Source organism: Ciconia boyciana, chromosome 3, assembly GCF_034638445.1.
Source record: "Ciconia boyciana chromosome 3, ASM3463844v1, whole genome shotgun sequence".
Classification (NCBI taxonomy): domain Eukaryota; kingdom Metazoa; phylum Chordata; class Aves; order Ciconiiformes; family Ciconiidae; genus Ciconia; species Ciconia boyciana.
This window is the reverse complement of record NC_132936.1, coordinates 88746397-88849468: the sequence shown is the minus strand read 5'-3', so window position 1 is coordinate 88849468 and position 103072 is coordinate 88746397. Positions and strand designations below refer to the sequence as shown.

The window sequence follows — 103072 nt, the reverse complement described above, 5'->3', positions numbered from 1 at the left end:
AGCCGAGGCCAGACCCGACGCACAAAGGCCTCCCTCCACGGCTCCCCTTAGCGCGCCTGGCCCCCTCCTTCCACCTCCACCAGGCGCAGCCGCCATGCAGCCACAGCAGGGCCAGCAGTGCCCGCTGGAGCGCCGCGGCCGCTCCTCCGCAGCCGCCCCCTACCCGGCCCCCCACGGACACGGCCTCCTGCCGCCGCATGGGGCAACCCGCAAGGAACCGTCCTCCCACAGGTGCGGCACCGGAGGACTACGCGCCCCAGCATGCACCGCGCCCGGCCCCGCGCGGCGCCCTGCGCGGGGGAGGCCGCGCAGCGCGCTGGGTAATGTAGTCCGGGCTGCGAGGCGCGGGAGAGCGGCGCAAGGGCGAGGAAGGAAAAAAGCCGCCGGGAGCGGCGACGGCGGCTCCGGTTTCCCGCGGGGGAGTGGGGTGGGGCTCCGCCTGAGGGCAAGGGGTCTGCCTGGCGGGGAGCGGCGGGGGAGGCCGCGCTGGCGGGGCCGGTAGGCGGCGGCACCTGGACGCGGCAGCGGCACCACCGCCCGCCCGCCCTGGAGGAGGAGGCGGGGGGAGCGGAGCCGCCGCGCGCTGCCGCATGTGCCTGGAGCGGAGCCGGAGCGGGCAGCGCGAGCCATGGCGGAGCATGGCGCCCCGGCGCCCGCCATCCCCAACGGCGAGTGCGCCGCCCGCCTCCCCGGCAACAAGGTGACCGTCGTGCTGGGGGCCCAGTGGGGCGACGAGGGCAAAGGCAAGGTGGTGGACCTGCTGGCGCAGGACGCCGACATCGTCTGCAGGTGCCAGGTGAGGAGGCAGCCGGGGCGAGGCCGCGGGTGTCACCTTGAGGCGGGCGTCCTCGCCACCGGCCCCGCCGGCCGCCCGCCCCGCCGCCCGGCTCCGCGCGGGCACTTGTTCTCGCCCCGAGAGCCCGCCTCAGCGCAGGGCCGGGCGGCGGTGCCCGGGGAGGCGGCGGGTCTCCCGCCGCGCAGGGCGGGCTGCGGGGCAGCGAAGCTTTCCCCGGCGGGGCAGGAGCCCTGGCGAGGTCCCCGCGGCCGGGCTCTGCAGCCCTCCCGCTCCTCCTTTGTCCCCGTCCCGGCGCCGGGGGGCGGAGGAGGAAGGCGCCCTCCTCGCCGCCGAGAGCTGGCCTCCGGCAGGAGGAATGCGCCCGGGGTCGCGTCCTCCCCCTCAGGCCCGCCGCCGCAGCACTCTTTGTCTGGGGGGCGCTGGGAAGGGGCCGCGCTCGGCGGTTCCCGCAGCATCGCTGCTGGGAGCGGGGCGAGGAGCCCTCCCCGGCGGCGGCGTGGCCTAAGCCGCACCGCCTGTGAGCGTGCTCGCCTTCCCCGCTCGGAGGGGTAATGCTGGCCCGCGGCACGAAACCGACAGTTAGTTACAGGATGCACGTGAGGGCGTACATGTAGCCCGCGACAACTTAGGCGTCTTCAGATAAAACTAGCTTTTAAAGGACTGGCCTGCCCTTGCTTCAAGATCATTGTTGTGTCAAGGAAATCCCATTTTTCTCTGCTTAATTCTTTTATTTTCCTTCCCTGTTGCTGTGTGGAAGCGTTATTCCAGCAAAAGAGCAAAAAAGTGAGTCTAGCCTGCAAGCACAGTGGTCTTAAATGCCTACGTTAAAACAACGCACATCCGAGGACATGTTTTTCTTAACAGTTCTAGAGTAGTAATTCTGTAGAGCACAACATAATGAACTAAAGCTATGTACGGTTTTTTTCCTTGAAGTTAAGAGATACAGCAGCTTAAAATGCCTACAGCATGTGCACACGTCATGTAAGTGTTGTTATCTGTACGCTTTTGTTGAATGCACAAATTAAATTTGCTCTTAAATAAATATATTTTGGAAGAGTGTACCATTTCCCAAAGAGTGCAAACACTGAAGCATTGTATTATCTAACAAGAACTGCACATAAAACTGGTGTTTTCAAAGCCAAGTCAGTTGCAAAGCTGACAAATCAAAAACTTGAACTTCAGAGACTTTAATTTTGAAGTAAAGGAACATATTCTTAAATGGCTGTTTTCACAATGGAGTTATTTTTTCCCCATGTATCTTGGTTTGTTTTTTTGTTTGTTTGTTTTTTTTAAATAATAAAATCTGATGTGGTGCTGTGGCATGGTTGCCTGGCTTTGTGGGTTATAGAACACGGTGACTCAGTTTGTCCTTTACAACTTTGTCCTTAAAACTTGAAGGGTGTCTAGGTGAGCGTGTGTGTCGCTAGGAAGTTTTTGTGGGGAGGGAAAGGCAGACAGTGGATTTTTGTGTGCACATGTTTTAATGTATTTGTTACTTCTTTCGGATCAGCTGGGTAAGGGATCAAGAAAAGGGAAAAATTACGATGCTATCTCAGGCTTGAATCTCGTGGCCACTTCTGCCATTTCTAACAGCTTGTTGCTCTTGCTGAAGGAAGGAGTTTGTCTTCTTTCTTCCCTTTCCTGTTGATGGCTGTGCTGTCTGGGTCTCCTCCCATGCACTGACTTTGGCACTTGAACACTTCTCTAAGCTGATTTAACTCACCAAAATGGCAGGAAACTCTTTTTCGTTGGATTTACTTTCTACCATTTTAATAAATAAAACTGAATTTAATTGGCTCAGAGGACCTTGATGAAAAGAGGACAGGACAGGGTAAGCACAAAGAACAATTTCTCAGAATGAGATGGAAAAATGGGAATATTCTCTTTCAGTGGTACATAGCTACTAAATAATCTTGCTATGTATGCAAGCATATTCTTGATGGTTTTGTTACTGCTGGTAATTTAGAGTATGACCCTTGTGCTTTTTGTAGTGGTACAAGCCCAGAAAGAAAAATTGTAACGTATTTAGTCTGCCCCTTGCTAATACCAGCTTTCTGTAATCAGAGCTTCTGATTGTTATTTCACCGTTGTACTCTTTCTCATTCTAGGATGGTTCTTTCTGTTCATCATGCCACAGAGTTGCTGGAATGCCTCTGGATGAGATCAAGTATTTCTAGTGTGTTCTTGTGAAAAATTTATTAGTACAACTTTTCTTGGAGGACTTGGGAAGTTGTTGTAGCAGGTCTAAGATGTCTTGGAAACTTGCGTTATATTTGCAATGAAACACTCTAGTGTGGCTTTCATATCATTGTCCCTGGTTCTGTGCAGATGCAGAGCATAAAAATGGTGCTGTCCCAGAAGCAAGAACTGACTATCGCTTACTTTTACAATGCCTGTAAAGGCATTGCAAGAAGTTTTACTCTGAAATCTATGGCCATACCTTCTTGTCTCCTAGGTAGCAGATGTGCTAATGACTTCAGTCACTTGTTTGACTAGCTGACTGTCATCTGGAATGAGGTGCTTACTTAGGTGCAATTAGCTGAATGAGTGCATCAAGAAATAAGTTGTATTATGGATCCACTTCTAAATACCACCCTCCAAAGTATTTTATCTTAGGTTTAGAGGTTGTTGAAAGGAGTCTTGTGCTCAGAGCAAGAGAATGGTGTTTTCTTTTCAGGAGACAGATTCACATTTATCAGAAGTAGTGTTATGGTTTAAAAAACAACTGTTTGAAGAGGCTAAACTAAAATTAAAATACATCCAGGGGTTGCATGTATGTAGTTGCTAATGCAACTGCACTGGCAACTATGATAGTTTCCTGAGGATGCTGCTAGTACAGAGGGTTCAGATGCAGTTAATACAAACATATCTACATGACAGGCAAAGTAGGTACTTGTTCTTCCACTGTTAAATTTGAACTGGTCTTCGTTTACCTCTAGGAGGTATCTGGTAAAATGATACTATTGATAAAACAAATGCATTGGTGAGACTTTTGCACTTAAACCTACCTCTGGTCTTCAGTGGCTTACAGAGCAAAGTCTGTTTACCTGCTATCACATAAATCATAGCCTAGACAGTAAAATAGAGCGAGAATTGGTTTGAGATTCAGGACTGGTTGCCAGAAAAACTGTGCTTTTGTGTTTTTTTGATTGACGTAGTTTCCTCTTAGTAAGTAGCTAGCCTTGCTGCTATCAAACCTGGCAATTTTTAAAAGTATACATTGTATTTTTGTCAATTCCACAGGTAATGGAAAGTTAAAGGAAAACATTTCTTGTTCTGATTAAGGGACTTCCTACCATTGCAGAATGCAACCAGGTTAGGGATTTAATTACCAGATTTTCATTTGTCAGTGAATATGGGAATGGCAAATTAATGCAAGCAAATTATTTTAGATAATCATTTTATCAAAACAAATACAGTACCAAAATACGCTATGTATCTCTTATAGTAACACCACCCCCTCCACCCAATCTACCAGTGTATGCAGTACAACAAAAAAATGTAATGTCTGCACTGCAGGATTCTATTCTAATTTACTCATTTCATCAGCAAATTTTTAGTCACTTCCTGTTCTTACTATTGGAAGTAGCTGATTTATTCAGAGTATATAATTCTCACAGGTGAATAAGATTTCTAAGTCTTCAAATTATTTTGAAGCCATGCTCCCTATGCTAAAGAATCCTATTTTCCTGCTTCTTCAGTTCTATTCTACATCTTGTTACTACTTCAAAACAGAATTGCAGCTTCTTACCAAATCTTCTCAACTGATTCCAGTATGGTCTGCCTGTGACTTATATCCCTGCTCTGCCAGCTGTGGGGTCACACAGTTCCTACTCCTGAACTGCTAATGCATGGTAATTGCAATGTGTGAATTCTTCGTGCTCCCTTTTCCTCTTCCTCCCCCCAAACAACAGCGTGTATAGTGACGCCACTGCTGATCGCTTGATATGTGGCAATTACAGTGCAACAGTTAGTAGAGAAGTTTTCAGTGTGCAAATTGTTGTGGTTAAGCAGTTACCATTGATCAGTTGATAACTGCGAACTGAAGTCCTCAGACCAATGCCCCCTAATACCTCCATATCACTGGTCTGTATATAGCCACTTTTTTAAAAAACTGGAATTTTCTTCCATTCACCAAGCCCACTTTTGTCCTTTTTCTAAATATTCTCATTTGAAAAGGTGTTTTAGTCTAGAGCCTTTGCAGGCCATGCAGAATTAGGAATAGCAGAATCAGTAGCTATAGCTATTGGTGCTTTTTTAGCTGCTCAGGCATTTGATATGTGATGTCTAGCTAGAGCTCCGATTTTTTTTCAAGTGCTGGGTGCACTTTTGGAACTTGGAGTGGTTGGCAGCATGCCAATAATGTGCTCTGGTGAGGAAAGAGAGGTCAGTGAAATGAGTTCTTTGGCCTGCCCCATCAGCAAGTCATATGCTTTACAGACCTGCTTTAGAGCATCACTGGCAGGTGATCTTTTGTTATTGTAAACAATCACACAAGGTCTAAATTATTTCAAACAGAAGAACAGTTGAAATCTGATTTTCCAGTTCATAAAGTTTGTACCATTAACAAAGGAGACCTTAATAGCACTAAAGAGTAAACTACACCTTGATCTACTGGTTTCTTATTGTTCTTTCAGTCTTGCTGTTACTACAAAAGCTTACAGTGTTTGGTTGGTTAAGATGCAGTACTCTAGAGCAGCTTATTAAGATTTCGAATACATTTTTTTTATTTCTACTGCACTACCTCACACATTTGGAAGATGTTGTCTGTAAATATTCCCAAAGTCACTTTTTGTTTTTCATATCCTTTCTTAAATATTCTTGTGAAATGTAGCAAACATTGGTGGGCTTTTGTGTACTGAAGCAACTTAGTGCTGGACCAATCTGTGCTTTCAACATTTTTCTTGTTTCTTATCTCCCTGCCTCACTTGATCTCTTTTATCTCTTAGGGGTAGATTGGTCTTTATTCTGGACTTGGGTAATGAATCCTGTTCCCTACCTAACATGTGTCGGCATTGCAACAGTATAAGGTTTTGCAGATCAGGTGAGAAACTAAGCCAAAACCAGCTCTAAAGAGTCTTTCCGAATATTGTCTTTTAATAGCAATTCCTCGGAGCAAGTTCTATCAGTATAGAGAAATGTATGGAGTTTTTTGAGATTAATAGACATAAGTAAAGTTAATGTTTTCTTTTATTTGTTAGGAGAAAACAGGTGAATGTGTAAAACATAATGTGCTTATTCTGTCATATTCTGCCTCAAACCACGCACTTGATCTTGTTCTGAGGCAACAGTCCTTGTACTACACATTCAAAGATTTCTGAAGTCTAGCCAAAGTTTTAGAAACTTTTATTAAGTGTGTAACGTGATGGCTCCTTGAACTAGGTTTAGATCTTGCAAACATGAATGGATTGTCAAGGAAGAAAATTGCTAGCTGCTGGATGTTGTTTATACTGAAATCCAGGAGTAGATTACACAGTAGAGTTTGTTAGCTGCTAATTCATTGGGGGCAGAGGGGGGAGAAAGCAAATTAATCATGAAATGTGGGATGTGAAAGAATGAATTAGTTATCAAAACCTTGTTGTTTTTTTTTTTAAAGGGGGATGGTCCGTAATCTGAAGTTCAAAATAGCTTTTTGGCAATATGTATTGAAATGAGAAGCAAATAGCCTAGTAATTGCAAAGCTGTGTCTAGTTAGGGTGCATCATAGGGGTTCAAATATGTTTCTTTGCTAGACTGACCAACTTTTTAAAGGTGTGTTCAGCATTCCCAGAATCTGATTGTGTAAGAAGGAGCCTTTCTTACATTTCTTGTAAGTAGTGGTAGCATCCAGCTTTCCTGATGTATTTTTGTCTTTTCATCCAAGAGTTAAATGAAAATGTTTACAACCATATGATGCCAAAGCAACATTGACTTGCTTCTTGCCCAACTTGGCAGTGACTTGTATAGCTAGCTCAGAAACAACAGTGGTTGCCCTGAGCTAAAAATGAATGCTGGAATGTGGTAGCAATACAAGTAAACTGTAGAAAAAATTATGCACACACACATCTGATGGGGAGAGTTGAAAGAAGTGTATGGCTTCTTCCTTAACGTAGCATGAGATAACATCTCTTTAAACTAGACAACTAATTTCTATTCTAGAGGAGATAACTTGAAAGAGTTCTTTGCTCTACCCTGAGGCATCATATTTTTGAGATAGACAACTTGGCATGATCACGTCATAAGAAAAAGCAGTGATTGTCATTGTAGACTTTTTGGGTAGATAGTTCTCTTAAATGCATATGTCAGTATTTCAGAGCTGCTTTAAATACTTTTCTGTTTAGTATCAGTATAGAGAGCCATTCACAATATGCTTTTAGTAGTAATTTCAGTCTGCTTTTCTAGTAAATCTCTTTTTTCCCTATGCACCTCCACTGTTAGGTAAAGTTGCAGTAACGTAGACTGGTCTTAGCAGTTATGAGAGTACTGTAGGTGAGGCATAAGGGTTTGAACCGCTCTCTTGTCTTGATGTGTTCAAAACAGATTTAACTGTTCTGGTTATTATACTAATGTCTAGTCTGCCCTTGACTAATGAAGATATGCTCTGAAAATAATATACATATTTTCAACTTACGTGGGTCTAAAATGGAGAAAGATATGCTGTTGTTCCTCCATCTTAGTTTCAAATGCATTATGTTTTTTATGTGTTCCTGCAGTGATTTCTTACTTGCATGTTCTACTTATGTATGTAGACATGACTCATACTTAAGCACATGTGTCCTTGGGTAGCACACGTGGCACACATTTACTCTTGCTTTTTGTGCTCTACACAAAAGTTTTAATAAGCAGATAATGTCTTACTGGTGGGGTTTTTTTGTTTTGTTTTGTTTTTTCTCCAAGGAGTAATATTTTTGCTTTCAGTTTATGAACAAGCAACTCTGCTTTCCTTTTTGGTTTTGCTAATTATCCAAGCTGGTACATTAATGTTTCCTATTAGACTGTTAGCACTTTTTTCAAAAAAAGGAAGGGAAAACCCCAAAGTTTGAAGCTAGAATGAATTTAAGATTAAGAGTGAGGGTCCTTCAGTGAATGATGGATATATTGTGTGTACGTTTTTCTTGGAAGAGTCCCATGTGCCAGAAAAATGGAAGAACTGCAAATCCTTCTTCCTTAAGCTGGAAGGACAAGCAGTCAAGTCCTTCGCGTACTTTTCAGGTAAATCAGGGAGATTGGCTGCAAACCCAGGAGCATGGAACTTTTCTGAGCAAACTCACCAGAGGAAAAAGTTCTGGTTCAGGATTTCTCTATAAGCATTTGAGTATGGCTTTATATAATTTTCAGAGTCTTTTTGGAAAATGAGGTTCCATGCTTCCTCAATTGTTGGCTTCACTTAGCTTCAGATGAGCTCTTAAGTTAGCAGGCATTGCAGGTAAAACATACTGGAGCTTGTAACTCCCAGTATGATTTTTTTTTTTTAAATTTAAATTTTTTATGTCCTTAGTAGACATTAATATTGTTGAAGTATATTTATGGAAAGACAAATAAGTTATTCTTGAATGAATGACTTCTTAGGAAACATTCTGGTTCTACCTTCATATTTAGCAAAACCCAAAACAAAACTCCAGGTGGTGGTTATTTCAACTTTAGTGTTCTGTTAGCTGAGTTTTGGTAGAGGCTGGTTAAGCACTGTAAACCTGAAGTCTTACCTGGTAAACTTTCTTGCACTATTTTAATTCAGCAAGAAAATAATCTTTTTTGTCTAAAAAGAGCATCTCTAATCCTGACAATAAAGGTCATGATGCAAAAAGGTTGATGAAGTAGTCATCAATTAGACTTTCTGAAGACAGGCATAAGTCATTATTATTTTGTCAAATTAACTTCATTCAATTATCAAGACTCTGCCATAACTAAAAAAAAAATTGGTTCTTATTTGTCCAGTGAATCAGCTCAATACATGAATGTTTCTTGGGGGCTTTTGACTAGTACAGCAATGCAATTCCAGAAGAAAAATTGCTGTTAAATATGATTATGAATGCTCCTTCTCCATGCTATATACATGATTTGGAAGCTGCTCTGCATGGACAGAATGTAACAAGCTAAAGAGGCCTTGCACTACGGGAAGGTTCAACGTGAGAAGACCTGTCTTTTCCAGGTTGTTCATACGTTCTTTTGAGTTTACCATTTTGGCTCCAGAATACACCTTTCTAAGAGTCATGCTTCTAAAAATTGTTTCAGTCTTCAGAGCTATAAGGAAAAAAAAAAATCATAAAAGTGTAGTCAGATACTGCCATTAATATTGTTGCTAGTTGTTTTCAGTTCTTTACCCAAAATACTTTACTTGGCAGTTAAGATATTTAAAAGCTATAGAATGCAAGAGGAAATAAGCCATTTTGCATAGATAGCGGAAGAGCTGAAATGATTTACCTTAAAATTACCATAGCTGTCCTATTAGAAATACTGTTCTGTCAATATGTTTAAAATGTAGTCCTCTTTGATACTATTGATTAGTCTTCAGTATGTTTTGCAGTGATACTGTCTGAAGCATGGTACAGTATGGTGGTAACTGGTGTGTTTGTGTCGTGTGCATGAGTGTATTGTTCGTGGTAAGTATTGCCTTCCAGTGCTTTGATAGTGGTTTTTGGCTAGCAGGAGTCATGTGTTTGATTTATTGAAATTTCAAGGCTGTTTCCAGTAAAATGTCAACTAGCAGATAACGTCTTTCCTTCCAAATTTGTATTTTCAGGCATGCAAAACTGTTGCAAAAAGGGTGTTTCCTAAGAATGTTTATCAAACAGCCCCCAGATGTGCAATACTTGCAGCTGCCTTTGCTATCTTGTGCCCCCTCTGTGCATGTGTAACTGATTCTGTTCATGTTTGCCAGGATAGGTGTGTTTTAGAATAGTATCTTGTTTTGTGTGTGGTACCGACCAAACATTAAATATATGGATGCAGATTCTTGGGTGTGGTGCTTACACTGGGAAGGATTTTTAGGCTACTTTGTCTTCTTTAGCAAGCTGAAGGAAAAACCCTGTTTGGTTTTTTTTGTTTGTTTGCTTTAAAAAAAAATATCTCTGAGCAGTTTACCACTGTAAAAGGAATATTTCAAAAGTGGTATTTCATAGGGAATGTTTTTTGGAATGAGGCTTCTAGAAAGTGGGTAAATATGGGGTTTTGTTACCAGGATTGCTGTCATTCTAACAGTACTTGGGTGATAATTTGTCTATTAGTATGCACCTTCCTGTCAGAGTCATGTGTACTTAGCTGTTCTACATGTTGAATAGCTTGGATATTTCAAGATTACCAGCTAGTGGTCAGGGATCATATGCTTTTTCAAGGAAGTGATTTAAGCATACTGCACCAGTAAAATTGGAATAATGCTTTTTTAAAAAGCTTATGCATTTAGTTACCTTACAACAACAGGTTTTGCTTAAAATATTATAGGTTGGGTAATGATCTTGTGCCTGATCTTACTTTCGCTATTCCACTTAATGACTTAAAATACTCTAAAAATAATGGTATAATTCAATAGTGTCAGGATCATGAAAGGAGAAAAAAGGCTACTGTATCTTAATAGGATTTTAAATTGTTCATCCATCAGAGCATCAAACTAAAAAGTCTCTAAACTAAATCCGTATACTGAAATGCATAGGTTCACGCTTGTTGTTCATGGTGACTTTCACACTGCGTCTCCAAATAAATGGAAAGAAATTTTTTCATTCCAATCCAACTGGCACCCTTTTGAGCTGGATATGTACAGAAGTTTAAAAAAAACCCAAACCAACACAACAAAACAATAACCAAACAACCCCCCCCAAAATAAACAACAACTCTTTAAATAAAGAGTACTAGGAAACTTTAATGGCTGAGGTGTTTTTTTGTTTTGTTTTGGTTTGTTTCTTTTTGCATCAAGGCTATGATTAAAACAGCTATTTCTAAGATGCCCAACTTCATAATTCCATGAATTATTTAAGCCGATATTGCTGGGGAAAAAAACAGGTGTTTGGTTCTCCCTTCACTTTGAGCAAGCTTGTGTTTTCCCCTGTTATCAGCACAAATGTTCAGTGTGACCTGGTGGCAGTTACTCCTTCAGCATTGCTGGCAGCAGCTGAAAACTGGAGAATGGGTCCAACCGTGAAACCAACCACCCTAACTTTGGTGTGTTGTTTCAAAGTCTTGAGCAACAACAGCCGGCCTAGGTACTGACTACAAGGCAAAGTCAAAAGTTAAGGAAGGACAACATTGTATTTGTGTTACTTGTATTACGAAGTTCATGCACCTGGCAGTTGAAAAGTTGGGGAAATTCAATTAGAGACACAATTTAACATTGTAATTTGGTAAAGCTGTGGGCTGCTGAAAGGGCTGATCCCTTGGTCACCAAAGAATCCTTAGGGAGAGGAGAGAGAACTGTTCCAAATACTGTGTTGAAAGATACGAGGAGAAAAAATAGTGCAAGGAAAAGAGAAAGGACAAACAAACTGAATGCTTTTAACTTTTTTTAAATCTGCCTCAAAAAACAGTGCGAAGAAGATTGCTGACTTCTGAAAATCCAATTTTGGAAACCTCGGAGTATGCTAAAACTGCAATGCTGTGCCTTGATAGAGATGCACAAATAAATGGTGCTATATCTAAGCAAAGTATGCTTGGGACTTCAGGAGTAGTGAGCCTGTGTTAGCATCTTGATAGGAGTATAGTGTGTTGTTACTGATTCTTATTGCTCTTTGTTTTGGGTAGGTGCTAGATGGAGAATCTGTTTTATGTTCTGTTCTTTAGCAAGGCATGTGCCTATTTTTCCTATATACTCAGTTTTCTGTGATGAAATGAGCCAGAGGCTGTTTACTAATGTAAAGAAAACCTAAAGAGAAATGGTTTGACTTTTTTTTTTTTTTAAATAGTGCACTCTCTTCCAAGTAAGCTTTATTAGAACTTAAGGGAGAAGATTGTTTATATTCTTACCTAAATAACCTAGTAATAAACTAATCTAGAGAGATATTTTAGTGTTAAATAAGCAAAAGTTAAGCATTATGCATATTAAATTTATGAAGTGCTTAGTCTCTGGTGTAACATTAACAAGAACTGATTTTTTTTTTCTAATAATTTCCACCAATATACTACCAGTTCACAGTATTTCAGTGCTAGGTGATGCACCCTTTTGAGCAATAAATACGTGTTTTTCTGTTGTGTTTGTTGTCTGACTTTGTGTCCTTGGTATGTTTCAGGGATGATGCTGTACTAAGAAAATTTTCAGGTAACTAGCGGATACCTTTTGGCATGACTTCCAGAATTAAAAGACTTAAAATAAAAAATCTTGGGATATTCTAGATTGTGTCTATTGAAATGAGAATCTCATGGCGTGTAAGGATTCTGCTGTATGTATCTGAACTTGAAGGATGTGTGCAGGGGTATACTTAAATATGCAAAAAACAATTTATCTCCTCTGTGGTAATTGTATGTTTAAGAAAATAAATATACACAGTTGTTGGTAGGATAGAAATCAGAATTAATTTTCAGTGATTAATGTTTAGAGTATTATGAATTTTTTATTATTTTTAACATGATAATTTTTTTCTTAATAGCTGTTTAAAGTGACAGGGACATGAGGTTTGGGGAGGAGAGAGGAAAAAGGTTCTTAAATTACTTTTAAGAGAGACAGTCTTATTTAGGTTCAAAATTTTGATTCTGTTGTTCTGGCAGATGATCTGAGGGTTAACAGTACTGTATCTGATATTGTAACATCCTGTGAGGTGCAGCAGTGAAAAAAAAAAATTCTCACAAAAATGTTTTTAGGAAGCACTTAAAGAAACAAGTGGGGTTTTTTGTGTGTGTGTGGTTGGTTTGTTTTTGGTTTTTTTTTTTTTCCTTCTTAATAATGTGTTAGATGGTTGGGGTTAGACGACTGTTGTGTCAGAGCATGGAAACCGTGGAAGAAGAGGGAGAGAACACAAAACTTTATGAAGAAGGTTTAGTGGGTTTGTGTTTAGCAGGTACTTGGACCTTGAAAGCTCTCTTCTGGTCCCACCTATACTGCCTATCCCGAACTGGTTTTTCTTGTCTTCTTCAAGTTTAAGTTACCTAAAAATTGCTAAAAGGATTTTTCTTTTTTACTTAAAGGTCTTTCTTGCTTGTCTTTTGTATTAGGTATTTGTGTCTGCTGTCTTTCAGAAAACCTCTTTTGCATAATTTTGGAATAAAATACTGCATTGCAATACTAAGGAAGTAATCTTCAGCCTGTTAGACATTTCTGACTATGTCATGCTGTTTCATCTTATTGGTTACCTTTCTTCTTAATTTTTTATTTTCTTTTTTTAAAAATCTGCACAGTATTATTTCTCTTACTCTGACAAAGCTAGCTCTGCCTTGCCTGCCTGACCTCCCCTCCACAGCCTGCATTCTGAGTTCTGGAAGGGCTTCCTCTGCTACCATTCTGCAGAATGGGAAGAAGGCATCCCAGTGAAGAAGTTCTTTGTTCAGAGTGCCACTGGTGGCTTCTTGTATCTCTTGTTTATAAGAAGTCACCTTCCCCCCACCCCAATCCTTTTGTGCAATCCATCTATTTGTAGCTGAATGCAGAGTTGCATTACCCTAATGAGCGAGTATGGTGGCTATGGTACACTTCTTGGCTCAGCTGAAGGAAAACTTGCTGTAGTGCAGGGAGAAGGGGAAAAGGAGCCACTGCTACATGCACGTAGTGTATTCCAGGCTGAGCAAGAGCATCTTTTGGTCTTGCCGTGCACTTGACCTTTTAGTCTGTGTTGGCCCAAGGTAGGTGTTTCAGTTTTCACGTGGCTGGGAGAGAGGTCCTGTAGTTTGGGTACCTAGAAGGTTACGGAGATATGGTAGACTGATTACTGTATTTAGTTAACTAGGGAGTATTGCCAGCCTCCAGAAATGACTTGTATATCTTAATTTCCCTCTGACAAAAGCTTTATACAATGTATTGAAGATCATTTGAGCATGAACTTTGTTCAACTAATAGTGAAAATAAATTCCACAGTTAGTTCTCAATTAATAATGTTTAAACATTTGAATAAAAGGAGTGTTAGCTTGAATGACCTAACTGGTCCCACTTGGTTTACTGTGATGAGGGAGGAGGTGCGAGAAATCCAGATGGAAAGTGCTGAAGCCAGGAGTGACTTCATCAGTTTATACCTTGAGTTATGCCCAGAGGCAATAGTTGCCTCCATTACAAAGATGTTGGCATTATCATCAATTTCTGGAGGAGGGAAAAAAAACCAAACCAAACCCCATAACCTAACAATAACCCACCTCTCCACCCCACCACCACTAGAACTCTGAGTTCAGGTTTCTGTAATTAGAATTGTTTACCAAACCTGTGTTGTGCAATGTCTGAGTACACAACATGTGTACACTTTACTGCTAGTTCACTCTAAGTGTACAGTGTGAACCATTCTTTTAATATATTACAATTCCTAACTGTGTGACTATACACTTGCACTTCTGCAGTTAGGGTGGAGCTTACCTGTAAATCGCAGCAGAATTTTGAAAACTGAATTCATGAAATGCTGTTGTTTTCATGCTGTCCTAAAATATGGTTTGAAATTAAAAATATTTTTCGAAATTATACATTCTGACAGAATGACATCCAAAGCAGGATGGGGACTGACTTAATGTTCTACCAGACGGCTGCTATCAATAGCACTTTTGGGATTTAATCTTTCCATGTTGTAGGCATCATAATATTATAAACAACTAAATTCTGAGATTCAGATTTGAGTCTAACCTGAAAACAAGCATTTGGAAACCTTGAGGTATTAGTATGGCTTAAGAGCGTGTTCAGATGGCGATTCACCACACGTAATGTCAAGTTTTCTACTTTAGTCTCTAGCAAAATCCCTTAAAGTATACCTGCTCACAGTAAACATGCAGAAGTATATATAACTAGCTTGCTTCTAGATGAAGTATGAGCTGTGCTGTGTCTGTAGTTCAAGGTTTAAAAGGTAAAATGCCATTTTTATTCTGTCAGCCATGGGGTATTTTTCAGCGAGCACAGAACCAACACACCTTGGCATCACTCAGTAGTGCAAGGGAGAACTCTTGACACCACCAAAAACCAGCAGCTATGTTCTTATGATTAACACAGTCTGAGTCTGTGTGCTGTACACCTTACTCGAGCAGACGTGACCGCTGAACTTTAAGATACCATGTCTGAATGGCACCAGTAGCTGGCAAACTTTAAGAGACTAAGAATTTATTGTTAATCATGATCTAATCTCTACAATGGCCAATTTTTCTTTCTCTGTATTTGACGTTCATGAAGCTAGAAAACCTTTTCTTTTAAATAAATTGAGAAGCAAAACATGAAATTAAATCATCCAGTTAGTAGGGGATTTCAAATGAATAGTCATTCTCTAATCTTAGTGTTGCTTATGGGTTAGTCCAGTTTATTTATGCTGCAGTGCGAGAGTTTGGACTTGTTTTCCCATTTGTAAATTACTACTACCTCAGTATTTCAGTGTTGTACTTAGACCTATTTATTGAATTTTCATTTAAAGCACTTCAGTGCTCATGATAAACTTGTCTAGACTGATATTACTAGTGGATCTAATAGAAAGGAATAATTTGAAGGAATCTGATGCTGAAAGTGGTAGTTACCTTCTTCCTCATATGTACTTGACTGTAAATTCTGCTTTAGTACGTAACTGTTCTTTCTTCCCCAAGAAAGGTTTTGCTTAGGTTCTCAAACATTGAGTAGAAAACCAATGTCTTGTCTTACTAAAAAACACTTGTATATTTTATGTATGCATATAACTTAATAGTTCGTAGAATATTATCTAGTTTTGGAGTAGCTTGCAGTAGCTGAGGAGTATCAGCATTGCATTTCAAAAATAGTTGTAAATGATTACCTGCTGATGTAGGTAGTTAACATCCTTTTAAATCAAAGGTACAACTGTAGAGCTGGTAGACGGCTAAATAATCTTTCTTAACAGCTACTGTTGAGTAGAAAGGATGGGAGGAGGAGGAGGAAGGTTATTCCTGAACATTTATTATTTTCTTAAAAGAATAAACTTGAGAGGCTTGCTTTATTTATGCATTCAGTATGTTTTACATGTTGTGAATCAAAAATTTGGCATTCTCTGATTAAGTCAGATAATTTGCAGTGAAAACTATCTGCATCCAGAAATCTTTACAATTTCTTCAAGGTACTGTTCACTACATGGAAGAACTCTACATTATATTACTAAATCATTTAAACTTCTCTTTAATTCAGACATTTCCTTTGTTCGGTGAAGGTTTGTAAGTTTTTCCCCCTGTTTCCAAAGGAGTTGGAATGGCTGTAAGTCCTCAGATAAATAATGCTGAAATTACGAGAATTTTCATTGCTAACTTCACTGAGATTAGGCTTTTACCTGTGGCATGTGTGTTTATATACTGGCACAAATGTTTGATATCTAAGAATATTCTTTATTTATAATGTCAGATATATGGCTTTATGCATTGCATTCATGCTTTGTAAATGTTGTAGAAGTAGCGAGTAGCTGTTGAGTCCATTGCTTAGAAAAGATCTTCTGTGATACGTTATTCTGAAATATTTAAGATTTATAATTCCATAGATTAATATTTCATATAGTTTCTTTTTTCTTCTTCTTTTCATATAATGCCTTTCTTCAGTTTGTCTTGTGCTGAAGGAAGGCTTAGATTAAAAGTCTTTCCTTTAAGGCTTTCCTTCTTTGAAGCAGTTTGTTTATTTCTAGTGCAAGGTGCCTGTAAAGGATGTTCCTGTAGTTATGACAAACAGCCATTTTGTATGTAACCTTGTCTTGCACAAATGAGTGAGTCATGAGAGAGTGTAAGCTTATTTTCAAAAGTACAACAAACAAGAACTAGGGATATTTGGTAACTATTTTGTAATCTTTTTAGTTTCATAAGCCTATCTTGACCCTCTTTAAGACTTGGTCACAGGCTTCTTTTTGTATTTTAGACATATTTCTCAGTTTAACAAATCTCTTAATACTCTCTTTGTGGTAATGAAAAAAGCTAGAAATGCTAAGTGTTAGTTTGATGTAAATGGTTTCCGGTAACTTACGAAACCACAATCATCTTTGTTGCCTCTAGATTCACTCCTTAACAGCACGTTTCAGATATAAATGATTTGTACTATTACAGACCTCTCTTATTGCTGAGGAGGTATAGAATGAACAAGTTAACTTTGGTTACTATTCATAGAAAAACACTCAAAAGACTCAACCCAAAATTCAGAACAACAAGCCTGCACTTTGCTAAACAGCTAGACTTATCTTTCCCAATAACTATATGGTTTTATATACTCAGTTTAACTGGTGATTTTTTTTTTTTTTCTTTGGTAAAGTTGCAGTTCCACTTTTAATTCTTATTCTCCATAACTGTAATCAGAACCTAGTAAAACTGATGATGCCTTTTAGAAATGTTTGCATGTTCTAGAATATTTATGCTTCTGTCCAATAATTTTTAGAAACATTTTAATCTTATTACAAGCTTTTGTACCTTTGATGAACCAAAATACTGTCCAAAGTCTATATGACAGGTAATACTGATGTTGAAATTGTCGAGTTTGACAAAACAAGTTTGGCTGATTTCCTGGGAGAAGGAGATCTCTGAAAGATCTTTTTGTCAGTAACAGAAATGAAAGTTGCAGAATTGGAGCTGGAACCAGTTTATTCCATCTCTCTACTGTGTGTTCATTTGTCTTTAGTATCAAAAACTATTAACACTTTTTTTCTTCCCCCCCCCCCCATTTCCCCTCAGGGAGGCAATAATGCAGGGCATACAGTTGTTGTGGATTCTGTGGAGTATGACTTTCATCTTCTGCCGAGTGGGATCATCAATCCAAAAGTCACTGCATTCATTGGTAAGTGGGACATCTCTAAAAAATAGACAATACTGTAGTTACAGACTTCTGACATATTAAAAGAACAAAATGTATCTGAGGACATACAGTATTAGGATTTTTCTTCCTCACATTCTTATAGGCCTGAACTGCTCTACTATCTTCTTAATATTGTCTTAACTCAATTGTGAAGTTTGGATTACAGAGGTTTCTTTTGTTGTCTTGGGTAGTTCATCTTTGTTCTTATCTGTCTTATCAATGCAAACAGCTAGCTGTCCAGTATATCTTCATTCTCCCATTCCCTCTTATGTTCTCTACCAATTATTTCTTTTATTCTCAGAATTCCTCCTCTGTTTTAATCTTCAGCCCTGCTAAGTAACTGCCAGTACCTTTTGAAACATAGATCTTTCCTCCCTTTTCCATTGGATTGTGAGATGAACGCTGACTCCAAAAGACTTCTGCACTATATAGTTCTTACCAAGAAGTCCTCTCAGAAGAGTACATTAGAAGGTTTAGGGCAGTGGCAGTATGTGATGTCAGTATCTATGATCTGTTTGCCTCCTGAAAGGGGGTTTAGATTGTCCTATCTGTTGTCCCTATAAGCCTACTTACCACCTTCCCTCTCTTGGAATCCTGTTTCCAATCCTAAGTGGTGGGTTGTTTTTTTCCTTTGGATTGCTTCTATGACCAACCTACTTAATAATGCTGTGTAGCCCTTGAAATTTCCTTCTAAAAATGAAGGTAAATATAAAACATGTCTACACAGCATTATAACTATGCATGTGCTTGTGTGCTGTTGAGGTGAGTCTCTGAGTCACTAAAGGCTATGACCTATCAACACTTCCATCCTGCTTTTTTGATACGCAGAACTCCTGTCCCTTACATGGTGTACTTCCCCAAATCAGGACTCTATTGCCATGCTCTTCCTCTCACTTCTTCCTGCATATCTCATTGCTCTGAGCCTGTAGTCTTGCCTCTCAGCTTGGTACATGTGCCAAGAGTAAGTGGTCATTGACAGTTTGCTAAACAGCATAGCAACTAAAGAGTATGTGTCCCTAGTTACTTGATTCATAAACAGTACTTGCTGAATTCTTGGGTCCACCTTGTAGCAACTGTATACTCGCAGTCAGCATTAACTCTTTACTTGATGGGAATTGGTGGTTAATTGTCTCTTTTCAGCTGTTATATTGTGACTTGATAGTGGGATAGTTTTCAATCAACTTGCCCTGCCTAATACATCTACAGAAATTGAGCCAATAGGCATGGAAATAGATTCCCTCTGATGAAGGGGAGGTTGGGATGTTAACTGCTTCTAGTTTTGAGGGCTGTGGCAGATGATACTGCTTTTATTCTCTTTTGATGTGTTACTGTATTATGTTTCTTTAAAAGGTTATTGCTTGAAAACAGTAAAAAAGGATGCCCGTTTGCCATGTTTTGTTTGGTGGACTCAGGGTTGAGTAGGAAAGACCCCATCCTTTAAAAATACAGTAGGCAGGAGAGAGCTTTTTACAAACCCTCTTGTCTGTATCTGCTATCTCTTGGTCTTGTCTGTCTGAAGACCCCATCCTTTAAAAATACAGTAGGCAGGAGAGAGCTTTTTACAAATCCCCTTGTCTGTATCTGCTATCTCTTGGTCTTGTCTGTTCTGAAGTTTGTTGTTCTGGCTTCTTCTAGCTCTGTCTTGTGTTTAAAATTTCTTTTGGAAAAAAAAATTATTTGGCTTAGGATTCCACTGAAAGGGCTTATAGGTTCAAAAAACAAAAAGCACAAGGGCAAAATGATTGGAGTATTATAACAGTTTATTACTATTGATTAGGACTGTACCATGAAGGTTATAGTGAAGAAGTCTTTATTTAAGTATTTAGAAGTCTGTATTTTGGTGTCTAGAATGCTTTTATCTATGTGAAATTAGGTGATATGCAAATAGTTTCAAATGGCAGGTCCCTTCATTCTTTAGCTAGATGTTATCATACTGATAGCTTTGGATCTACTGAGTTTGGTATGACCTTAAGATGGTTCAGTTTTGCTATATGGAAATAGTCCTTCTTAGGCACTCAGTGATGCTGGTTAATTGTAAGTAGTAGTCTTTCTCTGCGCTATGTGACAGTTGTAGGAACGTGAGCTTGCTTTTGATAGAGCTTTCTCCTCTGTTATTTTTGCTAGTCTGTTAACAACCCCAACTCTATATATGGAATATTCTGTGTCTGTTTACAGCAGAAGAGTGCCTGAGGGGATGCTAGTGTTTATAATGATGATAGAAATGTGCTAAGCTTTTAAAAAACAATAGGGTTATTAAAATGAAGTACAAAGAGGGAAGTTAATTTTACATATGAGGAAGAGGAAGTTGCATTCTGGACTGTCCCACGATGCTGTTACTGTTTGTCCTGATCTAAATTGAAAATTTGTTGAGTTTATTAAAAAGATTCAATGCATGTAGTTAGAAACACATAGTTTAGGTACAAATCAGTTTTTTACAGACAAATTCCTAAGAATAAAAATTGCAATGTCTTGAAAGTTTAAATAAAAACTTAAAACTTAACTTTAAAAACTTAAATAAAATATTCTGCATACAAAACATGAAGTGTCTTTGAATTATTTGGATTTTTTTTTCCATGCTCAACATAATTCATTAAATTTTGTGTAATGGTTTTCTTCAGGAAATGGCGTTGTAATTCATTTGCCAGGACTCTTTGAAGAAGCTGAAAAAAACTTAGAGAAAGGAAAAGGTGAGAAAATTTTAAGATACTACTCTTAAAATAGTTCGAGGGGCCCCTCCTCTAAAGATTTAGAAAGAGGATGTCTCTGTAGAGCTTACGTACAATGTGTTTTTCCAGAACTCCGTTTAGCTGCTAGTTTCTGACAGGAGTCTCGCTCGAAGTCCCAGGGCCCTTGTGGGAGTCTCTGTACAGTTTAAGAAGAGAACATGTTCTAAATATGAATCATCTGTAGACATTTTTCTTTGCTTAAAGCAGTGAATTTAAGAAGTGAAACAACTTGTTAAAATGTGTTACCTGTTCATATTCGTTTTACCTCTTACAATATTAGTGTACAGTTTGATGATAGTGTTAATGTGAACAAATGCTGTGGTAATGACTTATTGATTCAGAACTCAGTTTTTGGATACTTTGTTATATCTATGGCCATGCTTGGCAGCAGTCTACTGTAAGTGAGGTAAATCAATGGTCTAGATTATTCAAAACCAAAAAGCTACTAATTGATTGCTGAAATTGAGGAATTAGTAGACTAGCTAGAATTCTTCCTCAGAATAAGCCTGACTTTCTCAGCTTTATAGGCTGATGCCAAGTTTTAATTATTGAAATCTACTTTTTTTCCTCTGGAACATGATTGCTTAATCTTTAAATAGATTGACTGAAGACTAAACATGAAAAGTATTTATGCTTCATATATCAGAAGACAAAAATGCTATACAAAACATAATTTGAACTATTTCATTTTGTCTTTTAAGGGCTAGAAGGCTGGGAAAAAAGACTAATAATTTCTGACAGGGCTCATATTGGTAAGTTCCTGTTTGTGGTTTGGTTTTTTTGTTGATTTTTTTTTGTTAATCTTTGTTTTCTCTGAACTTTCCATGGCAGTAAAAGCGTGACAATTTTTAGCCATCTCTTTCTATAGGCATGCACTTTTCTTTGGATTAAGTCTCCAAATGCTGCTTTGGTTTATTGAAGATCCTAGAAAAAAATCGTTCACCACTCAGGACCCTCCCAGGTTTCTATTATAGTGACTCTTTAATCCTATTCCATAAGCATAACCTAGTCAGGCAAGCAGGTTCACTTTCCAAGCCAAAAGGTTAGAGGTGCGAAGCAGAGAAAAAGCAGTTCATAAGTTAATTGACCGAAGGATTCATTTCCCCCTTTGGTGTAAAAGCAGTGTTGCTTATAGCAACTTTTCTGCTGGGAAACCATGTGACTGGGCATGACTTCCAAACTAACGGGCTCCCTACCAAGTGAATTGCCACATAGTTCAGCAAGGAGACTTTATGGGAAGGACCCTATAGAGATGGAGAGAATGGCTGCCCTCCTCGCAGGGGCCTCATCAGTCAAGCGTTGATTCCAGCCTGTGTTCCAGACAACTCTGCAGTTCAGAGCCTGGAGTCAAATAGTGTTTAGAGTCCAAACCACCAACACAGAGCTTCAGAGGCTCTTCCTGTATCACTCCTAGGACATCTTTATTACATAAATTCATCCTTTAAATTAGATCTTTAGATATTGTAACATAATAGTTACGTAACTGCATGTATTAGGAAATGGGCTTATTGCTGCTCTGGTACTCATCATCTGAAGATGCAAACTTTTTAGGTCTTTATCAGATAAAAGCTTGTAACACCGGATAAAGGTTTTGCTTTTGGTTTTGCTTTTGATGTGTTTGTTGTTGGTGTTGTGTGGCTTTTTGTTTGGTTGGTTTTTTCTGTTTTTTTTTTTTTTTTTTACTAAAATCCTTTCTGAGAGGAGAAACACTGTAGGTGAATTTCTTGGAAATGACTAGATCATTAGAAAAACTGTTCTGTGATGATTATGTTGCAATGGCAATACTGTGAAGTTTTCATAGCTCAACAAGTCCTGAGTAAAAAGGACCAGTTATTGACTGTCACTCCTAATCATTCAACCTCTTAACATAAATGAACTTTCAGAATGCTTCTGTTTAGAAAGTTTTGATGACAGTCTGGAGATCTGTTGCCATGATAAATATGCCTTCTCTAAAATGGATATTGGCGATCTGTGAATGATTAGTCTGTAACAAAAGATCAACCAAAAATAGGATCAAGCTGCTGGGGATAATCTAATCCTTTAAATTATGGGGGTGTGTGGAAATAAACACAAAAACAAATTGGTAAGGCAAACAAGGAAAACCACTCGTTCTAGAGACACTAGAGTACTTAGTAAATGAATCTTTCTTGCAAGTTTTCAGACTTTCCTGTGTAATGTGTAGATTAGTTGTTTAACTTTCGAGTGATAGTACTTAAGAAAAATAAGCTGGCTTCTGTTAACCTGCAAACTGTTGCACCACTGTTTGTATTTGACATGAGTCTTGTCAGATTTTTTTTTTTTTTTGCTTTTATGATAGACAAAGAATTGGTGCAAGGAATACTTTGCATAATCGTTGTCGTTAATAATTTGTAATGCTTTCAAAAAAATAATAAGGTCTTGTGAAGATGACTTCTGTTTACATAACAGAAGTTGGTGGGAGCTTTTGTATTTCCAAATGTATTTTAATAGATGTTGTCTAAAACATAAAAATAAAATTATTTAAGAAATCTTCAGAATGAATGAGAATATTTACTTAAAAGTTCCCACCTTAAATTTCAGAAGTATGATGTTTTTTACTATAACCTGTTTTCCAGGATTTTTTTCAACTGCATGTTTTCTTTGTTTGTTGTCCATACATTCTTTTGGGCCACTACAAAGCTGAAATGGCTTAGGTATTCTGTGGGAGGTGTATACACAGTCTGCAAGTATTCTACAAAATAAACACTTAAAAAAGTCTCTGAAAAACCTCAGAACTCTTCCCTGTGAAAAAAATGTAACTTGTAAAAGAGAAAAGACTCTTGTCATTTTATTTGTCTCTCTTCAGTGTGTATATTTTTGTTTTCCACATTTATAAACAGGGCTAGAGTTGATTTGAAGAAATCATTACTGATACAGTAATTTGTTTCACACAAATTTTCTACTTAAGTTATTTTTTATTTTCTTAGTATTTGATTTCCACCAAGCTGCTGATGGCCTCCAAGAACAACAGAGGCAAGAACAAGCAGGAAAGAAGTAGGTAGTTTTATTTTGTCAAACATAGGATGACTTAGTACAAACATATGACTTAATACATTAGATTTCTGTTATTGTTTGTCATCGAGTTTAAAAAAAGTATTAATTATCCTTGTAACTCTTCAATGTGGCATATGCAGGCATCATTTCTTATATTTTTGTCCCCCAGTGGCTGGCAAAAGATTAAATTCTTAATGAAAGGGTTGTATCTTGATATTTTGCCTTATGAAAAAGTTCCTAGTTCCTAATTTGCTTTATAAAAAAGGTTCCTGCTTCCTAATGTTTTAATTGTTTACTGGAGTTATTTGTTTTTGTAAAAATATATTTCTGTTCATGAAGATTGAAGGACCGCTTTGTCATCTCCAAATAACTGAAAGGTCTGATATGACTAATTCTCACGGTATCTCATGATGCTTCATTGTCAGAAGTGCATGCAAATGTTCACAGTGTCTACTGACTTTCTGAAGCTTTTGAAACTTCTAGAAACTAGCTGCAATGTTTCTAACTTGTGATTTCCAAGTAGCTCGCTAGTTTTTGGGAATGGAGAAAAAGCTGGCAGAATTAACTGTGACATGTCTACAGCTGGAAAGTTATGCAGCACTATAGACTTCTGAGATACCAGTAAACTTAATCTGTCTTCTTGGAAGTTTGTCTATGTGGATGAAAAGTAATTCAGTCTTCTGTACTGAGACCTGTAAAAGGTATCATCCATGACAGTAACCTTTAAGAGAGTGTCTGATTTGGGCATATCTTGCTTTACACAGGTTGTTATTGAGTGATATCTTGTCAATTATTCTTACACTGGGTAATTTTCACACTTGATTGTGCTGTACCAGCTGTCTTGTTACCTGTTATTTTAGGAATTAAAAAGTAAACAGGAAGAACATACATATGTATATGAAAAAAATATACATACAAATTTTTTTATGAGCCGGTATGTGTATATCAGCTATTCTTGAATATTTATGGAGCACAAGCTAAAATTCCTATATGACAATATTTGCAGTTAAAACCACTGTCAGTCACTCAGCTGCTTGTGAGAAGGAACCACTTTATTAGTTAAAGATTGTAAGGGAAAGCCCAATGAAGAAATAACCACTTTTCTCCAGTTAAATTGTTTTAAAGAAACCCAGGAAAAAAGTTACATTCAAAGCTAAAAAATTTAAGTCACTCTTAAAAGTGCTGTATTTCTTCTTTCTGTGGGGTTCTTGAAATTCTGCAACAGTCATACAGTTTTCAAGCTTGTTAAAACTGCTGATGGATTGAAAGTACTAAGCTATCTATTTCCTCCTACATATTAAGGCTATCGAAGTGACTGTAGTGGAGCAAGTACTGCTACAGGCTGGCTAAGAACAGGCTATCATAAAGTGATTATCAAAAGACTGTCTCCTGTTTGTTGAGGGTGGGGTGGGGAATTGAAATAGCCTGCTAGCATGTCCAACTGTAGATTTGACTGCATAGCATATTTGGTATTAAAATTCTTTTGTGTCTAACACTTCAAAGTTGATCAATATAAATAGTAAGTTTATTTTTTATTTTAACTGAATGCTTTTATCTGTTCAAATGTAGCTCAAAAACAGTCACAAGTAAGGCTCATGTAGCTTCCCTTGCAGAAAGGTTATAGAAAAGGTAATCTAATGTAGTATATTATGCTTATGCAATTGTTTTAACTTCTATAAATACAGTCTTCTGACAGATGAACTCTTTTATGAATTGGCATGTCTTAATGAAACAAAATAAATGGGAACCAGCTCCTCCTTAAAAAAATTCTCTGTGGAAGGTATGAATAGGGGTGGAGGCTAGAGTCAATTATTTAAGCCACAATGTCCTGGTCTGGTTAAATGATACTGTGTGGTGCAAAGTTGATTAGAATGTCTTTCTTTTCGGACTGGAGGCAAACATATCACTCCCTGAGATTACTCAGTATTGAGTCTAATTGGAAGAATTTTTTTTTTTTCCAAAATTATTGTGTTGAATCTACTCCAAACTACTAATGACCTAACTAATATGAATTATGTACTGATTATGACCTGTATTTCAGTTCACTTACGTATCAATTGATACCCTTTAACATATAGTTTAGATATGACCTGTACCTTCTAGTTGAAATGGAGTCCCTCTGGAACTGAGTTATGGTATGGTAACTTCAAGGCAGTTTGAGGGAATCTGGGCTGCTCTGCATATGCAAAATTTATAAATGAAGAAGATGAGGCTTTGTGTGCCTGCTCAGGGGAAAAAAAAAAACCCAAACCAGTTAAAACTAAGTGCAAAACTAAGCTTAGCAACGTACAGCACACTTCTGAAAATGCTGCACACCTGTTCACTTCTCCTTAAAAAGTTACTTAATCTTTTGAGAGCAATGGGGAAGATGTTTGATAATCTGCCTATGATGAGTGCAGTTTGGCTGCATTTTGATAGCTATTTAGCAAGACTCTGCCAGAAGACACTTTCTGAACTAGCTGTACTTCTTTGACAGTAAACTCAGTGCAAGCAAGTTGTATCTTATGATATCACTGACTTAAGCTGAAAAAGGCTTTTCAGGCAGAGTGGGTAGGTAACGGTAAGAAAAAGAATTCAGGTTTTCAGAATCAGCTACAGTGGAAAATCTATTCCTGAACCCTATATAATGTACACCATTTTGAGTATCATTGCCACTCTTACATGCTTGGCAGTGTTTTCTGTTTTTCTGGATCCAACGGAGGCATTTAGAATTAAATGAAATATTTCTTGCATACAAACTTGAAATCCATACCGTTTGTGCTGTTGCTTTAGGGAGGACTTCCTTTAGGTCTTCAGGACAGTTTTTTAGGAAGGTGTTTAGTTAGTTTCAGTTTGTAGTACTGAAGGCTGTTGTCTTGGCATTCAGTTCCTTAAGTACAAAAGTCGGGAATTGCGTACAAATAAATACATAAGAGTTCACTACAATATGAAAAGTTATTGGTTTAAAAACAGAAGTATGTAGATGATTAATACATTTATGTCTATAAACAGTGATATTCTGAAACTAAGTTGCATACTAAAAGTATCTCGTGTTTTAAATGTTTAAAACAAGGTTCTAAATGCTCGCAATTAACAGCATTTCATTTTATGCTAAGGATGTATTAGCTTTAAAGAAAAAACACCTTAGTTTTAGATCAAGAATAACTCCTGTTATTATCTTTTGAAAGTTTGGGAACTACCAAAAAAGGAATTGGTCCAGTATATTCTTCAAAAGCAGCTCGAAGTGGACTCAGAATGTGTGATCTTGTTTCTGATTTTGATGAATTTTCTGAGAGGTAATTTCTGTATTTTAATGCACAGTTGTAAGCATAGTTTTCAGTTTCTGGGTAGTGCCCTGTGTAAGCAATTACATCTGGTTACTGTTACTTTTAAAAATTAAAATTGTTTTTAAATATGAAAATAATTTTATTTATAATTTTATTAAATTACCTATTTATAATTATTAAAATATTTTATTGTTTAAAGTTGTGTAATCACCAAATAATTGTAGATGTGTAACCAGTAAAACCTAAGGTTGGTGGGGGCATGAGGAGGAAAACAAACAAACAAAAACCTTAGTGACGCATTTTTACCTTCCAGATTCAAAGTGTTAGCCAATCAGTACAAAGCGATATATCCTACCTTAGAGATAGACATTGAAGGGGAACTGAAAAAGCTCAAGGTAAGCCTGCTTCTGTCTGTTAAATGATATCATCACTGTGTGCAGTTACTGATACGTAAATCTCTTGGTGACTGACACCTATGCTTGTGTGAGGAGTTAAAATATAACACGTATCATGGGAAATTGGTATGTATCAATTTTTAAAGAGTCTGTTAGCATCCTTAAAGACACTTTTGACCCTGCTTTATGCAGTATTTCAAAACTTGGTTTCAAGAGAAATATTGTAAACTTTAAGAAAAAGGCTTGTATAGGGAGAATTATTTTTTACTTCCACTTGCTCTAACATACTGGCTAGGAGAAAAAAACCCAAGACTGTAGTTGGGGAAGGTATGTTTCATTGTAAAGCAGAATATAAATTCCTTGTGTCAGAAACTTAAGAAGGGAAGTAAATTATGATTCTAAGTAATAAGCCTTAAGGAAAAAAAGATACTGTCTAACAACATAGAAAAATGTAAGTTGATAGCAGCAGAACTAATGAAGCCTGATTGCCAGCAAGCTAGTCTTGTGGTTAATTTTGAATTCTGATTTGATGTTTTCCCTGCAATTGGAAAGATTATGCAGTTTTGAGATTTCTCACTAGTATTAATTCTCTTATGCCTAATAGTGCGATTTTTGTGGTGCACCCAAGTCCTTATTTGAAAAAATTGTCGGGTGTCTTACACTTACCCAGTCTTTTTGTTCATGAATTTTATAGAGACTTAACTGTATGAGATTATTTGTTGGTTTTTGTTTGTTTGGTGTGTTTTGGTGTGGTGGTTGGTTTTTTTTAACCCCTTAGAAAACTTCAACCAATTTGACAAATTGTTTAAAACCACTGATGTATGTGTGGAACAGGGGAGGGGGTGTACCGTTACATGCTTCATTCTTTCAGAAAATCAGGCCAAAGAAATCATTCTTCTTGTATCTTTAGTTGCTGCTCAACTCGGTTTACCAGCTCTAGAATGGAGTATATGGGAGTTCTTAGTACTTCTGTTTGTCTTACTTTAAATAATATCTGGTACACGTGTTGAGTTGTAGTATTTTTATCAATATGTAGACTTAAAAATCAGTTACAGCTGAGTGTTTTAGAATGCTTTATAGTTTACTTAATACACATTAGGATTACAGAGTATCTGAAACTCATTGTTAGGGTGGAAACATAATATGTGTTTGTAGCTTGAGGAAAATTACTTGCACTTAACGTTTGTTTTATGCTAATGCACTTGATTAAATTCTGAAAGACAAAGTGTTATATTTCATGTGAAGTGAATCATTAGAATGAGAACTTCCATATGTTCTCATGGGGAAAAAGGCTGTGTACCAAGTGTTAATCTGAACATTACTGGCTTTTTACATCCAGCTACTCAGTGGCATTCAGGCACTTGACCCTTAATTCAAATAAATAACTCTTTACTTTTTCTTACAAGCATATCTGTATATATATCACAAATTAACGATACTTTACAATTGTGTGCATTTGTTGGCTTCAGATGGCCAGAAGTGGAAGCCCCCCACATGCTGGTTTTGGGGGAGAAATTTTGAACACTTGGAAATGAAATACTGAATACAGTAAAATATTGTGATTATGCTCAAGCTTGAATATTTCTAAAGCATTTCAAAAGTTTGGATTTTATTTCTTTTTTTTTTCCTTTTTTTTTTTCCTTTTTTCCTCCTCTTTTTTTCTTTCTTTCCTCCTAGGAAGAACATACATGTCATTGTGTAGATCTGAGTCTTATGTTCTTCCTTCCGTTGTTCACATATTATGGCATATTTAGCATTCTTTTACATTTGCCTTTCCTTTTCAAAAGGAGTAAGAGCATTGTTATGAGGGAGCAATAACACTTGTACTCTGGCTGGCTTTATCATAATGAAATTTACTATACAATAGTCTTTTATATTATTCAGGGCTGCATGGAAAAAATAAAACCAATGGTAAGGGATGGTGTTTATTTCATGTATGAGGCTTTACATGGACCACCAAAGAAGATCTTAGTAGAAGGTGCAAATGCAGCACTGCTGGACATAGATTTTGGTAGGTATAACCTTTTTGAGACACACGTTGCTGTATGCTTATGTTGTGGAAGAGGAATGCTAAATATAAACTCTTCTGTGCTTAGCTGTTCTTATGGCAGAAGTGTTTTTTGTATTTTGGAAGAACAGTACTCTCTATGACTAGCAAATTATTGGGGGGGGGGGGGGAATGTTTTAAATTATATTCCTTCAAAAAGCTTTAGACTCTCCCAAGATTAATTGTTTGAATGACAGTGAAGATCAGGTGAGTTTTCTTAAATAGATTGTAGCTATTACTTCAGTGTCTATAAATTTCATATGAAATAACTCACAGTTGTATACATGTATGGAAAACACTTGAGAAGAAAAATTGAGAACGTTGAGAGGCAAAGTATATATGCAAAATACTTGTTGACTTTTGAAGTATCAGCTTGCATTTTTTTTAAACCCTTTATATAACAGTTTTCCACTGTTTCAGTATGTAAGGAAAGATGTTGGGAATCTGGATTGCTAATGAGGCAAGAGTGAAATGATTATCCCAATCAATCTGAAATTATAAATGGTGCAGTTTTTCTTAAAACACTGTAATTTTGCTAATAAAATTAGAAGCTTCTTGATAGAAGCAGCTTTTTAAAATGAGAATTGTGTTTGTTGTCATTATATTGCAAGGACAGATAAATTATTATGCCTCTGTATAGGCATAAGCAGCCTATATGATTGGCTCCTGCATTTTGTCACATTCTTCTTCCGTCTCACTAGCCTTGTAACTGCATCATTTTTATTGTTGAAAAGATGCTTAAGCCTGAAATTGAAGCCTGTAAGGACTGCTGTCAAACAAATACAAAATTGGCACACACTCTGCTTTCAACTGATAGGAATTCTGATATTGGGCGTTTTCAAACTTACTGAGTTTGAAAGCCTCTTCTTTTAAGAGGAAGATATGTCTAAGACTAGTCACTGTAAGTGTAAGCACCAAGATTTCCCATGATAATCTGAATATTGGAAGAAACTTCCTTTTTTAACAAGTCAAAAAAAAAAAAGAGGAAAGAAGTCTTCAAATATGCTTGTCACAGGGAAATGTTTGATGCAAAACTGAGATACTTGCAGAAAACTCTAGGGGGGGGTGTTTTTTGTAAGTAGTGAGGATTTAGATTTCCTATAAGTATAGGAAATTCAAATAGTCTGAAACTCATCAGGTATGTCTATAATATGTACAGAGTTGTTTAAGTCACTTAAATTTTTCTCCTGTCTGTGCTGTGAGACCCACACACAGAATATCTGCTCTACTTAGGTAGATACCATCAGTGGATTGGACACTTGGGGTAACAATAGACAAGTCCTAGTAAAAAGGTTTGACAATGCCAAATCTGATTATTGAGCATTCTGAATGAGGCTATTTTCTGTGCCTTGGTGCACAGAAGTCTTAATACTGAAGTGAGTTTTATGAATGTGTGTCTGTTGGCAGTGAAGATGGTAAATCCCAGCCTTGCAGTCCATCCCACTTTTCTGGAGTGTGTAATGAAGCTCACGTGTGTGTGTGTGTCTGGGGGTGGAGGTGTGCAGGGTGTGTGGTCTTCTGTGTTTTTAAACACTGTGTGAGGATAAACCAATGTCAATATACCAGGCTGGGAGCTGAAAATGATTAAGAATTGTCTCATTGACTCTGTGTGTGACATCCACTAGCTATATTTACTTGTCAGTAAAGAAAAACTCAACTACTGTGTCCTAAGAAAGATGAAGGCTCGTTAGTGCTTGCAAACTGCTATTACATATCACCTGTAAGCCTGTGTGTCTCTCTTGAGAGATTTGAGTTAAGCAAAAGAAGGTAGAGATACCTGAAGCTAGGCTGCAAAACCACTGAACAGCCTCTAAAGGATTTTGACTTTTTAAAGTTGTCTGTATTGCTTTCAGTTCCTTTTGTCTTGGCCATTTCTCTCTTACCCATCTCTGACTCTTATACCAAAAGAAAAAAAAAAAGTCTGAAGCATGGGTAGAAGTCTCTTGCTTATATGCAGTTACTGTGTGGCTGAAGCATTTGTTCATAATTCAAATCAACTAAGGACTGGCATGCTCTGTTTCATCTTCCATTGGCTTTAAAAAAAAAAAAAAAAAAGTGTAAACCTAAGAATTTTGAGATGTTTAACTCTTTTATCTTTGCTGTCCAGGCTGCTTTTTAAATAAGGGCTGAATATTTAACTAGAGACAAACTCTCACCACTAATGAACTAGACTATATTCCAGGAGTCTTTTCTTTTTTCCACAATTAAAGAAAATTAAAGAAAATAAAAACTTCTTCATTTGATTATGTAAGCAAAATTGTTCTTTCCAGAATTCTACATTTCTTTGCAATTTCTTATCCTTGTAATGTGCTGACCAGTTTGTAGAGCTTGTATTTTATTTTTTCTCCCAAAATCAAAAATAGTAAACCTGTATTTTCTAACCTTTTAATACCATTTTCTTAAGAGTCTCTTTTCAATTTTTCACATTGTTCTATTAGTGAGTATATTTTATGTAAGATAGCAAGGCATGGTTTTCTGGTGTCTTATTCCAATTTTTTACTTGTATGATCATTCAGAATTGTTATGTAGTCAACTTTTGTCTCTGTACCAGTTGAAGTAAGTGGCAAGATTTCTACCTTTTTCAGGATCAGACAATGTACATACAAAGCTAAGAGCTCATTAAATATGTTCTTACCGCAAAATACATTTACTGTGTGTTGTGTTTTGTTTTTTATTGTTGTAAAGCCTAGGTAAGTGCAATGCAAGTACTATTCCTCACCAGGTTATGTATATTTTTTAAAAATAGTTTAAAACCAGTGTTTTAATATGTTTTTAAACCCAGTTTTTTTTAATAGGCACATATCCTTTTGTGACTTCATCAAACTGCACAGTTGGAGGTGTGTGTACAGGTCTGGGTATGCCACCGCAGAATGTTGGGGAAGTGTATGGAGTTGTGAAAGCATATACAACGAGAGTTGGAATTGGTGCCTTTCCTACAGAACAAAATAATGTGAGTATTATCAGCCCTAGATGTGACCTGTAACTGGGTGAAATAACTTGGTGTGTCTGTCTTATGTTAAATCAGTGTTACTGGTTAAATGCAAGTAGATGACAGTGTGTTTGGATGTCTCATTCTTCTGATTCTAGACTGAGCTTACAGGACTGCCAAATCTGATTGTCAGTTTCTCAGACCTTCTTGTGGAATATAAGGCTAGAGCAGGAGCAAATTTTGAGAGATTTGCTTAAATAGTGTTCTCTTTAATTAGAAATAGAATTTTGTATTTCTATTTTCATCCCAATGGACAACTTTGTGAAAAATTGGGGGAAGAACTTTTAAGGTAATTTACAATATTGTAAAATGTTGTTAAATATACACCTGCATTGTGTATTGCAAATAATTAAAAAAAAAGGCTCATGTAGTAGTATTACTCTTTGTTAGGAAATTGGAGAACTGCTGCAAACAAGAGGTAAAGAGTTCGGTGTTACCACTGGTAGAAAGAGAAGATGTGGCTGGCTGGACCTTGTGTTACTCCGATATGCCTACATGATTAATGGATTTACTGCGTGAGTTATTTTGACAGCTTTGCTGGCAACTTGACATAAAATCATGAAATGCTACGGATTACTGTAAATTGTACATATACTAGTTAGTAACATTCAGACTGTTAGTATTGATTTGTTGATTGTTTTGATATTTTGATAAATTAACTGTCCCTCATTTTTCCTAGCATTAAATGTTTTTCTATTTGACATTTTCATACTTGTAAATTTTTCTTTCCTTTACTTGTAGCACATCATTATTTCTCATTTAAAATGATCCAAGAAGCACTTATGTATGTTAGTACTTCATGCTTCAAGCTTCCCCAACCCCTGCCATCCCACCAAACCCAAACCAAATCAAATGTATTACAAGGGCCTTAAAACCTGATACAGTTTGTGGGCTTTTGTTTTGTTAGTTTGTTTTCAAAATAAGACAGATGGGAACCGATCAGTATCTTCAGCAGTATGTGTAAATGTACAAAATTTGGATATGAATTTGGGATTTTAATTAAAATGAAAAATAGGTGTTTGAAACAAAACTGGTATAAAACTTCTAGTACATCAAACTGTATAAATACATGCTTTGCTTAAATTTTCCTGGTTTTCTTGTCCTTTGTGTTTTTTATTTAAAGTAGGATGCAGCCAGGTATTTACAGAGCCAGTGTTTGATTATTTTGCTGCCTTCACTGTAGGACAAGAACATTTGGCAGGGGACAGGAACAGACAGCAACAGGCATCATGCTATGAAACCATCTCAAATGAGTGGTCATAAAGTATCTTGGCAGCACCCTGACCAATTAAAATTCTAACACTTAAAGCTATACACCAGTCACTTTAATTGGAGAATACCTGTTCTTTGAATTTTGCCATTTCCTTATAATACTAGATCAAGGGATGCAACAAAGAGGCTCTTTTAAGTTTTGTTTGTTGGTTTGGTTTTTTTTTTTTTTTGAAAAGTCACACCAGGTGAATACATTAGTGCCATACAAGCTATTTTTCGAAGGAAAGACAATTAATTGCAATGTGCAGAAATCAGTTTTTCTTTTGGTATTTTTCCAATGTGATGAGAGTTGAGAGTCGTTGAACTTGTTTAACTAGAGTAATATTTCTTTATAGATTGGCACTTACCAAATTGGATATCTTGGATGTGTTTCCAGAAATCAAAGTTGGTGTTGCATACAGACTAGATGGTGAAATCATACCTCATTTTCCTGGTAAGGCTGCTTGTTTAACAGTTTTAGATTTTGGTGAAATGTAATCTGATACTTAAATGCATTTGACTTTTACTTGTAAAATTTATGACAGGGATGTGTTACTTCAGCATCAAGCCATTAATATCTTCCCAGATGCACCAGAGACACCCTGTACCACACATGTGCCCGCACCCTAAAGACACCTATACCAAATACTGTCATTTGTCTACTAGAAAGATGCGAAGTGCTTCTTAAATGTAAATGTTGTTACTGATGTTATCCCTTTCCTTTAATACAGCCTGCATTACCTTCAAGCTAAATTGGAAGCTCGTTTCACACTCTAAACCCAGTGACTTATTCCCACTGCTGTATTCGTCCCCTCTTCTAGCAGGACAAGTCTTCATTTAAGTATGTGGTGAACCACATGAGAGAACTGATCCAGTTGAAAAGCCAGGTTTTTCTCTCCCTGTGTTATTTTTCTTAACAGTTCAGTTCCCTTTAATGGTTCACAGAGCAGCCAAAAACGTGTCACACCTACGCAATGGAAAAGAGGGAAAAGGGGTGGGGGAGGAAACGAGCAATTAGTCTAGGTGAAAGCAAGACTATTTTCTAATGCAGGACCAACATACATCAGCTTGGCATTGATAGTAACTGTAGCTCCTGAGGAGGACAGTGGTCATTTTAGTGATCATTTTTATCTGAAAAATGTATCTGCAAGTTAAAATATTCAAATATCACAAAACATTGTTTCCATGGATAATGCATCTTTATCAGTTTGCTATAGTAGAGATACTCCAGAAAAAGTAAGAACATTATCCAGTACTAAAGATTGGGCTTTCTGATTTTCTAATGTGCGCATAGATGCCCATTTCCATTCTAATTGCTACCTCAGGGTTTGATGCTGGTCACAGGTTACAATTTTTCATATGATATCATCAGCAGAGAACTTTTTGTGGGTGAGGAGATCAACTATAGTAATCAGATACAACTCACAGCAGGATTTATGTAGTATAAAGATGTAATTATGTGTAAAGGAATAAGTGATGATCTGCCAGGAGTCCTTGAAAAGAGCACATATCTATTAGGGAAACTCATAAGGAATTAACAAAAAATTGTCTGTTTCTCCATGTGCTTGGGGGAGTTCTCTAATTGATTTGCCCTCCAGTATCTTCAAACAGAAGTGCCAGTTACAATCTGAATGCATACTGAGTGACATGGCATGCACTTTTATTCAGGAAATGTAGTTAGAAAAAACTAAACCAGGGAATGCTTTTCCCTTTTTAAGTTTCAAGATATTCCCTGATTGATACCCTTATCAAAATATTAAGGAAATTTTAGTGTACTTTAGATGGCCTTTGAACATAATGGAGAAAAAAAAACCCAACAAAACAACAGCCAAACAAAACCCCAACATTCCAGGGCACAGTTTGACAACAGGTTGTGAAGGTACACTTGTAAGAGAAGTGGTTCTGAGAGGGTGGTTGGTCACTGGAACAGGCTCCCCAGGAAAGTGGTCACAGCACCAAGCCTGTCAGAGTACAAGGAGTGTCTGGACAACGCTCTTAGTAATATAATTTAGTTTTAGGTAGTCCTGCGAGGAGCAGGGAGTGGACTCTCATCCTTATGGGTTCCTTCCAACTTGATTCTCTCTGTTATATAGGCTACTCCATCTCTCCCCAAGCACAGGACTTAGTCATCAGTTTCCTCTGCCTTCAACTGAGGATTCATGAGACACAAGAAGAAACAGAAGAACCAGTAATGAGTTCATCCTAGTAAGAGGCAAAAAATAATACAAATAGATGCAAGATGCTTTACTGTCCATACTCACTCTGCAATATAGACTTATATCAAGTTGTATGAAATACAGGAATTCATTCCAAATTACTTGTATTTTTATTTCCCCATAGCCTAGACTCAGGAACTTCACTATGAACTGGGTCATTACTATGAAGAATTGCAGAGGTTCTTCCCTAGCACGTCTGAATTGAGAACTACTCAGTAAATGCTTAATCTGTAGCCCTGTCATCTAACCTGGGAGCTATTTGGACTGTCTTGTGCTCAAGCCAGAAGGACCTTCTCTGGCAGTCTATCATTAAAGATGACATAAACAGGTGGCCATGTTTTCCAGTACTAAGACTTCAGTGATTACTTTTTTTTTCCATTCAATGTGTGTCTCAGATGGGACCAGAATCTTGTTACAACTCCTGAGGGCAGACTTTGTTTCCTGTATATGCCCAGGTAACAGGTAGCTGGCCTTTGGTCATAGTAGCACAAAGTGGCTCACCTGCCTAACTATTTTTCTTTACTGTATGAACAACTAAGAATTCTGGCAGAAATTTAGTAGAAGCTGTTGTCTTTGCTGTTGACATGCTGTCTTCCTTAAGTGTCAGGAAGGAGTTTGAGCTGAACTTCTGGTAAGCTGGAGGATGCTGTCTCTCACAGTGCCTCTGTGTCCCACACCTCTCTCTTTGCTATACTCCTCAACGTTTGGCAACATTTTCAGCGCATATGCTGCAGGTTACTTATTAGCCCTACCCCTGGCATAAAAAACAAAAGGTAACTTTCTTCCCACTTTGTGTTTTGCAGACCATTAGATTATTTCCAATGTCTACATCTCTGCATGCTGTGCACTTGTATAATTTATTTATTTTTTTAAAACTTGCCACTTTGACATTTTTAATTTAATTTAGAAGAGATCTAGTCTGGGAATCTCCCGCTGGCAGGGTATTTCTTTCTCTCTCCCCTCCCTACCCTCCCACTCTCTTGGAGATGTTAGTGATTTACCCTTCTTGTGCAATGACTGTCTCTAAATTGAAAGCACACACACAGTGCCCACCATCTCAGAAGAAGCATGCCATATTTCATATATTGTTCCTTTTTCCAGCTGGATCAGAGAATCATATGAGTCTCATTTTTTTTAGCTTAGAATTCTGTGGGCATTTCATAATCTCCTGTTAAGAAAGAACTGAAAATGTCTTGTAAATTTACAGCTGACTTCAGTTGGTATCATTGAGGCTGTAGTCTTTTGCTATGGAGCTGGCCAGTATCTCCATTTCTGTTCAGTCATAGGAGTTTATGAAAGAAAGATAGAACTCCCTGCTAGTTCTGAGCTGATCAGTTTAAAAGGAATGTGAAAGCTGCAGTCTAGTCCTGCTAGTGCCTCCTGTCCAAGTTCAGGCGTTGGTTGATCTCGGCAGAGGCAGACACAACCTCTAGCTCAGGAGACTTGGAAAACACAGATCCTTAGGAAATCAGGAGATTATTTTGGAGAAGCTGTACTTCATGCTTGCCTTTTTTTCTTGTGCTCTTTTCCTGGGCATCTACTGTAGATTAAAGAGCTAGGACACTGTGCTAGATGCACATTTGATCTGACTTATATGACTGTGTTTATGTTCAGTTTCTGGAAATTGCTGGAGGATCTTTCTCTTACAATGGTGCCAAGATCCCAGATTTCAGCTATTATTTTTGAGTTGGAAGTAACATCACATCATTCCCTCTCCAAATTATAGTACCAGACTACCAGATATCATTATATCTGCTCTCTCTGTTATCTAATTCAGCTGTTAATAAGAAATATTCCAGAAAGCCTAAAAGATAAATTGCCTAAAGGAAGAACTGAGAGAAATCTAGATGGTGACTATATCTGTGACTACACTGAGCTCAGTTTATGGCTTATCTTTACCACACATCATCTTTTATCACACCTGCTGGAGCAAAATGAGAGAATTATTTGAAACATCAAGAAATTGATCCCTTGTTTTTCTTCCTCTCTCTTGAGGAAGTAAGGAATTGAACTAATACAGAATAATGGAAGATTGTAGACAAGATTAGACCATTCAATTCTAAGTGCTTTCAGCTTTCTCCCAGCTAGCCTCATCAGAGAGGCTTCAAAGTAAAAATGCCTGTGGACCTCCCAGATTAGGTGTTCAGTCACTTTCCATCTTCAGAAAGATGGAGGCTAGTGTCTTATTCTAGATCATCTGCAATGCCTGGAGATTAGTTTGTGGGTTTTCACTTTGAATATAGCTATTCTATTTTGCAGATCACCTGGACAGCAGACACCACCTCAGTTATTACTGCTGATGACATTAAAGAAAGTGCTTATCCTTGGCCTCTGCAACCCAACATCCTTAATGTGCCTGTCTCTTTGTCCTGATTACAACAAGTATTGATTCAGGATCATTTGCCTTAACCTGTGAACACCTCAGTCCAAAAAATTGTGCATTTCTTCACTGTTGTAGGCTTTGAAGACAGTAGAGCATAGTCCTCTTTCACCCTTACTCAAAATGCCTAGTTCATAAAGACTGTCCTTACAACGTTGCTGCTATTGAACTCTTACCTGCACCGGGACAAATTATTCAGTATGCTGAGCCTGAGTTTGTTGGCTACACACGTGCTGGAGGGGATTAGCTATGGTTTTGTATTTGCACCTCTACTATGCCTCTTGCACCTAAAACCCTTTCCCAGGTTGAATAGCTGTCTTTACAGGAGTGACTTGATCTGAGACATGGAGCCTCTGTAACATTAATTACAGTGCCTTTGGCAGAACCCCGTCTTTTTCAGGAAGGCAAGAATGTCTGACACCTCCCATTTTTTTAATCAATGTATTTTGACCATTTTCAGGCTTACGGCTTTTGTTTCGCTGCCCATTCCAAGACTAATGTTCAGATAATTACTGGAATGATTCCATTCCAGAACAATGTGCTTAGCATCTTTTCCGGTACTCAGAATCGTCACAGGATTCAGAGTTAATGGACAACATTGTAACAAGTTACTAAATGAAGGACAAAATGGAATATACTCATTGCTTCTATTCTGAGAAGTAATTGGAACAGTTACTCTTCATACGTTATGTGGGACTCCACACTGGTTGACAAATTCATTGCAGAGTTATGGGGCAAAGGGTCTGTGGGCATCAGAAGTCTATTATGTATAAACTATGTCTTATGACTATGTTTGGTAAAAAGTACACTCCTATGCCATTTTAAAATATGTTTTAACTGCCTGATACTTACAAGCTGATGCTCAGTTTTGCTTTCACATCACCAAATTCCCTCGTGAAGGGGGAGTTGGATCTTAGTATTTGTTCAGCAAAACAAAGTCAACATTTTGAGGAATTACTTTTCCTGAAAAGTTGTTTTCTGAACTGAAAAGATTGTAGTTTAAACAAAATATATGCATGTGACTGTGAGTACTGGAATTCCTGAAGTCTAAGTCCTGATAGTTACTGGATGTTTTTTTTTCTCTGCTTATATGAACAAAAAAAGACACTTTACCACCTTCAGTACTGGTATTATCTTATGAGTAAACCTCTTTGTATAAGAAAAGAATAAAAAGCTTTACAGTTATGTGTTTAGTGGTAGGGAATATATAACCTTTGTAGACATAATATTTTTGTTCCTGTTTGCTTCTCAGCCAACCAGGAAGTCTTAAATAAAGTAGAGGTTCAGTATGAGACACTCCCAGGATGGGATACAGACATATCAAATGCAAGGACGTTTGATGAGCTGCCTGTAAATGCACAAAATTATGTTCGCTTTATAGAAATGGAGTTGGGTGTTCCTGGTAAGTAAAACAGAACTTGTTGTTGTTGTTTTGGTTTTTTTCCTGCTCCATGAAACCTATCTTGTACTTTGCCTTAATGAACATTCAAAATATTGAAAACTAGTTTGTAGCTGTGCTTATTCTGATGTACCTGGTGATACTTGTAATTATTGTTTTACTTCTTTTTATCTATTTAGCTGTTGAATTGAAAATTTTCAAAAGTGCTAATATTCATTCTTTCTTTGGCTTATACTATAGTTCTTGTTCAACTGAGATTTTTATAACTTGCTTAAGTGTTTTTCAGATTGGTTATAATAGGGGTTTAGTTCTGCTGCCATTGTAAAGTCAGTGGGACTATTGGTATATTAATGTGATTAAATATATGTGACAGTAAGAGGTCCTAAACTAACAAATTTCTCTTATGCTCCCTAGTGAAGATGATCCTGTGGTTCCATCCAAAACTGGGAATTAGGAGATGATGCAAATCTTTACTTTTCTAACAGTTTCTATGTATCTTTTTTCCTATGGTCTGGAAAACTGGTTTATTTATTATGGCAGCTTAAGACTGTTGCTGCTTTTCTAAGTTACCAATGCATTCTTACTTTGAGAACAATAGAAATAGTTATCATTTCTTAACGTACTAATAGTATATGCTGTGTTTTTCTTCAGACTATGGTACTTAAGATCTTAAGTGCTTAAGAAGATAAGTTGGTATCTTATCTTAAGATACAATCCGATCTTGCTTTGTATTACTTATAATAAAAGTTTGCTTTTCTCTTCTGCAGTTAAATGGATTGGAGTAGGGAAATCCAGGGAATCAATGATCCAGCTGTTTTAAAGATTTCAGATGCATGGAAGAAAGCACACTCCTCAAAAGACTGCTCATTCTTAAATGCATTAGTAGCCCGCAAAGCAAAGATGTTGGAAGGATAGATTTTTGCATGGAAAGAAATGCTAGAGTTGATACCCCCAAATCAATCGCTATTCCTGAAAGAGACTTTAACATGAACCTGTATCAGTTCTTGTTCAGCTGCGGTTTCCAGGACACTTGTCATTGTTGTTCAAGGTGCCATCAGAATTTTTTTTCTTTACCTAATATTTACTTCATAATGTAATTCCTGTTTGAAAATCTAAGGTAGCATTACTTTCATGACTGTTTGTCTTTGTTATCCTCTCTCTGCTTTTGGCGGTGTTACTTCCCTGAAATTTTAGACAGTAAAAATAATGCAGTTTTGCACAGATAGTTTTACATCCTCATTATTTGTATTCCTAAAGCTGTTGTATTCTTAATGGCTGTTCTTGTGAGTGATTAAAGAGGGGGATTCTGGTTTTATAATGCTATAAATGCTGTCTAAATTATTGTGTGATCTGTTTTTTAAAAAAGGATGTGATGCCAAGTTATTAAGAATGTCCAGGTTTTTTTAGCTGTGTAACACAGAAAACTTACTCTTTGTAACTCACAGAGGACACTCAAGTGTTTAACAGGAAGTGTGCCCAGAAAGTTAGAAAATTGGTATTGTAAAAAGTTCATTTGCAATTATTAAAGAACTGTTCTGATTTTGAGTTAAATGTTTTATAATGTTACTCATTTTTTTCTGGTATTTTAAAACCCCTGCACTTCTCTACTTCCACAGCACATATCTCAAACTGTTTCCCTAATTAAATGAGGTTATATTTATATTTGGTGAGAAGTCTAACATTTTGATGCCCTTTTAAATTCCTTTCTACATAGCCAATAGAAGATCTTTCTCTGGAGAACTGGCAAAGCACAGACACTTTTGTAATTATAAATTGAAGATGCTTTAGAAATAACATTTAAAGTATTCAGCGAGTTTGCTTTAGATGTAGGGAAAATAACAAGTATTCACCTCATGACATCTGACATATTTTGGCTTATTAGTGTTGGGAAGTGTTCTAGAATGATTTTAATTTATAACCATTATTATATATTTCAAAGAATCTGATTTATTTTGGCAACAACCCAGTAATTACATATTCCCTTTCCAGGTTTTTTGAGAATGACTTTGTTTTTACACACTATACTATAGTATTCATGTGCTTCCTTTTCACTTCAAATAAAACTTACTTTGCTTCCTAAAAACAAGTTTGTATCAGGGTGGGGCAGTGGTTTTAGATAAAGTTTAGTACATTTCGGCTATGCAGGTGAATATAAGAAACTTTTAATGCAAAATAAAAGATAAAAGGCCTTCGAGATTATGTCTTAGGTAACTAGATATTGCCTGAAATGGAATAGATTTGTTGGCTTGATGCTGCTATTGAGGTGTTCAGCACAATGTTTATGTTCTCAATTGACATAAAATAAAATTGCTTATTGTAAGGGGAGGAACAGGAGGGTTGAAGGATAAAACTACTGATATTTAAGAAGCATTTTCTATTGAATTGTTTGCATGTGACAGAGCAGTTAGCAGGGTGTGTTTTACTTGTGTAATATGCGGAAAGAGGAGGATACCACAGAATGCTGGTAAATTGGCAAATACATTGAGACCTTTGTATCAGCATTGCATGTAAAAGATCATTCTCCTCAGCATTAAAAAATGAGCAACTTCATACTCAGTTTTTTCTGGAGGGGATGAGGGTCTAGTTCTGCTGTCAGCCTCGCAGCCCAGGAGAGAACCATACCATCCCTCCCTAAGTAAGGGACATCTGAATTAAAAATCTCTTCCTAATTCCCTGATGAAGAGAAGGAGAGATATAACTGTGTGAAACATGAATTCCAATGTTCATTTAGAAGGAAAAAAACAATACTACTATTTTCTAGGCGATGGAGGGAATTGACCTTGCAGTGTGAACAATAGGTAATAATTACTAAGTATTCTTGTCTTCCTGTAGCTGTAGGAGGCACCAAGGAGATTTGTGCTGTCAGTGAAACTACCAGCCAAGGACTGGGGGCCTGCCTGGTTCAAGGAGTGAGTAAATAAATAAATGAGGGCATGCTTTCCTCCTACAGTGAGTGAATAAATGAGGGCTTACTATGTAGTTGTGTTTTGCGTCTGCCAAGGAGACGTCTTCAAGTTCAAGGCCTGTTTCAATTCTTGCACTGTTGTAACTCCACTGTACAAACTACTCTTGGTTTTTAGTTGAGGAATTCATATTCTCAGATGCATCAAGATTTCTAAGCAATATAGCTATAGCCTAAAATGATACAAAGTATTTGTGCAGTTAAAGAAACAAAACAGAATTGTCTTGGATGCAAGAGTGATTTATGTTCTTTTGCTTTTAAGTTCAGCTGAGATTTTTCTTTGATTCTTCCACTCAAGTACAGGCCTGGAAAGTTGAAAACATCCTCCTACCAGTACTTGTCCAGATAGTATCTGGTCCAGGATCTGTCGGTGTATATTTACTCTCATGACCTAGAAAAATAATTTTTCTCTTTAAATTTCAGGTGGTTAAACTTGGCATTTGCAAAGCTTATTATGTTGTCCCTGAATGCCAGTTTCGCATAAGCTTTGCTAGAGCAAATTCTTGGACTGGTGCACAAACACTTTCCTGGTGTCAAAGAATGGTTATATTCTACCAAATTCTCCCCTCCCCAAATGCTACTCATTTGTACGTATGGGGAAATAGGCTGGGATGTGTTATCACCAACCTGAATGTTGTGGAAACAAATGTTAAAGGTTACGGAGATCATTTCAAGCGCTGTATGCTCTGCTCTTGAAACCATACTATGTTCAACTATAGAAGCAAGGAGGAAGAAGAGAACAACAGCCCAATACTCTACCACCAGCAGTGTGTTTAGCAGGGGCAAAGTTACATGTCTTTGAAGGTACTTGCAGTTTTTTCTCTAGCCAAAATTCACTGTTCTGCTTTTTTCCCTCCCTTCATTAATCAAGAGCCCTTTGGCCTCAAAGGAATTGCCACACTCATTGGCAAAAGGCTTTTGGTTGTCTGTCAAAGCTAGTAGTAAGCTGTAATAAAAGGAAAAACCCTTTGTACTTCAATGACAAGCATGTATTTCTCAGGCCCTTCCTGTATACTCCCTCCCTCTGTGAAGTCTCTTCTGTTGCTAGCATGTAAGGGGAGAGGATAGCAGCATAGGGTAGTACTTGAAATCGATTCTCCTCCACGTATCCCTTCCTGCTAATGGGATGTTTTCAGGAGGCATGGATACCTGTTGGACCTGACAAGACTGATGACAGACAAGGTATTTTGATCTCATGCCATTCTTGCTGCCACTGAAATATTTACGAGGTTGATTCTCCTAGGCTTGTGCTGTACTGCAGTATTTAATAGCCCTTATGTCCCTACAGTTTAGTGAGCCTCCTTTACTAACTAATAGGAGGGGAAGGGAGGGATACTTCTGCTGCTTAGTCTTTCCATTTGTATTTCATGTGTAATTGGGTTTTGGCATGTAGCTAATGGACAAAACCTTCAGATAAAGTGGCAGACAGATAATGTTGATGTAATGCATGACGGCTGCTTTTGTCTATCATCATCCTGGAAATCTACTTTCTAAAGAAGATTATAGTTTCCTTTTGATGTTGCAGCCAGCTCCCTTAATGAAATATAATCAAAGGTTTGGTTTAGAAAAAGTAAAAGGCAAAGTAGCTGGGAATGAAGATAAGGGACAACTCAGTCTGGTGAGTTTTCTCCCTCCCATACTGTTCCTTGTCTCTGGAACAGTGAAACTTAATAAACCTAGTGGTATAGTAATCAAGCACACTTCTTTTTGGTGCATGACAGCTTTACCTGCTTAAGGCAGACTGCTGTGCATACATACATACACACACACAGATGATGGAGAGACTTAAAATTGTACACCATTCTTTGTTGGTTTGAGTGTTACAACTCATTTGACATGTCATCTTTAAAATACCTTGCAATAAATACACATTCAAATATCTTCCATTCAACTTTAAAACACTTGAGTTAAATCCTAATGTTCTTCACTGCCACTTTAGAACTATTAAATCAAGTGTATCAAAGCAATGTATTTTCTTACACTGTTAGTTTTTTTCAGTGATGAATCAATTTGTGCATACATCCAGCTACTTGCTCTTTAGCTCTTTCGATACACACTACTGGCATTATCTACAGCGTGTTTGAGTAACAATTTTTAGATAACAATCTGCACAAGTACAAATAGTTTGCCTTGTTCTCGTTCATTGGTTGCCCTCTACGTATTACAGAGGGACCTGGGATACCTGAGTGTTGGTAGTGGAGAGAGGGCAGGGCTTTGGGGGGGCAGGTGGCAGCTCTTTTTCCAAAAAAGTGAGATGACTATTCACTTTTTTCTCTGTGCAGTTTAGGACAAGTTTGTTTACAGCAGAGTAAACCTCCCTAGTTCATCTTCTGTGCTCGTCTCGACAGGAAAAAAGCATGGATAGATTATTTGTGTTGAGATATTGCAAGTCAAATGCTGCTTTGTATGAAGTTTGATTGTACCAGTCGCTGGTGGTCTTTTTAATTATTTTCTGAAAATGCACATGCTTCCTGAGAGCTGAATTGTCAAAGTCAGGTTGGACTGGAGTTTCAGCTTCGTAGTTTACTGGAGCCAGTTGCAGTTTATTGAAAGGTCTAGGCAAAAAGCATAAATCATTCTGTAATCTCACACTGACATATGGTATGTAAATACCATGATCCACCCAAAGGGTAGCCAGCATTATAAATGTACTTTCTAATCTCCTGCTGAAATGAGCACTCAGTATAATGCAGCTGTAATCTAATAGATATTAACAGCCTGAGAATGTACAGTAAGACCTTAATAATTCAGTAGTGTTCAATTGGCTCCATCTGACTTGTAATTAGCACGATAAGGGTTGTGCCTCTTGCAGTTGAGCAACTAACTGCATTAGTTTAGTATTACTAGAATTTTTGAAGTCTTGACTTCCCAACAGAAATAGACTACGACATTTAAAAATTTTTTTAAAAATTAAACATATTTTGAAGTTGATGTGCAATACAATGAATTTTCATGGGGGGGAAAAACCCCAGCATTTTTTTACAATTTCCATTCTAGATTCTCATATACGTAATAAATTCAGGTCATGCAGCACTCCTGGTATGGCCAAAAACTTTTGGATGTAGTTTTGGTTTACTCTGCCCGGATTCTCTTGTTGTTCCTCTTTTAGGCCAAAGTCATAAAAAATCATTAGAAGTTGTTGCAACGTTGCCCACAATAGGCATAAAAGGGACAGGCTTATTCCACAGGTCTTATGGGTTTACTTTGACACACAAGCTTACCCTGGAGCTCCTCCAGGTGCATGTGCCTTGCGGACCCATCCTTGTTGCCCAGGATAGAAACCACAGCCATCCTTTCCAGGACGAACAGCTGAGCTGGTGAAGCAAGCAAATAGAAGATAGCGAAGGTACAACCACGAGACTAGAGAGCAGGGATCCCACCCAAGCTGTGGAAAAGCAGGGGGTTTTTTATATGGCAGTTATGGAATAGAAATATTTTTGTCCCAGTACAGAGCTTACAAGCGAATAAGGGAATGATATTGATAACAAGACAAAATCTTGCATCTTTTGGAAAAAATGGGAGTTTGTGCAGATTAATGCACCCTTTTTTTTTTTTTTAAATTTAAGAAATAAAAGCTGGGCAGACTACTTCTCCCTCCCCCCTGCCCCAAGTACCCTTCTGAAATGCTAAGAGTCTTGAGCAGATTTTTTATACAACTAACTGATGCCTGGCCTGTGCACATAGTGGGTGCTGTGTGGTTCACGAGGCTTGCCCTGGTGGCAAGATGGGTGCAGGATCTATAAACTCCCTTAGTTTCTTTGCGGAGTGCGACATGCCAAATTCCTACAAATGATGTAAAATGTTGTTTGTGTTTTTTTTTTTTTTTGTTAAGGAGCTGCTGATGGACCTAAAAACTTGCTTACATGGCTCGAATGTATTAATCTCCATTTTGGTAGCAAAATCCGCCATGGAATAGCATACCTATTAGGAATCCCCCAGCAAGAAAAGAACCAGTGTGTGCACGTAAAAGTAAAGGTTCTACAAAACATTAAATTTTGCAGAGATCCAGGAGTTTCTAGAACGAGTTGCACAATATTAGTAGCGGGTCTTAGAGTAGAAACAAATGCAGGAACCAGTTAACTTAAACAGTATTTTATAATTCAGGACAACAGCGTGCTGTTCTGTGACTCAAAGCAGAATTTCTTTGCAGACTGATTCATTATATCAGTGGGTCTGATGGTCTGCTCGTTTGTCACAATTAAGTAATAATTTATTCTGCCTCCCGAGGAATGAAATTTGGCTGCTCTGTATAAAACACTGACTCACCAGTATTTGGAAAACAAAGTAGATGTGTTCTGTATTTTGTTGCCCATCAGAGTCGGTGAATTATGTTTTGGCCACTCCATGGCAACTACTTCACTGGAGTGTGAATTAATATTGCAGCTCCAGGAGTTTGATGTAAAAATTGGTTCTCACCAGGGATCTTAGTCAGACTATTGTTTTGAATAGTATCATGACACAGCTGCCTTAGGAATTCCTTGAATACATCCACAGTTCGATTTTTTTCTAAAACTAAGACCATTGCATCTTCCACTTAGTTGTAGAGCCACGAGTTAAAAACTCCTTATCCAATTCAGTCTACAAAAGAATGTATTTTCATGCTTTAGATAATTTCAGTCAATCTTGGAAAATGTAGCTATACAACATACAAAAGTGACAACTCCAACACTCACACACAATATGAGCTGTTGAGAATCACTGTTATATTTACCAACATTTCCATATCCCTGTCAGCCAGTTCTGCACAACTGTTGTCCTCATCATAGTCAGCAGCACCAACAGAGATTCCTCTCCTCTCCCCGACTCCTCCTCGGGGGTGATTCTTCTTCTCCAGTTTTACCCTTAGCATGGCTTCAGCAGGAAGCGTTCCTCATCCATCATCTTTGGGAAATGGGGGATGTTGCATCTTCCTTCCTCCGGCAGGAATAGTATTCAGGTTGCCAACCCAGCTACCTGAGCTAGTGCCAGTAGTGACTGTGTCCTACCACAGAATTGACAAGCTTTATTCCAAACCTCGGGTTGCTTACCTGTCTCCTGGTGTACGCTTCAAAGGCCCTCATATGTCAGAATTTGTCTTCCATCCTGGATGCACCCAGGAATGTTTTTAAAATTTGCCATTTGAATGCCTAGGTTACAGCTTTCTCTTGAAACTTTGCACATAAAACTTTAGTTACAAGTCTCAGAAGCTTTTGAGACCTGATGTATTAAAAAAACTCATCATGCTGTAGACTCAAGTGGCTTTGGTCTTAACAGGCAAGGGATGTAAAGCCCAGTAGGAAGGAGAGAGCCTAAGACGGAGGTGAAATGGTTCGTGTAGGGGCCTGCAGGGAGTCTGTGACAGACAGGGGAAAGCAGTACATCCAAATGCCGCAGCCATACAATTAAAATTGCAGGACCATCTGTAATCTACCTGCTCGTGCTAAATAATAATAATCCATTAAAAATATCCAAATCTTGGTTTTGAAGCTTATCGAACTTAACACACTGAAAAAGGAATCTTCTGGGGTGAAATCCATTCTGCTTTTGAAAACCGAGGAAGACCATACCAATAACGTTTATTTAACCAGGTGGTATTTCTGCTTACAGATTGGGCGAAGACTGAGGCCGCGATGTGAGCTTACCTTCCCTGGTTCACGCAGCGGGGTTACAGACTTAAATAAATCATGGAATGAAGATCAGGAAAGGCAAAGCTTGCAGGCACGGTCCTGGGGGCTGTCTGCCTGAGCTCCCTTTCCCTTGCCAAGCTGGTGCGAGCAAGTCCCTCTGCCTCACTAAGCCTGGCTTTGTGATGGTTCCTCCTTTCCTTTCTGGCATTGGAAGGGGAGTGCCCCTCGGCCTCAGGGCAAGGGGAGCAGTCCCACCCGTGTCAGCCTTGCGAGTGCATTTTTGAGTGCTGTTTGAGCCAATTTACTAGCAATGTTGCAGTTGACTATATACACAATAAAATGGAGTGCTGTCGTGCTGAAGATGGGGATCTAAGGAGACTAAGAGCTAGACAGGGGAGGGGAAAAGCTAATTATCAGCAAATCACTTGGAAACTTGTGCCCCTGCACTCCTGAGCCACCATCCTGAGCGGTGCTGCACTTCGGTAAATGAGACTGCAGTGACTGCTAGTCCTCAGGTTGCGTTCTCCTCCAGTTACTCCTAGGTCTGAGTGTAGGAGCATCTCCTGACAGTGGTGAAGTTTAAAGAAGAAAGTCAAAGGGTGAGAAAGCAGAAGATCTGACACGGGAGGGAGTCCAGGGTTGGATCTTTAAGGGTAAACATTTTTCTGCTGTTTTATTGGACATGCTCTCCAGTACATCTTACTTGTTGTAGACAGAAGGTAAAGTTTTCTTTAACCTTTCTGGAATTAGAAACGGAGGCGTAATTTGTGTCTGGATTTTTTTATGCACCCTTCTGTCATATGAGCTACGACCTACATCTTGGCACCGAAATAGGGAGACTTCAGGAAAGACGAGGTGGGGCAGGGAAGAAAGAAGAGCTTTGTTTGCTTCTGAGACACAGACCCCTGGAGCCAGGAGGGACCACGAGGGGCCTGGGGTGGGAGGAGGGTCTCTACCTTTGCTGGTCCAGACAGACACTTGCCTAAGCTCCTACCCTGAGACTTCACAGTCTCCCCGATGATCTGCTCCAGCGTTTCACCCTTAGAAAGTTTCTCCTACCATCCATTCAGATCCCTCCTGCTGCAATTTAAGCTTGCTGTTCGGTGGTCTGTTTGCTACGGACAGGAAGGACAGATTATTCCCTTTTTCTCTGCAGCAATATTTTGGGTATTTGCTACGTCCTGGTTGTTTTTTCCTCAGGCTGATCAATTCTCTGAAGCTCTGCTTGGAGGTCATTTTTAGAGATCTCCAAGGCTGTTTGTTTGGGGTTTTTTCTCTGTCACTGGGGAGTTGGGACCTGAAAATGGTCACAGTTCATTCACTGCTGTTTGCAGTGCTGAGTGGAAGGGATGGATGACATCGTGTATCTTGCATCAGGAAATCTAGTTACGGATTCTAGTATGATATTTCCCATCTTTCCAGTGGCATAGCTTTGCTGATTCATATTTCGGGCCATTTTGCATTTGCTCTATTGATTTTTTTTTTCCCCCCTTACATGTAGAAACCTGCCCACAGCCTTACTGCATTGCAGACTATTTTTCTCAGACCATTTCATAACCAATTTGTTAAAATCATTTTGAACTCTTATCCTGTTTTCTAATGTACTTACAGTTCCTCTCAGCTTTCCATCACCTGCACATTTACTAAGTACACTCTCTATCCCATCGCTGACTTCGACGAAAAATTTGAATTGTACAGAAGCAGGACCCGTTTGCTGAATACATTTTGCTGTTTTGATGGTGGACCACTTTTCAGGGTGTGATTTTTTTCCCCTGACCAATTCTGCACCTACCCCAAAGCAGTTTTAGCTAGACCACATTCCTTCATTTGCTTATGAAAACGTCCTTCAAGTCTGAACATGTCACCATTTCAGCTGATACCAGCAGCTTGCTAATGCTGTGAAGAAAACATCCTGATCTTCACCTTGTGGTTGCTGAGCCTTGTGCCAAACCAGTTTGCCTTGCTAAATAGGCAGGAAACGAACCAGTGAAAGATAGGTGAAGAGGTGCCTGCGGGTTCTGCAGGTTGACTCAGCCCAGCAAGGAGTCCAGGGAGCAGCGGAGGTGCCACCGGGGCGGGGATGACGCTCAACCACAACGCGTGACTTCACACTGAGCCAGCGTCAGGGCCTTGCCCAGGGCTTTGCTGCTTCCCATGGGGAGAAAGGTTGAGTTTGCCTGTTGGATAAAGAATTGGGAGGCAAATACAAACAATATTTTCATTAATTTCTAGCTAACGGTAACGTAATCGTAACTAATGATTAAGTCTAAGGTGATCTTAGGTAATCTTCTTTAATCAGATTTTTTTGTGCCACTTCTTTTGTGTGAGAACACCCTGAACATACTTGTTCAGTCAACCGCAATTCATTAATTAATATGGATGACAGCTCTGCGTACCGAATCACTGAAAAGCAATTCCAAAAAAGACATACATGTCTCACACGTGTTCTCTGTCACTCACCTTGGTACCAAGCTGCCTCCACAGCAGGATGGAAAGATGGGTTTTCTTCACGTCGGCCACCCGGCTCGCTCCGGGCTCTGGCCATCCCTGCGGGAGCCCAGTTCAGCTCTCATCCAGAGACAGGCGACGACAGTCGGATTCAGTCCCGGCGTTTTGCAACCCTTCTGTCTTCCCGTTTTCTCCTCTCAGACAAAATTGTGTCAACCTGGTAATCTTGGCACAGGTGGAGGCTTGATCCTGGAAGAGCAGCCTGCAAGCATCGGGACTGCACAGGAGACAAGAGGCAGAAAGTGACAGTGGCAGAGGGCACGTGCCCGAGCTGGCCCCGGGCTTTGCTGGGCTGGCAGTTTAGAAGAGAAAGAGGAATTTACCAATTCAGCACAGTCAGTAAGGGAGAAAATTAGACACAGCAAATAAAGAAACCTGCAAAGTTATTTTTGTAGTCATTCTTGAGGACAGAGCTGGAATTGAAAAGCCCCTTGGCTGTGACACCAGTCCTGCTTACGGACATGGTCTGTGCCCGGTAGCAGGCGAGTGGGAGATTTTATTGTAAGAAATCCTTACTGTAAGAAATCCAACTCATTCCCGTTATATATATATTTTTTAATAAAGAAAAGGAAAGGATTGAGAAGATTTGCCTCTTTCCTGTCGACTTATCCCCCCAGAAGTTTCCCAACACCCCACTTGCATTGAAGCTCACGCTAACCATTTCCCCTTAGATGCTGCCCTCTGCAAAGGCCTTTCGGATGGAGGCAGCTGGAGAGCTGAAGTTTGCCGGCAAGCTGAAAGCGAGCACCTTTGCCACCTGAGAGCCGCCGACCCGGTCCAGCACCAGGCGGCTCGCCGTTCGCCGGGAAACAAAGGGAGCCGTGTCTGAGCCGCGCTGAGGCTGCACTTGCCGGAAGAAACCTAACAATTCTTATTTACCAAATTGACAAAATCCTATCATTGCAATTAAGGGGATATGTAATTAACTGTGTCTTAATTACAGCAGCTGCCACTTCATCTGAATGCAGCAATTTGCAGAGAAACCGGGGAAGATGCTTTAAATTTGTGTGTGTAAACAGCGCGAGCACAAACAGTGCGGCGTGTGAGACTCGGGGTGCGATGCCCTGCCCCGGGGCACGGGGCGAAGGCTCAGGCTCACTGGCTGCTGGCCTGCCTGGCCGGGGTGGCCTCTGGAAACCCCTCAGGGAGGCAGAGAGCTTTTGAAAACCCCGCTATGAACCTCTCACCCAGGGGTTTTCAAGCATCTCGCTCCACCTCAGCTTGCCAAGCTGCAGGGGTGGACGTTGCCCAGTGCTGCAAAGACCTCCCGACACAGAAATGTTTTTAAAGAGCTTCTTACTCCTGACTCCAGGCCTCTCTAGGAGCATGAGCTCCCCATGCATGTGCTGAGATGTACTGGGCGACATTAATTTCGCTTGTGCGCTTTCATGGTTTCATCACTCCTGTCTGGCAGGAGCAAACCGTGCAAAGGGACAGCGCCGTGCAAAAGTGCCAGCCTGTTCCCTTTCTGTCCCCTCGCCGGCTGTGCTGCCGGGAGCAGGCTGACTCCCTCCAGCCGCTGCAGGTCCGCATGACGTTTTCAAAGCGCTTGCAGCCTTTGCTGCGGCAGCCTTCCCCAGCTTACGTGACTCATTTCCCGGGAGCCGCTGTGGGTTTCTGAGGCGGACGAGTTTTCCCTCCTGAGGTACCCGGAAGGTGGTGGTGTTTGCGGATCCACCTGGGTTTCGCCGCCTTTCCAGCCTGCCTCAGCAGTCGCCTGCTTTTGCTTCCTGCCTGTAACCAGGACTTGGTGACCGGTTGTGCTGGTTTAGGGCAGTGAGCTGTGACGGGATGGACATGGTTTTTCCATACCTGGAGAGAGAGCATGAGGTTCCCTGTTCTTCCAAGGCAAGAGCCATGGGTGCTTAGTGGGTAGGAAGAGGATGCTAGTCCACTGAGACCTTCCAGCTCAGCTCCCCGACAGCGACTCCTCCTGGAGATCCTGCTGAGGAGCCATGTTATCCCTCTGTGCCTCAGCCTACCCACTGGTAATGGGCTCAGAGAATTCGCTTGACCAGGGCACGCAGCATCTGTGCCTCGGGTACAGCTCACAAATACTGAGCCAAGCCCAGGACACGCTTATTGCTGAGCTGCAGCTTAGAGGGAGCCATGAGTGCCCCCACCACTGCTAATAAATGGGATTGATGCTACAAAGGCTAAGGACTGCACCTGCTGACGTTGGTAGACATCATTTGTGCTCCATAATTCAGCTGCATTGATTTGTCCTGCGTGTTTCACACGTGAGATAAAGCTGCTCTCTATCAAGCCAGCACAGGAAGGATATCATGCTCAGTACCGGCAGCGCTCCTCCAGTTTCCCAGCTGAAACCTAAACCATTTTGCAGTACCATGCAGCATCAAAAAAGACTGGCTTATTAATATGCACATCAAGAATTTGAAAAGATGGGATGACATCCCATCGCTATTTAAATGATGGCACAAGCTCCCGTGGACACTGGCGTCACCAGAATTTCATCAACCACCACTACTCAGCTGTCACAAGCTATCTTCACATCACACTGCGGGCCTCTGGATTGCAGTCAATGGCACTTTGAGGAAAAGAAAAACACAGTTAAAACTTGTTAAAACTTGTCCATATTAATCTCTTAAAAAACACTTAGTCCTGGTAGATTTACATGCTGAATGAGGCTTCATGGAAAACTTTTGAAGTATGTTTCTCTTTCAGTCTTCTTTGGGATGGAGCGCTACCCACATGGTGACATGGTATTTTTAATACCAGTTATATTTGAAGGAATACATGCGCTTTGTTTCATTGACCTTCGTGTCTTGCTGCCCACATACTTAAAGGTAAAATAATAGAATATTCTGACTCGGTTATTTCCGTGGCACTTCTCTGTGGTGTTACTGACTGTGCTTTGGGTATGGTCTTAGCAGGAGAAATTAAATAAAAAAATAGAAGAAAACAAAGAAGCCTTTCCATTTGTTTAAGCAAAAAGTGGAGCGTCTAGGCAGCAGTGATGTAATTTTCACAGCTGCCGAGCACTTCAGCTTTCACCGACGTCATTTGTGGGCTCCAGTATGGGTGCCAGGCATCTAGCTTTCGGTAACAGGATTTGGAAGTGCCACTCAAAGGTTCCCATTGCCGTCCAAGTGACCTTAGCAACACGCACAAAAGAAACGCAGAAAATATGAGACACCAGAAGAATGTTTTTTCTCCAAGTTCCGTGTTTGATAGGTGCAGGGTTTCGTCCCGCTCTACTGACACTACCGTCTTCATAAGACGCACGGAATGCTGTCAGCACAGTCACCGACTGAAGACCTCCCTTGACCCTGCCATAGGCTAAGGGAGTTATGTTTGCTCTCCCACTCGTAAACCAGAGAGACAAATCCGCGGTTGGTCACACTTAGGCAGTTTATATTCAAGCATCTGTTACACAGTTAAAAACGTTGGTTTTGACATCAAGGTGTTTGACAGCAGCGGATGCCCGACACCCAGGAGGTGCTGTGGCAACGCTGTCGGTCTGTGAAAGCCCTCGCTGCCCTACCCCCTTGTTTCAGCGTCCGAGATCCCTGGTTAGAGGGACTTGCTGGTTTTTGCTACTGCACCTCCCCTCTCACCCACACCATCCCTGTTACCCGAATGCCGGCCCCTTTCTGCAGGAGGCAGGCGGGGGCCCCGGCTCTGTCAAATCGCGGGGTGTGAACAAAGGACCGTGAGGAACTGGAATGAGATCACCAAATCCATTCGATTTATTCGGGATTTGAGCCTAGGTCTTCTGGGTGAAAGTGAGTGCCTTAACCCACTGTGGGAGTTAATTCCTTGCCTAGTCATTATTCAGGCATCATTAAAGTATGCATTGTGCTGGAGGTCAAATCAGATTACTCTAAAGAATCTGGAATGGGAAAAATGCTGAGGGTTTTCATCAGCCTAAGTGTTTGGTTATCTCAGTGTTTAGCTATTTATATTGTGCCTGTCACTGTGGCATGTCACCGTATAAACAAAGGGATGCTCTAAATCTCTTATTATTTTAATGCTATTAATGTTCTTCAGCCGGGGAAAAAAGAAAATCATTTTCCCCTGGAAGATAACAGAGTAAGTGGTTTAACACAAACAGCGGCTCTGGGAAAACTGCTCTTACAGGCTCACCCAGGCAGAACGGTCCCGCAGCTCTGCATCAGCCAGCACCAGCAGCTGCCCCGTTGCACCTGGAGATGTTGCTACCCTCTCCTCATGCCAGGGACAAGCCTCCGCTGCTGCAAGAAGGGCTACCCTGCCACAGCAAAAATGCGGAGGAGGAGGACAGCCTGGATCTATTTAACACTTAAAGAGAGACAGAGGAGCAGCACTGCGTGACTCTCAGCTCTCATGCATGAGCGTAACTTTGAGCAGAGCTCTCCTCTGCAGAGGTAAGCTGGGTGCCTTGTTCAAATCATATGCGCTGGCACCAGGGGGGAGAAGCAACACATGGGCTGGATCAAGGAGTATTCATTTCTTGGCGATTCACAAAGATACAACTTGTAATTGCAGATCCAGACATATGCTGCCCTTATCACAGAAAAGAAAAATGCTAGGATAATAGCTCCATGCTGGAGGGGGATCAACGAGGCAGAAGCAGGAGCAAACGAGGGGTGCAGGAAGTCAGCTCCCACCCCGGAGAAAGCTCTCTGGCTTTCTGGTTGTGGCAGCAAGAGGAGAGGAACTGAAAACTGGAAGCAACTTGAAAACCAGATCGAATTGGTCTGTAACTGTAAAGTAAGATGTGTCCCTTGGGGACACATGGTGGCTGGGGAGGAAGTCTAAATACTGAGACTATTTTAGTGCTGAGAGATGGTGCTCGGAGAGTCTTGGTGTCTGGCACACTTGTGTGAGGAAGAGAGAGGAAGGGCGAGAGCACCAACTGGCCGTATTGGAGACGACAGGCAAAAGGACCCTCCTAAGGCTGCAAGAAGCCTCCATAAATTTGAATCTGTGGGGTTTCCCGTAGCCTTGTTTCATGTGGAAATAAGGCCTAGACGATCGCTTTGTTAGCTCCCTCCAGATGACTCCCAAACTTTCTGACCAGCTTGATGAAGGTGATGTTCTCAAAGACGTTCAGTCCCTGCAGGTCAGTTCCTTTGTGCAAACAAGCACCTGAGAAGAAAACACAAACCAGGACCCACAGGAGCTCGGGTGCAGCATTACCCAGGCCATGAAGGAAAGGGGGTTTATGAGAAATGGAGAAACTGCTAAAGGGAGCACATTAGACAAGGGGTAACTCAGGAGCAGGACGCACAGTTGTAGGGATCCAGGCTTCATACATTCATCTGCTCAGCAGTTATCTATTCGTAATTCATTTCAAATGGAATCTGAAATTTCCGTGAGTTTCTCCATCCAGGGACTGAAACACGTCCGTGTACTTTGAAATCCACAAGGAGATGTGTGTCTTGAGCACAGGACTCAAAGCAAGCCCCATACTCGAGGAGTTTAGGGGACATCGGAGATGTACTGAGCTGCAGTGCCCAGTCAGCGTGGGAGAACAGGACCGAGAGGTGCACAAACCCGAAAGCAGGAGGATCTCCCTCCTGCCATCTTCACCACTTGTCATGTGTGAGGGGCTGAGACAGACTGGAAGTCCTCTCCAGGCACTTCCAGCCCCACTGGCTATGAATCCGATATAGAGCTGAAACAGCGTATATCCAAAATGTCTTTGTTCCTGGCCAGTAATGCAGGGAGCAGAGACCACTAAACACCACACAAGGATCCAAGCCATGTCATTCATGTTTCAACCTAGCACGCAGGGGGCTGGCTCTGAGCGTTAAAGGAGAGATACAAATTGCTGCCTCTGTTTCTAAATATCCTGGCTCAGGCCTTATCTTTGCCTTGCAGCAAGGGATCTTGGAAGCACAGCGTAAGATCAACTTCCCGAGGAGGAAATTACTTGGTGCCTGGAGTCCCAGTGGTGAAATATACTTCATGCCATGTCAGGGATGGTCCCGCTCTTGCATGCACCTGGATTTCACCCAAGGCAGATCTGTGCCCTCACCAGGAACAGGAACCATCTAGCAGCCATGTGCTTCTATACACTGAGGGGCAAAACTGGGGGCAGTCGCATATGGGAGTGCCAGAGGTTCAGGTACTGGGGCAGCCTGGAAAACTGTCCTTTGTGGCTGCTTTTGCCTTCTCCCCAGATGCACCTGGACCAGCTCCTTGTTGCCTACCCCTTCATTGACCTAGTGGCCTTATACCTCAAGTACAATGCTGGAGGATACCAGCGGGATACCAGCAGGAGTCTCCTAGTCTAGCAACTTCTTCCCTGCAGTATGGGATGGCATTCGGGGCTGACCTCCCACAGGTGCTGGGATGGGAGGCTTGTGAGCCAATGCATCTCTTTGGGGCAGGACCCCTAACATGCAGATACCTGCTGATCAGCATGGCTTTGTTTTTCCAGTAGCATGGGCTCATTTTACAAGGCGAACTAGGATGATTGCACTCCTACGGTGTTGCTCCTGCCTGCTTTGCCTGCCTGCTCCAGCCTGGCAGGTTGACAGGGTCCCTAATTTGGCAACAGTCAGCCTGTAGCGACTGCGGGAGGGCGGGAAGGGGAGATGCTGCCCCGTTCTGCCGTAGGGGTGAGGCTGCCTGAGAGGGACCTAAATGTGCTTGATGCTGGCTGGGTGTACCCGTGGGTATGTGAAAGCCAGCATGCCGCTGGCAGTCTGCCCTGCGCCATTGTTGGACCATTCGTTTTTGTTTTCCATGTTAAAGAAATATTACAGAAGAATTACACTGGGGATTGCTAATTTAACCTTTGATGGAGCCCACTTAACACCTCGGTGGAAGACTGTGATGCTTCCCTCTTGTTCTCCAGCGGTAGCAGTACCCAGTGATATCTTTTAAAAGACAACTGGGGCAGAAGTGATGCTTATGCTGTGAAATAGGTCAAACGTGATGTGACACCTTATCCGTTTAGCTGTGAACCCCGCCATTGCTACTCAGCCTCTGTATTGATTATCTGACGGTTTTAAAATGCTCCTGTCGCCTGTCGCCTCATATAATTGCATTAAGGAGGAAGCGCTGGCCCTATGTCCTTTCAGCTCAGAGGATCCAATTATTGTTTCTCATTTCTGTAGCCCAGGAAAAGAGAGAGGGCCATCTTAACGCACAGATGGCCTGTGCTTTACATCAGGAGCCATGGGGTTAGGGCCCGTCCCAGCAGAGAAAGCTCACTAGCCTTTCTTTTATTGAACTGTCTGCGAATGATGTGTAGTCAAAATCCCGGCCACCTGTGGCCATTAAAGATCCAGTGGTGCTTTTTGCAGGACTAACACTCACATCCTGAGCACATTTGAGGGGGGGGCTGCGGGTGGAAATACACTCCAGCTTCCTAAATCCTACTTCCTGACTAAATTGCAAGAAAGAGGCATTATCTCCTTCCTGCCCTGAGTTTTACCATAATGTTATTAAGCTGTAGGCAATCAAATAGTTACTGCATATTGCCCCACGGCTGGGAGCGTTTCCGTTGTGAATTCAGGAGATCCAAATGTGTTGTTTCAGTTTGTGAAGTGCCTGGGAACGGCACTTACTGCCTTGAGAAGAGCTTTTCAGTCCTGCAGGCATTTTTATGAGGCTGTAAAATGTCCCTGAGTCTGCTAAAGACTGAAATATTAGCAAAAAAAACCCCAAAATAAAATTGAATGCACTTTTAAGCTTCACCTTGAATCATTGGATTTGTATGAAAGATTAAAACATCCATGTAGGAGCTGAACTGCTGGGGAGGAGGCTCGGCTCTGACAACAGCAATGGTGCAGCCGTACGATGAGTAGGTGCTTCGTGGCGTAGGGTGGAAATGTCTGGAAGAGACACCAACCACACTCGGGCTTGTTCTTCCCCTAATTGCATGAGTTTTATTGAGGAATACACAAAATAAGCACTTAAAATTAGGCTCTGAGAGCTCTTGCTTAAATGAAGAGACTGTCAATATTTGCAGAGCGATGCTTGGGCTCACCCAGACGGTATCTGAGTACATCGCACTTGAATGACTGAATACATGGAGCACTCTCTTCCCTTTCTCTGCTTAATGAAAAACAAAATGGGGAGAGCCTGATTTTGCTTGTCAGATTCATTGTGTTCACGTTTTTTCCAGGTGCTCCCACACTTGGTCTTGACTTCTCAGCAACTACTTCAAATAGCAGTCTCAGCACAATGGCACGTACTGGCCTAAGACTGTATGAAACGCAAAACAAAAGGGGAAAAAACAAGACTTTTTCCCAAATGTTGTAGGTTTCTGCTTCTCTAATCTCCCTTTCTCTCTGGGTTGTTACATCAAATACCCAGAGCAGACATTGACTGGTTCCGGCAGCAGAGCGGCAGTGCATTGCCTGAAGGCTGAGTTGAATTGTAACACGGCGTGATCTTGCCAGGACGGCTAGGTAAAGCATCCCATACAACACCGATTCTTGCACTTTTATCACTAAGAAATCGTAATTTTGAAGCTGATGGGCATTACCATCCCAGGTGGCTTGCATCTCTTTGTGAATTTTTTATTTTACGTTGCTGGAATAGCAGGACACGAGAGCCTGGTCCGAGGCAATGTCATGCTTCCAAGGTAGGGCCAAACTCTGTTGGATCTGTAGTGCTGCAAACTCAAAGTATCCACAGTGAAGGCTTCTGCCCTCTAATCTTTCTGTGCTCAAAGCATTTCTTATCCATCCCTGACCTCTGATCCCCTTGGTATCTCTGGCTTTTGCAGGCAGTTAGCTGCCCTCCCTTGCAAAACCTTCCTGTCTCCGTCCCCCACATGACAGGGAGGCTGATTTCCACCGCAGGGAATAGAAAGTCTTGCACTCCCCAGCAAGCGCGGCTGCTTTCCTGCCCCATTGCATCCATCACCCTCAACGCACCTTGCTGGGTACCTCCGCTGGAAACAGCAAGAGCATGGGTGCAGTTCACATAACAGCACTTCCCACCACTTCCATTTAGATCTCCATTTAATAAAAGTCTCGTAAGCCTCCGAGTACTTTATAAAGCAGGCTGAATATTATTATCTTCCCCATACAGCTGGGAAAACTACAGCTCAGATGCTTGCTAAAAGTCGTGTCACATGAGGATCTCGTTTTCCATGTTCCTGAACCGATGTCCTGGCCATGGCACCATGATGCATCCACCGGTTCCCCCATTCCTTCACACAGCAGGTCCCCGAATGTGAAGAGATGTTCCCCACCCTGGGAGCGCTCGCTGGCCCATCCTTGAGGTCAGGGGGTACAATTTCCAACCCTGATTTCCTGGAACAAACCAGCCATAAAAGCAGAAGTATCTGACAAATTTGGTCTGGCACAGACTGTTCAGTGCAAATCTTAATGCAAATAAGAGAAATGTCAGTGCTAAAAGAAAAAGAGTATTTAGGAAAAAAAAGAAAAAATCTTGTGCTGTTTTGTGGCATTTGTGCATAAAATAATGAGACCAAATATATCACCATTGGATTTGAGCCAGATAAGTTCATAACGTCTAATCCAGCTGGTGGATCATGACTCCCTTCATTATTTAAAGCAATGCTGTGGGAAAAGACACACAGCAAAGCTAACAAGATGGTGCTTGAGCTGCCATACTCCTGGCAGCCGAACAAATGCAGCGTGCGTTTTCTCACACCAGCAGGGAGAGGAAAGGAAAACGTGGAGCTAACGAGGAGCCCAGCATCCCCTCACGACGCAGACTGAGCCTCACCCGCTGCCATCTCCCCTGCAGTCTGGCTCTGTTCGTCTCTAGTGACAGTGTTTCCCTGCTCCTCCTGACCACAGTCGTGGGGTTTGTAAGGCGGTGTGGTGCCCAGCCAGGAGAAGGTCCATCTGGCTCTCCAGCCTGTCCCTCCGATGCTGGGAGACAGACGGCAAGCACCTGCCTTGCAATGCTTCCCCTAAGCACGCTCCTCGGCAGCTCAGGGATGGAGCCAGAGGTGGTAACTTTGCACGGATCAGCCCTTCAGCCACTTATTTTCTTCTCCCAATTCACCCAGTCTCCCACGCAAACCTTTTGGGTCCTGGCATCGGTGTGGAGGTCATGTCTTGGTTGCATCCTCTTGCAATACCCTCAGCTGTCTTCTCCTCTCCTGGTATCCGCGCCCATCCCGCACTTCTGCCTCCTTGCTTGTGCCTCCTCCACAACCCAGTTGATGGGGCCTCCCAGTTTTTGGCACTGTTGATTTGGGGATGGTCTATAGGCCCAGCCACAAGCCTGTCCCTGCACACGGTCCCCCTGCCTGTCCCCTGCCGGCCCTGCGGGGCCCCCTCCCCTTGGGAGCTGGTGGGCATTGCCCCAGGACCGCCGGCACGTCCCCATCCCCAAAGAGCCTCCAGCAGCTTGCAGCTCCGGAAGGCATCACGCTGCCTTGTGTTTAAGATGATGTTTTTCAGGCCGTGAGCACTGTGGGTCCAGCACGGCTGCCACGGCAGGGAGGGCTGCCACAAGGGCTCTGCATAAGTCGGGCTGTATGGCTTGCCTCAGAGGTGGCCGTGTGTGCCTGTCTGCATCCTTCTGCATAATCGTGGGGAGATTGATCGGGGTGCAACGGCGCTGGCACGCACGAGTGCTTCTCCTCCTCCGTATTTAGGTCTTTCAGCTGTTCTTTGCCTGTTTTGGAACTGGCTTTCTGTGGAAAAAATAAAAGGACACCCTTGCTTCATTGCTCATGATATATAGCTGCTAGGACAAAGCATTTTTTATTTTTCTAGGTAAAATTAAAAAAGATATCCTGGTCATGACATTTGTTTTCCCTCTGAGGTTCTTTTTCCAGGAATGTTGGTTCTCATCTCAGAGAGCTCGTCGGGCACCTCAGAGAGCTTGGCACTTGTCAGCGTGGTCCTTAATTGATGCATCAATAGGGCTGTCGCGTCTCTCAAGCATCCCCCAAATATATGAGATACACAGATATAAACAAAAGCTCGAGGCACAACCAAAAGTACAAAAATATGATTAACTTCCTTGCAAATCAGTTTTCACCTGCTTTTTTCCTCCTCTGTCTCAATTTGACAAGCTCCTCTGTCATCCATCCAGGCTTCCAAGAAAAAAAGCAGGGCAAGACAAACATTACCTTCTACGGTGGGAAAACAAATTGACCCCTCTTTGTATTGTAGGTGAATTTTTCCAGTTCTCCTTCACACAAAACAAAGAACACAACGTTATCCACGTATTCGTACATCAGCATCTGCGTCCTGGAGCTCAAACAAGAGGAGACAAAGAGCAGGAAACAGAAATAGCTTTATTGAAGTGCTGGGTGTTTCAGCAGACGGGTGGAGAATGAGCAAGGACAAGAGAGGTGAAAGAGCCCATAAACACCCAGAAATAGGTTTGGTGCCTTCCCCGTGTGCTCAACAGCTGCCTGGGGATGGTTTCCTTGGAGGGCAAACACTGACTGCCCGCAGGCTCAGGAGGCAATCATTCTGGGCAGTGATTTTGGGTGCAGGGCACAGAGGCCAGGTCTGGACTGGGGGGAGAGCAGGAGGGGCAGCGGGGCGGTGGTGCCTGCTCAGAGGAAGCCAAGCGTCTGGCTGGGCACTGGCCCGGCACTGCGGCTGCTGCTGGCCCTGCAGCTCCGCTGGCTGTTTTGCCAGGGCAATTTGGGGGGCCCAGCAGGCTGCCGCTTTCCTCAGGCTCCCAAATCTCAAAACGCAGACACTTTGAGGTCCCCCAAGATAACCACCAAACCCCCCCGTTCGCTCGGGGGGAAAATGCGTCTCACAGGTGCCGTCCAGAGGTGAGTGGGTGCCCAAACACTGCCGCTGACCCCTGTGCAAGGCAGGGAACCCGCACAAAGAGCACCAGCACATTTCCCACCCAACAGGCCTTGTTTAAAAGCCCTTTCCTGGGAAAAGGGTGAGCTCAGTAAATGCCTGCTTGCTGAGCCAAGAAGCAACACCTCTCCCGGCAGCACCCTCCCTTGCTGCCGCCTGCATGTGCCGCTTCCCTCTCTGCTTCCAGCCAGCACAGAAAACTGCCTCTTTCTTTCCTTGTTACCATGTCCTCCCTCCGTCTTCTCATTTCCAGGGCAAACAAGCACAATGCCATCGACCGTTCCTGAAAAGCCATGTTTTCGGTAAGGCTGGCCTTTCCGGTGGTTCGGCAGCGGCCGCTCGCTGGTGGAGGCTCAGCGTGAAGGGGTACCAACACCCCGTGCCGAGGGCTGCCGTGGCCAGGCCTTGGGCTGAGCTTTGGGAAAAGCGACGTGCTTGCGCCTGCACGGTGGGGTGAGGTGTGTGCCAGAGAAAGGGAGCGGGATGGTGGCTGCAGCATCACCTCTGCAGTCCATACGTGCAGTCTGCACTCCTTTCTACTCTTTAAGGCCACTTTTGGGTTTTCCTCGCAGGAAACCCCTCCGCTTTTGCTCTCCTGCTGCTTTCAATGCAGCCCTGTGGGCACCAGATGAGGCTGGGAAGAGGATGCGGCAGGGAGCAGCGGCGGGGACAGAGACAGGGACAGGTACAGGGATGGGGACAGGGAAGCCCATGAGCGCAGGAGATGCTACCGAACCATGGAGGAAAAAGGCAAGAAGGCCTCTAGAGCTCCTCCCAGCAGCTGCCCGGAGCAAGTGGGAGTATGTCTTGTATTTTTGGATATCGGCTGAGCGTTAAAAAGTTTTGCCAAGTGACAGCGGCTGCCCAGGCACAAACTCTCCTGCCGTCCCTCCTGGAGAAAAGGAGTCTGAGGGGAGACCGTATAGCTCTCTACAACTACCTGAAAGGAGGTTGTAGAGAGGTGGGGGTCGGTCTCTTCTCCCAGGTAGCAAGTGATAGGATGAGAGGAAATGGCCTCAGGTTGCGCCAGGGGAGGTTTAGACTGGATATTAGGAAATTTTACTTCACTGAAAGGGTTATCAAGCACTGGACCAGGCTGCCCAGGGAAGTGGTTGAGTCGCCATCCCTGGAGGTACTTAAAAGACGTTTGGATGAGGTGCTTAGGGACATGGTGTAGTGGTGGTCTTGGTAGCGTTACGTTTACGGTTGGACTCGATGATCTTAAAGGTCTTTTCCAACCTGTGTGACTCTGTAATTCTGAGAAACGCGAGGTGCGGTGAGGTGCGGTGCGGTGGGGTGGGGCTGGGGCTGGGGCTGGGGCTGGGGCTGGGGCCGGGGCCGGGGCCGGGGCCGGGGCCGGGGCCGGGGCCGGGGCCGGGGCCTCCGCACGCCTTCCCGCCCCGCGGCAGCTGTTGGCTGCCGAGGCTCAGCCCGGGTGTTAATTGGCGCCGGCTGCCAATCACCCGAGGTGCTAAAGGTGCGATCTGGCGAGGCGGGGAGGCCCCACGGGGCTTCTCATTGCTTGCGCGGGCCCCCGCGGAGAGCCGGGTGCCGGCGGGGGCAGGGAAAGCAGAGGAGGCGCCCCGGGGACTCGCGCCAACGCGCGAGCAAAGCCGCTCATTTTTGCTTGCCGTTTCCCCGCCGAGGGCAAAGGGCCCGAAGCGAGGGACCGTCCCCGCGCCCACCCCCGCGGTGCCCTGCCCAGGGGAGGTGAGGGCTCCTTCCCGCCTCCCAGGTCAGCACCCCCGCGACTCCCGCGGGCGCAGCGGTGGCCCCGGCTCCCCCGGCAGCAGCCTCCGGGAGCGCGGAGCGGGCGGGGCCGGGGGCAGCGGCGGGCGGAGCCGCGGCGCCGAGCGGAGCTGCGGGCCGGGCCGGCCCCGGCGGACGCTAGAGGTCTCCCGCCGCTCACGGTTGGGCGGCGCCGGGCGCAGCCGGCGGGACCGCGCCGGGCGCTGCAGCAGGCGGGTGCCGAGGGCCGGCGGCGCAGAGGGAGCTGCCGCCGCCGCCTTCCCCTTCCCCTCCCCTCCGCCGCCGCGGCCGGGGCAGCGCCTCCGCTCCCGCCGCCTCCCGCCGGCCCCGGGGGGCAGCTGGCTCCCGCAGCGCCGGGCTGCCCGCTCGTAGCCACGGCGGCTGCCCGCAGAGCGCGGCCGGGGGCGAGGGAGCGGGGGGCGAACGGGGGTTTTGAAAGCAAGTTAACGCCCCAGGCACTAATGCGCTTTAAAAAAACTTTTCTCCCCTTTTACTGTCCTGTCCTGTACTACCCAAGGTAAATTTTCCGCCGGCTTCCAAGCGGCACCCGGAAATTTCCTGGGCCTGAATGCACGGAGAGGCCTGCTGGAGCCTCCGGTCAGCGGGGGGATCGCACGGCGCCCCGATTTCCTGCCCAGCCGCTCCGCTCCTTTGGGAGCGGCCCGCACGGCACCCGCCGCCCCAGCGCTCCCAGCTGCTTGCGCCTTAGAGGGGAGAAAGCGTGGAAGCAATGACCGCCTTAAAAGGGGGTTCCGCTTCGCTGGCTCATTTTAGGGCTGCGGTGAGTCCAAACGATAAAACCTGACTGAGACCTGAACCGCAATCGAGAGCGCTGGAGGGCTTTTTTTTTTTTCTTCCCCCAGAGACTCTGGGTTTTGTTTCAGAAACTTCATAGGCGTAGGAGCTGGCTGCAAAGGTTGCACCAGATCTATTCCAAGTTTTATCTGCCTCACAAAAGTCATTTTGGCAGCCAGGGAACCGACAAGACCTGAATCCAAAAACCCAGCAGAAGTTCCCTGTTAGAAACTTTAGAGCAGGAAAATGTCTAGCACTTCGAAACAATGTAGGCTTTCATGTGAAGCTCTTTGCAAACTTACAACACAGGAAAAAGTTCTTGGATTAAACACTGTTTACTCGCACCGCGTGCTGACACCAAGTCCAGGTTCCTGTACCCAAGGTGAAGGGCCTGCGAGGGTGTGCAAAATTGGCCGAGTGCGTATTTGTGTATGGCACCAACACAAAAAAGCTGTGACAAGCGACTGAATGAAGGAAATGCTTTTCCTACCGGAGTCGTTCAGTGAGTGCATCTGAGGCCATTCCTCTTCTTCTTTCTAGTTTGACATTTTCCTGGCCCTGTATGCTAATGGAAACCATCCTAAACTAGCAGGTATCACCTGCCCCTGCAGGGAAGCAGCATCTCCCTCTCCTAGTACTTGCCACCAGTGAAAATTTCTGGAAACAAGCGAGAAAGCTGAGTTAAAAGGCTTTATCTTGCACTTGTAACACTGCTGCTGAATGTGATTCAGACCGGTGAGAATCTGAACCCGTTACAAAACTGCCATTCAGCATGGAAGCAAATTCCTGGAGCATCACGACGTGTCCCCACATTGCCCTTCTGAGGTCCCCGATACAGGGCTTTCCTCTCGCCAAAGATGTCTCGGATGGGGCAGCAATTCCCAGGGGAGGAAACGATAGCCAAGGAAAGTGGAATTAGCCACAAGGCAGATGGGGCTTGTGTGTCATTGGTTCCCCTTGAAAGCTATGTTCATTTTACTTGTGATTTGAATTATTTGAATAATTAGAAAGATGGCGTGTTCTCCACTTGATTGCTATCCGAGGGGTATTCTTCCTCAGCCCGTCAGCCTGGCTGTGGGGAGGAAAACCTGCTCCACTGGGAGCTGAGTGCACAATAATTTGCAGGAAGAAGTACTCCCAGTTTGTGGAAAACTTCAGGGTATCATAGGAGGCTGCAAAACCAAGAAGGCAGCTGGGTGAAGGATAATGCTGCAAAGAACAGGGCTGGAGGATACTGGCTATATCACCTTGTGCTCATCAGGCCATTTGATTAGACTGCCTGCAGTCTCGCGGGACTGAGGGTGCGTGGCAGCCATCAGTAAGAAGGCTCCAGCTGTGTGGGGACATGGGGACTTTGGAAGTGCCACCTGGAAGCTATTAGGCTTCATACGAACAGTTCTCCGAGCTGCTCCAGGAAGACCACCCATTAAAAGCAACGTTAACCTTCAGCATGCATGCTCCACGACTGCCTGGGCATGGCAGCTCTTCAGAGAACACCCCTGACCTTAATACCATCTTTTACCTAGGGAATCAAAACATCCTAACGCATGGCCCCAGGGTGTATGGAATAGCAGGGGAGTTAGTGCATGCAGGGGTCCCAGCTCGGAGGCTGAGGAAGTCTCATTCCAGTGCCTTTTCTGATGGTATATTTACCTGCTTATGCGTGCCATGTGAAGTGCGCGGAGACATTTTAATTGGAATTTTCAGGAGAAGTTTCATGTCTTGGCCTGAGAAGCCTTGTCTGCATCTTGTTTCAGCTGTCCATCTCTTCCTGTCTAATAGTTGTTGTGCTACAGAATTTAGATTTGAAAGCAAGAAAAGTGCATGGACAGATGACCCAGAAACTTTCTGGAAGCACCATCAAGGCAGACAGAGAACTTCTTTGATGACTTTTATGTTTAAGTGCTTTTCTCCTCTGCTTTATTTCTGGGTTCACATCAACAGAGCTTCCTTATTTATGTACTTCAACCGTGATGTCTCCTTCCAGGGCTGCTATTTAATTATTTTCCTGTAATATGCATCTGGAAGCATTGTAGTTTCTTTCCTCTGTATTGCGGTGCATGTGATTTGTTTTCTTGCTATCCAGCTGGAGCATGCTTTTTTATAGACAGAGATTTACCGAAGTGAGAATCCGTTCTCCAATTAAACTCTCTCAGTTTAAGAAATCATTCTCATTTCACGTGCAAAAGGATCTTGAAGCCGATCCAGGCAATACAAGGTAATCGATGTTTCCTCCTTGGTGAGGTGTTTTCTTTTCAAGTTGTTTGTGCTGTATCAGTGAGTGTATCAGCATTGTGTACTCGAAAGGTTATTCATAAATAATGAGCATACAGAAGTCTTGGCCATCGGCCAAAATGAAAATGGAGAGAGAACAAGCCCACAGCTCCTCCCGAGGCCAAGTGTTGCCACCAACATCTGCCCCAAAGCGTTGGCACTCATGATGGATTTGTGCTTTCCAGGGAGGGCGCTCCTGGGCGCGGGGAGTCCGGACCCGGGCGGGGTGATGCTCTGCCCACACCAGAAGGCATAGTTCTATTTTATGGCAAGCAATCCCTTTAGCACAGTAATCTGGGGAGACATCACAAATTTAGGGATGCTGGAGACACTCTTTATCATTTGAAGCTTTTCTTTGAGACCTGTACCTGGACAGCATGTGCTGAAGATGAAATGTCAACTCAATCATTCTTCAGTGAGATGTTGCATTTTTTTTTTTCATAAAAATACATTTAAAGGGCAACTTGTTTGCATAACATTTTCATATCCCCAGTCTTGAAAAGGCTTAAGGAGCCAGGACTACGATCTGAAATCTAATATTCTTACCTTTTGCGGTGGCAGAGGACAGGGGAAATGTCATGAAAAAATGTCTCTGCTCTCTTTGTAAAAGAACATTGTGTAAACTGGGGAAGACAGTCAGTGAAGGGTTAAAATAGTCAATAGCGATACAGTTTGGGGTTTTTTTATTGCCTTACCCCAGGCGTTTACTGTGGGTTCTCTATGTGAGATGTGGTGGAATTATTGTGAAGACGTGTTGTTTAAATATTAAACATTAATGTTCTTCTTTTGATGGTGAAGCCAGTATTAAACCCGTTAATTTTTCATTAAAGCACCTAAAGCCAAATTTGTTTAAACTCTCAGTTTGCTGTCATCTTCATAATAGAAAACAACAAGTAAAAGCCACGCAGACCTGAGAATAAATAGGAGAGAAATGTGGGAGCCAGCTACAGGCTTCCTCGCAGGGCGGAGGGGAGATGAAGGGAAGAGAGAAGCAGCAGGGGGGGAAGGAAGAAGAAAAGCAGCTCTGGAAAGAGAAGATGAGGGAGGAAAAGATGAGCATGTACCGAGCAAGAGGAAAGGGTTTGTAAGTATTAAACAGACCAGTATGGCGACGGGGCCGGTGCAACGGCCAGCTTCTGCTCAGCAGAAGGCGTAAGCTCGTGTCGATCAGCGTTGGGGGATGCCGCCTGCTCGTGAGGACGAGCCACCGCGGGCGGGTGAGGGACTGGGGTTTCTGAGCCAGAGCCAGTGCCCTCGCAGCAGTGCTGGGGCGAACGAAGGGCAGCGATACTTCACGGTCGAGTTTGGCCCCCAGCTGCGTTATTTTATCTCAGCGAGATGGCGAGATGTGTAAGTCAGCTCCTGCTCGCTGTTCCTAATGTCGAGGGCTGCACCTGTAAAATTGCATCCAGGTGGGAGTCTGTACATTCACTGTTGTTTTGTGGTCGCCGGTGAGAAAAATAACTCACAGGAGGTGTTTGTGTGTGATCCTTTGGAGCATAAATGATTTTAAGCTGTGGTTGGCGGGTACGGTAGTGGCTGGGCAGGGAGATGGAGTAGGAAGCGCTGGATGAGGCTGCATTTGCCAAGCAGGGAGAAGGATTTTACAGTAATTGAGATGTGAAATGCTGAGAGTCTTGACAAGAGTTTTAGCTGTACAGATGGGTAAGGAAGGCCATATCTCAGAGATGTTATGCAGAAAGAATCTGCAAGCAGCAGAGAGCGAGCTTGGATGTGAGCCCGGGGGAGGCACCCGCGGGAGCCGCTGCCCAGGTGACTCTGTGGAGCGACAGCGCGGAGCGACGGATGGAGGGATGGGTGGAGGGATGGAGGGATGGGTGGGTGTCTGGGTGGAGGGACGGGGTCGTGCAGAGCTTTCAGAAACAGGGATCCGCAAGAGGGAGAGGCAAAAGATGAGCAGCCGTGTTTTAACCTTGCTGTGTGCAAGCTGATGGCTGCTTGTCCACACAAAGCTGAGGGACTTCAGATTTTGCTGTGGGTGGGAGACAGGTGTCCAGTAAAGCACTAGATCTAGGAGACAAAATAACATGTCCTCATGGCTAACGAAGGACTAGCACCGTGCCCCTCATCCAATGAGATTTCCAGCTACACGGAAGACCAAAAAGCAATCCATTAATATTTAATATAGGCTATTTTATTATAAATAATAGGGAAAACAGGCCCATATTTGGTTATTGGACTCTTTTTTTAAACACCACTTTTCCATTGTCTTAACCAATCCAGTTAACCCTGAGGGAAAAGTCCCATTCGATTTAATAAGGATGGCATTGACAAGGACTTACAGACACATTATAGAATGATTACAAAATCCGGGGGGTCCTGATACATGGGTGGCCTAAACTGAGCTGTTGGCATATGAGCACTGAAGTAAACAGGGCGATTAGGGATGCTGCAGCAGTGGGATACGGTCCAGCCAACTGACGGGGCAGTGAGTGAGCAGCACTGTTTTCTGTCGGATTGTGCAGGGCAGCCCAAAAAACTGCATCTCTGCCACTGGTCATGTTTTTCACCTGAATTATTTAAGCCCTTTCCTGGAAGGCCCATCTCTGTGTATTCCTCTCCTTTGCTCTGTCCTTCCCTTCCTCCCTGTTTTCCTTCCCTCTCTCCCTTACATGACCAGCTCATTTGCAACATTTCTGCTGCAATCCCACCGAGATTCATTTTCACATTTTTATTGAAAAATCAAAATCTTTGGAATTAAAAGCTCCCAATATTGAATTTTCAATAACAGGTGAAAATTACGCTCTGCATGATGATGAGGGGAAGGATGAGCTGAGCTGGGAGCGTGATGACGTGGGTGCCAGCGGGCTCACGTTTGACCCACACGAGACGACTGGGGCAAGTATTTAAAGAAAAGGAAAAAAGCAAAGGTCATTTGGGAAGCGCAGCGGAGAACACGGGGGAAGGCAGTTTTCCATTCAGGGCAGGGGTGGTAGGAGGAGGAATTTTCCTGCTGTTTGATTGCAAAGCAAAAGCAGAAGCAGGGTGCAGAGTTCTTGGGTGATGGATACGTTTATGGAAAAGCAGCGAGGGCTTGAGGGTTCCCTTTAGGGGAGAAACAGCTTCATAGGTGCCACTCTGGCTGCTCCCAGCCGTCCTTCCCAGGGACCACATGCCTGCAGACGCCTCGCTGTGCCCCGGTGTGTGGCGAGCGGTGGGACGACGGGTCGTGGCAGCGATGGGTGAACCCTTCTGCTGCGGCAAATACAGTGAAGCAGCTGAGGCCGTTTTCTTTATGAAATCTTCCGCCACTGAATTAATGCAGATGCAGCAGCAGCAACGTTGCCGGCTTCACTGGCACCCGGCATTACTTTAATTACCATGCAGCCTTGCTCCGAGCGGGGTTAAGCAAGGCCACGGTGACACTGCCAGTATGCGCTGTGACTGCTTTCCCGGGCTCCCACCAAGGTATTCGCAACTTGCACTTTTCTGGGAGTGCCCTCCTTTCTCTGCAGGGCCCTTTGTGGCCACCTGGGCATTTGCCCAAGCGAGAGGTGCACATTTGGAGAGTGGCCACCCTGGGAGCCCCGTGCCAAGAGAGCAGCCCCGTGCGTGCCAGGCAGTGGGTCGGGGACCCCCAAGTGCAGGGGAGTTGGCTGCCTTCGCCAGAGGTTGGGCGTCACTCTGGGCATGCAACGGCTCACGCTAACCAAGGTCAACCCCTTCCCTGGCTGGTATTTCTTTACGTTTATTTTTTAAAAGTTTCTTTTTCAGTCAGGTCTTTCAAACCCACGCCTTGTTTTTCACCTGGGGTGGCAGGGCACGCAGAAGCGGGGCTGGACGGCCTGGGGCGGCACGCTCGGAGCTGCTGAGGAGCCGCTGGAGCGATGGCTAGCAAGTGGAGAAGAGCAGATGAGGTGGTTCCTTTATGCTTTCAACCACGCCACAAAAAGTTTTTCCACCAACTCCCCAAGAGCACATTCCTGCTCAAACGCAATTTCATTTCCTGCTAAGCTGTTGTCACGGATGGAGACTTTGAAGATGAGGAAAATCATGTTGGTCTCTGTTTCCAGCTAGTGAAATACTCCAAAATTAATTCAGAATAGCTATGGTCTGCTTCTCCCCCTGCCGCCGGCCCAGAGCCCAGCCCCGCTCCCTGTAAAGTCAGGGGGAGTTTTGCTGCTGGCATCGACTGTCCCGGGTATAAAGCAGGGCAATGCAGGGAAAAAAAAATGCACAGCAAATTCCTCGAGTGCCTGGGCCACGCAAAGTGGCGGGTAGCCAGCACCAAGGGTCTCGGCCACATTATCCGTGCGGGAAGCCCTCGCCAGCCTGGAAGGAGCTACCAGCGATGCCCCGGCACCGCGGCACAGCCCCAGGCCCTGGAGCGAGCGGCCAAGCACTGCCTGGCCCTGTCGGGCTGGGCACCCTCGGGTCGCGCTAGGTGTGAGCCTGCCCCATGTGAGGAGGAGACAGGAGGGAATCAATTAGGAGGCAAAGCGTTGTTTGAAAATTTTGCCGTGGCTCCCTCCCTCCCACCGGCCGCGGCTCCTTTCCCAGCCGGCCCCGGGGAAAGCAACTGGCAGCGGCACGTGAGAAGTGCCGCAGATGGATGGTATGTCACGGGCACAGCTGGACGGATCTGGCACGCAGGTGTCGGTCCGGTGCCTGCCAGCTGCCCAGCCACCGCCAGATATTTGTGGCCGAGGGATGAAAGGGGAGAGGAGTCTCCCTCCTCGCTTGGAGCACAGCGAGGGAGGCAGCCGTGCCGGGGGAGCGGGAGGAAGGCAGCAAACCCTTCCCACAAAAATCCTTGGGGCCGGATTGCCCTGCCTGCGAGGGCACAGAAGGTCCTGGGGCTGGGCGAGGCGGCTGCTGCCTTGCAAACTAGGTGACCCTCGGCAGCCCCACAGGCACTGCCGAACCCGCCCGGCATGGCCGTGGCTGAGCACGACTGTGAGCACGGGGGAAGCCTCTGCAGGACGTCCTCTCCTGCCGTGCCCGTGGTGGAGACGGGCGGTCTCAGCATTGGAAAAGGCCATCTCCGAACTCAGGCGGCCCTGCTGCCGTCCCAGAGGGGTCCTGCATCAGATGCCATCTTGAGAGATGGAAAAATTAATCATGGAAATAAAAGTTGGATGTTGCTTAGGTACAAAATTATCATGACCTCATTTTTTTTGGTGCAAAAAGAAAAGTTAAAACCCAGTACTAATTAGTGGCATTTGGTGCTTAGGCTGCTAGAGATGATGGGCTGAATAACCTAGGAGAGAGAACAAGAAAAATGTTAATTGTTATTGCGGAAAGATATTTTCTTAAATGCCCCAATCCCTAAACTCGAAGGCTTGAGAGGTTATGCCCAACCTGATCAGAAGGGAATAAAACTAACTGAAGTTATATGTATATATTCCTAAAGAAACACATGTTTGTGGGGGTTATGTGTGGAATGCGCATACATATGTACGTTTGCACATACATATAAATGGAGCTGGAAATCCACTAGTAAGGGGCGAGACGCTGCGGAGTCTTCTCTGGACACCGGACGTGCGCACTGGTGGCCTTCAGGAATGGCCAACAGGAGAGGTGGGCTTCGTGGTTTCCTTCCAACCTTTGGCACTTCCACACTGATCACGATGTGTCTGGGAGCCTCAGTGTTTGTGTTACGTGGAGGCACATACACCAGCGGAAGAAGGGAAGTGGGTTGCAATGAATATTGCCTAGAAGCAAGGAACAGCATAGAATTGGTAAAATAAAAAATAATGGCTTACTATTATACAAAGTTATAGTTAAAGGCAACTAATGGGGTTTTTTTTAAAGCGTATTAGTAGCACAGGTAATCTGAATAACAGTGTGTCACTAAATGGAAATTATAAACTGTCAGTCAAACATTATACAGAAAGGCTTTGCAATCAGTAAATATTCCTCTTGTGCATTTGGGAATGAACATACACTATATTTGCGTCCCAAGAAGAGGACAATGACGAGGATGCCCGGCTTGCCATCCCATGTCGGCTCCAGCTCCACAGGGCTCTGGGGCGGCGCAGAGCCCCGGAGGGTGGTGAGGGCTTTGGCCAAGGACCTCCCTGGCAGCTGCTGCTGCGATCGCAAAGTCTCCGGGCCTATCCCCTGTGATGGGCTACCGCAAAAACTCCCCCCCTGCCCAGGATAAGTCCTGCCCCCCATCCCTCTTTGCGTATTTTGTCAAGCCGGGCTTGCACAGACCTGCTGGAGGGGCCCCTTGTGACAGCGGGGGTCCCCACTTTGGAGGGCTGTTTGTCCCGCCTGGACAAAACCCACCACACCCCCTGCAATGGGGCAAATTTCCCTAGGCCAGCTGACCCTGCATAAGGTGAGGCTGCCCTCACCAAATCGGGGTAGCACACCATTTAAAGGCTGCCCTTTGAGAGCGGTTCCCCTCTCGGCGCACACTAACTGTTTTAATCATTAGTCATTGTATTAATGGAACTCTCAGTGCAGTTTTTTTTCTGAAGTACAGCTTGTATAATAAACAATTACGACAGAGATTTCAATAGCTCCCATTACAGGCTCAACTTTAGCCAACATCTGGGAGAATCTCTCAAGACGACGTTTATTATCTGTTTTCTGCACAAGATGATGCTGAATTGGCTTCCATCGAGTCGGGCAGCAAAGGCGTATTTCTCTAGACTGGTCTAATTTGCAATTTTATTGGTTCCTCCTTCCCTCTTTAAAGAGGCTGTCGGAGCTTTTTGATTTCTCATAGGCTATTAATGGAAATTACGAAGAAACTGAAGTTTGGTTGGTTGGCTCCTAACCGTTAGACGAAATTAGCTCGCCTTAGCCGTGAACCCACTGTGTCTCCTGCAGGACCACCTCCCTCTGCTAGCATCCCGCGCACGGCTGCCTCTCAGCCTGGATAGACAGAAATATTCCGGTGCTGAGCCGAGCACTTATACATCATCCTTCCGTCGCTCTGCCCAGCCTGTGATGTTCGTGTGTTATCTATTCCCATCGCACCACCCCCCTGCACTTCAGAAAGTTTGGAGATGTATGGTACCTGACAGCCTGCAATTAAGGGTTCAGCCCGGCTGTGTAGTGATAGCGCTTTGCCCTCCCTGAAGGATACAGACTGCCTTCCTTCAAGAGGGCTTTTTGATAGGTTCAGATTGCTTTTGTTTATTTTTCTTTATGGAGAAGTTTTTTTTTAATTGCTAAGCCCCTTTTTCTGTCCCGCTGGAAGCTGGAGTAAAGCAAGTTACTACAGAGGTTAGCATTGGAGGTGCTGCTCTGCTTATTTCATAGATTTACTTCTGATCATCGAAGCGACATAAAGCAATAAAGAATCATTTTCTTGCCTTGCCCTGCCTTGCCCTGCCTTTTCTTGCCTTGCCTTGCCTTGCCTTGCCTTGCCTTGCCTCCCCGGTAAGGACAGGACAGACGTGTGCAGTCCAGAGCACGGAGCACAACTGTGGCCAAAGCCATCCCTTCACGCTTAGCTGGGGAAATCTTGATGGTGGTGGTTGAAAAAACCAGATGCTTTGCTGAAGGGAGGCAGTGATCACATCGGATGGAAAAGGCAGTTTTAACCCCTGCTAGGACAGGGAGGGCGAGCTGCTGCCCTGCCCCTCCGGGAGGGAAACCTGCGCCTGCTCGGAGCAGCCTGGAGCCGACGCCAGCCCCTGCGGTCGGACGAGCGGCAGATCGGGCTTATCCTTTCAAGCACCTATGGATGCAGGTTGGCACAGTGTGCTCTGAGCTAACACTCCTGCAAAAGGAGCGTTTTTCTCTGAAAATCACCCACATAGGCAGTCTCCATACTGCTTGGGCTCAAGGGCTTTGATGGTGCAGGGGGGCACCTCCGTGGGGGCTCCCCACCAGCTCCCGAAGCTGCTCTGACGTAGCCGGGCGTGGGTTGTCCCCACACGGGGTTGGAGCCACCGCAACAGCGTGGCACCCATGACCAGCCCTTTGCCCCTCTGCGTTGGGGCGCTGCGAAGCCCGTGCTTTCCCACACCACCGGCTGTTGTGGCTTGCAAAGAGGGCCAAGCTCAGGGCCCCTCTGCAGGAATGAGCAGAGGGCTGGGCGGGAGGGCTGAGTGCCTTGGACCCAGTTTTGCTCCTGGATGGAGTTGGGATGCAGCTGAGGGCCAGCTTGGTTGTTGCATCCCCTCCCCAGGGATTTCTTTGGGATGGCAGCCAGGGTGCAGGGACAGCATCCAGAGCTTAATTCTTGCTTTTGCAAAATTCACATTTTGCAAAATCCAGTTCAACCCCAACGTTGAATAGGGTTAAAAAAGAACACCCACATAACTAATTACATCAACTGCACAACTGTGGCATTGGACCCCTCATGCCTGCGAAGGGGGGGCCCCAGGGAGGGCCAACCTCAGCTGCGGGCTGGGGGCTGCCATGTGGCCCCTCTGTGGGTGCCTGGGGGCTGCAACCTCCCTCCTGCCCTGTGTGAGGGCTTCAAGGGCCCCGAGTGTTCTCACCGAGGGGAAGGGGCAGCTGGCTCCTGTGCTGGCCCCGTAGGCGGGCACTGAAGGGGAGAGGGGCGAAAGTGCTGTGGGACTGCCCAGTAGCACAGTGCTGCTGACCCGGTCTTGCTGGCGATGCTGGGACGAACACCCCTCACCGGCCGCACCCGCAGCGCTGCTTCGACTCTCTGGCCAAGGGGTGGCTGGGCAGAGCGAGTGACCTACGTCTCCTACGAGCTTTCACCGCGCAGGCAGGCTAATAGGGGAGAACCTGTAAACTTTAAACACAGCGCGAGAAGTTCGGCTTTACTGCGCACCCTCTCGCTTTCCCCGCTGAGAGAGCCGGTGCCAAGTCACCCCACTCTGGTGCACGGGGCGAGCAGAGCCCTGCTCGGGCCAGCGGGATCCCTCCCCAGGGCCTCGGCGGCCACGGGACTGTGCCCAGGGCATAGCATCACTGCCCACTTGGGAAAGGCCCCTTGGGTTAGTCCGGTAGGGAGGATTAGGAGCAAAATTTCATGTTTCCCCCGCTTATTTGTAACGTTTCTGCTATGTTGATAGCGGCAATTTGTTACGGCGAACAAACAGGGCTTCATGTAGCTTGTGGGGAGAGGGGTCTCTGCGAGAGGAGTCTCCCCTCTGCCTCCCCGGCTCCGAAGGGGGCCCTGCCGGCTCTGGGAGAGGCAGATACTGGGGGATTAGCACGCGGCACTGGAAGGGCTGCAGCCGGAGGGGAGGCTTGGCACCGCCGCCTGGATGAGAGCTCGCAACAATGGCGAGCTGCAGCCTGCCAAATCTCAACACAGCAGGCAAGGCTAGGCTCAGCTCTAGCTAAACGGGAGCCGTGTAGGACCCTCCATTTTGGAAGAGCGCTAGCAAGGTCTGGCACTTGGAATTCTTGGCATCCACAAGTGTCTTCGCTCTTTCTTATCCCCTCCTGTTCCCAGTAGATTTTGCATCCTTTACAATGGATAAATTATACATGCAGAGTTTACTCTCCTACCCGAGCTTCGAGAATACCCCAGTGCCAGCCAAGGGAGCTGGTGCATGGGGGAATAGCCAGGAATGTTTAAAATAGTCTGGCCATGTGACTTTGGGGATTGGAAAAGGAAAAAAAAATCCTTTCCCCCAGCGCTTTAAATGCAAACGAACTTTTTTTCGCGGGAGAGAGTCATGAACTGGTGATCTGTGCGCCAGTCACGAGCCAGCAGCTCTGGTTTCCCTCCTGGCTGCAGAAGCGTCTGCGTCTGGGCCCTGGAGCAAGGCACACGGAGCCAGAGCCTGCTCGGAGGATGGCTGGATCCAACCTGGGCCGCGGCGGAGGCGGCCGCCGAAGGGAAAGCGGGAAGGCGGCAGAGCTCCTGTCCCTCCCTCTTTGGCTGGCGCTGAATGATTAAAACCGAGGCCGGGTGTACCTGCGCTTGTACATACAGCTTGTTCTGCATCGGCTCTTTGTAGGGAGAAAAACCAGCCGTCAAAAGGGAGACGCGCGCGATGCGGATACGAGTTTGGGCAGGGAACCACCTGGGAGAAGTGGGGTGCTCGGCCCCACGTACTCCTGCCTACCTGGCTGCCCACCCGCCCCCCATTCGCCCGTCCACACGTCCCCCTGCCCGCGGTGGCACCCACCGGACCTGTCCTGCCGTGCCTGGCCCCGGGACAGCCCCGTCCACCCGGGGACGGGGACAGGGATAGTGCTCCCCGATCCTCCAGCGGCTCCCTGCGCCCAGGGGCGGCTGCTGCCGCCCGCCCTGGTGCTGGGGGGCAGAGGGGCAGCAGTATTAACGAAGCTCTTAATGATGGCTACTGGCTTGTACTACAAGCATCTGAGTCTCATTTGAATTCAGGCAACTTTAAGCTCTTTTGGCAGTATAAAAGGGCCTGAAAGTGGATTCCAGTCACATGTGCGCTTGCTTTTAGACGCCAGCGCGGTGCCAGCGTGATGTAAAGGGGCCTCCGTGAGCCGGAGAATCAGGCCCTGCATATTTTACACTCTTTTGTAGCTTACTGTGACTCTGCTTATCTCTAACAGTTAAAAACCGAGTGCCAATGGTCTACACGCTGGATACGTATCATGCAAAACCAAATATAGCACGGCTCAAGAACACTCTTTGCATAATGTACATATGTATTTCATTTATTTTTGTAAAAATTCTGCTTAAGCATATGGAAGGGAAGGAGTGATAACACTGCCTAGAGGCAGATATAATGTGGTCAGGCAATGTGCAAGCTTCCTCACACAGCTCGAGGAATGTGCCTGAGTTTGAAGTTGTTACATGAGTCCTGGACAATTCCTTAGCGGGGAGAAGCAAGTAGGTCATACAGATCATTTTGTGACAGGGGTCTTCCTTCACATTAGATGGCAGAGAGCCTCCAAATGCATTTCACCTGGGGCTTATGTTTTCTAACCCAGAACTATGGATGTGCAAGACTCTGGCTGAAAATAACCATGTAGATCCATATTTAGGAGCCTGCATGCATGAATTTTTCTTCAAACTTTTGGCTTGCCACATCGCCGCTGCCCTACCAGTAATTCTACAAACCCTCTGGCTTACATTGCATAGCACGACCACTACTGCCAATTGCAAAAAAAAAAAAAAAAAAAGAAAAGGCAAGCCACTAACAGAAAAAATAACCACATTTAATAAAATTTAAAGCTCCTTGTCCTCCCTGGGCAGGGACAGCCAGACAGGACTGACCCCAGTGCCTGGCCCTGAGAGATGCTGGGCTCCTGCCAGTGCTGCAAACAAGAGCTGTGCTTTGTTCATCTCGAAGTGTGCCTCTGTCCGTGCTGCCTTTTCCTACTTTCCTTGTACGCAGACAAAATTGTATTTTTAAAATCCAGAGTGGCTGCTGCTAGAGATTTGGGTAAACCACGTGTCGGCTTTGACTTGTGCATTCAACCCCTCTCAGCCGTGGTGGGAGCTGCCGGGATCTGTTCGACATTGCATTGCACGTATCAGCTTCTGGGTGCTTGGCCAAAGCCAGCCCCAAGCTTTCTGGGGCCCTTGGCCAAACCTCGTGGCCTCGCTGTGCCGAGGGGATCTTCCCATCCTGCCGCAGCTCCCGTCAGGCAGGAAAGCTGGGAGCACTGAAGTGGCCGGCCTCTTGCTTCCTCTTACTGATCTCTGCTGGATTTACCCCTCATTTTTACAGATGCAAATGACAGGCAAACCAAACGCATTAGCATTAGCATTAGCTGATGTTCACAGATCCAGCAGCGTGTGAGGCGTTTTGAAGCTGGCGTGCAGAAGGCAGCTGCCTGTACCGGGGGACACACAATTTAAGGGCCGATCTTCCAAGCTGGTTGCACCTTGGGTGGCAAAGATGCTCAAACATAATCTTGAGTTCGTGTTTAAGTTCATCTTGTTCAGGAAAACACCAAAGCACATATTTAGCTGGAAGTGGATAATTTAGTGTAATTCTGGATAGTTTAGTGTAATTCATCTGAAAGGGGTGCTTCCCTAAACCGGGACTGTGAGAACACACCTAAGCTAAGCTGAAATCAATGGGCTTTACTTCTGAGTAACGTTAGCTGGTGCCCGAAGCACCAGGATCAGGGTCTAAACAGCTTGATGGAGAAGGGAAGGATGAAGAAATAGAGATTACAGTGACACCAACATGTGGTTACTCATGGACACAGGTGCAGGTTTAACTCGCAGACATGCATTTTACCTATGGGTTTGTGTAGATTTTAGCTAACGGGCTTTGTTTTAGAAATTGGGGGATCCCTGGGCACAGCGTTATCTTACTGGCATGCAAACACTTTCTGCTGAGAGGCTGTTTTGCAGAAGGAATTAGAAAGACTGGTCTGAGGGAGAAGAGGTTGGAGCAGAGACGTTGTAAGGGGACAAAGAGCTGTCAGGCTATGAACAGATGTAACAGAGGCAGCAGCATCCAACAAGATACCTTTTTCTGTGTCGTGCTCTCCCTTTCCATCCTGAGCCAAATCTTAATCTAATTTTTTTACTGGTACAAAGCAATTTGCTTAATATAGTCTTATGCAGCTGTAACTGAGAATAAAATTAGATCTTGGTGTGCTAATTGGGGCCCTGACCCAGAGGAGCAGTTAAGCATACGCTTAGCGTCAAGTATGGGAGCTGCTCCACCCAAGTAGGTGAGCGTACGCCTAAGCTTTAGGTTAAGCATCGTTTCAAGTATTTGGAGCACACAGTTCACGAGAGCTGGTATCTAACCTCCTCCCATATCTGCTTAGATACCTCAAACCTCCAAACATTTTCAGGTTAAAATAGTGAGTGTTTCGCAAGGAACTACTATCATTTTCCTACCTTCCTCAGAGGAAAATTGCCCTCCAAATTAAGGGGTGAATTTCATTTTAGGAGAACTGCAAGACTAGAGGCAAGGACGTCTCTCCTTTACCTTCATCCCCATAGCACTGGGTGTTCTTGGTTGCTCCTGCAATGGAGGAATTAGAGAGAGGTGTTTGTAGGAAAGTCTGTGGTTCGCTGGCTTGCAGATTGTACAAAACAGGAGGACTGGATTTTAATTTAAACTATTAATTTGGAGGGAAGCAATAAAACAGAAAAGCATGTAAAGATTTACTTGCCCAAAAACCTCTGAAATGTCTCCTATTTTTAGAATGCTCTGCAAATGCTTTTCATGCAAATGTACACGCACGTATACATACGTATGTATATCTCTGTTATGTAAATCAACTCTGGCTTCTTATTCACTGTGTTAACAAGCTTTGAAAAGGCTTTGGCATTTCCTTTTCTGTGAAGGGATTTTTGTTTTTAAAGAAATAATTAAACCCGCATATCGTAAAGGTACTTTTAAAGCAGCCAGACTCCGATAGCTGTATTCTAGCTAAATATGATTTGGTTGTGCAAGCAGTCCCCTGAAGTACTTCCCTGAATACTGACAAACTTTTAACATCTCGCTTAAAGCTGATGCTGAAGTCCCTGGATGAACTGAGGCCTTACCCAGTGATCTGGGGTGTTTGGTTAGCACCCGGCGAGCCAGGCACTTGAGGGGGTGGGATGGGGGAAGTACGAGGAGTCAGCTCGATCTCCCCACCCTGCCAAAAAGCACGGATCTGGCCCGTGGAGCCATGCATGGGGCATGGTGCATGGTCACACCGACTCTTGTGTCCTTGGTACGCCTGGTCCTGCAGCCACATCTCCAGCGACCGCGCTGGGTGGGCAGCTCTGGGCGGGGAGCGCAGCACCCACCTCGCGGGGTGCGTCTTCTGGAATAAAAATTCTGTTCCTCAAGTCTCCGTATGAGCCTCCATCCTGCTGGCAGTGAGTCAGGAGATGACTACCGCGGACCCCTTCAGTGCAACACCACCTCTTATAAAGTCATCAAAACCCAGAGGGAAGCCAAGAATTCCTGAGGCTGGATTGCATCCCAGAGTGTCCAGTAAGCAAAGATGTACATTACATGTATGCCTAAAATGGAAACACGAGCTGGTGCTTGCTTCTACAGCTTCAAAGGCAGCAGCCAGCAAATTCTCTCTGGAGCCCAAATGCCAGTCCCAGCAGACAGCCCGCCATACTGGCTGAGAACAAAGGTGAGCAGCAGGTCCCAGCCCGCAGGTGCTGGAGCATCTGCAGAGCAGCAGCCAGATCGGGCTGTACACCAGAGGATATCTGCAAATAAAGTGGTTGGGTCCCACCACATCTGTAAGAGGACTAAAACGTGCAGCAGTCGGAAAACGTCTTGGCAAGTCAGGGTTTTTTTCTGTAAGTAGAAGGATGTTTCTTAGTAGCAGCTTCTGCCCGTGTCCGTTGTCGGCTGCTGTGAGCGGCTTCCCTTTTCACTTCAAGCTGTCTGTACTGAACGCCAAAGGAAATGAAGCGGGATTATTTTACACCCAGGTTGTATATCCCGTAAGAAAGGGAGCACCCTGCTGTGCCAACTAGTGGTTTCCATACAGTGGCAATGCATAGAAAACAGACACTGACTTTGAAAAGTAAAACCCTCCAGGGAGTCACCGCTCTCCCTGAGGAAATACCATTTACTGTGCACAAACTCCATTTGTTCCAGGGACATTTCTAACCTGTTGCCTGGGTTTTAATGCAGTTCAGGTTGTCACATCACACCAAGCTACGAGCTGCCTTTAGCGGGTGAGAACAACGGGCTCGAAGGACTGGGTTTTGTTGGTCATAAATATTGTTTATTGATGAAGATTAACGAGGGAGCAGCGGTGTGGAGCAGTCAGGTAATGGAGGCAGAGCACTGATGTCCCTTCCCCGCAGACTGCCGTCCTGGCACACCAGGGGCGGCAGGACCGGAGGACCCGTGGCCCCCACTCTTGGTTTCCACCGGGGTCTCAGCGCTGAGGTCCAGCCAGAGAGGTGAAACCGAGCAGTTTCCATGTTGCCTGCATGCCCTGAATATTCATCCCTCCTGCTCAAAAAGGAGAAGAAAAAAGAAAAAAGGAAAGAAGAAGAAAGCAAGCCTCACATTTTCTGTGGCATCTCAAGCTGGGGGGAAAGGCCGAGATAAATGGATACTTTCAAGGTCATTAGCTTGTGGAGCTCACAGTTTGTATCGCCCTGCCAGAGCTCGGCTTGGAGAGGTTATAAATGTTTTTCGTCTGGAGCAGGGAGCTCATTGTTGGAGTTTGGATCCTCTGCTTGGCTGACAGTGAAAAATCCAAATTCTGGTGGAGCAGGGCCCCCCTCCCCGCCTGGGAGGTCTTTGTCTATTCATCTGTAGCAGAAAACACAGGGAATTAGATGTGCGGTCGAAGGTATTGCGATGCCTCGCCGCTATGGTTGCCACCACCAAAAATGCTGCTGGGCAGCCGACCTTCCTGGCGGCCCACCGAAAGAGATGCAAGGTCAAGTGTTGTTTGCTCTCCAAGAAAATTACCTCAAAATGATGTCCAGTCCTCTCCAGCCTCACCAGCCACCAGCCCCACGGTCTGTGGAGAAGAGACAGGGGGAGGGACAGAGTCAGAAACCCAGGGTGTGGGGCAAGGCACCATCTCTCAACCCTGGCAGACTTCAGATTTTGGGGGCACCCTAAGCCGAGGCAGTGGCGGGCATTTTGCAGCTGCGGCAAGTGCAGCACCGCGGCAGCTGAGCCCACCTGCCAACACGCAGGTGTCTTCTCCTCGCCCCTGCTCCCAGGCCTGCCGAAAGGCGCTGCTTTTGGCCGTGTGTTTGTCTGAGTTAATAGCCCCTGCACCTGGCTCTTTTCCGCGCCGCTCGGGCCCCCTGAGCGCAGGGGCACAGCCACGATGGCGGCGAAACCCAGCCTCTGAAGGGGGAACACGTGTCAGCCTGCCTGCCCGTCTGCATCTCTTCTGCCTTTTCCCATTGCTTTGCCACCCAGCAGCGATGCTGGGTGTGGGGAGGGTGTGTGCAAGGGCAGACATCCTTCAATCTCATCGCCCCGCCTTGAAGGCTGCTGTATGAAGCTATGTAAGACCAGAGTTCTTCCTTCAAAATTGGGTCTTCTCCATTCCCCCAGGCGCGGGCTGGGTTTGCTCGGTGGATCGACGCTGCTCCTGGCATCTTGGGCCCCACGGGTTCCAGGGGACTCAGAAATGGTGCAGATAAATTGTCGTTTGGGGTCAATGCCACAGACTGAAATGGATAGAAAATTCCAGCTATTTGGTGCTCGGTCAGGCCAGATGTTTTATAGCCTCTGGTGGAATATCAGTAGATGTATTTCACAGCGGTAAAGGTCAAAGATGGACTCTAAAATAAGTGGAGCCAGCATTTTTGATGGCTCTCAGATTAGAGGAATATTTACTGGCAGATAATATCTGCAGAACAAAAACTTCTCGCTCAGGAACGGGAGAAGAGTTTTAGCAGTGGCTGGGACCTCCGGGAGCCAGCAGGTCTCCCAGACCTCAGGCTGGCACGGAGGGTCCACAGGGATTTTGCTCCCTTCTTCCAGGGCATGAGAGGCACCCTGATAAATGGAGCCAAGCCCCTCTGCCTCTCGGCTGTGCACCGCTGAAGGGACTCCCTTGGTGGCTAACTGCAGGGATTTCTGTTCATCATTTCCAGGTCGTGACACTGAAGCACGGGGAACCTGGGAGCTGCAGCCTCCAGGATCTCCATCGTGTCTCCTTCCCTTACCCCACCAAGCCCGTGGGTCTGGCTTGCCTGCCGCCTGCACCAGCTGGGTAGCTGTGCGGAGATGTCTTTCCAAGCCCTTTCTCCCCACCGCCTCCAGAAGCAAAGTCCCGAGAGCCTCCAAAAAGCTGCTGCTCTGTAGGGATGCCTCAGCACAGAGCAACTAATCTTTATTCCTGCTTATTCACAGCAGGCTCTGCAGGACAGCTGGACCGATCTGAGGTTTAACTGCCAGGTACAGGTCCATTTTGCTACTGAATTGATCCCCAAGATAATATTCTGTGGAAGTTTTAGTTTATATAAAGATCCATCCCCAAGCATATATAAACTAGAGGCTGCAATAATACGATTTGTAAGTGGACAGGGCATGAATTAGCAGTGCTCTTCCAGAGATATTTCTGAAATGGCACACAGAAATACTGAGAGCAGATGTTATATTGCTTAAAGAGGACAAAAATGGGTCAGACCTTATAGCAGAGTTTCTACCCACCACGTAGTCTCTGCTGTCCTATATTTCTCAGGATGAGAGCGGGGAACACTAACTCTCTTGCTCCAGGTGTCCCGAACTCCTGGAACAGTTTCTCTCCTAAAACGCTACTGAGGCGGTGCTGGTGTGTGCGAGAGGAAGGTCTGCCTTCCCGTCTGTCGTCTTCAGAAAAATAAGCCGTCTCCACATCTGACTCAGGCAAAAGTAAAACGATCAGCCCAGATGTCACCATCCTAAGAATGAGAGTTTGGGGAGCAAACAGATCCCAGGAAGCGTGGGGCAAAGCCCAAGCGGCTGCGAGTGCTCTGGATGTGGTGTTACACCGTGGCCAGGGGCTGGTGGGGAGGAGGAAGACCCACAAGACCCGTTCGACACCAGGCATGTAGCACAGAGCTGGCAGCCGGGACAGGAGCCGTGCTGGGGCTGGAAACCAGGGACCGAGTGGCAGGCTGCGCCTGTAGCCCGGGCAGGGCTGACCTTGTCTGCGGTGGGACGGATGGATAGCCGCGAGGCACCGGCAGGACGTCCCCGACAGACAGACCAGCCTGAAACGTGAGGCCTCCGGACAGGAGCCAGATCATTTGCCATCGCCTTGTCAGTGTCCTGGGATGACCTGGACACTGATCCACTTCAGGCTGACTCGATGGCTGGAGAACCTGTAGCTCCTCGGACAAATAGCTCACTTTCATCTTAACCCGTTCGGTTTGGCTAGCAGAAAACTACAATTTTGTGGGTTTTTTTTTAAAAGGTTTCATCTTTTTTCAAGTAGTAATTTCCCGTTATGGAGGGTCTGCCTGAGGAATTGCCTTCAAGTCATCTGATGCCTGTTGGAAAATGAGGTTTCCCTGGGCAGCAGTGGTTAAAAGATGCACTCATGTTCTCTGCATGTTGCCAAGGTCTGTATTGCTCTGTGCTGACTGCAGGCAGTAACAAGTCAGCCTGTGGCTGTAGTAGCAGGAGAGTTATAGGAAAGGGAAAAAGTACGCGCAGGCAGCGTATCTGTGATTCCTGCTGGCAGGCCCCCAGGACAGCAGAAAGCAGGTAGGGACACTGAACTCTGCTGAAGACAGCAGCAAAAGCCCCCCTGCCTCTCCGCACAACCCAGGCTTTGGCTCCAGCGTCTCCGTCACAACAGCAACTGGGACAGGAAGGCTGTGCTCCACGGGCATGGCAGAAATCCCGCAGAAGGTCTAAGAGAGAGGCCACCCGTCTCCCTGAGCGCCTGCAACCCCGGGGCAGGGCTGCGGGAACGGCCGGAGCTGGCGGGGCTCCCCCCGGCGCTGGGGGTCACAGCCCAACGGCTCCCGGCTGCTGAGGAGGGCGAGCCTCGGGGACGAGGGACGAGCATCTCCAGAGCAACGAGGACGACAATGGCAGGAACACATTCCGGCCCTGACCAAGCAGGCCATAAGTCAGAACGGGCTATCACACCCAAAATCATGTCAGGGGATTTGCTAGCACCGGTGCAAACCTTACCGGGTTTCATGCTTTAAATAAAGCGAGCTAAAATATCCTAGCAAGGTACTCAGTCAGAAAAATGCCAAAAAGCAGCCAAAAGCTTACCAAGGCAGTCAGCAATGCAAAAGAATTCAGCCATTCAAAACCAGTCGTTTTTCATGTCAGTCCTTGATTAATAGGCGCTTAAATTAAGTTTTGTTTGTTTGTTTGTTTGTTCTTCTGGGATTAGCTGCTTCGCTTTGAAAGAACACAAGCCCCTCAAAAGATAAATGGAGGCGACATGCAGCAAATGTCCACCCGCTCTCTGCTTTTTCTGAAAGGCTTAGATGACTTCTGACTCTCCTTCTGGGTTTCCACCTGCCCGAGACGCGGAACAGGAGCTTTGTGGGTGTGCAAGGTGGCAACAGGCTCGCTGCTATGCTGGACCTTGGCGAGAGTGTTGGCGTAGCCAGGCTTTGGTGACTGATAATGAAGCAGGCAGGAGTTTTTGGGTCTTCCCCTTATCCTAAAAAACCATCCCAGGGAGGTGATGCCAGGCTCTGAGGGCTCTGGTGGAACAAAGGTTGGACGCGCTGCCCATCTCGGTGAGAGGAACAGAAATTAAACTTCATGAACTTGAACAAAAGACTAATCTCTGGAAGGGAGAGGGGAGGGAAAGAGAGAGGAACCACAGACAATTAGTACTCTACAGGCTCTGACAGAGTCATTAATGAGGGATAATATCCAATTAAGGAGGAGGATGGGAAATCTGGGGAATGCCTGTATATATTCCAGTAAATTGCTCATGGCTCCTCCCTATTCCCCTCCCCAGCTTTGATGATCATCTAAACAGGAAGGAAATGTTCAAGTGAAATATAGTTGATGGAAATATTTGGAACCCACAGGTAAGTGGCTTGCTGCCCAGACGTCCTGGGAGCGCGTCCCCGCTCACACGCCTCATCCGAGATGCACGCATTGAAGGGTGCGCGAGAGGGAGCCTGAAAGGTTCTGGCAATGATTTAACTCAATTAAAGTCTTTGGGAGGGTTCAGCTTCACATCATGAAGCAAACACAGGATGAGTAACTGCTATAAAACTGAAAGGCACTTTACTTGTGTCTTTTGTCTTTAGGATGGCAGGAGGTGGATAGTATTCCTGCGCTGACAGGGTAAGGCTGGAGCTGCACAGACTCTCGTAAAGCATTACGGGTGGTTTGTTGTCAAGAAGGTCATCGGCAGCTTGGAAATGCAGATTTCCTTCCAGCAGGAAGTCTTTTTTTAAAAAAAACTTTCTACCCATCTCAGCATTTCTTTAAATGGAACTGTTAGTCCTGTTGATGTGACCTAAATCAGCAATGTCCTGCATAAGAAAGAGAAATAACTCACAGTCCCCAGTGCCTCAGAAACACTTGTCTGGATTGACAGAGCAAGAGTCTTTTTCCAGAGAATCTCCTATAAAAATAGCTGGTAGCAGTTCTCAGAAGTTTGAATTGTCTGGGTTTGGGATTTTGCGGGTTTGGGGGGGTTTTGGGGTAAGGGTTTTTTGGATAATTTTATTTTTAAGGCAAAACCCCCAAAACATGAATTACGTCAGCAGTGTTGTTTTTAATTTAGCACCTCCCTTAAAGTGATTCCCAAAGTAGTTTTGGGCGTAAGGCTTAATTTGTTTAAGTCTGTGCACGTGCTGTATAGGGGGAGAGCTGGAAGAACTCCTAAGACTTTTCCAGACCTTTAGAGCTTTTTTGAGAACCAGTAAGTCCCTTTTCCCCTCAAGCTTTATGACTAAATTCTCTCCCCAGCGTTGCTGTAAGGAACAGAGACTTTACATGTCTGCATTTACAGATGGGCTCTAAACAGCATAATCACCGAGTTCTCAACGCCCTGAAGAATGGGACTTCACTTGCTCTCGCTGTCGCTCCTTTTCTCCATAAATATATATATATACTTAATCCCTCTCAGCCCCAGTGTATACAACCAGTGGTTATTGCATCAGTGAACGTTACAGATCCCATTCTTCCCAGGGCAGGGCCCTTAGCGTGCACAGAGGCACAATGCAGGGAAGATTAATATCAGCTTCTGCTTTGCCATTCCAAGCCCCTGCTAACTGTAAATAATATTTTAGCAAAGATCTTGATGCATCATGATCTATTGTGTTGCAGCGATGATGCTGCTTGTTATGTCTTTAGCAGTGATTTATCATCCTCTGCAATGACACAAATCACGGATGGCTCATGACACTCCAGGATGTATGATCTCTTAGTAGTGGCAGTGATGAATTCTGCGCTTAGATCATAACATTTTGAAACCTGGGATGTGGAGCTGATCCTTTGCTTTTTACTTCTAAAAGGTACCTGAAGCAATAAAATCCTCTCTTTGTTAACAATACGTCAAGTAGCACATCTCCCCCTTTCACGACAGCTCGATATGGTTAATTTTGGCTAAGCCTTGAAGGGTTATCAGGCAACTCCAGATTACTCATTCCTTTTGCTTTTCCCCTACTACCTCCTAACCTTTAATGTCCTCCTCCTGCATTCTGGTCCCAGGGACATATTTTGAAATTCTGCTGCATGTATAATGAGTATAAAATGTTCCTCTAGGAGCTGGAGAAAGCTCAGATGTTTGGGTACAGTAGGCCCATTCCGACACAACAAGCCTACGCTCAAGCTGTGATCCCAACAGAGAAGAAAGCTTTTCAGGTCTGAGCTGCTCTCACCCAGTGAGCTACTGCCATATCAGCTCCGCTCCGGGGAAGTGGAAGTACTTGCTTTTATTTATTTTTATCCTGTGGCATCGAAACGCCCCAGGTAAGAGAGGACAGAACGGGGAGGGGGTGTTGAAGGTTCTTACTCTTCACTGCTGGGTCCCTGCTGCCGAGACAATGCGCATTTCTTTTAGGCAACACGTAAATTATTGTGAGAATGCAGGTCTTCTGGTTTTAGTGTGGACAAAATAGGCATGAATGTCGAAGGCAAAAAAAAAAAAAAGAAGAAGACAAGAAAAGAAAATCCCAAACAAATCACAGGGGGCCAAATGCTGCCCCTGGTGATGAGCACCTGAGGAGCTGCTCTGGCTGTGGTCGGGGGACCCTTCAGGCTGCCTTCGCCTTGGGTACGGCTGGAAAGCTGGGGCTGAGGGCTCGCTCCGGCAGCCGACGCTCCCCCCGGCTCAGGCTGAAGTGAAGGGGCCCCTCCTGGCCTCGGCCCCGCTGCTCTGCCTCTTCCCAGCAGCGATGGGGAAATCAGCTGCCCCTTCCTCACCGCCCCCGCCCCAGGGAGGCCTCGGGCAGGCAGCCGGCCGGCCGTCAAGCACCCCTGCTGCCCAAAGGTGAGGGGCCCCGGCCGCTGCTGCTGCTTGCTGTGGGGCAGTGATGGTGCCGGCAGGCGGAGGGGGGCCGGAGCCCCGAGCCAGCCGCTCCCGGGGGGCGACGGCTGCACGGCGGGGCCGGGTGCGCTCCCGGCAGCCCGGCAGCCGGGGAGCAGCTGGGGCAGGCGAGGGCATCCTCTCGGGGGGCTGCAGGAAAGCCAGGCAGGGCGGCTGCGGCGCCCTGCGCCCCTCGGCCTCATCCTCAGAGCCTGGAGGCTCCAAGGTGGCTCGCCACCACTGGATGGAGCAAAAGAGGTGGGTGAAGAGAGCCGAGGAAGCCTCCCGGGATGCTGGGCTGGCTGCCTGCCTGCCCTGGCCCCGGCCCCGGCCCCGGCTCGGCTTCCAGGGAAGCCGTTAATAACCCGGAGCCTGCTTTCCCCTCCGCTGGCGGGGACGGGGCCCCTCGGGGTGCCCCCCTGCCGCTCGCTGCCCAGCCCGCTGCCTCCCCAGCCCCGCTTCGCCGCAGCTGCTGCCGGCGGGCGCCAGCTCCCCAGGTGCTGCGCCGGCCCCAGACGCCGCGACGGCCAAGAAGGCCTCGGCGGAGGGGCCTGCACCGGCACCGGCACCGGCACCCTCGCTCTGCCGAGGCAGCAGGCTCTCTCGGGGAGGGCGGGGGACCGGGCCCAGGAGGATCTGCGCTACCCGCCTTGCAACGCCCCTGCCGCGGGGGACCGGGGTCTTCCCCGCCCCCCAGGGCGCCCGCCCTGAGCCCCTGCAGGGAGCAAGGCGGCTGGAGGAGCGCAAGCGGTCCCGTCGGGAGCGCCGCTGTTGGGCCGGGCAGCCTCAGCGCCCCCAGAAGGGAGACTTCCTATTACTGCCGCGTCGTGCTGGAGCCCGGGGAGGTGGGTCCCGCTCCCCAGAGCGGGGAGGGGGGTGCCGCAGGCAGCAGCAGCACCCAGGGAGCAAGGCTGAGGGCGCGGGCGGCAGGCACACCACCCCAGTGACCTCTGCTCAGGTCTGCCCCGAGCATTCCGGCGCTTGCCTCCAGCCCATCTCTGCCGGACACAACCGACCTGGTTTCTTCAAAGCTGTGGCATGGTCAGACGCGGCGGCATTTTGCTGATGCACCGTATTGTTATCAAATCCCAGAGAGCGGAGGTTTTTTCCTATTCCTTCCATCAAAGAACAGAAGTCCTAAGCCAGTCAATTAATGTAAGAACTCATTTCACATGAGAAAATGGCCCTATTTAAGGAAGGAGCTTTTTTTCTACAACTTAGCAAAACAAGAACCATAATTAACAGCCTGAGACAGCCAAGCATCATGGAAAATTTTACCTCAAGTGGTGAATGTTCAGCCAAGTTAGGATATAACAAAGCAAGATTTTAGAATAGAAAATCTTGGGCAATCCTGCTTATAGTCTTCAGTGCTCCTTAGTGCCTGTGTCTTCTGTAATCCTGTAATTCATTATATAATATGACATCATGATATGATACTGCTGCAGCAGGCAATGTTGCCCCTAAGAAGAGCGTTGTATTGAACAAGAAACAAATGTATCCTAATACGTACTTTTTAGGCTACACACTCCGGAGTGGTCAGCTAGAAAAACACGTAGCAGCCTTTCGGACTGAAGCCTGCCTTATTACTAGTCCTAAATGTCCAGGTCCACAAAGGGAAACATCTCCCGGTGGCTTGCAAAGGTGAGAGAAACCATTTGAGACACACCTTCTCGTGGTATCACAGTTCTTCAGTTCCCAGTGCATTAATGTGGTTGTCACTGAAATTCGTAACAGTGGGGATTTTACACATACAATAAATCTATCACAGATAGTGCTCTGTAAATATGTATTTGAATCTTAGAGAGATGCACCAAGAACCTTGTATCTTTTAGTATGTAACACTTCACAATATACTTCTCGCTATTTTATATTCTTGCTTTACAATAAACGTATTTCCATAGCTCATATTTCACCAAGTATTTTCAACTTAACCTGCTGAAAATGCTGTAAGCAAGACTGTGCAACTAATTGGGTTATTGAATGTGTGTATTGAAAGTATGAATAATTGGATTTGATAAAGAATTAAAATGGATTAGACTGACTAAAACCAGACAAGACTTAAAAAAGAAAAATCTGAAAGTGACTTGATTCAGGTAAAGAAAATGAAACATCTTCCTAAGCCAAAACAATCACAATAAAATAATTACAATCAAAAATATTAATGAAAGCCAAGGGATGTAAAAACTGGGATGACAGAACGGGAGAGAAGTGCTCCTGTAAGCCAGTATCGCAGCAGCCAGAGCGGTTTTGTAAACGGGGAGGGCTCAGGTTTAATATGCAATATTCTCCCGTGCCCAGAAGAGACGTGAAGCTGCACCACAGCCCTGTTCAGACAACACCCTGGACACGGGACTCCAGGCTTAATTAAAGCTGAGCCTCCTTGTCCTCAGTGACTGCTCTAACCATATAACTGTGCTATTGAATCAAAGGGGATCCCTCGTCCTTGACTTTATAGGAAGCCTCCCGTTTTTTAACGGGTGCCTGAATCTTTCGACTATGCTAAAACAGCTAGCAATGGAAATTATGGGACCGGTTTGTCTACCATGTTCTGATGTATTTCTTTCAGCTGAAAGTCTCTGGCAAAATTGACTTGAATTTGCAAATATGTTTGAGCTGCCCTGAAATATCATTTATGGAAGCACCTGGTATTTTCCAAAGTATATGATGATGATGATGATGATGATAAGAGTAATGATAGCAGCTGTTATTGTTCAGGTAACTCTACCAGTATTTTCTTATTTCTTCTTTTACATCACTTTTTTGCGGCTTCCTATTTCTTTACCTACCTGCAGCATATTATTTTATGTATATTTTCCCATTTTTTTTGCTTCGTCCTTTCCACTGCCATACGTGATGATGCCCTCATGGCTTTATACATCCTCAGGTGCACAGCCCCGTGACTTCTTTTTATATTGCTCGGGCCAAATCCTTCACAGCCTTACTCTGATTTCGCTCAGGTGTGATGCCAATGAAATCAAGTTACATCAACACAGAGTTGTGCAATTGTGGAAAAGCAGAGCCCTTATCTGTATAATGCCTTGATATATTTCCCGTTTTGTAATGTCTTTCTCAGCACATATCTTTATTTACAGTTTCCTTTTTTATTTCTCTGCACCTCGTTTTACAAACCTGGCTTCTTTACATTCGGTAGCCATCACCGTGATCTATCTGATCTAGACAGCTGTGCCGCGGCAGGGGATTTTGAAATATTACTGTAAAAAACTAGAAGCTTTTTGCCGCACTTGTATTCATTTTAGTGGTTATCACTGTAACAGTTAACAAAAGACACAAAGACATCCATACCCAAAACACAGCATATGAAGATTTAATTTTTTTTTTCTTAAATGGCACATACATTTAAATAGCTCCTACTTTTCCCATTTGGCAAGGCCATTGTTGTGGCTAATGTATGTATTTCTGAAAACAATGATACATTTCCAATAGTATCTTCCACGATTTTTTTTCAATGAGCAATAAAGGAGGTTGAGGTGGGATGTGTTTTATCCCACCACATTATATCATTCCTCTTTTTCCTCTTTGTTGGATGGCAATCAGGAACCCTCATGCCAAGCTTGGGAAGCAACAGCATCTGGCTCCTTGGCAGATTCTGCAGGCGGTCTTGTTGCCAGCCTTTAAGCTGTGTCTGGGTCTGCTGCATGGTTTGGCTGCAGATGGGCTCTCTGGGTTGCCTTGTGCTTATGGGTGCCAGTTTTGGCTTACCTTTGATTCTGAGGACTTGACTCATTTTTATTCATTTGTGAATAAGGACCCATCCAAATGCTTCATGAAACCAATATCAGAGTGTACCGATATTTAAAATGAAAAGGGAAGGAGGCTGTTTCCCTTCCCCCTCCCCTCCCCAGGATGAAACATTATAATAGCATCTGCAAATGGATCTGGATCTATCAGTATTTCCATTATAAATCAGAGGCTTAGAGCTTAGCCGTGAATATTCCTCCCAGAATGAAATGCAATGCCGCCACTGGTATCAAAACAGCGCCGAAGGTTTTTTCAGACCACCTAGGCATTCCCACACCCGCTTTCCCTTCCTGCAAGGGGGATCATTTTGAAGACGTGATAGTCTAACATTGAGCATATGTCCACAAACATCTGTATGACAAAAAAATGCTTCTTGCTAGTGTTTCTGGACGCTGAGGTTCAATACAGTTTTGGAGTCACTTACAAGAACAGCGCCTAGGCCTGGAAGAAAAGCTTTGAAATCAGAGACTCGGTGGACACTGAGGGAGCTGTGGCTGTGAACGCAACCTTCCTGCCTCTCTGACCCGCAGACCCTCGAAGGCTGGGAGGGTGCAGCAGGGACGCGCTGTACCTATCTCCTGCTTCGGCACCTGCTATCAGCTCCTGCCGCACTAGAGGTGTTGCTGGTGAGACCTGGTTCAGCCACCCTTCTGCCCGGATTTGGGCACCCGAACACCTCCCTGGCAGGAGCTGCCTCTCCCGGAGAGGACGGGGGGAGAGCGGGGCGCGGGGAGGCTGTGCTCCCTAATCGGAGGTGTCAGGCTGTTGTCGGGGGGAGCCAAGTGCCTCTGCCCAGCCAGCCAGTGCGGCTATCGCTCGGCACAGATGGCCGGGGGGCACTGCCCAATTACCAAATTAAGCCTTCAGAACACGATGTGACTCCTAGCATTTTGGAAGGAACCTTTCTGGACCCCGGACCCCGGTTCCTGCACCTCCACGTGCCTGGCCGGTCCAGGAACGGCTGCTTTCTGTCATCTTGGGACGGGTGCCTTTGGGGCAGCTTGGTTTCTCGGGAAGCAGCATTCCCACTGAGCCAGGGGAGGTGCGAGGACCTGGTGGCCCAGGGAAGTGGGTGGGATGGGCCTGGAGGGAGCAGGGGAGCGTGAGGAGCTTGTTGGCACCCTGTTAAAGTGTACATATGGTAATATAGGCGACGGCCCTTGGGGACCGAAACACTTCCCCTGCCTACGACTGGGCCCTCTTGGTAACGCTGGATACTGGGCAACGCTGGGTCACAGCTGTCCGTGCTGATTCCCAACATGACCCTGTTTCCCTGCTGAGTGCTTCTAAGTGAGCAGAGCAGCCTCGGAGCAGCCAGCCAGGCACTGAGGACAATGCATGGCAAAACCTCTCCTAATTACAACAGGATCCACAGGCAGAGGTTCCAGTACCAATAACGACAAAAGAAAATTAAAGTGAAAAAACCAACAACACTTTTTTGAAAGGGTATTTCTATTTTTCTCTTTGCTATACACAATGTAAAATACCACCGCATGGAATTTTATCCCTATGTATATGCTGAAGGAGTCATGTCAGTGACACATACTGTTACATGAAATCCAACTAAACATAATGCAACATTCCAAGCAGCAGGGTGCTGGTGTCCCTTGCTTCCTTTTTTAAACCTGTCTTTTCTGTATTTAAGGAAAAGGTTTCTTTCATTTCCATATTTCCCTGCAGTCTATAGACAGCCTCTGCACATGATTTATAACAATCTTTCTTGTGCAATCTCTTCCAAGATTCATCTTTTTGCAATCCTTTGTAACAATCTTTCTTACAGTCTTGCGTTTTTACAGTCTTTCTTAAATGAATCAAGGCAGGATGTCAAATATGTTGGTCTAATGGCTGGCACCTTCACCCCGCCCCCCCCACCCCCCCCGCTTTCTTGTTAGCAACGTGGGGAAAAAACTTAAATCACAACAAAATTGTTATAGATTCTCTTTTGCAGGTTATTTGGGGAGGGGAAGCGATTTATCTTTAAAACGAGTGATGCTCCCAGTTTGGTGAAAGACTTGAGCACCTGTGCAGTTCCAAGTATGGGAGGAAGCTACACGCATTTGATGAGATTACTTGCCTTTTAAATTAAAGTGCTTAATAAGTTTCAAATGTCAGGTGTCATTTTTGCATGTAGGTCAGAAGCTTGTCTAAAGTTCATTTCTTTTTTAGGCTGGTAAGAGCACACATTAGAGATCAAAATAATAACCAAATAACCGGTTAGGCTCCTTAATGTGAACCTCTCCCCTCTCCTGCATGAGTAGTAAGAGATTTCATCAGGAAATCACACAGTAGCATTAAAAATACAAGCCAATATTATCTCCAAGAAAGACTCCAACATGACCAAAGACTGAGGGTCCAAATAACAGAGCAGGTTAAGTGCTGAAAAACAGGACTGGTGAATATTTGTTTAAATTCCATTTGAATTTGCATTCCATGCTGTGTCTTCTGGATATTTCCTTAGGGAAGTGAGGGTTGACTGTTGTTGGAGTGGTTGGTTGCTCTTTGTAATGTCCTTATTCACATAAAACCCACAAATGTTTACGTGTTTGTGGTGGTATTTCCTTTTTTACTGTTCTCTTTGACAAGTTTCACCTACCCAGAGGGAAACAGAAGGGGTACTGTGTGGTTTAGGTGATCAACTCAATACCATGAGGGGTGAATGGCAAATAGGAAACTGTCAACTCAAACAGCTCATAAATAAGGCACAAGATGAAAATCATGAGACTAAACCATTGACAGCCAAAAGCAAAAACATACCAAAAACTTAACGAATATGCTCACTGCAGTTCCAGCTGGTCCATCAATCATTCACCAACAGAAGTGCTACAACCATGGCAAATAATATTTAAACAAAGAGTATTACTAGTGCTAGCTCTGTTGTGCACGACTCCTGTCTCACAGGGGAGGGTTAGGCAGGAATCCCCTGCCCTGAGCTTAGAGCATGTCAGAGGTGCTCCACAGAGATGCGTACTGGCCCACTCTGCGTGTCCAGAGCCACCTCTTCCATCTCAGGTCATTGCGATATAAGCATAAAAGTGCAGGATTCAGTTATTGCTGCTGGTGGTTTGCTGTGGATCTAGGCACAGTGGTTGAGAAAGGCATCTTTATTGCTGTCTCACTGTCCAGTTTGTAGTGGGCCAAGGAGCACAGCACAGAAGCTGTCATCCCACTTGGCTCTCATCACTCGCATTTTTGGCACCAACAGCTGAGGCCAAGGACCGAATGAGCACACGGGATGAATCCTGCTCTGAAACCTTGCAGACCAGGACTGAAGCATGCTGGAAGAGCAATGTGGGATGCCTGCACACCTCCTTCTTCCACGGTCCTGTTCTCCGGGTGAAGAAGGGAATTATGATCCCATGGGGCTAAAGGCTTTTCTGACAGTTTTGGCATTCTCGCTAATGGTTTGAGAAGGTGGTTAGGTTTAAAAGCTATAGTCCAGGAAGGGGCACTTCTGGAGCAGATTGGTCTTTGGGCTAAAAGCAGCCCCTTGACTTCTTGTCTACAGGCAATTTTTTTAAGGAAAATTTGGAGAAAGACCCTGTCAGATATTTTATTCATTCTTTAATTTGATTTGCAAGCCATGCTTTGCCCTGCTTTGAACAGTCATCCGTAGAGCATTTAAACAAACACCTTCCTATGTTTTTAGTTGGGCCTATCTTTTCATTTCCCTTCCATGGCATTTTACCTGCAAACTTAAGGCTCCTGCCATTTGCCAAGACACATCCTCAACTCCTCACTGGGCAACAACACATGCACACATGAGCAGCAGCTGCTCCTTTATGTGTCTGGAACAGGCAAAACTTGGAAAGTTGGAAGAGCCGTGTAGTGCAGCCCGATGTATGCAGAACCAGGGTATCTGCCACACAGCAAGCCAGCTATGTACATGTTGGCCCTGCAAAATGGCAGAAGCCCTACGTGCCTCCTATGCCTGCCCATTTTACTCTGCTTTCCAGCTAGGGCAAGGCAGCCCAGCATGCATCAAGTCTCTGCTGCAGCCCCCGGCTGTCCTGTTCGAGGAATGGAGGAAGGGGACAAATCTCTGCTCTGGCCCCAGCTCCTGAAGCAGAGGAGCCATCAGCCAAGAGCACAAGTAAAACAATTGAAGTAAATCTTCAGGTTTCAATAGTTTGGGTTTTTTTTCCCTTTTCCACTGTGTAAACTGTCTCTTGTTTTTATTTTCCACAGGTTTGGCAAACATTTTGCTTTTACAGCTCAAGCTTTGTCCAGTCCCCGAGCTGCATATAGGCTTTGCTTAGCTTTTGACTTGCATGTTAAACAAGAATTAGGAAATAAAAGAGGTATTATTAGGGTTTGGACTTTCTGGTTTTGGAGTCAACAGGAGCTTTGTTGTTGTGCCGGAGGAGGACGGAAAGAGACTGCCTTCTGTTAACATTCTCACCTGGTAAGTTTGCTCTTGAACCCCAAACCAGGTACGTGCTGCCCATCTGACCTCTTCCACAGCCTTGCTTTCAGTCCCTGGCAAGAAAACCCCTTCCATTACGTTCCACAGCAGCAGGATAGGGTCCAGGATGTTTAAATCCTCAATACTTTCTGTTATTTCCTGACAATACCCAATTCATTGGGTTAAGATTTGAATACACATCTTCCTCGCACCATTTCACAAAAGGCTTGGATCCCAAGAATAGGAGAAACCACTGCAAAACAACAAGGACATATAAATATGAATGTCAAACTGCCCCGTCAATGAAATGCTTTAAAATGCAGGGAGTGCCATGGTGCAGTGGGCCACAGAAACACAATGAAATGATAATGAGGACAAGCAGAGATGAAGACCACCCACCAGTAGTTTTATGACTGTGACTTGGAACGACAGTTCTCAGTGGGGCCATTGCGACTGGATGCCATTGTCATTTTTAGCACATGCTAAAGTAGCAATTGTGCAGGGACGTTTCAACTGTTGCCTCTGACAAACAGCAGCCAGACTATTTATGAACAACCCCCAACCCCATTCTTGTGTGTTTGGCTGTGTCTGTAGGTAGGAGAGAATGGAAGACTGCTACTTTGTTCTGACAGGTTTTCCCATAGTCACTGTCTGCTACTCCGTGCATATGCTTAATTTTCTGAGGAAGAGAAATTATTTACTCTGGCCCCTTCCTAGCCAGCTCTCCAGCATTAATCTTCTCTTACGCAAGCTTCTGCTCCACTTAAGCTGTAGTCTCCTTCATGCTCCATTGCGTTTACCCTGCTTTCCTAGAAAAAAACCCCCAACATTCAGAATTAGGGTGTCAGAGTAAACTTTTCCAGGGCTTGGTTGTGCCATTAAGACAAAACTTGGGTTTTGGAGGAATGAAGAGGAGGGAAAGACGAGGCGCAAGTACGTTCCTGATACATTGGTTCACCCTGCTGGGGAGGTGTGTGTGCTGGATCAGAGCATCTCCCAGGTGTCCCGGCTTAGGTTTCTGCCTCTCCATCCCCAAACGCTGCCACTCATTTTCTAGGCAACTCTCACCAGCACCTCACCTCTAGCACAGGGCAGAGGGGGTGCAAACAGGGTGTAGGAGAATGTTCTCCCACCCAACTTCCACAGCAGAAACAGTTTTGCTCAAGATTTAGGCAAGCAACAAGTCTTCAAAACAGTAATCCAAATGCAGATCTTTTCTGTTTTGTAACTCCACTAGAAAATTACCAAGTCACATTCAAAAAACGCAACCTTTTAGGTTTGCTCACTGTTTCATAAAAATCTATAGATTTCACAGCACCCTACCATCTTGCCTTTAAGTCTTATTGTATTAAGAAACTCATCCAAAAAGAAGTAGATAACTAATATATTCTTAATCCTTCATTCTTCAGAGTCTGTCATAAAATGTGTATCTGAGAGAGACTGTCCACATTAATGTGAACCACCATGCCAGGTCGTCGCTCCCAAAGTTTTCATCATGGGATGCCACTGAAAGGTGCCACCTTCACAGCCAAGAAAAGTCTAATTTATCCATTAGGCATTCCTTCAGTAGCCATTTAAAGTGAGCATGATTTTTTTTTTTAACTTTCTGTGTTTTACCAAGAAGACAGCTATAGCATGGCTCAGAAAATAAGCACTCATGCTATTCTTAATGGCCTGTGCAGAAAAATATGTTTAATTTGCATGCACATGATGATAGAGGAAGCTGACTCAGAGCGAACTGTTGGTAACAGGTGCTTCTGGATGGTCAGATTTAAGGGACTGCAGGAACACTGAGAGGTCTCAAGCATGGACCAGAACATTGCGTGTCTGGATGCTGTTCTAGGTGTTGTATAACCCCTTTGTAAAAACATGGGGAGTTATGTATTCATCCCTGAAAAAAAGGAAAAAAAAAAAGGAGCTAGAGAGGGATGCATGGCAAACAGAAATGCACAGGTGAAGGCACAAGGAGACAGGCACAGCACACCCAGCTTATTAACCACTGTGGAGGTCATTCCAAATTCAGGGCTGGTTTTATCCTATCAAAGTTTTGGGAGGAGACCTGAGACGTCTCCCTGAGACATGCCTTAGGTATCCTATATAGTCAGTGGAGAGATGTACTGAAGAGCAGCAATTTAATAAGACAGTTCAATAAACCTCAGATAAGAGTGTCTTCTGGAGCTACCTATCACTTTCTGGAGACTATGATAGAAGTCTATCATCCAGCCTTGCAACGTGGGGTACTACACTCTCACAACAGCACAGGTACGGAGCAGGCAGCCAGTGTCCCTGGCTCAGGAAGCTTCTTATCAAAATCTTCATGAGACTGACAATCACAAAATACGTAGCGTGAAGGTGAGTGGAGCAGGAGTTCCTGGAGCAGCTCGCAGGCACGTGGTGACCGTGGCTCTGCAGAAGAGGTGTGCTCTGCCTCTGTGACTCCCCCGTACAACTCCTGTGCTGGGCTGACAGCTCAGGACTGGCAGCAGAGCTTTTGAGCCAGAGGACTGTCTGTGTCATTCAGACTTCTGTTTGTGGAGGTAAGAGAGCCAGAAAGGCCTGCACCATGAAGTTGTGCAGACCAGCTGCATGCCCAACCCAATCCCATCCCACGACAGAGCAGAGGGACTCCTGGACATCTCCTGTCTGACCACCTCCTCCTCATCTGAGCTTTCCAAGGCACAAGATAGGGAGGGAGTGTCCAGGACTCTCTGCCATGAACGAGATTCTGGTTTGTAGATTCTGAGTGGGAAACTCAGCCATTCTGTGCAACACAACTTTCCAGCTATAAAGCCAATGGATCTACCATGGCTGTAGAAGTGATTGAGAATAGTGCAGGAAACTGAAATTTCCCCTCATTCTTCATCCTTGAACTCACCACTCCTTGCACCATCCCATGACTTCTCTGAAATTGTAATCAATGAGTACTTTGGTTTGCAGTGGAAGTGTGGTGCAGTGGCCTTTCATACCTCATGGGATATTTGCTGTTGTGTAGAAACAGAAAGAGTCACCTCACAGAAAGTTCAGCAGAATGCGCTTGGCAATAGGATTGACATTCTTTGCCAGGCATGAATCCTCAGACTGATGTTTCCAGATCTCAGAACCTCCGCTTCCTTTTCTGCCTGGGTAGTTAAAAGCTTCTCTGTGGTGCTAGCCTAAGTGGGATCTCAGAAACTCACAAACATGCATCAGGGGCACCCAGCAAGACCTCATGGTGTGGGCTGTCTGGTGTCCCCCTTTGACAGATTTCCCAGTCGAGGCACATGTTGGCGAAGTGGCATGTCCAACAGTGTGCAGGAAAATTGCTGGTAGAACTGAGAAAGGAACTCAGTGACTTTGACTCCAAGTTCTCTGCCTTAAACCTCACTCCTCCTTCCCCTTTGTCCTTCCTTCTCCCTGAATCCCCATTCTTCTTAATGCCTCAACATATAGATTCAATAGGCCTTGTCACATGAAAAAGAGGACACTTGTGGCTGGAAAACGCTGTATGTTTAAATTCAGCATAGCTGTGAGAACAGGCAACAAGAAATGGGATTACAAACAGTCAAGCAAGTTCACACATGTTAGTTATGTCCAAAGAGAGTTGCTCTCCTTTGTTACAGCGTGCTCCACTCATCTGTGCAGCTGTGCATCTGGCCTTTTGTTTCTCTACCTATTCTCATAGGTGACTGTTGTAATGAGGAATGACAGAGCCGAGGAGCTGACAAGCAGAAACCTCCCGGATGGGGTGAAGCGTGGGACTCGCATGAATAAGGCACTTGAAGCAAGGGAATCTGGAAAGATATTCAAATATATATGAATACATAAATATTATGAGCAACACTCTCATATGTCAGGCCCGCTTTCCAGCAGACCTCTGTATGCATTCAGCCTCGCAGTGGAACCTCTAGCAAATCTCTCCTGTTTATTCTGCGTGCGTCCAGATACCGTGGTGGAGACTACACAGTAGCTCCCTTCGAGCACCTGATCACCAGCGTATAGCTGGTCCCTCCTCTGGACTGTGCTGAGCTTCTCTGTGTTTGGGACAGCTCGTTCTCCGTGCCAAGCACAGACCAAGCGACCCAGCGCAGTATTTTTCAAACTCTGCGGCTGATCTCTAAATGGTGGGTTTGATACTTTGCAGGGGAGACTGGAGCCTGGCTGCCAAGGAATGTTTATTTTTGTGTTCTTGCCTAATCATTGTCACAGATGATTCAGCAAGAGCAGAACCACCACTCTGCCTGAAAAAAATTCTGCCGGGGCTTGCTCTTGTTCAATTTGGAGTGGAAATGAAGAAGAATATATAAAAAGCCGTCCTTGTGCTCCCAGAGGGTACTTTTCCGCATTTTGAGGGAGGAATATTGAGCTAAAATTGGAGAAACTGCACAGGTAGAAACATTATTAACATAATTAATGGCTTATGTAAACGAGGAATAATGTTGTCTGGGGGATATTTTGCTGTCTGCAAAAACTCAGAGACCTAACAGGTACCTGCAATTCCATGTCTTGATGTTATTTAGCCAATTTTCTCCTGCCATGAGGAGGTCAACAGTCATGTTCCTTCTGTGTTGGACACTGTCAAGCCTTGTTTACTGTCATTAGAAGGTCCCAGGAGAAAGCTGGTGAGTTCCTGGCAGTTTGTGGCAGAGGAGAGAGCTACAGCTGCAGAGCAGTTGTTGTCATAACACCTATTCATCATTATCCCTCCCATCATGAATCACCACCTGATAACCAACCCCTCTTTGTTTACATCCATCACATCTAGAAAACCTGTGCTTGCTTCCAGGAATCACAGCTCTACCTGGGAAAACTCTGGTCAGTTTTGTGCCAGTATTTCTTCCCCAAACCCAGAAAATTCTCGAAGTCTCCCTACCGAGAGAACAGGGACAGCTTTTCAAATGTTTTGTTCACTTCCACTTAAAATTCAACCAGAGTATCTAAATTAGGAATGCTGCTACATTCCAGCTCAGAAAGCTGCAGTGCTCTGTTACAAAGAGGGGCTTCGTCTCCTCCTCGTCATCCAGAACCCCGTCTTTCTGGATCGTCTGGTCCATTCGCCTAGGTGGAAAGCTCAGCAGGGGGCCCATGTTGTACCCTTCCTTCTGCGTCTGGTGCAGCGTGGAGCACCATGTCAGCGACGCACTAATACACAAGAATAATCAGCTCATCAAATCAGCTTCATTAGTTGGAGCTCGAGAGCACAGCTCCGCTGCCCAGCCCCGCAGACACGCAGCCTGCCTCACCGCTCCATCTGCTGCAGCTGAGCAGGAGGGGTCTGCTCATTTGGCTGTTCACGCAGAAGTGCAAAAGCCCGGGACACCGGGGGTACTTCGAGCATGTGCCATGTTCCTGCCTGACACATGTCACCAGGGGACCACTGCTCCTCCCCTGTCTCTCGCACGTAAGGCCAAATCCAACTCCGGAGCGCCAGCGATGAAGCCGCTAGAGCGAGGTTTTAGGCCGCTAATGATTTCCCTGGTTTTTGGGGTGAGGGCAGCGGGGTCTGGCCCAAAAAGTCTGCCTTGCATCCCTATAGTAACGTGGGCTCCCGGAGGCCACCCTCCGCTGCAGCGGGCACCCTGGCTGGGAGAGGCAGCAGGGCAGAGGCTGCCGGAAGGTGACTTGTCCCCACAGCAGGCTCAGGGCTCTGTGGTCCCTCTATTTCGATAGCAGAGGAGCGGGACACCAGCAGGTCACGAGTTTCACAGATTTGTTCACTGCTTGGAATTTCTGAGCGAGGGTATTTATGGATAGCTCTGGAGTTATTTTTACGGGAATGGCTCTGTAACTAAGCACTTCAGAAAAAAAATCAGGCCACCATGTAGATGAAAAGGCAGGTGGAGAGGGCTTCGCTTGAACGTATCCAGCTTGGAAATGGATGGGTGCAAGCTCCTAGCAGGTGCTTGCTGTGAAAACCCCTAGCGCCAGTTATCTTCACAAATGCTCTTCTTCAAACAATGATGAATAATAAACACATGTATAAATCTCTCAGTCTTTGGTATTGCCAAGGGTCTGTGCAGAAGTATCTGTTGCTTACACTCAAGTTCTCTCTCTCTCCTTCTCTCTGTGTATTTTTAGCATGGATGGAGATATAGTCTCAGAAAATGTAATGACATGTGACATGCAGGATTCATATGTATCTAGGCAGTATGGGAATGTACCATGTAGGAGGAGATGTAACATACTGTTTGGCTTCTAATGCCCGTTACTTAAGCATAATAAGGCGCATTATGGAAGCAGATAAGGGGGTT

At 44.5% G+C, this 103072-nt stretch overlaps 1 protein-coding gene across 1 annotated transcript; it reads left to right on the top strand.

Moving 5' to 3' along the window:
* The first annotated feature begins 472 nt into the window (after positions 1-472).
* ADSS2 (adenylosuccinate synthase 2) lies at positions 473-41313 on the top strand. Its single transcript, XM_072856498.1, has 13 exons — positions 473-796; positions 17513-17615; positions 20252-20320; positions 21061-21111; positions 23305-23371; positions 26539-26646; positions 26951-27032; positions 28917-29043; positions 31875-32029; positions 32459-32583; positions 33676-33773; positions 39168-39317; positions 40082-41313. The coding sequence occupies exons 1-13, from the start codon at positions 629-631 to the stop codon at positions 40132-40134; spliced, it is 1356 nt and encodes a 451-aa protein (XP_072712599.1). The 5' UTR covers positions 473-628; the 3' UTR covers positions 40135-41313.
* Positions 41314-103072: the final 61759 nt, after the last annotated feature.

Coding starts and splice junctions, on each gene's coding strand:
- ADSS2 (XM_072856498.1), top strand. CDS start 629: ATGGCGGAGCATGGCGCCCCGGCGCCCGCCATCCCCAACGGCGAGTGC. Junction 20,321..21,060: donor AAACTTAGAGAAAGGAAAAG/GTGAGAAAATTT, acceptor TTGTCTTTTAAG/GGCTAGAAGGCTGGGAAAAA. Junction 27,033..28,916: donor GGGAACTGAAAAAGCTCAAG/GTAAGCCTGCTT, acceptor TATATTATTCAG/GGCTGCATGGAAAAAATAAA.